At 40.5% G+C, this 144,179-nt stretch overlaps 3 protein-coding genes and 1 pseudogene across 4 annotated transcripts; 3 read left to right on the top strand and 1 right to left on the bottom strand.

The window, feature by feature from the left end:
- Positions 1-36,759: 36,759 nt before the first annotated feature.
- On the top strand, positions 36,760-100,715 carry MED14 (mediator complex subunit 14; the record flags this gene model as incomplete). The annotated part of the gene is made up of 31 exons (XM_084258356.1): positions 36,760-36,974; positions 41,273-41,299; positions 43,853-43,958; positions 49,601-49,774; positions 50,392-50,521; positions 54,915-55,043; positions 56,020-56,127; positions 56,590-56,722; positions 57,411-57,561; positions 57,915-58,026; positions 60,589-60,714; positions 62,521-62,599; positions 66,075-66,234; positions 69,800-69,994; positions 70,356-70,490; positions 73,693-73,769; positions 80,228-80,388; positions 80,482-80,628; positions 81,303-81,394; positions 82,160-82,312; positions 83,384-83,653; positions 86,527-86,667; positions 88,240-88,351; positions 90,403-90,534; positions 92,316-92,498; positions 93,438-93,673; positions 95,703-95,882; positions 95,974-96,081; positions 97,439-97,564; positions 97,945-98,137; positions 100,642-100,715. 31 exons carry the CDS (start codon positions 36,760-36,762, stop codon positions 100,713-100,715), a joined length of 4,365 nt encoding a protein of 1,454 aa, XP_084114482.1.
- Positions 51,120-52,058, top strand: LOC311186927 (retinol dehydrogenase 11-like; annotated as a pseudogene). Its single transcript has 2 exons — positions 51,120-51,128; positions 51,188-52,058. The product of its transcript is annotated as a retinol dehydrogenase 11-like (transcript).
- A 4,323-nt stretch (positions 100,716-105,038) lies between the features above and the next one.
- On the top strand, positions 105,039-120,241 carry LOC311187749 (uncharacterized protein CXorf38). Its single transcript, XM_084259071.1, has 6 exons — positions 105,039-105,266; positions 105,451-105,585; positions 110,953-111,072; positions 112,360-112,509; positions 112,913-113,092; positions 119,681-120,241. The coding sequence occupies exons 1-6, from the start codon at positions 105,051-105,053 to the stop codon at positions 119,969-119,971; spliced, it is 1,092 nt and encodes a 363-aa protein (XP_084115197.1). The 5' UTR covers positions 105,039-105,050; the 3' UTR covers positions 119,972-120,241.
- Positions 120,242-125,373: 5,132 nt separating this feature from the next.
- MPC1L (mitochondrial pyruvate carrier 1 like) lies at positions 125,374-125,856 on the bottom strand (the record flags this gene model as incomplete). The annotated part of the gene is made up of 1 exon (XM_084258902.1): positions 125,374-125,856. The coding sequence occupies one exon, from the start codon at positions 125,854-125,856 to the stop codon at positions 125,374-125,376; it is 483 nt and encodes a 160-aa protein (XP_084115028.1).
- Positions 125,857-144,179: the final 18,323 nt, after the last annotated feature.

Here is a 144,179-nt window from a genome sequence, read left to right as displayed (position 1 = left end):
AGAACCTCCATCACTGCCACTGTGACCATAGCGCTAGCGTGGCCAAAGAGAAAGGCTGTGACTTCCCAAGGTTGGATAATCCTATGCACTTTTAGTAGATGCTCTGTGGTGGGTGTTCATGTGAGATCCAGAAATCACATGCTCTGTACCCTCTTCTTCTTTTTTTTTTTTTAAGATTTATTTATTTATTTATACAAACACTGGGTACAGTCAGAAGCATGGGAGGGTGAGAGAATTCACCAGAGCCAGAGCGGGGAGCAGAGCAGGCAGACTGAAGAAATACACTGCTGAGGGGAGCAGCAGGCAGCAGGAGAGGTTGCGTGCCATGTGGGACCCTCCTCCAGTGGCCGGGGAGCAGCTGGGGATCGAACCGGTGCTGCAGAGGCTGCGGGCAGCTTCGCAACCCAGTGCTCAACCGCTGTGCCACCAGGGAGGCCCTCTGTACCCTCTTCTATAGGTTCACCCAAATGCCTCTTTCCCAGACCAGTGTGGTATCCTTAGCAACCTTTTTATAACCTGATGTTTATAATTCTTTCATTTAGTGTTTTAAGTTAGACACAACCGGTTTATTCCAGTTGGTTTAAGCAGAAGGAGACTGGATTAAGCTCAGACAGAAACAATGCCACCAGGACAACGAGCTAGTAAAAATACACAACCACCCCATGGAAAAATTCTGCCTGAAACACCACGAACACTGGAACTGTTAGCATGTGACCAAGGGGTACCTAGGGACCCCAAACTGTTAAGGGATTTGGCCATATGGATGCACAAAGGCAAAATAATTAGGCTTTTTGTGTGATTGTTAATAGAAAAGAGAGAGAGAAGAAGAAGAAAGGGTTTCAAATACCAGCAAACTCCAAAATTTACTGATCCCTATGTGGGCAATGCCCAGTCAAATAGGCTCGCCTATTTGGGGTGGCTGAGACTAGAAAGCTTGGCGCAACTCTAAGAGGTCATCTGGTGGGGCCTCCCCTGTGGCGCAGCGGTTGCGTGCTGGGTTGTGAAGCTGCCCGCGGCCTCTGTGGCGCAGGTTTGATCCCCGGCTGCTCCTCGGCCATGGGAGTAGGGTCCCACATGGCGCGCAGACCTCTCCTGCCACCCGCTGCTCCCCTCAGCAGTGTACTTCGGTCCTTCTGCTTGCTCTGCTCCCTGCTCTGGCTCTGGTGAATTCTCTCACCCTCCTGCGCTTCTGACTGTACCCAGTGCATGTATAAACAAAACAAATAAATAAATAAAACATGCCTCTATTAAAAAAAAAAAAGTTTAAGAGGTCATCTGGTGGAGAACCACAAGAAAGGATTTAATCAGGTTCCAGAGAGCTGGTACAGAAGGGGAGACTCAAATTCAAAATATATCACATGATACAACATAAGGTCAACATATCATCTGCCATTGTCTCTGCTGAGGACCAAGAGCAGCCACCACACATGTTTCTCACCCAAGTGTCTCTTCCAAGTGTTTCTACATGTCTCTTCTCCAGGTGTCTCCTTCCAGCAATACCAGGGTACAAGTTGAAGCAGAAAAGCAAGAGAGCAAGAGCACAGTTAAGAAGCCAAGCATGGCCACTTAACTGTGCCCTTAGTACCCAGTGGTCCCTGTTCAGGAAGTCAGGTTCACAGCATGCTGGGAGTTGTAGTTCCTTGTTCCTGAGATCTCATCAGCATTGAAATGGGAGTGGGAGGGGTGGGGCAGAATCCATGAAATTATCAGGGGATGGAGTCCATTCAGGATGCCATTCACTTGCTCCGTTTGCTCCTTACTGTTGATTTACTGTGAGTCAACCCACAGTAGGATCTGCCCAATGCAACACAGTCATTACTTGACAGTCCATTTAAAGAACATAATTCACTATATAAATCCACTAAAGTATTATAATTATCAATTACCCATAACAAATCTTAATACGTTCAATATGATATCCAGTTTCTTTGATATTTATTGGCATTTAATAAGCATTTAATGAATATTTGTTGAAGGACTGAATTCAGACCCTCCATGAAAAAAAAATTTTTTTCTCGAAATTTCTCCATTGAGAAACAGTGGAAGGGGGCCTCCCTGGTGGCACAAGGGGTTAAGCGGCCAGGGAGCAGCCCACATGGCGCAGCAGACCTCTCCTGCCAGGGCCCCTGCTCCCCACAGCAGTGTATTTCAGTCAGTCTGCCTGTTCTGTTCCCCACTCTGTCTCTGGTGAATCCTCTCACCCCCCACCCCCACACACACCTCTGGCCTGTACCCCAGCTCTTCTATGCATAAATAAGTCTTAAAAAAAAAAAAGAGAGAGAAATAGTGGATGGGTGACACAGTTAGGACCAATTCCTGGTAAGTTGCCTATAACTCCCCACCTTGTCTCCGGGGGAACAGCACTACTCACAGAGTAACTTTGAATTTACTCTACTTTTTACTTATAAAGAAAATTGTTCACAAATTTCAGTATTTTTGACATTGCTCCTGACTGATCTTTAATGTCTCCGGGTATAATAGAAACCTTGGTTTAGACAGAAGCTGTGAGTTCTGACCTTTAGAAATATATGTTCATGTTATAGACAATTAAGTGTCCTTCTGATTGCCTTCATTTGGATTCCCCCAAAAGTAGTCCCTGAAACAAAGATCTGGAAACAAGTATTTTACTTGTGATGTGATACCAGGAAGCACAGGGAATGAGGAAATGAGGAAAGGAGAGAAAGAAGACCATTAAAGAGATGTCAATGAGTGGGCTATCATTTTAGGCAACTGGGGCTCAATCCAGCTGAAACACCGAGCACAAGATGGCTCCTAACCACCCCATGGAGGGGCGAGGAAGCTGGACTATTTATCTACTCTCAGCCCTTACTAGTTGAAGTCCAAGAGTTGCCCTTGGGGTTGTTAATTCCCAGATATTTTCATCATGCTTCGTCATCCAGAAAGCAGAGAGGAACAAGAAGCCATCAGCGTGCAGAGGGAGTGTCTGCAGTGACCTCTGGAGTAGAAAAAGGGGGATTAAGTGGTGTAGGGTAAGGAAAAGGTATCAGGCTTTTCTGCACTCCCACCATCAGGATAGATGAGGGAACCCTGCAGTCCTGAATGCATGCCTGATGGTGGGCACCTGAAGTGGGTACACCTGGGCTGAGAGACTGGACTTTTAAGGGTGGCATCATGGTGACGCCAGCAGCAGCAGAAGCCGAGAGAGAAGCAGAGGACGCCGGAGAGCTCAGATAAAGTGAAGACTTGCTGGGGACTGGGAAGCCTGCCAGCCTCCTGCCCCCCCAGTACCCCTGCCTGCTGTGTACCTGGTAAACCCCAATAAAAGCCTGCAAAAAGCCACTGAGGACTCTGACTCCTCCTTTACCCAGTCTGCATGGGATCCTAGAAAACCTGCTCAGTGGTCCTTCCTGCCCCTACAAGTGGGGAGCCCAGATAGCATCTGTTGTAGTAGTCAAGCTAAAAAGGTTAACAGATAGGTGGTGGGAGATGGAATCTAAGATGAATGCGAAGGGAAAGTACCCCTTCTGGCCTGAGCTGTACTCTGAGACACAGTGCTTGGGATTTTCTTTCTTTTCTGGCTTCAACCCTTGTGCTAAAAGGAAACAGTTGTCAAGAGGCAAAGAGATTGAAGACTCCTGTCCTCTCAGTGATTAACTGCAACTACTCATCCAAGAAGAATCAACCATTTGAGGCAGAGGAAGGAGAGGTTAGTAGCCCAAGGCAGCTTGTACTGGGAACAAAATGTTGAAGACAAACTTCTAGAAAGGGTTTTTAACCTCATTTTGGAGATTTTGAATAAACAATGATAAACCTTGACATTGGCAACAAAATTGCCATTTGCTGGGCCTCCCGGGTGGCACAAGGGGTTAAAGATACAATCTATGAAGCTATCCGCAGCCACTGCAGCAGGAGTTTGATCCCTGGCCAGGGAGGTGACCCACATGGCGCAGCAGACCTCTTCTGACTTGCCCACAGCTCTCCTCAGCAGTGTATTTCAGTAGATCTGCCTGTTCTGCTCCCCACTCTGCCTCTGGTGAATCCTCTCAAGCCCCCACATCTCTGGCCTGTACCCCAGTTCTTGTGTGCATAAATAAATAAAAATGAGGAGAAAGGCTGTTGAGATATAAAGCCAAGAGGGCTGGGGTTTTGGCAGTTGCTGTGAGAAAACTGAGCACCATAGGAGAATGACTGTGGAATAGGAAGTGAAGGATGCCAAGGTCTGAGAAACTGCAGAGACCAGCAGGTACACACATCCCATTAGTAGATAACTTGGTTTTGTATATTTTCTCAAATGGCTAGCAAATGGTTAGGGCATACATACCTATGAAGTTGTTTGGACTCAACTACTTAACAAATGGAACTCTTAGGTATTTATTTTAACCATGAAAAAATGACTGAGATGTTAAGGGTTCTGTGAACTCTGTGAATAGAGAAAATTTGGGACATTCAGGCAGTTCTTGGCCCCCGGCTGTTATTTCTAACTTAGGCAAGAAAGTGGACAAATGGAGGTAAGAGGTCAGATGAGAGTGTGCATGGTATACAATTGCCTTTTTTCAGGAAATTTCTGGATCATCCTTTCTAGGATCCAGTGAGATGGAAGGGGTAACTGTGTGAGGTGATGGACATGTTAATTAGCTTGATTAAGGCAATTATTCACAATGTGTATGTATATCAAAACATCAGGGCCTCCCTGGAAGTGCAAGGGGTTAAGAAGCAACCTAAAAAGCTATCTGCAGCCACTGCAGCACGAGTTCGATCCCTGGCCAGGGAGATACTCACATGGCTCAGCAGAACTCTCCTGACTCGCCTGCTGCTCCCCTTAGCAGTGTATTTCAGTCACTGTGCCTGTTCTGCTCCCCACTCTGTCTCTGGTGAATCCTCTCACCCCCCCCCACATACCTCTGTCCTGTACCCCTGTTCTTCTATGCATAAATAAATCTTTTAAAAAATTTAAAAAAATCAAGTGTTACACCTTAAATATATACATTTTTATTTGTTCATTAAACTTCAGTAAAGACAGGGAAACATTTTCCTGTATAATATAAATAGAACCCCCTTTTGGAATTTTAGAAATTATTTTCTTAAAATTAAAAATCAAATTGCCTTAAAAGCATTTCTTAAATGTTCAACTGACATTTCTTTGAAAAGAGCATTATGTTAAGACTGGATCATGGTACAGCTCAACTTTATGTGGGTTATATATGCAACCATTACTTATTTTAAAATAATTTATGAGGTTCACTTCCTAGTTGTAGGGGGAGTGGTCAGTATCACATAGTTGTTAAAAGCTTATGTCACATTGATACCCTAAGAACTAGGAAATTACCTTAAAAGCCTCTGTGTCATGCCAAGATTCATTCAGATGATACATGCAAATGCTAGAAATCCAGTGATTTTCTCTAGTTAAAGCATTTGTGGTTCCTTCCTCTTTTTTCATTCATCTCCTCCCTGCCCTTCACAAGTAAATCTAAAAATAGTTGTAAGTGCAAATGAGGTTGAGAACATAGGCAGAAAAATTCACTATAAATATAAATGTGGCATTTAAAATCTATGTTAAATGATGCAAATCACATTCTAGATTATATATAGAAAATATATATACATATTCTTGTGCTGTTAACAGCATGTCCATATAGCTTTTTGGTATTCGGTGTCAGTTTTGACATTACCAAGTGTCATGCACTTAGATCATCTTATACAAATGAAAACCACTGTTGGAATTATTACCTATCTTCTAAAATTCTTAAATTTTTATATTCTTGTCTAATGCATCCTTACACAGTCCATTTGAAATGACCATTTTCAATGGTATTTCTTTTGTTTAAAATATCTGTGGATGGGGCCTCCCTGGTGGTGCAGGGGTTAAAGTCTCAGTGCTATCAAGTTATCGCCAGACACTGCAGCATGAGTTTGATCCCCAGCCAGGGAGCTGACCCACATGGTGCAGACCTCTCCTGTCTCTCCTGCTGCTCCCCTCAGCAGTGTATTTCAGTAGATCTACCTGTTTGACTCCCCACTCTGTATCTGGTGAATTCTCAAACCCCCTGCACTTCTGGCCTATACCCCAGTTCTTGTGTGCATAAATAAATAAAAATGAATCTTTAAAAAGATAAACAAATAAATAAAATGAAATAGCTGTGGATAACACCTCCATAGCACATCTAGTGCCCAGATCTTCACTTGTAGAGATTGTAACCCAATGAAAAGAACCAAGTTTCCTTGGACAAGTGGATGATTTTAGTGTGGAGTAAGGGAAGTTAGATGGGGGCTGAAACATCTTGTGCCACACAACATGGAAGTGGTCAAAAACTGATGGGAATATATAAAAAGAAAACAAGCCAGCTTGAAAGAGCTCCCACTTGATAAATATGAAACAATTTGAATATCAAAATGAATAATGACTCAAACAGATTATAACACATTGAATAAAAAAAGAATTCAAACCAATACTACTCATAAAAAAAATCAAGGGGTGGGTGAGGAGAAGGGAAAGTCATTTACAGAAAAAGGCAACTAAGAAATGTAGAATTGTTAGAATTAGAAAAACATCATTTTGCAATTACCATTGTAATTAATGATTCTGGAAAGAGTTATGAATAGATATAAAATCATTGGGTGAAAGGCTGTTAGGGAAGGATACATTCAGTCTCAAAGTACCACTCTTAGGGGGCAGACCCCTAAACTTGTACACTTTAAATGGTTTCTGCCATCTGCTGCATAAAGAAAAAGCATACCCTTATTGTATAAGACCTTCAATAGAAAAGAGCTTTAATAGAATTAGTGTGCATAGAAAAAGAAGAAAGGATAAGAGTTTCTCAACAAAACACCCAAAATTACCCATCCCCTCATGGGGATTGACAAACAGGGTTGGTTCAAAGCAGAGCCCCTGAGGCCCAAAAGTTTGCCACAAGTCTAAGGCAGCTTCTGGTGGGGACCCACAGGAAAGGATCAGAAACAACCAGACAAGTCTGGGGGGAAAAGAGCAAAATCAAAATCAAGACAAAAACCGCCATTGTCACCTCCCCACGGGTCTCTCACCCACATCTGTGTCACCCAGTCCACGACCAAAAGGCAAGCGCAGTTCCTTCACATGTCTCTCGGCTCCATGTGCCTCCTCCAGGTCTCCTTCTGGCTCCCCATCCTGCTTCCTTCCTTCCTCAGTCTCCTGTGCAGCTTCTTGTCTCCCTGCTCAGCTCCATCCTCCCTTGGGTGGGGCAGGAAACCTGGAACCTCCCCCTTTTCTGGGGACCACCCTGTTACATATGTATGGGTGAAATGTCCAGGTATCTGAAACTTACATTTAAAAATCTCTTGAATCTGCCACCAAAAAAGCATGTGTAACATGGGTATGTGAACGTGTGCACGCATTTTCACAGTAACATTTAAATAGAAAATAAATTTGGCAAAATAAATCCAGATAAAAGGTATGCAGGTGTTCATTGTACCATTTTTACAACTTTCCATGCTCAGCCAAAGATAAAATACAAGAAGCAAAGTTCTTATGGGTAAAGTTATTAGTAGAAAATCTAAATCTATGACTCTACCCTCAGGTCTACCCCTCTCTGTGAATATTCTATCCTATGTTACATATTCTTCAAAGTAGGAATCAAACACACTTCCACAATGTTAGGATCATACATTCTTGACCTTGTATCAAAAGAAAAAGATGTATAAGAAATTAAAATACTCTATAGCTTGGGCCTTCCCGGTGGCGCAGCGGTTGAGCTCTGGGTTGCGAAGCTGCCCGCAGCCTCTGCGGCGCTGGTTCGATCCCCTGCTGCTCCCCGGCCACTGGAGGAGGGTCCCACATGGCGCACAGACCTCTCCTGCCGCCCGCTGCTCCCCTCAGCAGTGTACTTCGTTCCTTCTACCTGCTCTGCTCCCCGCTCTGGCTCTGGTGAATTCTCTCACCCTCCCGTGCTTCTGACTGTACCCAGTGCATGTATAAACAAAAACAAACAAATAAACAAATAAATAAATAAAAAACATGCCTCTATAAAAAAAATAAATAAATAAAAATAAAATACTCTATAGCTTAAACTGTCTCATGTCCTCTTTCCTGCAGACATGACTCCAGGCCCTTCTTATTTCGAGGGCTGACTGAATTTTATTTTCCTTGACTGCAGATCTGTCATAGGGATAATACAATTCCCACAGGCTGGAAAGAGGTGCCAGCAATTCCAAGTATTTTGAAATGCATTTTTGAAATTCAGAAATTTTTACTTGGTTTGCAAGGTTTCCCTCCTCTAATATTTAGAGGAGGTATAAATATTTAGAGGATGGTATAAATATATGGGAGGTTATATTTCTCTTTTGCAGGCAGAGGTAGGTAATCCGGTGGTAGCCTGGCACCTTTTCTGGGCATATTTTGTATCTGACTCCTCTCTCTTCCCTCTTATTTCCCCTGTCCTAGCAGAATGGCACTGTTGATTCTTTATGGGTGTCACCAGACGTGTGTGTACTCCTCCCTCCTTCCTTTGTTCATTATTTATTCATCCATGATAATAACTTATTTATGTAGGTCACTTTATTTTAAATGATAGTTCTGCAAATATTTAAGCAGATGAGCTTTTAGACTCTAAAGGGCAAGAGAAATGAACACCAGACACAAAATGTACTACAAACAACTGAATTAGTAAAGATAAACACTGGCCTGGAATCTCTTCTTACAAGAGATTCTCTGCTCTTTCTCTGCTTTTTGATTTTAGGAATTGTTCTGATTTCCTGTTTTTGATGCCCTTAATTATTTTAGATACCCTTCTGATCGTTTTGGATTGTTTCACCTTGAAAGAGAAACAAGGTTTGTTTGCCATTTTCAAGCAAGAACAACAATGACTAGAGAACATGACTGACCAAATTGGAGAGTGGAGTCTAAAGGTTATAGATCCAGACTGAGACCCCTGATTGGTCAGTCAATTTTTACTGAACACCTACTATTTATCAGGTACTATAGAAGTTAAGAAAAAGATTGACCGAGACAAAATCCTAATTTAGTGGTCCAAAGTATTCCACATTTGGTTCACACTAATCTCATCTGAAGAAGGATACTGGGAAGAAGATGGATTTGAGTGCTTCCTTTAGGAATCATGCTCATTTACTACTAACAAACACTCATTAAAGGATGGTATAAATAAATATATGGGAGGTTATAGTTCTCTTTTGCAGGCAGAGGTAGGTAATCCAGTGGTAGCCTGACAAGTCCATAAGTCATTCAAGTTCTGGGCTTCTTCTATCTTGCTGCTTTGCTCTTATTAACATGTCATTTCCACCCTAAAGTTTGCTTTAGAGTTGCCAGATGGCTATTGCAACTCTAACCATCATGTCTGCCTTCCAGGGTGGAAAAAAGGAGAAGAGATAGAAGGACATTTTCCAGGTGAGTTAACTCCCATTAAAAGAGTTTTCCCACAATCTGTATCCACCCAAACTGCTGCTTATATTTTACTAGCCAGAACTCAGTCATTTGGCCATCCATATCTGTAAGAGAAGATCTCAAGAACACAAGTCAGAGTTCTTTGAGAACTTTTTAAAGTACCATTCCAAACACTTATAATATTGACCCATCTTTTCAATTCAGCCCTGGTACTTTTCAAGTTAACTTTGCTAGTTTCTTTTCATCACCTAATTACCTAAAATAATCATCTTTCACTTAAAACACACAGTTGTTAAAATTCTGACTAAGAAAGAGAGCTAGACCAGAGAATGCATTGAATAAAATGAGTTAATGCTAGGATAAAGGAAAGGAAATCCAGTATAAGAGGTCCTTTTTTTTTTTTTGTTTTAATCATTCAAGGTTATAAAAAGATATCTCCTCTTTATGCTTTTAGGGACACAACCTTGTGTTAGTCTAACCTTTAGTACTTACTTGAAATAATGAGCCATGCTAACAGGAATTAGAAAACCTTAAAAGCAGGGGTAAGGTAATTTTTCTGTGGCATTTTTAGGGTTCTCTATGCATATAACCATATCATCTGTGAATAGTGATAGTTTGACTTCTTCCTTCCCTATTTGGATTCCTTGTATGTCTTTCTCTTGTCTTATTGCTCTGGCTAGGACTTCCAGTATTATGTTGAAAAGCAGTGGTGAGAGTGGACATGCTTGTCTTGTTCCAGATCTTAATAGAAATGCTTTCACCATTGAGAATGATATTGACTATGGGCTTGTCATATGTGGCCTTTATGATGTTGAGGTATGTTCCTTGTATCCGGAGAATTTCAAGGGCCTTTATTATAAATGGGTGTTATACTTTATCAAAAGCTTTCTCAGCATCTATTGATATTATCATTTGGTTTTTATATTTCTTTTTGTTGACGTGTTGGATTACATTGATTGATTTTCAGATGTTGAACCATCCTTGTGTCCCTGGAATAAATCCTACTTGGTCATGGTGAATTGTCTTATGGATACATTCATTGTTGGATTCCGACAGCTAAAATTTTATTGAGGATTTTTACATCAGTGTTCATTAAAGAGATTGGCCTGTAGTTTTCTTTTTGTGTGTTGTCCTTTGGTATTAGTGTAATGTTGGCTTCATAGAACGTGTTTGGTATTATCCCTTCCTTCTCAATTTTTTGAAAGAGTTTATGAAGGATAGGCACTAATTCGTTTCTGAATGTTTGGTAGAATTCATTTGTAAATCCATCTGGTCCTGGCCTTTTGTTTTTGGGGAGGGTTTTTATTACCATTTCAATTTCACTGCTTGTAATTGGTCTGTTTAGGTGTTCTATTTCTTCTTTATCTATGCTAATCTTCTCTGTATCTTTCCAATTTTAGTATATGTGCTGCCAGAGAGAGCACTGTTATTATTTTTTTTAACACTGATGTCTTAGACACCCCACTGATTGGGTAAAAAATCTTTGCACTCCAGTCAACTGAGAAGGGACTGATCACAAAGATATACAAAGAACTCACAAGACTCAACGAAAACAAAATAAACAATGCAGTCAAGAAATGGGCAGAAGAACTTAAAAGACATTTCTCCAAAGAGGAAATGCAAATGGCCAACAGGCATATGAAAAAATGTTCAACATCCCTTATAATCAGGGAAATGCAAATCAAAACCTCACTGAGATACTACCAGTAAGAATAGCACATATCTGTTGTTCTTTTCACAGTACTTTAAAAATCTAAAAACCATTTTCAGCTTTGGGAGAAAACAGGCAACGGACTGAGTTTGACTCCTGTGTGGTTTGCTGACCCCTGTGACAAAGAGTACAAGGGAGTCAGGGGGGGAGTGTGTGATGGAATTGTTCTCTATCTTAGCTGTGGTGGTTACATGAATCTATGGATGTGTTAGGGTTCATAGAAGTGTATGCACACAAAAAAGTCAATAGTGTTGTGTGTTAATTAAGGGGGAAAAAACAGATCAGTTCATCTCTGTCATAGAGATCAAAAATTACCTTTTCCCTAAATACAGAGATCAAGAAATCTTTTAAAAGATATACTATCAATTCTATTTATAAAATTGTTGACTGTAGTAATTCCCTCAATTAAAATGGCACCCTTGTGTGGTGAATGAGATAATAAATTCCGTTGTAACTTACTAGGTTATGACCATGACAACTGTTTCTTTGAGGACAGGAAAGGCATGTGTTGATTATTCTCTGTTATAGAAAGATAAATGTATTTAGCACTCACAATAATGTCCAGTTTATTAGCTGAGCAATGAACATTTAAGCTCAAGCAGTATGTGAGTTCCAGGCTTTTAAGAGTAATTCAAGCTTCATTGTTTTCAAATAAGGTGCCCTTGTAAATTTCAGAAATTATACTTGTGTTATAGAGAATATGCCCTTTCTTATGTTTTCTAAACTAAAGAAGAGAATGTGACATTTACTTGGCTCTGGACAAGAGGGTCACTGTGCCACAGCAGCAGCACTTTTCCCCAGGCATTGGTTACTGTCAGAGAGAATACTCTGCATATTGTACTGAGAAATTGAAAGAACTGACTTCTGTGGTATAGCCAAATAAAGTTTTAATGCTTCCCTAAAAAATAGTCTTTAGGAAAATAAAAAACATGTATTTTGTAGTGATTCTTATGGTGGTGGCTGTATATACCTCAGCTTTAGGGATACTGTGAGAAATTATATGAGTGAGTGCTTTGAAAAATAGTGTAAAACTTTTGCTCTACACAGCCCTTTAAACTGTATTTATCAAACTGTATTTATCTTCCCCCTTCCCTTCTGGTAACCACTAATTGGTCTTATAGTCTAAAAGTTTATTTTTGTTTTTAGTTCATCCATTGGAATAATTTTTTTTTTTTAAGAGGCATGCTTTTTATTTATTTATTTGGTTGGTTGGTTGGTTATACATGCACTGGGTACAGTCAGAAGCACGGGAGGGTGAGAGAATTCACCAGAGCCAGAGAGGGGAGCAGAGCAGGCAGAAGGACCGAAGTACACTGCTGAGGGGAGCAGCGGGCGGCAGGAGAGGTCTGCGCGCCATGTGGGACCCTCCTCCAGTGGCCGGGGAGCAGCCGGGGACCGAACCGGCGCTGCAGTGGCTGCGGGCAGCTTCGCAACCCAGCGCTCAACCGCTGCGCCACCGGGGAGGCCCTGCAATAATATTCTTAATGGTAGGAAGTGTGTTTTGGGCATTATCTCTTTTTTTTTTCTTTTTTTTAAAGATTTATTTATTTATTTATGCATACAGGAGCCGGGGCATAGGCCAGAGATGCAGGGGTGAGAGGATCCACCAGAGACAGGGTGGGGAACAGAACAGGCAGATTGACTGAAACAGTCTGCTAAGGGGAGCAGCGGGTGAGACAGGAGAGGTCCGCTGAGTCATATGGGCTGCTCCCAGGCCAGCAGGGATCAAACCCGTGCTGCAGAGGCCGCAAACCGCTTCATAGTGTAGTGCTCAACCCCCTGTGCCACCGGGGAGGCCCTCTTATTTTTTTTTTTTTGAGTGAAATGTCATGTTATCTTGGATGGTTTCTTTCTTCCCTTTCTTTTTAGTTTACCATGGTTTATAACACTATGTAAGTTTCAGGAGTACAGCTCACACGCTGATATCCTATCTCACTTTTGCATCATCATTTAAAGAAGCTATTGTTTTTCTCATCTTGGGAGGATTCCCTCTCTTGATTCATTCTGTTCTCATGACAGCAGTCAGGGTGTCCTGTCCTCATGCTGGCTCTATGAGTTTTCAGTGAATACAACATGATGACGATAACTAACAATACTGCATTGTATGCTTGGAAATTGCTAAGAGAGTAGGTCTTAAGTGTTCTCAACTGAAGGAAAAAAATTTAACTATAAGAGGTGACCTCATCTCTTATTTCTCTTCCCTTCACTCACTGCTCCAGTCACTCTGGCCTCTTGAAATTCGTCTAATACATCAGAGAAGACCCTGTCACAATGTCCTGATAACTGCTCTTCCTTCTGCCTGGAACTGTTACTCCCCAGATACCCTCTGTGGGGTAAATGAATTAATCAGGCTTTTCATGCCTCTAGCCTCTGTGGCTGTGACCCACGGCCTTGATCATGTCAATGCAGAAGATGCCTGGCCACGGGGCACGCATAGCTGATTGTGGACACCTGGAGTATGCGTGTGCACACATGTGTAAGTGTGCACACCTGAGCCTAGAGGCAGGGATAAAAGCAATGGCAGCAGCACCAGCACCAGCAGCGGGGGCACAAGCAGTGGGACTATGAGAAGAGCTGCGGCCACAAGACCATGCTTGAGAGAGAACGCCAGAGAGAGCCCAGAGAAAGAGCTTAAAGATTCATGGGGGGTGTTGGGAGGCTTGGTTGCCTGCTTACCTCTCAGCCTCCCCCACCCAGCCCATGCCTGCCTGCTTGCATGCCAGTCTCCCTGCCTGGTGTGCCTGTGTGCCTGGTTTCCTGAGAGCATTAGAACCTGAAAAATCCACTAAGGTTTCCGGGACTCTCTTTATCTGTCTGGCTGAATGGATAGTGAACCTGCCTTGTGCATGTTGGTTGCCACTACACCCTCACTATCTTCGGATATTACTTAATCTCATTTTCTTATTCATCTTCATACCACCATCATCACCTCCCAAATATCTCCTTTCCTGGCATTACTTTTTTCTCTTTACCATTTAGTACTATTGCTGTACCTCCTTTCATTATCTCTATATCCCTAAATTCTACAATTTTATGCATCCTGTTTTATGTTTATCCCACTAGAATATAATCTTATGAAGGTATACTTTTTTTTTTAAAAAACATTTATTTATTTATTTATATAAGAACCAGGGCACAGGCAAGATTCACGGGAGGGTGAGAGGATTCACCAGAGACAGAGCGGGGAACAGAACAGGCAGACTGACAAAATACACTGCTGAGGGGAGCAGCGGGCGAGTCAGGAGAGGTCTGCTGCGCCATGTGGGACCCTCACCTGCCAGCTGGCATGGAACCCGCGCCGCAGAGGCTGGGGACAGCTTCACAGCGTGGCGCTCAATTGCCTGCGCCACCAGGGGAGGCCCAAAGGTATACATTTTTATCTGTTTTATTTTCTAATCTCAGTGTTTAGAGCCATCCCTGTTACATGGTACTTAATAAATATTTTCAAATGAATCATGTTGCCCTCTCTAACCGTGTTTCAACTATTGGTTGAATATTATGCTGGTAACTGGACAAGCATCTTCTACAAACTATTTCTTCTACTTCCTTCAATCACAACATTTTGACTATAGCAATAGGAATAACTATAAGAGATAATATCGTGTGTCAGGTCCCCAGTCAATGTATATGTGGGCTCCTCCTTCAGGTTGCAGATATTAAACATTCTGGGTTTTGTTTGTTTTGTACTTAGGTATGTATGCTTCTTCCTTCTCTCAGCAGTTATGAGCACTTCCTTGTGTCATTCATTTTCTGACCACCCCCTGACCACCCCCTGACCACCTCCTGACCACCCCCCCCCCAAATTTAGGAGACTGGTTGATATCCAGGAAAATCTTTAATCTTTTACCTTAATCTCTTTCATTGTTATCTCAATTTTTAAAAGAATTAAGTGAAATAAATCAAATATTTCTTAGATACAGATACAGATATTATTATTATTAGATATACAAGGGTTTTTTGTTGTTGTTGTTTTTTAGATATACAGTTTTATTCATCAAGCTCTGCTTACTATAAATCTCTCTCAGCTGACAATACATACAAATTGCATTGGTAAGATGAAGGACACAGGGAAGGTTTCTGGAACTAGCACCTGTGTTCCTCAAATATTAAAATTGTTTGATGGTATTTAATGAGGCCCTTGATCATTAATTGTAAGTTGGGTTTTAAAATTATTTGGACATCATTACTCTGCAACATAGTTTTAATTTTCCTGACTAAAATATTTAGCTAGTCTTCCCTCAATTTAAAAGCATAATCAGTTATTATAGCATTTATTTAGAATATACTAGGTAGTCAGAAAAATATTTGAAACTAGATTGACTTTAAAATTAAGGTTTGCTTTTAAATCTATGTACATTAAAAACATTTTGTAAGTATTTGTGTTTTCCTCTATGGCTCTGGAATTAGATGTAATGACTAGGGAAGTATATACTCTGCTTTTCTTATGGATATATTATATTCATGACTAATGCTTTTTGTTAATCTTTACTTTTTTTTTTTTTAATAGAGGCATGCTTTATTTATTTTGTTTTGCTGGTTTTGTTTTTGTTTGTTTTGTTTATACATGCACTGGGTACAGTCAGAAGCACGGGAGGGTGAGAGAATTCACCAGAGCCAGAGAGGGGAGCAGAGCAGGCAGAAGGACCGAAGTACACTGCTGAGGGGAGCAGCGGGCGGCAGGAGAGGTCTGCGCGCCATGTGGGACCCTCCTCCAGTGGCCGGGGAGCAGCCGGGGACCGAACCGGCGCTGCAGTGGCTGCGGGCAGCTTCGCAACCCAGCGCTCAACTGCTGCGCCACCGGGGAGGCCCCTAATCTTTACTTTTTTGATTCTTTCTCATTTTTAGAACATTACTCTCAGCTAATGAAGTGTTACTCCAAGTTATACTTCCATACTTGGGCATTGTTAAATTACTAAGAGTATTAGGGATTTTTTAACATTTAAAATGCATGATTTAAACATTTGGGGAAATTTAAGACAAAAGTATAAAGTTATTTGTGGAAAAGTTTTAAATGTTACAAGATGGCTGAAATGAAATTCTTGGGATAAGAATAGTGTGTGTGGAGGAGGGTTTGAAATATCCAAAAGATCAACGTTTTACTTTTTAAAAATGGAAATTCCCTGTTTTAGTAACTAGAGTTCTAATGACATAGTATGCCAGATTTTAAAATATTTATTTTAAAAATTGACTCTACATACTTATAAATTAACTTATGGTGCAATCAAAGGCACAGTTACTTGGTTTAAAAGTGTCTACCTAGAGCCTCTAGATTACTTTTACTGGTTTCAGATTTGTTGTACTTTAACTTTATTGTATAATCACTTGTACTTAGGTCATGAGTGTTTACCTATTTTACTTGTCTACTGATGGCAGTTGGGAGCAAATTCCAAGGTCTCCCTCCTTGAACAGAGAATATACTGTAAGAACAGGTCACATGTATTCCACCATGATAAAAACCTCAAACACCTTTATTTAAAGGAGTCGATTACATGCTTTGGTATTGCAATACCAAAGCATTAATACTTTTCAACTCACTAATTGCTTTCTTCACCACTCATAACTACCTGTGTATAGTGGAACTCCAGTTTCCCTAATGTAACTTAGTTTTCATTAGATTTTTTAAAAAGAAATTAGCAGTTGAAATAGTAAAGAGTGCCTCCCCGGTGGCGCAGCGGTTGAGCGCTGGGTTGCGAAGCTGCCCGCAGCCTCTGCAGCGCCGGTTTGATCCCCGGCTGCTCCCCAGCCACCGGAGGAGGGTCCCACATGGCTCACAGACCTCTCCTGCTGCCCGCTGCTCCCCTCAGCAGTGTACTTTGGTCCTTCTGCCTGCTCTGCTCCCCGCTCTGGCTCTGGTGAATTCTCTCACTCTCCCGCGCTTCTGACTGTACCCAGTGCTTATATAAATAAAATAAATAAATCTTTAAAAAAAAATCTAACCAATCATTTAAAAAAAAAGAAATAGTAAAGATAAGAGTTTCACTTTTATTGTTGTTTACACCTGATCCACTCTCAATTATTTCTATCACCCGGTGCATAAAAGATTGGTCCAAAAAAGGGATTATTGTACACACACACACACACACACACACCTGTCACAGTTCTGCTCCCAGGAGTTGACATACTTCACTTTTGCTCTTTGGTTTCCATTTTCATGTTCAAGTTACTCAGCTGCTAGCTTTCCTTTTAAGGAGTAGTTACTTGTACAAACAACAACTGATGATAAATTATCTCCTCTGAAAACCAGAATATGAGCAAGTGGGACAAGCTAATGATAGCTATTATTCTATGGTGGAAGGAAGCAACAAGGGCCTCTCACTAATCTGACAACAACAAAATGACCAACAAGTGCTCACTTAAAGTTCCTACAGCTAACAAGAGGACAGGAGCTAAAACTGTAAAGGGCTTAACAGTCTAATGGCAAGTACAATGGGTCCGCAGTAAGGGCTAAGAGAGCCAACGCAATCTGAATAAAACATACGAACTCTTAGAACTAACCAGTAAAAGCATCCTTTGAGGATAAAGACACATTTGGAGGCAAGCTGCTGATAATAGAGACAAAGGAAATAACAGGTCCAGAAAATGTAGGGGAGGGGAACAGAAGCCAGAGATCTCAGAAATTAAGCCACGAAAATTTTGGACACCTCACAAAAACAAGAGAGAGCTCTAACCAAAAATTTGCAAAGATCATATCTCCCTTCTAAAATTCAGGAAAATTAATATCACCTGAAAATGAACAATGTAATAAAATAAAGAACAGAAACCATCTGATGATCTTGATACAGAAAGAAGCATTTGACATAATACAAATGATCAACAAACTTAAAGACATGTACAAAAAACTTGCCATTACCATCATACTCAATAAGAAAAGACTAGCTTTTCTGACCTCTCACCATTAGGATTGCCCTGCCTGATGGGGCACCTGCAGTTGTTACATTGTTGTAAGTTATGTTGTTTATTTCTGTATGCCATGGGGGCAGTATTGAGATATAAGCCAAGAGAAGCAGAGGCAGGAGACAGAAGCAGAAGAGGCAGGAGAGAGAGGAGGGGAGGAAGAAGCCCAGAGTGAAGACTTGCTGGGGCCTTGGAGGTCTATGAGTCTCCTGGCCCCTCGGCACCCCTGCCTGCCGTGTACCTGTTTGCCACACTACATCTAAAAGCTCAATAAAAGCCTGAGAAAGCCACTGAGGGCTCCAGGACTCTCCTTTACCTGGTGGGGTCTGCTCAGATCGTGGGAAACCTGCTCTGTGTTCAACTTGTCATTACAATTGGCATAAGTCAGCAGGATAATTCGAACTAGATGGGTATGGAGCCCTCCGAAGGCCTCAAAGGGCTTGAGGAGCAGACCGTGTTTGCCTGTGACAACACTGGACGTGCCATGGCAGCACAGGAGGTGACCAGAGTCTAGGATCTGCGGGAAGAGGTAAAGACGCTGCAGGAGCACAGGAGGTGGACAAGGTCTGGGGGCTGCGGGCTGAGGGAGGAGATGGCACGCGAGGACCAGCCCACGACCCCTGAGGCAGCAGAATCAAGGAAGAAAGGACCTCGATTCTGAGCTCGCCATTGCTGATGCAGGGAAAAAAGCCGATGGATGGACTTGGTCTGCCAATCCCGCCAGAATGTGGAGGAACTTTCGCAGGGTAATGTTGTTTTGGGGACCCTGGGGGAGGATGGTATTGTTGGTACACCCCAGGAGATGGGAATCTGGAGGTTGGCCAGTGGGCCTCAGTCTTTAAAAGCAGCCTGTGTACTGCCCAGCAATCCTAGCGCCACAGCCCAGAGAGGCAATGGCCAGAGTAGAGGAAGGGCAGGCAAGAATAAGAGCCCAAGATTGGCTGAGGGAGGAAGCCCTGATCAAGTTCTTTGTAGCCAGGCAGAGGAAAAGCCAACTTAGAAAGGCAAAAGCTGGTGCTGAGATTGGGAAGCCCTGAGTGGCTGTTAAGCAGCCTAAGTATGCTAAAAAAGGCCAGTGAGTCTTTTAAAATCACCTGTGGGTGATGCCCTCCTCACTGTTGAGTGAGGGTGAGGATCTAAGGAGCCCGTCTTTGGGGGACGGGTGGTTCGTGGTGGAACCCACAGCTGAAGAGGGGACCTAAGAGAGGCCGCATGTGGAGCTTGTATCCATGGATCCCCGACCCATGTGCTTGTGCAATGGGTTGGCCTGAGTGCAGAGGTCTGCGTGTTGCATTGGTGGTTATGGAAGCTGAATGTTGGAGTGACCAGACAGAAACCCTGAGGATTGGGCGATTACCCCCAAAGAGTAGAGAATCGCCAATCCAAGAGTGAATGCTTCCTGGGGGTGGATGCGGTGTGACTTGTGGCCAAGACCACAGCCAGAGAAGGCAAGGAAGCCTGGCAAGGAAGCTCCTGGCTTGTGAGGGCAGATGCCTGAGTTGTTCCCCTCCCTCACATGGGCAGTAGGTTGGGTCCTAGAAGTGGTGGACCATTTGCTGGTGTTATTAATTGTCCTTTGCCACTAGGTTGGTGCCCTTCCTGGACTTATTTGTGCTCTGTTGTATTGTTTCATTATTTAGTTGTATTTTCTTTTGTGGGCCATGGCTGCAGTGTTTATGCTTGTTAAGGGAAAACTGTATAACATATATAGACTGTATAGCAGAAAACCCTGAGGGGGTGGATTGTAGGGTAAATGGTTTTCAGGCTTTTCTGCCCTCCCACCATTAGGATTGCCATGCCTGATGGGGGACCTGCAGATGTTACATTGTTGTAAGTTATGTTGTTTACTTGTGTGGGCCATGGGGGCAGTATTGAAATTCTCACTCCTGCACAGAGAAGCAGAGACAGGAGAGAGAGAAGGGAAAAGAGAAACCCACAGTGAAGACTTCTGGGGGCTTGGAGGCCTACTGGCCTCCTACCCTTCCCCCCCCATACCTATTTGTCAAAATACATGCAAAAGCTCAATAAAAGCCTGAGAAAGCCACCAGGGGCTCCAGGACTCTGCTTTATCCGTCTGCTTGAATCATAGAAAACCTGCCCTGGGCCCTTCTTCCCACTACATAAGGCAAAAAAAAAAAAAGAATCTATATTATAAAGGAAGAAGTAAAATTGCCTTTATTTGCAGATAACATGATCCTATATGTAGAAAATCCTAAGGAATCACACACACACACTTGCTAGACTAAATGAGTTAAGCAAAATTGCAGGGTACAAAATCAGTATACAAGTATCAATTTTATTACTATTTACAAGCAATGAACAATCCAAAAATGAAATTAAGAAAGTTCCATCCATAATATTAAAAATAAAAATACTTATAATAAACTTAACAACGTAAATATAAGACATGCACTGAAAATTTTAAAACATGGATGAAAGAAGTTAAAGATCTCAATAAATGGTGTGATAGCTCATGTTCATTGATTGGAAGACTCAGCATTATTAATGTGGAAATTCTCCCCAAATTGATCTATATAGATTGACACAACCCCTTTTAAAATTCCAACAGATTTTTTTTTTTTTGCAGAAAAAAAAATTGTCTCCCAGCTGCTAGTGGGGAGACAATTTGCCATGATATTTCACAGTTCTGCAGTTTAACCAGGTCTTCTGAACAATGAATGTCTTTGAACACTTGGTTTTTAACAACGGTACAAATGCAATTCAATGAAGGAAGGACAGATTTTTCAACAAGTTTTCTGCTGCAACAATCATACCTCCAAGGGGGGTGGAGGGAAGTTAGCGTTGGCCTAACCATATCATGCACAAAAAATAATTAAAAAACCTAAAGCTGGGCCTCCCCTGGTGGTGCAGCGGTTGAGTGCTGGGCTGTGAAGCTGCCCACAGCCTCTGCAACGCTGGTTCGATCCCCGGCTGCCGGTGAGGGTCTCACATGGTACGCAGACCTCTCCTGCCGAGCCCGCTGCTCCCCTCAGCAGTGTATTTCATCGGTCTGCCTGCTCTGTTCCCCGCTCTGGCTCTGGTGAATTCTCTTGCCCTCTGGCGCTTCTGACTGTACCCAGTGCTTACATAAATAAATAAATAAATCTTTAAAAAACAATTAAAAAATAAATGAAAAACCTAAAGCGAATTCAAAATGGATCCTGGATTTAAGTGCAAAACTATGGATTTTTAGAAGAAAATAAAGGAGAACATCTTCTGTACCTAGGACTAGGTGAACAATTCTTAGAAATGATACTAAAAGCATGACCCATAAAAGAAAAAAATCAATAAATTGAACTTCATCAGAATTAAAAAATTATGTGCTATGAAATTCTCTATTAAGAGAATGAAAAGATAAGCTATAGTGTGGTTGACATTATTTGCAAAACATATATACAGCAAAAGCTTTCTTTGTAAAATGTGTAAAGAACTTTCAAAACTTAACAGAAAGAAATCCAATTATAAAATGGGCAGAAGACATGAACAGATATTTTACCAAGGAAGAAAAATTGATGGCAAATAAATACATGAAAAGATACTCAACATCATTAATCACTAAGGGAATGGAAATTTAAACCACTATAAGCTATCAGTACAAACTTATTAAAACAGCTAAAATAAACTGTAATGTTGATATTAAATGCTGGCGAGAATGCAGGGAAATTGGATCTCTCATAAATTGGCAGTAGGAATGTAAACTGGTACAACAAGTTTGGAAAGTAGGTCAGCAGTGTTTCCCTGCACTGCCATTGCAATTTACCATACACTCATTGGCTTACAGTTTGAAGGCTAACCACGACCAAATCAAGGTGTCGGCAGAGTCATGCTGTCTCTGAAGATTCTAGAGAAGAATGCTTCCTTGAATCTTCCTATTGTATGGAGGCTTCCCCAGCAATTCTAGATGTTCCTTGGCTGATAGCTACTATCACTCCAATCTCTACCTCCATCAGCACATGGGCCTATTTCCCACTATAGGCCTTTCTTCCCCCTCCTTTCCTTTATTCATTAAATCCAGTCATTGGATTTAGGGCTCACCCTAATCCAGTATGACCTCATCTTAACTTGACTACATCCTAATGCATGAACCTTAAAATACTCAACCTCCAATTTCCCTTTCCAATTTACATATCATTGCCAATATTTAATTCAACATTATTTTAATAAACCCAAATTAATCATTATTGTCATCTTTGTGGTTTTAAAAATAGCATAGGCTGGGCCTCCCTGGTGGCCTAAGGGTCAAGTCTCAGTGCTATCACTTCAGCAGACCTCTCCTGTCTCAACCACTGCTCCCCTCAGCAGTATATTTCCCCTGCCTGTTCTGCTCCCCATTCTGTCTCTGGTGAATCCTCTCACACACACACCCTGCACCTCTGGCCTACACCCATGTACTTCTATGCGGAAAAAAAAAAAAAAGTTGGGCCTCCCCGGTGGCGCAGCAGTTGAGCGCTGGGCTGCGAAGCTGCCTGCAGCCTCTGCAGCGCCGGTTCGATCCCCGTCCACCAGCGAGGGTCCCACATGGCACGCAGACCTCTCCTGCCGTGCCCACTGCTCCCCTCAGCAGTGTACTTCGGTCCTTCTGCCTGTTCTGCTCCCTGCTCTGGCTCTGGTGGATTCTTTCACCCTCCTGCGCTTCTGACTGTACCCAGTGCTCGTATAAATAAATAAATCTTTAAAAAAAAAAAAAAAAGTTGATGCCTGTTTAGATTTATCTGTATATTCAGCAATTTCTTTCTCACACATTTACCAATTTATCTGCGTTCCAGCCCTTACTAGATCACACACTGTCCTTAAGGATTTAAAATATTTCAAGTGAATCCCTTACAGGTTCTTAGGTGACAGTCTGTGAGTGATAAGCTCCTTCAGTCTTTGTCTGAAAATGTTTTTATTTTGCCCTTCTTTGAATATAAAATGTAGTCACATGGCGTGGCGGCTATGAAAATATGCCACTCAAAGCTCTTGCTACAGGGAGCGTAATGACAGATGGCTTCAGCTGCTGCTCTCCGAATCCACCACCTCGTTAGCATGGAGGCCACACAGGGCCACATTTCACACAGACTGCTCTCAGTCAATGACTAAGCAAGGCAAGGATACTAAGGCAGACCCATTCCTTCATAACGTGACTCCTCAAACATCAACTTTGGCCCGAGGATTCATCAGTCTGGTCGAATCTTTCTTAGTATTGCACTATAATCTTACAATGCATCATACACCCCTCCTTTGGCGAGTATCAGATCTGCATTGTGATTGGAAGACTCCTCCCACTTCCTGGGGCTCCCTCCCCTTCAACACGCACAGGCATTCCCCCAGACTCTTGTATAGCCTGTATCTTTTGGCCTCAGCTTCTCAGAAAACCTACACTAGCATAAATGGTTTCTAAATTAAAACAACATAAAAAATATATTGTAAGGAACGTATCAGCCCGACTGTTGCCCACACCTACCATTTTATCCTAACCACATTCACACAGATGTACATTTTACCCATTTTTTTATGTCTCCTTCGAGTTTTTATGAAAATATTATAAAATATGAATACAATCTTATTTTCCTTTCTTACAAAAAAGGTAGCGTACTATGAGCACTTACACATTTTATTTACCAAGTCTCTTAAAATTCCTTCAGTATTTTCGATCTTTCTGTCACTGTGTGCTACAGCATTCTGGGACATTTCCTTAAATCTATTCCACAGTTCAATTTTTTTGTGTGTGTCTAGTTTCCATTTAACTTATCCATTAAAATTACTTTTCAGTGCCTGCCTTTTTTTTTTTTCAGTGCCTGCTTATCCCCACCCCCCAATCTATCTGTTCTTTTTTCATAGTGTCTTGTTCTTTTCTTAGCATTTTAATTCTCCTAAAATACACTGAGGAGGGACACTAATCCTTTCTGCTATTATGTCTGCTTATTTCTGCTTGTTTGGTTTGTTTCCTTGTGAGGTTTTATAGTTTTTATTGTAAGTTCAACAGTGGTGGAGTGCCTAACTTTCTATGTGTACCCAATGCTGTATGCATTTACTTTGCCGGGTATATCAATTAGAGTCCAGTCAGGAGACAGAAATCACCCCAGTTATTTGAACTTAATTAACACAAAAAATATTAATTAATGAAAGGTGATTACTGAAAGGATAACAGAGAATGCTAAAGAACACAGAAATAGCACTGCAAGGAGAAGCTACTACAACTTGAGAGGATGCAAGGAAGGAAAAAACTTGAAAGGACACTGTCTTTTCTCCTATCCCCAGCTGAAATGCAACCTTGTCAGAGAGTGGCTTGCAGCCCAGTGGATGGTGAAAAGTCCTCTGATGTACAACAGCTCAGAGCTGGTCCACAACTGGCAGGCCAAGGCTGGTGAACAGAGAGCTGCTCAGCAGGATGATGGTGACCAGTGGCTAGTGAGCTAGGGCTGGTGAGCAGAAGGTTGCCTGTTTGGATGTGTGTGCCACTAGGTCTCTTGTACACTACTAGCAAGGATGCCGCCTGCTGGGATCTTGGTGAAAACTGCTAAATGGTGAACACCACTCTATTCACAGCATATCTCTGGCAGAGGCACCACAGACTCAGGAAAAGAAAACCCCAGACCAGAAAGAGAATATCCTTTCTCTACCATACTCTGTACTGTTCCTCTAGCACCCTCACCTGACAAAGCCTAACACTACAGTATCTGGCAAGTAAGAAATGTTTACGAAGTCTATTATCACAAAGCAGGCCAAAGAAGGGTGGATTTAGAACTGAGAGACAATAAACTACTAATTTGCACACATTGGGTTCGTGAGGAGGTATCTCTGGACAAAGGTCAATTTTTTATATTGATCTTCTACCTTGAGATTACACTGGGTTCACATGTGGGTAGTATAAACTTGCACATCAAACCAGAAAGAGGCACATCCCAGAGATTTGATTTTTCAGGGAGATTCTCTCTCCTCAAAGCTTCCATGCAGCATTGCCTGATTATGAAGGAAATCCTGTAACAGGGTGGTCCCCAGGAAAGGGGGAGGTTCCCTGCCCCACCCAAGGGAGGGTGGAGCTGAGCAGGAAGAGGAGAAGCTGAAGAGGAGACTGAGGAAGGAAGGAAGCAGGATGGAGAGCCAGGAGGAGACCTGGAGGAGGCACATGGAATGGAGAGACATGTGAAGAAACTGTGCTTGCCTTTTGGTCGTGGACTGGGTGACACAGATGTGGGTGAGACCCGTGGGGAGGTGACCATGGCAGCTTTTATCTTGATGTTGATTTTGCTCTTTCCCTTCCGGGCCTTTCCTGGGGACCACCCTGTTACAATCCTACTCCTATTAAACAGGAGCACAGGTAATTACACAGCTATAACAATGTCCATGCAAAAATACTTACATGATTTACTACTGAGAGAGTTACATTACAGATTAATTCAGACAACTGAAACCTATCTAGGACCTGTCATTGCTGACAATGCCAAATTTATTACACAGAAAAAAATATCCATAGAATAACAGAGTGTCTCAAGGAAATATAAGCACAAAACCATGGAAGAAAGTTATAGACTCCCCTAATGGGAGAAACAACATAGAAAACTGAAAACTTTAAAATTAAAAGTATAATACCTGTAGAAGAAAGTGTGAGGCAAAAAAATATAACCAGAGCCTTTAGAAGTAAAATATATACTATTTAAATTTTAAAAATCCTCAAATGGGCTAAAAAGGATAGCAGACATACCTAGGAATGACATAAAAAATATTTACAGACTAGTATGGCAGAGGTATCAAACAAGCAGAATATACACTTAACCACTAAGACTCATAACAGTTTGTCTTAACAGTGTATATTGGTTTCATCTCAGCCTTAAACACTGATGACTGAGAATTCTGAACCAGATTTTTCTAGAATACAGCACAAAGGGACAATGAAAAGTGTAAGATGCATCACAAGATAAGGAAGAGAAATCCAAAAGTTTAAATATCAACGTGCAATGATACTTCATGGATAAAACAGAGATAAAACAGGAGGTAAGGAATAAAGAAATAATAAATGAAATATTATCAAAACTCATGAAAGATACCAAGTATGAGATGATTTTTTACAGAATTCTTCACCTAGATACATTATGTTAAAAATTCAGATCTTATAATTTAAAGATAATCCAAAAAGCACACAGAGGAGAAATAACCAGTCTTTATATTGTTTATCTACAAAGAAATGAGAATAAAATTTGCAGCAATGGGCATATGAGAAGATATCTTGAAAGTTCCAAAGAAAATTATTTTGATGCTAGACTTTTATACCTAGTCTCACTAGCATTCAACCTTGAGGGGAACATGAAAACATTTTTGTTTAGCACCTCTGAAATGTTTTCCCCAGGCCCTGACAACCGCAAAATTTCTCAGTGCCTAAATATGTAAACTATTTTTCAAAGAATTATTTGAAGATATATCCTGGCAAAACAAAAATGAGTCAATGAAAAAAACCCCGAAATATTACTACAAACTGCAAAACAAAAACAAAAAACAGTTCAACTCAATTTCCAGGTGAGGGGAATAAGTCTCAATAAGTGAGGGGCACATGTAGAAGAGAAACTGAATGCATTTTATCGGGGTAGGGTGTGGTGTTAGAGAAAAATATATATTAATGCTCCGTTCTTACGAAAAATAATGTAACAGGAACATCTACATGAAACAAACAGAATTACTCAGTAAATTATTTGTAGCACTACATTTATATTATGGCCAATTAGGTAGGTCCACCTAAAAATGGTCCCTCTATTACGATTATTAACCTTAATTTGAAAAAGGACTATTGGAAAAAGAAATAATAGCCAACATTTATTGAGCAATGAATTTGTGCTAACCATCTTTTTAAGCACTTTGTATGTGTCATTTTATTTAGATCTATTGAAACAAGTCTAAAAGTCAGGAAAAGGGTTCTTATCCCTATTTTATTGGTGAGAAAACTGTAGTTTACAGTAGGTACGTAACCTGCTCAAATAAGTCAGGATTTGAACCCAGACTGATTTATGATCTCTTTCTTATGTATGATTTTGCTGTTATATTGACAAAGCCTTCAACTTTATTCACTAATAAATTTGTGAGTGCATCTTAATTCCAAGGCAATGGAATGATAATCTTTTCTGACCCTATTTTTTTTTTAAAGATTTATTTATTTATACAAGAACCGGAGTACAGGCCAGATGTGCGGGATGGTGAGAGGATTCACCAGAGACAGAGCGGGGAGCAGAACAGGCAGACTGACGAAATACACTGCTGAGGGGAGCAGAGGGCAGCAGGAGAGGTCTGCACGCCATATGTGACCCTCGACAGTGGCTGGGGATCAACCCGGCGCTGCGGGCAGCTTCGCAGCCCAGTCTCAACAGATGGGCCACCAGGCGAGGCCCCGTTAGTTATATTTAAAGAGCAGGTTTATTAGGGAAAGGGACAGAAGAATAAAGGAAACTTACATAGACACCAGCAGGCAGGAAGAGCTGCCTGGAAAGGAACAGGTTTGCTGAGAGAGGCCTGCGTGGTTGCAGGTGGGTGGCCTTGAGGAGAGCTGCCTCCCCTGAGGGAGGTCAGTGAGGAGAAGTCCCAGCTTGGTACAGGTCACGCGCAGGCAGGAGGCTGCTGCCCTGCAGAGGGATGAGTTGGTGAAAAGAAGCACCTGCATAGTCACAGGTGAGCAGAAAGACTGCTGCCCCTTTGTGGGGGCAGCATTAGGTTTTATCGTCTTCTTTTGGTAGGAAGGGGCTCATCTTTGTGGGTGGATGGTTTGTGCTCTGACACTCCCTACAGCAATCTTGATAGTTTCTGGGTATTGCGCCTCCTAATCTGGGCATTGATGCCTAAGGGTCTTGGTTTCCATAACTGGGTTAATGGCTTATGCTAATCCCCTCTACCCCTACCTCCTTGTGTGAGTTCTTGACCTTGACCTTGTATCTCCTTTTCTCCATCAGTACTACATTAAAAAAACTATTTAAAAAAAAAAAGCTTGAACAGTGAGTGTCTTCAATTTGTATTTTGGTAAAGTAAATGAAATAAGATTATGAACTCTCAACAGTCATTTTTGATTCTCTCCTTAATTTTGATACTCTCCGTCCTGCTGAATAGAACTAAATAACATAGAAGTTACACCTATCTCATGTATTGGTAGGCTAGTTCAATTTCTGTGGTCATCTGTTTTTGCCTTCACTTGGTCTCCATCCTAGAGGCTACAAAATGTCAGGTTTCCCTCAAGGCCAGCAGTGGCTTTGCTTCATACTTCTTGACTGATGAACTACAAGCAGAAATCTGTCAGAGGGCTTCTGGGAGAGGTTTGCTTTATAATGAGGTCAACTGAAAATAATAACTGCTGTGATAAGAAACGGTGATTAAGGAGCTTTCTTTATCTTCAGAATCAAAGATAAGGGCTAGTCTGGGAAAACAGTGCTAGGGAGAGAGTTCTGGTTATCTGTGCCCACTCTGAGGTAGATTAAAGATTGTATACTTGTGAAAGGTGGGCTTAGTAGAAAAAAATAACATTAATGTAACAGCATTTGCCTGTTTCAGAAGCAGGCATCTAGAAATTAACACCTATGTGTGTGAAGGGGAATATATTGTTTATATTTGGGGGATGTTATCTCTGTGATCAGACATAATCCATGTGTGAGAAGTGCCAGAACTAGGTGATAAAATCTTTATCTTAGCATGTCTCTTGGTGGACATATGGATCTGTTCAAAATATTCCATTGTTATTTCTTCCCATGATAGCAGCATGGGGGCTTGGAATAATGGTGGGTACAACTACAGGGCAACTTCACAGCTGACATTTCTTGCTTTGTTTTATGGCTGATTTAAAGCTCCTGCAGGCTCTCTCTCTGCCCATTGGCTGCTGATTTTCTTCCACAATGAAAAGGAGAAATATTCTGGGACCATTTTTTTTTCTCTACTTAATTCTATGTCTAGAGGTGCAGCAACCATCTTTTGCCTATGAAGTTAGAGAGCAGAGACTCCTGATATAATTAAGACACTGAACCAATTCCCCAGCAGTCACAAATCTCCAGAGACCTTATTATGTGAGGAGAAATTAACTCCTGTCCATTGTTAGTCACATTGTCTATTCCTGCAGCCAAAATCATTTCTACAAATACAATGAAAGTTTCCAGCTTCGAAAATTAAAAAAATAACTTTTTACTGAGGTGGAGTATCATTTATTCTATTTTTCTCAAGTCAGTGCTCAGAGTCCTAATGATTTTGAAACCTAATCCAGTATTTGGCTGAGGTCAATCTAGAACTGGGAAAATCGTTAAATGGGCTGTGACACCCCAAAATACCAGAGACAGATGGGCTTAGTGTTCAGTGCCACTACCCATCAATACAGTTTTCCACATGGTGTCTTAATCTATTTATTATTTATCTTATCTGGAAGTGTTCTATTGTCAAAGAGAAAAGGCTCTGACATTAAATAATAGCCTACAATATCAGAGTAATTGAATGCAACATCCATATAGAGGAAATAACTGACTAGTGTGGAAATTCAGCATGACAGAACTATTACTTTGCTGCCACATATTAAGCAATATAATTTCACTTTTCTGCAGTGAAATAAATTGCTATACAATGATTCCATAGGATGTGTTTAACTCAACATCAAATTTCAAGGTACAGATTCATCCATTTGTATTTCATATTTTGATGACTGTCAAAAACTAATAGTTTGGATTCAACAAAGTCTAGGTTGTAACACAACAAATACATTCCTGGATGTTTGTGTTGGCAAAAAGATAAAACTGAAAAATTAAGAAAACATATATAATGAAATTACGGAAGGACTGAAGAAGACCTCATCATATTTGGTGATCTTATTTTGTATCCTTAGTTTAATGAATGAATACATTGTTATTCTTCTACCCCTCTCTCAATAATACCTAATACAACAATCTTCTGGTAACATTCAGAGGAAATAATTTTGGCTTCCTTCATAAATACAAAATAAAAACCAAGCTTATAATTTGCTTTTCCTTGAGAAGCATTGTTTTCTCTCTAAACTTGTTTTTAGCTTAGAATTGGGAGTTTCCTTCCCTTTTGATGTGTTCTATTTTGTCAAAAATCTCTAGAAGTAATGGGCTAAATTTTTTTAAGGTTAAAATTAATCTTCCCACTAGTTTATGAGATACAGTCCACAAAGTGTTTCAAGCATTTTTGCATGGCCTTGCTAAGTATGCCATGCCAAGGCCCAACCATCCCCTGCTATTGAGTAGATTCTATCACATATACGATTAAGTAGTTCAGGAGACCAGAACTTGACTATGATGTGACTGCTCCCGTGGAAAGTGGGACTGGTTTGTTTGATGCTCGCCACAAAACATGGCGAGGTCTTCGTTCTGGGTTCCTTAGCTATGGCACAATCCACTAGGTATGTAGCTGATCCCACTGATTCAATGAGATTTGATATTTGTACTGTTTTCTATGCTATAATAAACTTTTATTCTGATTTACTGAGAGTCCCATTGTCTACTTTTTTGGCGTGTGCGGAAGTAGCTTTACTCTGTGTTAGCCCAATCAGGGGGCAAACCTGTTGTAGTGAACAAAATCAGGTTCACTGACCCACTGCAATGAGGGAGGTCACACCAAAGGAACCATAGGGCATTTTACCAGATAAAGGGAAAGAGGAATTTAAGCAGAATTTTAATAAAGCAGTGTTTTGGTGGGCTCCAAGCAAGGCTGTGTATAAAGAGCTCAACATTAGCTCTAACTTGCAATGTAATCCTCTTCTTCTTCTTATTTTTTTGAGAACAGAAAAGGCAGATTTATTGAAATACCCTGCAAGGGAGTAGGGAGCAAGGAGGGGGATGTCATATTCTGAGAAATTTCTTGTTAACTGTGAATTTGACTATATCTGCATATTAGTCAAGCATAATGAATGGCTGGGCAGATTTCTACGTTCTCACTCTAAGTTAAATTTTACTTTCTCAGTTCCTTCTCGTGTCCATTGGACTTTGTTTTGTGAAACCCAGTTCTGCATCACTAAGTTCTATTCATTGGAAACCTGTTTGCTTGGATTGGCCTGTCCTTCATGTTTATTTCTTTGTAAAATGAACTATTTAGTCAATTACTGAGTATTAGCATTTAAGACCGTGAAGATCACACATCTGAACACTGTAACACAGAAAAATACTAAAAAGGCTTTATAATCAGATTTGAAGTATACTTGAAGGTGGAGATGTCCAGATTAAACTAGAACAACAGTCTCATCCCCAATGTGAAGAGTCCACCAAACCAGATATGGAGGTATTAGCTAAATTCTCTAATTTTTAAAAGAAATTTCTTTGTCACTTATAAAGTCACTAGACATTGAGTCTAATGACCTAGGAAATCAAGTGGTTTATCACAAGCAATCAAAGGAAGTGTATCAAGAAGTCGTTATCCAGTTAGACAAAACTTGTTTAATTTACCAGTCTCTTCACCTGGCCCTTCCACCATAATAACTTTGGGAAACAAAAGTGTTTTCACTATTTTTTTGAGTAACTTATATGGAGACTACTGAAACAAACCTATTTCCATTATCCCTCCTTTTTGTAAGTTAAAGGAACTAATCTTTGTGGGGCCACCTCAGGAAATCTAAAGATAGTTTAGGCATAAAAGATATCTTAACATGTTTATTATTTCACATTTAAGGTCTAATAAGAAAAACAAAATTAGGAACTATAAGGAGACAAACAACATTAATATGTCATAATTTTTAAGCCCAAGAGAGTTATATTTAAAAATCAGAGTAACAGTTAACAGTGATTTTTAGGACCATAACTTCAAAAATAAGAAAAAAATTAAATATTGTGGGGCCTCCCTGGTGGTGCAAGGGATTAAGTCTCAGCACAGTGAAGCTATGGGCAGCCACAAATTCAATCCCCAGCCAGAGAGCTAACCCACATGGCACAGTAGACCTCCCCGCAGCAGTGTATTTCAGTAGATCTGCCTGTTCTGCTCCCCATTCTGTTTCTGGTGAATCCTCTCACTTCCCCCACCCCCCAAACCTCAGGCCTACACTCCAGCTCTTGTATGCATAAATAAATAAAATCTTTTAAAAAAAAGAAAAAAAAATTAACCTTTGAAAGCTGACTATAGAACTGAGGATGGGGGAGGGGCAAAAAATTGGGGAGGGAGTGCAATGGACTATGGTGGTGGACTGCAGGTGTTTTGGTGGTGGGTACACTCTGGTAATAACTCCTGAAGTGGGGTGGGGGATTCCTTCTATTTCCAAAATACAACAACAATATAAACCAACATTACCTCAATTAAAAAAAATAAAGTTTTGTTGAAAATATTCAAGAATTTGCTAGATGTAGAGTACAAAGAATATTCTTGATCTTGACAAAATATATCCTGTCATTTTTAAATGTGTCATAACAGAAGCCTCTGTTATCTAGGCAATTAGCTGGTTGTTTTACAAAAAGAAAACCCAAATCTAATTTTACTCTTTTGTATATCACCATGTAATAATTTGCAGCATGGAACGTATATGCCATCAAAATAAAGCCGTCACCTTAGTTTTTTGACCATTTATAGACCTTTTAAAATTTAATCTTAACATACTTTCACATCAGAGTAAAATTCATAAAAGATAAAATTAACTACTTTAACGGGTACAATTCAGTAATATTTAGTACAGTCACAATGTTGTGCAACCGTCACCCCAATCTAGTTCAAAACATTTTCATAATCCCACAAGGAAACCCTGTGCATATTAACTGGTCACTCCCCATTTTTCCTTCCCCCAGGCCCTGGCAACTTCAAGTCTACTTTTTGTCTGGATAGATTTACCAGTTTGGGCATTTCATATAAATGGAATCATACAATATGTGACCTTTTGTGTCTGATTTTTAACTTAGCATGTTTTGAGGTTCATCCAGTTTGTGACATGTATCAATGTTTCACTCCTTTTTTTTTGGCCAAATAATATTCTGTTATATAAATATACATTATTTTCTATTCATCAATTGATAGGTATTTGGCTTGTTTCCATCTTTCAGCTACTGGGAATAGTGCTATTATGAATATTTTGTACACTTATTTGTATATCTGTTTTCAATTCTTTTGAATATATACATAGGAGTAGGATTGTTGGGTCATACAATAATTTTGTTTAACTTTTGAAGACCACCAGCTGTTTTCCAGAGTTGCACTATTTTACATTCCCATGGTGATGTACAAGGACACCAACCTCTCCACGTCCTCATCAGCACTTCTTTTCTGGTGCGTTTATTTTATACCAACCATTCATTTCTTTCTTAGCTTTTTTTTTTCTTTCAAAGATTGATTTATTTATTTATGCAAGCACTGGGTACAGTCAGAAGCGTGGGAGGGTGAGAGGATTCACCAGAGAGAGAGGGGGGAACAGAACAGGCAGACTGACGAAATACACTGCTGAGGGGAGCAGCAGGCACGGCAGGAGAGGGCTGTTGCGCCATCTGGGACCCTCACTGGCAGCCGGGGATTGAACCAATGCTGCAGAGTCTGCGGGCAGCTTTGCAGCCCAGCGCTCAACCGCTGTACCACCAGGAGAGGCCCTTTCTTAGCTTTTTCTAAGCCATCTTTATTTATTTATTTTGAATGAGGTACTATTGTTTTACATCCTTGTTTATATTTTGACAGAATAGGATTTCTCTCTGGGATGGTCATCGTAGCTCTACCCTACCAAACTACCCCTAGTCCTCCACCATAGTCTGTTGTGCTCCCTTCCCCCCTCTGAATGCCTCAGATCTATGATAGAGATTTCAAGGGTTGTATTTAAAGTTTGTCTTTGACCTTTGTTTAGTTTCTCCATATTCTGTATAAGTGCAGTCACTGCTTTTGTTCTCCATTTTGGAGGAATTGATTGCATCTCTTATAAAAGGAAAAATTATTTTAAACTCCATTGCCATCCTTCAGTGTCTGAGGAGCAGCTGTATGTTTCAAACTGAAACCATATGCATTTTTCCATCAAAGGGGCTTAAAAGGAAATGTTCTTTTTTCCCCCCTTATTTTGCAATCAATTTTTTACTTTTATTAAAATCAGATTGACTTCATAAAAGATTTAAAGCTTTTATCAATTTAAGAGCTGTGGAAATATGTTGCTAGTTCTGAAACTCTCTGAAGTATGATAGAATTGGGTGATTAATAAAGGAACAATGGAAAAATGTGAATGAAATAATACTGTACATATACCATAGTGTCAAACACTCACAGTATTGTAGGCTTTAAAATTATAAATTAAACTATTTCCAAAAATGGCTTTAATGTGAGTCATTCCTTTAGTAACTCAGCCAAACATGCTAAGGTCTTCTCTCCTTCCCCACTCATTTCTTCTATTAGCTAGCTGTTCCCATACTTGCCTAGTGACCATACCATCTGGAGCCGGTGGGTTATCACCTCAATCAGGAGCTGTCATTTATATTCCCTATCTTCAACAATTCAAGCAAAACAAGTCTCATGGTACAATTTCTATATTTTCACCTTTTTCTTTTAAAGATTATTTATTTATGCATACAAGATCAGGGGTGTAGGCTGGAGGTTGGGTGGGGTGAGAGGATTCATCAGTGACAGAGTGGGGAGCAGAACAGGCAGATCGACTGAAGTACACTCCTGAGGGGAGCAGTGGACCAGAGAGGAGAGGTCTGCTGTGCCATGTAGGTGAGCTCCCTGGTGGGGGATTTAACTTATGCCACAGTGGCTGGTGATAACTTCATAGCTCTGAGACTTTAACCCCTGCATCATCAGGGAGGTCCTCACCTTTTTCTTTACACTATCCTTTTTAATAACCAGTAACTTTTAGTTTTTATTTTTTTTAATTTTTATTTTTTACCTTTTGGTTTTTAAAGATACCTATTCAAAATGACACAAATTTCAGGAAACTTTAATAGGATTATATAGGTAAAAATTTTTCCTAAACAGCCTCCTCGCACCTATTAATTTTTTCCTTGTATTTGCAAGTTTACTACCAAATAGAATGAATACCGAAAAGCAATAATATATAACTCTGCTTAACATAAGCAGTAAGACAAGTTAAAATCCTATCAGCATGACGTAGAATCAGAATCTGAGAGCTAGGGAAGACTTTTTAACGACCATCATGTACAACCACTCACTCATCTTTTTTGTATGTCACCACCAGGGCTTTTAAAATGAAGTCAATATTGTTTTCAAAACGGGGGCGGGGGTGGGAGGGAAACAAAACAAAGTCGACTGCAAAAAAACTTATTTTTTAAATTAAAAAAATATAAAAATTTTGCTCCCGGAGGGATTGCATAGTGATGCCTGCCCTCCAGCAACTGCACTGGTAGGGGATATATGTGTGCATGTTCTTTGGGACCAGAAATACGGCGCAAGTGATTACATCCCTAAGATTACATCCTGAGAAAACAGGCGAATGCCCTTCAAAAATGACTAAGAATTACACAAGCGGAAAAGAATGAGAGCATTTTCACCTTAGGGAACAGCAAGGGCATCTCTTACATCTAAGTGTTACAGATAGCAATCTGCAAAAAAAAAAATGTTTGAAAAGGGTCACAGCAATCGACACTTTAAACAGTGATTTGTAGCTTAGATGCACATTAGAATCAGGCAGTAAGCTAAAAAAAAAAAAAAAAAAAAATCCTGACGCCCAGATCGTACATCAGACCAAATTAAAGAGGAATTTATGGGAGTGGCATTAAGTGTTCATGGAGTTAAGTATTTTTTTAAAGCCCCACCCCACTCCCCGTGATTGCAACGTGCATCCGAGTTTGAGAACCGCGGTTTTAAAGAGCAGGAAGGAAACCATTATACGTGGATTTTGAAGGGGGAAAGTGGCGGCAGGGCACGGGAGCGGAACTGATAGCCTTTAGAGGGCAGGGCCACTCCTTCAATGGCAGAGACAAGAACCCAGTGGGAGCCAACGGTAACGAATGTAATGGCTGTTTCTGTGGTGGGACTGCTGGAATTTGCTCGGCATAATGTGCTCAGCACATACCCATCTCTACTAAATTGAAATTATTGTGCCAGCGGCCCTGCTCCTACCCACAACCGCATTTTCTCCCATCTTTTCCCACAGTTAAAAAAAAAAAAAAACCAAAACCAATGACGGAGACGTTTTCTGTCCCACGAAAGGCGCATGGGCAGACAGTAGGAGGCGCCAAGAGCTGAGAAGTCACAAACGCGCAGTCGCTACAATTTGTTCGCGATTTCAGAACCGCCGACTCGCGAACATCTGGGGGGGAGTCTCCCCAGCCGCACTCGCGCCCCACTGGGGAGCGCACACAGCTATCTCCGGGCAAACTTGAGATTTTACAACCCCGGAGGGCCGCGAGGGTAGGGGCTGGGCGAGCACGGACGCTCGCGGTGACGCCGCCGGCCCCGCCCTCACACCGACTTCCGGCGGCGCGCGGCCCCAGCTTCCGCTGCTTCCTCCCGCGCGCCGCCCCGCCCCACTCCCACGCGCCCCCAAGCGCCCCGGCGCGGGACAGCCCAGAGAAAAGGCACAGGTTGCTCTAGGAAGTCCCCCCTGCAGGTTCCCCTTCCGTTCTCCTAAACGACTTCCGCTTTGGGCCGTCAATATGGACGCTGCGGCTACTCGCCGGAGCGGCTTCTGATCGCTTGCAAAGGCCCACCTTCTCTGCGGCGGCCGCCCGCTTCCCCGCCCTCCCTGCACCTCCCCGCCCCCTGCTCCTGTCCCTGGGGCCGGCGGGCTCGGCGCTCCATGGGGGCGGGCCTCCGCGGCCGGCGCACAGCTTCCTGTTCAGAGACGGCCCAGCGGTAGGCGGCGGCAGCAGCAGCGGCGACTCTGCCCGCGCCGGCTTAGGCGCGGTGACCGAGCGCCCAGGAAGCTCACGGGCCGCATCTTGTGCCGCTGCGCCAAGCCCAGCCCTGCGCCGCCATGGCCCCAGTGCAGCTGGAGAACCACCAGCTGGTCCCGCCCGGAGGCGGTGGCGGGGGCAGCGGCGGCCCCGCGTCAGCCCCGGCGCCTCCACCCCCAGGAGCGGCTGTGGCGGCGGCCGCGGCGGCTGCAGCGAGTCCTGGCTACCGGCTGAGCACCCTCATCGAATTTCTGCTGCACCGGGCCTACTCGGAGCTCATGGTGTTGACGGACCTGTAAGTGCCGCGAAACCCTTGCCAGCTCCCAACACCGCCCCCCCCTTCCCGCCCAACCGGCTGAGAGGTTTGCACCTCCTCTCCCCAGGAGGCTGCTGTTTTCTCCTCTCCGCTGGGCTGCCTAGTCTAGAATTTTGAACTCATGAGGTTTAGCGGGGGTGGCGGAGCATTGCATTTGGGGGTCTATCTGGAGATGAAGCGACCGAGACTTGTTAATTATGCATGTTCTTAGACTTTCACTGGAAATCCCATCCTTGGGATTTTTGTGCTCGAGTTGCCAACAGAACCCTATTGATTTCTTGGCCAGAATCTTTTTAGCTCAAAGCCTTGATTTTATTTAAAAATACATAATATTCGAACTTAAAAAAAATCCCCAACACAGGAAATCTGTTTTATAGCCCTTTGACAGTACATTTTACGTGTAGGTTGTAGTTGCTCTAAGTTAGAACTCAGGAGAAGTGTTGTGTGTATCAAATAATCCAAAATTTTGTATTCCAAGTTTTTTTGTTTCCTGGAATGGGTGAGAGTGAAGTCTTCACGCAGGTAGTGTAAATTAGATTTTATTTTTTTGTTTTTTGGTAACTGGCCTGCTGTTACTGTTTCTGGGAGTATGAAGAGTTTATAAATCACCAAGTTACCCATAAAATGTCTTGGGACATGATTAGAGTGTTAATCCCTTCAGAATAGGATCTGAATACACTAATGATTTTCAGTGTGTGAAAAAAAGTAACTGTAAGATTTGGGGGTATCTATACTTTAATGACTTACATTTTTAGGTCTGGGTTCAGAAAAAGAGTTTTTGATCTAGATTAATTTTTATCTTTTACCTATTGCTTAGACTCCAGACCCGTGTTTTCTATTGAAATACACTAGTATGTTGATGCTAAGCTGTAAAGTGGCACAGTAATTTGTTGCTAGACATTCTTAAGATATTTGTTTGCAGATGACTAAACAACTAAGATAGATTCCACTCATTTTCACCCTGTTTTAGTGTTCAGTGCTTTATTTAATGGGACAGAAAGAAACCTCACCTTGTTTTATGAGAAACTTAAATAGCTGCCTGATTAGGCATTATTGTGGTGATACACTTGCCTGCACCTTTATTGTTGGATTTCATAAAAAGCCACGGGTATCCATGCGAAAGTATATGCATGTGAAGGTAACCTGTCCTATGTGTAGCTATGGAAAAAGTTGAAACTGTTGCTATTGGTTATTGTGTAGTTGGTATAATTTGGTTTTCCATGGGGGTTTGGTAGCAATTCTTTGACTTATTTTGTGTTCTAATATTTTTGGATTTAGTTATAAAGATAGTAATAAAAATGTTTTATTGCTGTAGAATGTGAGTCTATAGTCTAGTCTCACACCCTTTATATGATGATGATTCCTACACTTGTATCTCCAGTACAGACCTCTCCGCTGAACTCCAAATTCTATATCCAGATACCTAGATGCCTACATGTTAACACCTCTTGGGTCCTTCAGTGTATCAAGTCCAGAGCCAAACTCCTGATTTCGCTTGCTCCGCCCAAACCTTTCCCCTCTCTCTCCCCTCTCTCGCTAAATAATGTCTCCGTTCTTCCTGTGTTGCTTAGGTTCCTCTTCCAATCCCCTACCCAGAACATCAACAAGTCTTGTCACTTCTGACTTTAGAATCTGCCTGCTTTTCAACATTTCTATCAAGTGTTTATCCTTCACCCATGTTAACTGCAGTAGTCTGCTAACTATATTCTGCTGCTTCTCTTGCTCCTCTGTAGTTTTTCCTCCATAGTCAGGGCGATCCTTTTAAAACTTCTCTGATTATAATCTTCAAGTGGTTCCCCATCTCACAATAAAAAGTTTTTATTGTCACCTATATGTAGGGTGACCATAAAATCTATGATCCAAATCAGGACACTTCTGAGCGTGAAAGATGGTGCTGTTAATAAAGTCAGCAGCAGGCAAAAACCAGGACCATCTTCTAAAACCAGGACTTGTGGTCCGTCACCTTACCTTTAAGACCCTGCATGAGTGGTGCCTTCTCTCCTTTACCTCTCTGACTTCATTTCCTAATAACTCTCCTCTTTATTTTGTTTCAGCCACACTATGATTCTTGATTTTCTTGATATTGACAGGCACCTTCCCACCTTAAAGCCTTTGCTCTTCTCCCCAGAAATCTCTGTGGTCTGCTTTCTCTTCTCCTTTAGGTCTTTGTTCAGATATAGTTTATCAGAAAGACTTTCTCTGACCACCTGTAAAAAGTACTCTGCCCCTTGACTTTATCCTTCTTATCCACCGCTTTGTTTTTCTTTAAAGCACTTATCACCACCAGATAGGATTAGTTTATTGTCTCTCTTCCTTGCCACAGGAAGCTCCCTAAGGACAGGGATTTTGATTTGTTTGCCACTTTCCCCAGAGCCTAAAACAATGCCTCACACATTGTCAGGGCTTAACTAAATATTTGTTGATGTAACTCATGTATGAACGAATTTTTTGAAGTGTTGCTCTTGAACCACAGGTGTACAGAAATCTTTTCTCTTTGTGGCAACCAAACTTAGTCTATGAGCTTACCTTGGAAGTTGCTAAATCTTGTATTTTTCCTTGTTTCAGGTGGAAACTGTCAGTATTAGTGTATTAATGTAAAACCAGTATTCTAGGTGCACTTTTCAAGAATCTTAGAATTTATATTCTGTATTAACATTTTAGGGACTTAGGTTCTACTTTAAAAAAAAAAAACCACAACTTTCAATTAAAATCAGAAAATGCCAGAATATCAGTCATGTAAACTTTTCTAATAGCACTTTGGTGTAAATAGATTTCTGTGATTTTCTTCCAAATATTTGCAATTTAGGGCTTTTACCCCAAATGGGAAAGGGATGCAGGGAAGAAAACCCATCCTTTTTCCCCCAAAATGACACCATCTCTGACAGGAGAATGATCCTTTCAGAGTCTTTTTTTTTTTTTTTTTAAGATTTATTTATTTATTTATACAAGCATTGGGTACAGTCAGAAGTGAGGGAGGGTGAGAGAATTCACCACAGCAGGGAACAGAGCAGGCAGACTGATGAAATATACTGCTGAGGAGAGCAGCGGGCGGCAGGAGAGGTCTGTGCGCCATTTGAGACCCTCGCTGGTGGCTGGGGATCAAACCGGCGCTGCAGAGGCTGTGGGCAGCTTTGCAGCCCAGTGCTCAACTGCTGCGCCACCAGGGGAGGCCCTCCTTTTAGGGTCTTTAGGAGAGGTGGGAAAAGCTGGGACAATGATTTCCTGTTCTTTCCACTCCTAAAGGCTCTGCTCTTAGGTTTTTCTCTTATATACAAGCACCCATGATTCTCATTCTCATTCCCTCCCTTGAGAACAGGAATTGTGGCTTCCCCAGGAGCATTCTGAAGAGCTTTTTGCCTGTACTTGCCAGTAGTTGCTTTTATTTGCAGTTTTATAAGAAGGCCTTAGCATCTGCTTCATCCTCTGAACTGCTGGTCTTTCCAGCCCCTACCTAGTTTTCTTGATCACTTGGATCATAACTTTAGCTTCCATCCCACTGTCCGCCCTAAGAATTGTAGATAACTACAAGTCAGGGTTCATTTTAATAGTTTTCCTGCCTTATAGCTTGAATTTCTGGAGGTAGTTTTAGTTTTTCTGTGCCTAAGTTTGTGGGTGGGAAAAGGGTATCTAAGTGGCATGGTGTGTGTTCTTCAAGAACTGATTAGATGTGGGGAGACTTTAGAATTCAGATCATTAAAATCTTGGACCATGGGATAGAGATTTATAGAATGTGGCAACTCAGGAGGCACATCAGAACCTTTCTAAGCCTTAGCAGATGCGAGAATGTTAGATGATATAATTTATCAGGGAAAATGGTGGCATTGGTTTTGACTGGCTCCACTATTGGAGAATTGGAATAAAAAAATCAAAACATGTAGGGGTTATTGCATGGAAGCGAGGTCCCAGGCTACAGGGGGAGGCTGGCAACTAAATAGTACTCTGCATCTTTGACCATTTTCATCTTAAGAGAATATTTTCTCTGATACTATATGATATAGTGTGCTAATATAATGGGCTTTTTAAATGTTTGAGGTTCATGCAATATGTTTTGAAGCATTTTTAATGGAGAAAATGTTCCTTCCTTGTTTTTTCCCCTTATAGCCATGCTGGCAACTCATAAAAATGAAAAAGAATAGGTAGTCAACATACGTCTATAGTGGGTATTTATCCAGTTTTTCTGAAATACTAAAGTATTTAATATAGTTAAAATGAAAGACCGTTATCAAATTTGAGGACAGTATGCATATATTTAGTTAATTTCTTTTTTTTCTTCTTAGGCTGCCAAGGAAATCTGATGTGGAAAGGTGAGTATGAAAAGCCTTAAATCTCTGTGTGTGTGTGTGTGTGTGTGTGTGTGTGTGTAAGAGAGAGAGAGAGAGAGAGAGAGAGAGAGAGAGAGAGAAAATGAGAGTGCATGTGGGGTTATGAGGTGAAAGGGCTGTGGATTAGAACCTTAAGCCCAGAGAGCCTAAGCTGATTTTTTTTTAACACCATGTGTTTGGGAAGTTCTGGGAAATGTGATTTCCTCACCCTTGACAATATTTGGTGTGAGATAAGCTTTGGACCTTCTGTTCTACAAACCTTTATCAAGTCACTGGCCAGGTTAAGTCCTTGAGGGGGATAGGAAGATGTAGAAGATAAAGCTCTTAATGAAAGAAACAAAGCAGCAAACTGACTTTCTAAAGTTGACTGCTAATTTGCCATGTGCTATAATGGTATTATTGAATATCTTTAGAGAGTTGACATCTGCCTACTGCTACTGCTGTTTTATAGTTGAGAGAATTTTGATTCAGTTGGAGTTTGGGGCATAAACTAAAGAAAAAAGATAAATGAAGACTTAAAAAAAACATGTGATGGGGATTTAAATTGTGACTGCAGTATAGACTCCTTGACTATATCTTTGGCACTACTAATGTTCCTTGTTTTTGTTTGTTTAAATACCAGACCACTAGGAAGGATATTAGCTTTTTACTAATGACTATACTCCACCCCCATCATCCTCACCCCAACTGATCTTTCTGATAGAAGTAGACATCAATTGAAAAGGTGGAGGCGGAAGAGACAATTGGAGCGTACCTGTGTTGTGGATTGGCTGGTCAGTTTTAAAGGAAGGAAGGACTTTAAAGCCAGAATTTGTTCTGTCCTCTCTGGGATCAAAAGGCAAACTAAATTAGGCCTTGGGAAACCAACACAAGCTATCAATCACTTGAGAAAGTGTGGTGTGAAAAAAAAAAAACATGTTACAGCTGTATGAAAAGGGAAGACTACTTTCTAGTAGAGGAGCTTATTTGGGAAACCTCTGGAGAGGAGCAGAGACCTTGCATCTTTTGTGAGCCTGGGCAGTATTGACGCTTCTAGCACTGAGGCCCCTGCTAGATCTTAACGTACAGTTAGCATTTCTGCTGTGTCCTAGCCTTCTTTTTTTTTTTTTTTTTTAAAAAAAGGTTTATTTATTTATGCATACAAGAGCTGGAGTATAGGCCAAAGGTGTGTATGGGGGGGGTGAGAGGATTCACCAGAGACAGTGGGGAACAGAACAGGCAGACTGACTAAAATACTCTGCTGAGGGGAGCAGCGGGCAAGTCAGGAGAGGTCTGCTCACCATCTGTGTTGCTCCCTGGCCGGCCCGGGATCGAACTTGTGCTGCAATGGCTGCAGATTGCTTCATAGGTTGTGTCTTTAACCCTTGCGCCGCCAGGGAGGCCCTGTCCTAATCTTCTTGTCTGTGATGCTCTACTTGTTTTATCTATTAAGATCCCCTGCAGACACGCGAAGAGTCGGAATTGTATATGTGTCCTAGATTCTTTTTACTTCCAATACTCATATTGCTGGCTGATCTTTATGGAAGCCTTTTAGGTTGTTTGTGGACTGTGTATGTGCTCTCTGTGGAGCTAGACTCTGTAATCTTCAGTCAGTGTTATCTTTCAGCAAAACCTTTTTATTTAGTGCATTTCACCTTGGTGTTGATGTGGGTTAGATATAGAGATATGGGTTGCTTCTGTAGGATTTTGAGCAGCTGTACTAAGATTTAAAGGTCATCATCTGCTTGGAGGTTGGGTGTCCTGCTGGGTCCTGTCATCAGTCCCTGACTATTGAAAATTTCTTTCAATTTCTTAGGGTAGACCATAAAAGGTACAATTGTCAGCTTTGTTGTAGCTGACATGTAGTTGACAGGTCTGGCTATCATACTGATTGACAACTAAGGCTTTATGAGAAGGTGGTAAAAATACTGATGACTGTTTGGAGAAAAAGCATTTAATGGCTATAGCATAAAAATAGATGTGGGTAGATCTTCCAGATTTTATTTTTAGTACTCAACTTGCTTTCTTTAACTTTGCTTGGAAGTTTAATATCTAAGTTTGTCATTGAAATTACTTTGGTTAAGAATTGTATAGTTGCATTTTTTGATTATTCAGTTTTTAAAATCCCACTTTTGCAAGAAGGGAAAGCGACCCTTTTGTAGAATACAGTTTCAACCTTTGGTTAAGATTTATTTCAATTCTTGAACCTAAAAGGTTTCTAATGCATAACTCCTAATTTGGTCCCTTCTGTGACTCCTCTCTCTATCTGTCATATATCCTTGAGTTTAGTAAATGACTTATATTACAATATAAAATTTTAAAAATGTGATTCAATGCTAAAACATTCTATTGTATTTATTACTTTGAAGTAAAAATAAAGCACATGCAGGTGGCATACAAATGTGACAATAATCAAATTTAGATAAATATTTTAGGTGGTTCATTTTGTTGTAATGGTTGTAAACAAAGATTGATTTACATTTTAGCTTAGATAAAATGAATTTTGACATATTCTGTTAAGCATGTTGGTTCATTAAGAATTATTTCTATTTCCAGGAAAATAGAAATAGTGCAATTTGCTAGCCGGACACGCCAACTCTTTGTTCGATTATTAGCTCTAGTAAAATGGGCTAATAATGCTGGCAAAGTGGAAAAATGTGCGGTGAGTTAAAGTTTTATTTTCTCTAAAATAACTTTTAGGAATGTTAACTTGTAGTGACGTTGTTTCTAATTTTTGCTGTAACTTATATCTGCTGGTTTGTTTTGAGAGGTATGACTTATGTATGTAATCATATTTCTGTATGGTAATGTATCTATCTGTAGAATCTTAGTATTTGTTTATGGATACCTAATCAGAAATACGAGCAGGAGCTATCTGAAGACCTCATTAATTATGCTAGAAGGCTTTATTTTTTTAAATTATTTTTTAAAAGATTTATTTATTTATGCACACAGGAACTGGGGTACAGGCCAGAGGTGTGGGGGGGGGGTGAGAGGATTCACCAGAGACAGAGTGGGAAACAGAACAGGCAGGTTGATTGAAATACACTAATGAGGGGAGCAGTGGGCTAGCCAGGAGAGGTCTGCTGCGCCATGTGGTCTGCTCCCTGGCCGCCGGGGATCGAATTCATGCTGCAGTGGCTGTGGATAGCCTCATAGGTTGTGTCTTAGCCCCTTGTGCCACCAGGGAGGCCCTAGAAAGCTCTAAATATGAGACTTGAACCAAAGGGGAAGGATGGTTAACTTGCAGAATACGCCTTTGCATTTTCCCTATTGATTCTTGACAACCCTGTGAGAATGAGATTTTAGTATTTTCGTCCTATTTTATAAATGAGGAAATGATAAGCTTCCTCAAACTTAAATGGCTTCTTCAAGGTCACAAAGCTGATGATAGCATTTTCTGTTCATTTGTTTACTCATCTCATTCTCCAAACCTTTATTGAGCGTAGGGTATAGGTGGATGAAGACTTGAAACAGGCATACTTGATGCCCTCAAGAAGCTCAGCTTTTTTTGATTGTTGAATCACTCTTTTAAATTCAAAGGAGTAAAATGTAGTGAAATGTACTACAGATGCTAAAGTCTGTCACAAAAAAAGTTTTAAACTCTGTTAAAGAAGTGTTAAGAAGGAAAAACATCAGTAGGGAATTTTTGTGTTAGCTTACTGAGCTTATAACATGGGGGGGGGGGGATGATGTGTTAACAAATGAGACATAATTACTCATTCTTATTTTACTTTAGTCCCTTTCAGTGAGGAGAATGGAGTTCTTTTTTTTTTTTTTAGATTTATTTATTTATTTATACAAGCACTAGGTACAGTCAGAAGTGCGGGAGGGTGAGAGAATTCACCAGAGCCAGAGCAGGGAATAGAACAGGCAGACTGACGAAATACACTGCTGAGGGGAGCAGCAGGCGCAGCAGGAGAGGTCTGCGTGCCATGTGGAACCCTTGCCGGTGGCCGGGGATCGAACCTGCGCTGCAAAGGTTGTGGGCAGCTTCACAGCCCAGCGCTCAACCACTGTGCTACCAGGGGAGAGGCCCTGGAGTTCATTTTTGAATGGGTAGAGTAATTGTCATGAAATGAATAAAGTCCTAAAATAATGAGAATATTTACCCTCTTTATTGAGGTCAGCTCTTCAAGCCCAGTTTTACAAGGTCAAGTAACTTTTTAGTCACTGTCAATTACATTTGGAAAGTAGGGGAAAAGTGAATAGATTCTCTAAGTAAGCTTCACATTGGTACTTAAATTCTATTTTTAAAATTCAATTATGTAATGATATTTTAAAGTTTTATCAGTTTTTATAGATTAAAGTAGAAAAATAGCTTTGTATTGCTTAAATTATATTCAGGTTACTTTAAAATTCTTTCAAGTTTATCAGACTTCCTGTTTAAAATTGGCAACTACCCTGTGTAGAAGTACCATAATAAATTTATTTTTTAGCAACCTGAAAAGCTAAGTTGAAAATAATTTTTATAGCAATTTTATATTTGCAAATCTATTGGGGTTTCCCCTTTTTCAGAATTCCATTTCAGAAAGGAACCTGCGGCACAGTCGTGTTTCTGAGCACGATTTCCTGATTGATACCGCATTTCAGTTTTAGCCCACTACATTTACTATCCTCAGTTTCACTAGATTCCCTTATTGTTAGACATAAAGTTGTTTCACATAAAGTTATGTGAAAGTTGCTAAAGTGAAAGGAGAAAAGAGGTTATAAAAAAGTTGAGGATTTTAAATTCTAGAATATAATTAGTTTAATAAAACCTGATTTTTTCACTGAAGTTAATGCTCAATTGCAGCTCTGCCACCTAAGCCAATGATAAGACTGAAGGAATTCTCTAAGACTAAGTATGGCCACCTATCTTTTATCTCTAAGAGTAAGTTTTGATATCCCCCTCCTATATAACGTTGATTAGAGGTTTATTTAGGGAGAGAATTATTTTGTGCCATGTATTAAGTTTTTCTTAGGGAGGAAATGTCCTTTGTTGATGTGATTGGGAAATTAAAGTTTGTAAGCAGAAGACCTTTTGTACAGGCTTTTTTGTACAAGCATTAATAAGCAGGCTTTTTCCAAGCTTATCAGAAAGTTTATAATTCCCTTCATTGTTTTGGGCATCAAATCTAATGAATTTATTTTAGTTAAAATGAAGATGCATGATATAGTATTTCCGAAAAATCTAAGTTTTCTTTTCAATAATTTGGGATAGTATTTTCTTAAAGATACTTAAAATTCCAGTGAGAAGTTAGGTAATACTGAATTATATCAAAACCAAGTGTTCAATTTTTTAAATCTGGTGTTAAATTCCTAGTTATGCCATGGGTATTTAAATTACCCATTTGATACTAGTGGATATGCCATGGGTATTTAAATAATTTGATGCTTCTGGATTGTGCTTCAATAACATAATATCATCTAAAATCCAAACTCTTGGTTTTGATACTGAGCCATATTATATTCTTCTTTCATTAATTTGTAGTATAGCATTCTTCTATTAGTTTTCTGATCTAGCTGTTCAAATGAGTCACATTATGAACAAAGTCTCATATTGGACTTACATAAGGTCTGAGCATTTTTGTTTTGTTAATGTAGTTACAAATGTGTTCATATAAGGGATAAAGTTTAGCTAGAAAACTAGAGGGTTATTCATATTATGACATTTTTGTTGTCAAATGATTATTTAACTAGGGTTGTTAGAGTTCTTAATAGATAATGATCTTTAGCTATGCCAGACATATGTGTATAGTTGAGTGTATAAATGCATATAGAACTCTGACTAATGAAAAAAGAGTCTAGATAATGTTCTATCTAAGAAAAAGATCAAATCTCATTTCCTAGAGCTTTTTTCAAAACAGCATTATTGAGATACAATTTGCATACCATTTAAAGTATACAGTTCAGTGGTTTTTTAGTTTTTTCATATATATATATGCAACCATTACCACTGCCAGTTTCCTAACATTCTCATCACCTCAAAAAGAAAACCTGTACCCTTAGGTGTCACCCCCCAAAAGCCCCCTATTCCCTGCTCTAAGCAGCCACTACTCTCTGTCTCTATAGATTTGCCTATTCTAAACATTTCATATAAATGGAATCATAACATGGTCTTTTGTGACTGGCTTTTTCCACTTAGCATATTGTTTTTGAGGTCCCTACATGTAGTAACACTTCATTCCTTTTTATAGGTAAATTGTACAGATATGTTTAGTTTGTCCATTGTCAGTTCATAGACACTTAAGCTGTTTCTAGTTTGGGGTTATTATGAATAATGTTGCTATAAATGTTTTTGAATAAGTTTCTGTGTGGACATGTTTTCATTCTTGGGTATATTCCTAGGAGTAGAATGACTGGAGATCTATGTTTAATCATTTAAGAAGCTGTCAGATTTTTCCAGAGTCGCTGCACCATTTTACATTCCTATAACAACATGTGAGGGTTCCAATTTCTCAACATCTATGTGGACGTTTTTCTGGCATTTTGGCTCAAGCCCTCCTATTAAGTGTGAAGTGGTAGCTCATTGTGATTTTGATTTGCATTTTCCTCATCACTAATGATGTTGAACATTTTTTCATGTACTCCTGGCCATTCCTTAGAGAAGTGTCTGTTCTGTGCTCAGTTAAAATTTAAATATTATCAATATTAACCATATTGTCACCTAGTATGTGAGTACTTAAACAAATATCATGATCATTAGGAACCTAAATGGATTCACTAATAAGTTTCTGAAAACTAAAGTTTTATCTTTAGTAATTAGATTTCTAAGTCAAAGGAATATAGCTGAAACTAGCGTATGTTGAGTTGAGCAGGGTCGTTTAGAGAGAGTTTCATTAGTTACCTGTGTTTTAAGGTGAAGTGATATAGACTGGATAAACTGTAGCACCCCACCTGGGATGGTTCATGTCTTCCTGGGGAGGTCTTGGTATTGTATGGTCTGATAAGCATTTTTATAGCATCCTGCGTGAAGGAAAACTTGAAATGACCTAAATCTGAGTAAAAACCAGTTCAAAAGGTAAGAAAAGCAGGATTCAAAATGTTTTAATATCTTAAAATCAGATTACTTGCTTGATAGAGATTCACATATAAAAGATAAAGGCTTTTATTTGATTCCAAGCTAGCTGTGTGTTAGCAGTGTCGTGGCTGCTAATAAGATGTTAGTGTTGGTTGCATTGAAAAAAAGAAATTCATTTTACTAGTCATAGAAGGTAGTACTTTGGGCTATGCTGGTCTGACTAAAATTAAAAGAAGCATTTCTTATTTCAGCTTCTCTTAATTATTAACTCTCTTACTTTGTACAAGTGTCTTAACCTAAGCCTCAATTTCCTTATCTCTAAGGTGATAGTAATTATTTGGTTTTGTCTATTTCTTACCATTGTAAAATATCAGATAGTAAAGTGAGTGTGCAAATGCTCAGAAATTGTAGGACATTGTGCGTGATGTGGTATTCTGGATACCATGTTTCAAGTTAGTCACTGATAATCTGGAGCATTTCCAGGCTGTGGAACAAAGCTGGTGAGTCTGGAATTTGGAGATGTAAAGACTAATTGGGTGTTTAGTTTGAAGATCGGGCAGGCGTCCTCTGAAGGACGTGAGAGATTATAAGTATTGTTTCAGAATAAAACTAGAGATAAAAGTTCCAAGGAAGTATTTTCAGCTTTGTGATGAACTCTACTAGTTCAGGCACCCTGATAAAATACATTGATTCTGAGAACAAAATCTGTGTAAGGCATGAAGTTGACCTAGATCTCATAATTGGCAAGGTTTGCTGAATGTTCTAGGCATTGTTCTAAAGGTGTTATACTCATATTCCCTCAATGCTCAGGATAAACTTAAGAAGTTGGAAGTCATTATCTCCACCTTATAGTTGAAAAAACCAAGGCACAGAAGAGTTAAGTAACTTGCCCAAGGGTATAGAGCTAGTAAGTTGCAGAGTTTAAATTGAGACCCAGGCATTCTGGGTCCAGGAGTCCATACTTTGACTTACTTTATTACTAGCCAACTCTAGAAATATATAAGGGTAAGAGGCATTTTATTCTATTTATTTTTCCTATCTTCTGATATTATGTGTATATAATGTTACAATTAGAGAAAGAGATTAGAAAACATTTTACTTAAAGTGATAGAAAATTGTTTTAAATATCAAATACAGATGTGTTAAATATTCAAGTTGGAAAGTTTTTGAAGAAATGTTTTGAAAAGTAGAAAATGCGTATCAGTTCCCTTCAGAGTTTACTTTGGAATGAACAAATGATATTTGAAGTGAAAAATGGCTTATTTTCAAGGAAGCTTAATAAATTACCCTTTGTTTTAAAGATGATATCAAGCTTTTTAGATCAGCAAGCCATCCTCTTTGTGGACACTGCTGATCGCCTGGCGTCATTAGCTAGAGATGCCCTGGTCCATGCACGCCTGCCTAGTTTTGCCATCCCATATGCCATTGATGTACTGACTACTGGGTCTTACCCACGGCTGCCCACCTGCATTAGGGTAAGTGCATTCACCACCACCGCCTCCCTTATAAGTCAAGTGAAAAGCTTTGACATTGGATTTTGCTGTGCTATTAAGAAGCCCAGCAAAAAACTGTTCTGTATTTTTAAACCAAATATTTCATGTAGTTCACTTTTTTCTCTAGAACTAAAACTGAATTTTTGAAATAAATTCAGGCCAGAATGTTACGAGTAGTTATGAAATGGATGAATCTTTGTGTGTGTGTGTGATGAACAGATGTACAAATATAACTTACATCTATTTCATGTGAAAAGAATACATGCTGGTTGGTTATTGGAAGTTTTTTAATTGTTGTGATTGGTTACTGCATTTGGTGCTATTCAATTTATACTTTTAAGAAGTGGTGAAAGTCATCTAGTGACATTCAGTTGGTTTCATAAAATTGAGCATGAAGGAGATTGTGTTGCATTACTGTCTTAGGTAACTGGTAGAATCACTGGCACTAAAATACAAGATAGTAAGGGTCACAGATGTAGACTTTTAAAATGAGTGTTGAGATTCTCTTGGGTAAATTAAGAAATACCATGTTAAGGCAGGCACAGGTAAAAATTATGTCTCTTTGTACATTTGAAGAAATCACTTAAATTTTGTTGTAGGATAAAATTATTCCTCCAGATCCAATTACCAAAATTGAGAAACAAGCCACACTTCACCAACTGAACCAGATTCTTAGACATCGGCTTGTAACTACAGATCTTCCGCCTCAGTTAGCCAATCTTACAGTTGGTATGTACCTGATATTTATTTTTCTTAAGGATTGACTTGTTAGAATGTTTTTTTTTTTTAATTTTCAAAAATTAAAAAAAAGATTTATTTATGCATATAAGAACTGGGGTACAGGCAGAGGTGCGGGGGTGGTGGTGAGAGGTTTCACCAGAGACAGAGTGGTGAACAGAACAGGCAGAGTCACTGAAACACACTGCTGAGGGGAGCAGCGGGCGAGACAGGAGAGGTCTGCTGTGCCGTGTGGGTTTCTCCCTGGCCGGCCGGGGATCGAACTGGTGCTGCAGAGGCTGCAGATATCTTCATAGTGCTGTGCTTAACCCCTTGTGCCACCAGGGAGGCCTAGAATGTTTTTTAAATAGCTTTTGGGGTTTTAGTCAAAGACATACTGTATGAAGTTTTGACCTACAATTTTGGTAGTATTCAAATCTGTAACTTTTCTGCCATGTAATTTCTCGTTTAGTAGCTGGTATTTGAAGTTGGGGGAGTGGGTTAGATCGCTGGGGGCTGGAGGAGATTTTGAGGTCCCAGAATTGAGCCTCAAGAAATTATTGTTGCTTTTCCCTGTGTTCCCGCATTGCTGCAACTGCCGCCCAGCAAGATGATTAGGGTCTTGTTCCTGCTCCTTCTCCTCCCCTTTCTCTTGCACATTGCTGCACCCCAAATCAGGAAAATGCTATCGGGGGGGAGGTGTACATCCAACTTCCTGGGGTGGTAGCTGTAATCACTGGAGCCAACACAGGCATTGGGGAGGAGATAACCAAAGAGCTGGCTCGCAGAGGAGCCCGTGTGTACTTAGATTGCCAGGTTGTGCAACAGGGGGAATGGGTAGCCAGAGATCCAGGTTATGATAGGGAACCAACAAGTGTTGGAGTGGAAACTGGACTTGACTGATAGTAAATTTGTTTGATCCTTTGCTCAAGGGTTCTTAGCAGAGGAAAAATATCTCTACATTTTGATCAACCATGCAGGCGTGATGATATGTCCCTGTTCCAAGATAGCAGACAGCTTTGAAATGCACACAGAAGTCAACCACTTGGGTCACTTCCTCCTGATCCATCTGTTGCTAGAGAAACTGAAGGAGTCGGTCCCATCAAGGATAGTGAATCTGTCTTCCTTAGCACATCGCTTGGGGAGGATCTCTTTCATAACCTGCAGGGCGAGAAGTTCTACAATGGATGCCTGGCCTACTGTCATAGCAAGTTGGTCAGCATTCTCTTCACCCAGGAACTGGCTCGAAGGCTAAAAGGCTCTGGTGTCATGATGTAGTTTGTGCATCCTGGCACAGTCAACACTGAATCGATTCAGCACTCATCTTTCATAAGATTGATGTGGCGGCTTTTCTCCTTCCTCAAGACCCCTCAGCAAGGATCCCAAACTACCCTTTACTGTGCCTTAATGGAAGGTCTGGCGAGTCTAATTAGGAATTATTTCAGTGACTGCCATGTGGCATGGGTCTCTGCCCAGGCTCAAAATGAGATGATAGCAAGGAATCTGAGACATCAGCTGTGACCTGCTGCTGGGCATCCCTATGCATTGAGAGGTGATGGTAGTTGGCCTCAAGAAAAGCTTGCAGCAGACTACTCTTTGCCAAAGTTTTTCTCCTTCAGGGTGGCTAAAACCTTGAATAGAAGGAGAGTAGACCTTCCATCCTTGCCTCCTTGGTGTCTGACAAAAGCCCGGTATACTGTCAGATTCATTTAAACACCTTGCATTTATCCAAACTTACTTTGCTCCTCTAACTGCCAGTTATTAGAGCTACCCAAACAAGACCCTCATATAACCTGCAAGTTCCTATTTTTGTTTTGGAACCTACTACCTAGAAGAATCCAAGCTAAGGCAGGGTTGATTTATGGCAATTTGGACTAGTTTCTACCTTCTTTATTCACAATGTGGTTCTTCCCAACCAACTTGCCTTCACTTCAGGAGGGCCACACTGCAGCCTCAGGTGAACTCCAGTAGTCACAGTAGGCTTGATTTCAGAGCATGGCTTATTCCTCATGTCTTAAAGCCATAATCTGAATTCTTTCAGGCAACTCTTAACTGAATCTGGGTTATTATATAGCTTTATTACAGGCTAAAGACTCATGTCTAGACCATGGAAACACTTCCTTTTCTAAGAAGTTTGGGATAAAGGAGAAATAAAATCTAGTTTAAATTGCCATTTCCCTGTTTCTGAGACCAGCAAGGTGATAGTGAAAGGAGCAATTCGAGAAGATAGGCACCTGACTTCAGTTACTGACTCGGACCCACAGAAGCTCCTATTTGTGCCTTAGTTTCTCATAGAAAACCAGAATATGGGAGATGTTACTGTGTATTTATGACCTTGTGTATTTATGCAATTGGGAGTATTTTCACAAAAGTCAAAACAGTCATAAAGAAACTATTTTAAGCAGATAAATGATCAGAGATGGAGGAAACTAGTGTCCTCCAGTCTTTGAGGCAAGTGGTTAGAGCTGCACAGGAAAGCAGACTCTACATATGTTAATAACCACAGAGCAGGATCTCTATGATCCGAACAGACGGGTAATGGAGAGTCCTGGAGCCCTCAGTGGCTCTTTCAGGCTTTATTGAGCTTTTTACACCATTTGTAGAGCGGCACCCAGGTACATGGCAGGCAGGGGAGCTGGGGGCCAGGAGGCTGGCAGACCTCCCAGTCCCCGGCCAGTCTTCACTCTTCCTGGGCTCTCTGCTGTTCTCTCTTGGGCTCTTATCTGCTGCTGCTTCTGCTGCCATTGCTGTTTCTTCTACTGTGCTCTCATTCTGCTGCTCTACTGGCGTCCCCCTGACGCCACCCTTGTAAGCCCAGTCTCTCAGCCCAGGTGTACCACCTCTGTATGCCCACACCCTACTCCAGGTGTCCGCCATCAGGCACACATGTAGGACCGTAGGGGTCTATCATTAATACTAATGGCAGGAGGGCAGAAAATCCTGATAATTTTCATTTACCCTATACCACCCATCAAGGAACACATTGGTAGCAGTGAAGAAGTCCAAAAATGAAAGGAATCCTGGGAGATAATGCATGCAATGAAGGGACTAGTTAAGGATTTAAAAAAAAGAAATAGATCCAGATATAGAAGAAATGAGAATGAACACCTGAGTTAACAAGACTGATACGAATAGGTAAGCTATGGAAACAACCCAAATGCCCAAAAATAGATGACTGGATCAAGAAGATGCGGTACATATACACGATGGAATATTACTCAGCAATCAAAAAAGATAAACTCATGCAATTTGCAGCAACATGGATGGAGCTGGAAGGGATCATGCTCAATGATATAAGCCAGAAAGAAAAAGAAAAATACTGGATGACCTCACTCATAGCAGGAATTTAGAAAACCTTAATAAGGGACCAGGAAAAAGACTAATTATAATAAAATAAAAATCACAATCAACAAGCAACTATAAACCAGAGACACACTACAGGGCGGGGAGGAGAGTAGGATCAAAACAAGGGGGGTGGGAATTGTATGGGGAGTATAACCAAGATGAAAATGCATACATTGTAAAAATGATGTAAAAAATAGTTTAAAAAAATCATAATGAACATGGCTTTTTACACAATATTCATATTTGCTGTAGGTTTCATCTATGAACAACAGTAAAGACTATAATATAGGAAACAATTAAAAAACATAACTGGAAAGTAATACAGTAAAATCACTAAATTTCTTTAAAAAAAAAAAACAAGAATGATAAGGCACTAATCTAAACAAACACCCATCATCCAATGTGGCAGGGTAGGGTAGAGGGCTGGGGGATGGGGAATCCAAGACAAATGAATAACCCCAATTCTTTATTCCCAAAAATGTATTCCAAGGACTAACATTAGTAATTACAGTTAATTTAATAATCTTTCAAGGTATTTCCTTACATAAGAAGATTAAAATGTCTATTTGCTAAAAGTCTACAATTGGAGAACTGTTATCAAAAGCAATGCTGTCAAAAGAAGTGTAAGAAATTGATAGTTCTCCCTCCACTTGTTTGGAGTGTGTTATTCTAATTAGTTTGGTATTCTTGCATATTATATGTTCACTTTGGTGGGGCAAAAGAGTTATGGGATCATAGTCTTCTTGTGTATGTATAACCTTTCATTGAATTTGTTTTGACCATTAAACTTTATATTCGAATGTGTCGTTTTTTTAGGGAAAAGTGAAAAACCTTTGATAATGATGTAGTAAAATAATATTTTACTTAATGTATATTGAACTGTCAATGAAAAAAAATCGTTTGTTCATCTTAGAAGAGTTGCCTTTGGTTTCTTGATGATCTGGAATCTATTTAAATTCAGTCTATTTAAATTATAAGTAAGACTGAATGTTCAAGGTTAGCAGGAAGCTGATTATTTTCTAGCAAAGTAGACTACTACTGCTTACTCTTCTTCTAAAAGCAAATGGCCGAGTGAAGTTTAGAGTTGAAGGAGAATTTGAAGCCACCTTGACCGTGATGGGAGATGACCCTGATGTTCCATGGCGTCTTCTCAAGCTAGAAATTCTCGTTGAGGATAAGGAAACAGGAGGTAAAGTGTAAATACTTATTTAAATTATAAGCACATTTGTTCTTTGGTATCCACCAGGGATTGGCTCCAGGACTCCACAGATACCAAAATTCACAGATGTTCAAGTTCTTATAAAAAAAAATGGCACACACCTTCCTATATACTTTAAACCAGCTCTAGATTGTTTATAATAATACAATATAAATGCTGTATAAGTAGTTGTTACACTGTATTGTTTAGGGAATATTGACAAGAAAAAATAGTGCATGTTCAGTATAGATGGACCTGTGTTGTGCCTAACTACATAGCATTTATTTTCTGTCCATGCTTGGATAAATCTGTACATGCAGAACCCATGGTTATGGAGGGTAGAGGGTATTGATAAATGTTTATTATTTTTTTTTTTATAACTTTTTTTTTTTTTTAGAGGCATGTTTATTTATTTATTTATTATATTTGTTTGTTTGTTTTGTTTATACATGCACTGGGTACAGTCAGAAGCGCGGGAGGGTGAGAGAATTCACCAGAGCCAGAGTGGGGAGCAGAGCAGGCAGAAGGACTGAAGTACACTGCTGAGGGGAGCAGCGGGTGGCAGGAGAGGTCTGCGCACCATGTGGGATCCTCCTCCGGTGGCCGGGGAGCAGCAGGGGATCGAACCGGCGCCGCAGAGGCCGCGGGCAGCTTCGCAACCCAGCGCTCAACCGCTGCGCCACCGGGGAGGCCCAATGTTTATTATTTTTATATGATTGAAACATTCTTGCAGAATAATACATGTGTTTAACACTGTCCTATAATTTGAAGCAAAGTTTATGATAGTCATCATGACCTATTGAACATACAGGGATGTGGTATTTCTGTGTTCTGTAGTTTCCCGTAGATAATTTCAGGTCTTTTTTTTTTTTTTTAATTCAGTATTAGTACAGTCTTCTTAGTTGGTACTGTGATATGATTGGTACACCTTACTGATTAACCACTTTATTTTCTCTTCCCAAATAAGATGGGCGAGCCTTGGTTCATAGTATGCAAATCAACTTTATCCATCAGCTGGTACAGTCTAGGCTTTTTGCTGATGAGAAACCTCTTCAGGACATGTACAACTGCCTACGTATCCTTTTGAAATTTGAGACATGTATTTGTAAGGAGTTTGTGTTTCTGTCTATCACGTTTTCTATTTGCCAAAACTAGCATTCTAAACTCTTCCCCTCCTCCCTTTTTAATAAAAATAGGACTAGAGAACTGATCAATGTGAAGAACAGTGATACACGTATAATACACCAAGTCTTTTGATTTTTGCTGTTGACTTTGCAGGTAAAAACAGAAAGTTCTAAGTTAGTTATAGCACTATTTATTCTCTAAACTGATAAATGAAGAGGCAACCTGGTTCTCATCATTTATGTTGGTTCAAAATTAAATATAAAAGCTTTTTCTCACACATACTATAATACTTTCTAGGAAATAGAATCCAGCAATTTCCTTCATTGCTAGCTTTTTGGGAATAAAGCTTTTGTTAAAATGAAGTTTGCTTTTCCTTCATTGACTGTTAGATTTGCTTAACGTTATCCATCAGATTCTTTCTGCTTATCACTTCAGTTAGAAGTGCTACATTCCCAAGCTCTGATGTTAATCCGAGAGCGGTGGGGAGACCTTGTGCAGGTGGAAAGGTATCATACTGGAAAGTGCCTTTCCCTCTCAGTTTGGAAGTAAGTAAAGTTGATTTTGGTGGGTTAATGCTATGACTGTAAATGTTTTGTTTCTGTTTTTTCCCTCATACATTTGATTTTCTCTCAGTAGCTGTGCACCTCTAACCATACAAGGTTCTATATTATCATAAACCACATAGGGCTTCCATAATCAACACCTTTCTTAATATGTGGCTTGTTTATTTGTACTACAACTTAGTATTCTTAAAAAGTTAGATTACTCTGGGCTTATACCAGATTGCTAAAAGAACAATTATTAGACTGCTGGATAGCATTTTTAAAAATGTGCTTGCTTATCACAGTTTTTTATTCTGAATTGCACCTTTTAAAAACTTTTTTGGGGAAGGTTTTAGGGATAATAATTATCAAGCTCTCATTGATTACCATTTTCTGTAAAGGAATTTGAGGTATGAATAGATGCTACTTAGAAGGCAGGTTGTTTTGTTTGGAGATTCTGTGTGTGTGTACATGTGTTGTATTTTTAAATTATGTCTGTTTCAGAATATAGTAAATAAAATGTTGGATTACAGAATAGTTATCTTCTCAGTATTAATTTTTTCCCTTCACAAACAGTAAGGGTCTACCATGATCAGGCCCTAGCCAAGATACAGAGTAGATTATCCATATTTTATTCCAAAATCAGTCGGTTGTGTGAAAAAAAATTCTTAATACTTCTCTTTTTCTTTAGTCAGCAAGTTCTTGGGAGAAAAACAGGAACGGCATCTGTTCACAAAGTTACAATTAAAATTGATGAGAATGATGTCTCCAAGCCTTTACAGATTTTCCATGATCCTCCTTTGCCAGCTTCTGATTCCAAATTAGTAGAAAGAGCCATGAAGGTACAAGATATCTATATATTTTAATATTGGTTTGATTAATGTTTTGCCTCTATATTTTTTAGCATCTATTATGTATACTTTTTAAGATGTTCTTTCACATTTTGTAATTTAGATCAAATAACCTTTTTTATTTTTTTTAAACTGACATGTGATCACTATAACTGACACATTTAAAATCTTGATCTATACTCACCAAAGGGTATATGCTACAATACCATATAAGCTCATTTTTAAAAATGTTACATTTGCTTCCTTTTACTGGTCAGTGTGTTTTTTAAAGGAAATATGTACTCTTAGGCTTATAAATAAAAATGTTTAAATTTCACATTATTACCCTGTTCTTATTCATGCAGATTGATCACTTATCAATAGAAAAACTCCTGATTGACAGTGTGCATGCGAGGGCTAATCAGAAGCTCCAGGAACTGAAGGCCATTCTTAGAGGCTTCAATGCCAATGAAAACTGTAGGTTCCTTTACGTTTCTTTTACTTCAAATTGGTATCCACTTTTATGACTCTTTTTTGCTAACACACTGATTTTGTTGTGGAGACTGGGCATTTATTTCTGCATTTTAACTTGTGCTCAACCACGTTTGTCCTAATTTTCCTCTTATTCTTACTTAGTAGCTAGGCCTTATTTTTTTAAATGTATGTATACTTACCCTCCTTGAAATTTTTTCCTATTGAAATGAAAGCTATTTTAACATCTTAGTATATATCTTTTTAAATTTTTTTTCTCCCAAGGATGATGAAGCAGCTTTGCAAATAATTATGATGTATTTATAAAATACGCCTCTTTGAGTGAAGCAGAGTTTCTTTTTTAAAAAAATGTTTTGAATTATTAACATTAATAGGATTTAAACTAAAAACTAGATAAACATTATGAAAAATCTTCTAAATTTAATTAGCAAATAAGTATATTCAGAGCTTTTGGGGACACTCAGTCATTTAGAAAATAAGTGCTTTCATTCTAAGAATATATTTTCACAATATCACAGTGAGTATATTATCCCTAGCCCAGTTGTTCTTGGCTGCAATTACCTTGTACCCACAGTGAATAGTCTTTAATTTAGTGAGATGACATAGGTGAAGTACATTAGAAACTCAGGTTCATCACAAATCCCACTCAAATACATTATACAAAGCAGTTCCTTAGGAAAAGATTAAAACACTTAGACAAAGTATCTAAAAATGCTGGCAAGAGAAAAAAAAGAAAAATAAACTTGCATTTAGAATATAATATTCTTTCAAGGAAAGTGAAAGGCTAGAGATGTAAAAGAGGGTCTATGGCAACCCCAAAACTAGAGCAACTTAATTTAACAACAATGCAAGTGTTGGCTTAAAAAAAGCAATAAAGGGTATGCCAGAAATCTGGTGAATGTTATAGTTAAATATATATTGTGGGAGGGGTGGATATGTCCACTAGCCCTATCAGAGTTTAAGATAAGATTCATTGGGTCTTAATAATTCCATATGATGCAATGGAAGTCTATCAGCCTTCACCACTTCCCTTTAAAATCCTTCAGAGATGCTAAATTGTTTCAGATGAGCGTTATGCTGGACCTGCTTATTAGACATTTGTTGCAAATACATACTAGATTTTTCTGGAAACAATTTATTTTCACCTGATTAATATGTTTCCTGCTGTGTTTTTGTTTTTATTCAGTTGTTTAATAACATATAAATAGTACTAGTGGTAGCCTCACTTACTTCATTTATTGTAAATTTATTTTTTTTTAAATGATTTATTTATTTATGCATACAAGAGCTGGGGCACAGGCCAGAGATGCGGGGGTGGGGGTGTGTGGTGAGAGGATTCACCAGAGACAGAGTGGGGAACAGAACAGGCAGACTGACTGAAATACACTGCTGAGGTGAGCAGCAGGGGAGACAGGAGAGGTCTGCTTTGCCATGTGGGTTTCTCTCTGGCCAGCTGGGGTCAAACTTGTGCTGCAGAGGCTGCGGATTGTTTCACAGTGCAGTGCTTAACCTTTGCGCCACCAGGGAGGCCCAGTTATTGCAAATTTATAAGAGATTTTGCTTTTTTTCATTGATTCACAAAAGAGCACAGATAATGTACATTTTTGAGCACTTTTTAAAAGCACATTTTTAATAGCAAAGATAGGAAGATGTTATTTCCTTGTTTAACAAAAGTAGCACAGAGAAAGCACACCTGGTGAAAGGCTAGGTCTACTTTACCACTTTCTGTCCTGCCTGCCTTCTTCACTGTAGCTTTAGAGGCACCTGTGAACTAGAAAAATGTATTCCTTTTACAGTTTGTCAATCTTTACTGGCACATGTGTGCATTCAGTGCTTTTGCTCCTTTACTGGATATCTATGCCTATTTGTGGGATTAAGGGAGAAGTTCATTGGGCCTGGTGGATGTACTATGAAACTCTAGAACAAGTATATTGGCAGCTTTGAGTATTTGTGTTTAACAGCTGCCTGTGTTCTTATTTATTTCATCTTTAACTTGAAAATGAGATACACAAATGACTTGAAAACATGTTTTCCTATGTAACCAATAATAGTTTCATAGTTTGTGTTTTATAATCACCTGGGCCCTCATTGAAGAAAACCACTTTATTGAGAGACTTTAAAAATATTTAGGTCATAGAAGAAATTCATTCCATTTGCTAACTAATTTTTCCCAGTATAGTAAAAAGGAAATCATTTACAATTAATCTATTACTAATTATGAGTGAAAGTCAAAAATTCATCTAACTTGATGAGGTTATATTTTTTACTGAAAGTATCTTAACCTTTTTAAAGGAATCTTGGAGGTTTTTTTCCCATTATTTGAGACAGGTATGTTTGTTTCAGAGTCAGCCTGAAGATTTACATTCTTCCTTTTCAGCAACAAATTGACATAATAATGCTATTCTCATTTTCCGCAATGAAGTTTTTCCTCTAACATTCAGGATAATTCTGTAGTTGGTTTATTTCTATTCACTGAGGAAATAATGGGGGGGAGGTGAGAGGGAGTATTAAGATGGAAATAATAATTTTTAATTCTTAATTGTCCAGCTTCTATAGAGACTGCACTTCCTGCTCTTATTGTTCCCATCTTGGAGCCCTGTGGTAATTCGGAGTGTCTACACATTTTTGTAGATTTGCATTCTGGAATGTTCCAATTGATGCTTTATGGACTTGGTAAGTTGCTAAATCATTGTGCAACCCAGTTACTAATTGAGAGGAAAGATATTTTTAAGAGAGGCAAAATAAAAATTTTCTGCCATTAGGTATGGGAGGGTTGGTGTAAGTAATGTAGAAAGTAGGTGTGGAAGTAGTAATTTTGCCTGATGTCTATTTTGCCTATTTTAACTCTACTTTGGATTTTCCTGTTAAGTTAAACTTCCCAATGTGAAATGCATTCATGTTATTTTTCTCATGTTAAAAGTAATAATGTTGATGACTTATGTTTTTTAGATTGACTATTTTACCACTGCTAGCTGGGTAACATGGAAAGGACTACAAGGGATTCTAATGCCATTCATGGCTGAAGAACATATTTATGACAGTATATATATCTAAGATAACTTGAGATATAGTATTCTGGAGGAAAGGATGTTTTTCTGTTTTAAATATAGTAAAATTAAAATTTGATTTCTAACATGGTCTGTTAATTAAGTTGGTGTCCTGAAATGAAATACTAGGAGTTAGTGTTTTGTATTACTAATAGAACTGTGTTCTTGATTATATTAGTACTTGACTATATTAGTACATATGCTACTTGAAATTAATATTAAGCAGGATAGATTGATTTTAAAAAAGATTTTCTGATTGTATGACTTAAAAGGGTAAATTTTTCTGTGAGCTGCTCAAAATACTGCCCTCATTACTTCGAGTAACATCACATTTATGATGTCTAAATGATGTTATACATTTTTAAAGTATCTTTTAACTGTGGTTACAAACTAACAGGCAGTGTTCTTCAAAACTTTTAAAACTGTTCTTGATGATCAACACAGTACGTGCTGATGTTAAAAACCTAAATATGTGTAAAAGTGAAAGAAGCTACCCTTTGGCAATCATTGTGAATTTAGGGGATGTATGTTTGTCTTAGTCTGCTCGGGCTACCATAACATAGAACTACAATCTGGGTGGCTTAAACAACAGAAATTTATTTTCTCATAGTTCTGGAGACTGGAAGTCTGATATCAGATTACCATGATCAAGTTATGGTCAAGAGGACTCTTCTAACTTTCGATGGCGGCCTTTTCACTGTTCCCTCATATGGCAGGAAGAGAGAAAGAAAGCTCTAGCACCTCTGCCTATAAGGGGAGTAATCCCATCATGAAGGACACTAGTATCATTTAAACCTAATTGTTTACCAAAGTCCCTACCTCTAACTACCATCACATTAGGTGTTAGAGCTTCAACATAAAATTTGGAGAGATACAATCCAGCTCCTAGCAATATGCCCTTCTAATTTATTATATACTTTTTTTCTTTAGTTGAAATTAATTTAGATCTTGCTTTTTGCTCAGTGTTCTATTAGCATTTTCTAGTCATTAAAAATTCGAAGTGACAGCAAGTCAATCTTCAGCGAACAATTCTTGGCTTACGCCAGAGACCATTTGTGTTTAATAAACATTTTTATTTGTACAGCTTTTATAATTCTTAAGGTTTAAGTCTAGTCATACTATGAGTTTTAAATACACATAGTTAAAAATATTAACTAGATTGAGTTTTAGGAATTAAATAGGTAAAGAATTAATGTATTTGTAATTTGTTCTTCCTGCTAGTATATGTTTGCTATTAATTTTCTTAATCTTATTTCTCCCTAAATGTTAATGAGGGAAAACAAATTCAGTTAATACCTAATGGTATGTTTAGTTTTGCTCTGATTCAAAAATAGTACTTTTTGTCTAAAATGATAATTTTCATTTATGTCTTGTGCTACCTAGATAAAAAATTTTGTGCCTTGTGTAAGCTATTAATAAACTTATTCTATAGATCAGACGACACTAGATGACATGGAGAAATCTGTGAATGATGATATGAAACGGATCATTCCTTGGATTCAGCAACTTAAGTAAGCTTATTTATTTAGGTCAAGACTAAAAGTGGAAACTTATTTTAACAAGATATATTTTCTTCACCATTGCTCTTGATCAGTCACTGTCCTTAATGTTTATGACATGAAACTTGAGCACCTTGTGGTACCAAGAAAATGTAAATTTTCTCATAATAGATCCAAGATGGTAGTACTTTGTATCAAATTCCCCTAGAGAACAAATACAGAATCACTTAATTTTCATCCTGTGCTACATTTTCTCCTATACAAGCACTCAACAAAGCACATATACAATGAATTGTGTTCTATCTAGTATTCTTTCCAGTAGTCTTGTTCTTATCCGGGATAATCTTCATGCTATGACTCTACCAGCTGACACTTCCAGAATAGTCATTTCTATCCTCTGATACTGTCATTCAACTTGTCTTAAAGTCCTTTAAATGCTTCATACTGCTAAACTAAATAAAATGGAAATGGAGGTAGTAATTTTATAAGGTTTCATTACCACCCTGGTACACAAAGGTATCACTTATGGCAACTTTAACAAAGTGTTCTTTAAAATTAATACAAAAGAATTTAAGAAATAAAAACAAATTTTAGAGGTCAAAACTGATAAATGGGAGGTTGCAGCCTAGAAAATCAAAATGAGTGAACAATTGAATGAGTGATTGAACCAACGAATGGTTGCTCACTTAGTGTGATCTTCTAGCCCACCTAGTCTTGCCAGTTTTGGATTTGTAAGTATTTGAAGACTTAATGTAATCAAGTATTTTTTTCATTGAAAGGAATGATTTTTAATGCCAGCAGTATATAACATATGAACAGCTGTTAACATTTAAATGAAAAATGATAGAGGCATATTGTGCACACAGACCTCTCGGCAGCAGGCTTCTAGACTGCGGGCTTCATGCAGACCGAGGGCATGCCCACCCTTTCTTCTCCCATCAGCATGTGACCTGGGCTGTGCTTACAAAAACACTGCAAGAACAGTCGCCTGTCTAGCCCCATTGTAGGGGAAAAGGCATACTGCCAGGCATATTATATGCATAGATTTCTTGGCAAGTGGCTTCTAGAACTTGGGCTTCTGAGACACTGAGGGCACACCCATCTTTTCCTCCTCCAGAGCATCTGGACCTGTGTTCAGAGTGTGTAGTCAGAAACTACAGGTAACCACCAGGGAACAGAGCCTGTAAAAAAAAAAAAAGGGTTGCTGGTGGCCAGGGTAGGGAGGCAGACATGGTACCCACTTCACCCTTCAAGTGTGCTGTCTTGGGCTTTGCTTGAAGCTATCAATTTGCTAATGTTGGAGAGTACAGGGCTTCAGGGGAGAAGATCTAATACAGCAAAATGAGCCGACAAAAAAAAACAACCCAAAATACACAGCAATATGAAGCCTCAAGGAAATATGTTACCACAAGGAGAGAACAAGTCTCCTGATCCAGCCACAAAGATATGGAAAATCTTCTCTTCCTATCAGAGTTAAAAATTGCCATGGTAAAGAAGTTCAAAAGAACAGTAGAAAATGCAGCAAATACAGGGGGGAAATGAATGACTTGAGAAATAAAATTAATGAACAAAAATTAGAAATTGAAAATTTAAACAAGAAAATAAAAGATCCAGGGCCTCCTCAGTGGCGCAAGGGGGTTAAGTCTCAGCACTCTGAAGCTGTCCGCAGCTACAGCAGCACGAGTTTGATCCTAGGCCAGGGAGCTACCCACATGGTGCAACAGACCTCTCCTGTCTCACCCGCTGCTCCCCTCAGCAGTGTACTTCAGTCAGTCTGCATTTTCTGTTCCCCACTGTCTCTGGTGAGTCCTCTCACCCCCCATACCTCTGGCCTGTATGCCAGCTCTTGTATGCATAAATAAAAATCTTATTTAAAAAAGCTGCAGGATGCAAAGGGATCAATAGAGGAGATAAATTCTGCAGAAAGCTCTAGAAGCAAACTAGATCAAATGGAGTACTGATTAGTAACTTGGAAGATCATAATACACAAAGGGCACGGATGAAGAAAGAATAAGAGGGGGAAAAATGTGAAGTCATATTTTTATTAGAGTGAACAGATGTAAAATTACATCTCAGTAAATATAATCAAAACAAACATAAGAAAAAAGAAAATTCATGATCTAGATACCTTTTTCATTGAAAGTGTGCTTATTGACCATGTAGAAAATAACTCTTATGCTCAAATTTTCCCCCATAAAGTCAAAATGAAATTAAAAAACCAAGACTAAAATAGTAATCTATATGCACTTTGAAATGAATGTCTTTAATGTCAGTAGAATTTTTAATGTGATAAATGATCTTGTTTCTTGCTTGTAACATCTAGGTTGGATTAATGATGTTAATTCCAGGAGATAATATAGAACTTTACTGTTTCTGTGTTTTTCTTTTAATGACACGTAAAGATACTAGCCTCACAATGGTATGTTAATGGGTTTAGAAGGTGGTATTTGAAAGCAATTTTACAGCAAGTTCAGAATATTCATTTTTAACTTTTCCAAAATGAAGCAAATAATGGTCTGTTTTCAAATTTTGCTTTGATTCTTTCATTAATAACCAGTTCTAGCAATTGATCCTGTGAATATGCAGTTAAATTTGTTTTTCAGTGAAAAAAAAAGGTCTTTAGATTTTATACATTTTTGGGTTATAGTTGACAAACTACATTTAACATGTCATGTTACTGCACATAATTAGTAGTTTCTACCACATGCAGCTCATATAAATGCAAACAGCACCTGAATTTGTCTTTACTCTGTTCAGTAAGGCAGAGCCTGCTGATCATGAACTTGGATGTTATGGTACTGTTATGTTTAGTCAAATCTTCCTAAGTTCATATTCTCATTTTCTGTAGTTATCTCATGGCAGAAAGTTTGTGAACCAGTCATTTTATTCCTTTTTCACGTATTATATGGTATCCTAGCTTGAAGGATAAATAATTGAAAGGAAATGCGAGAAGTACTATAGTAAATGCATCCAAGTGTGTAGCTTAACTGAAAGAAGTGGAAGAGAGTATTTTAACGCTTATTGGCACCTGCTAAGTACATGTATGACATTTTATAAAAATTGGGTCTGTATTATCTCCAGAGATAGCAGGAAAATGAAGTACTTTTCCACTTAATTTTGTTTTATAAACAGTTCAGGCATTTTATAAATGATGTTGAGATTAGTTTGTGCCATCTTGTAAACCTTAGGAAATCCGTCATCCCCTCTAATAAACTGGAAACTGTCTGATCCATAAATACTAGTTAATTCTGCCATAGAAATAGTCAAAATCGTTCACATTGTAGTTTAAACTCCTTAGATCATTTAGAAGTAAAAGTACAACACAGAACTGGAGAAATGATTGGTCATGATGGTTACATGTCCTTTTTGTTCATTTAAATTTCAAATTAATTGACTTTTTAGTAATCTTCAGTAATCTGTAAACCAATAGCACACAATCCAAAAAGTCTTAAGATTTTATAATGTACGTTATCTCTTTTAAATAAAGGTTTTGGCTTGGACAACAGCGTTGTAAACAGTCTATTAAACATCTCCCTACAATAAGCACTGAAACACTGCAGCTGTCCAATTACTCAACCCATCCTATTGGAAACCTTTCGAAGAATAAACTGTTCATTAAGCTTACCCGTCTTCCACAATACTACATTGTAAGTATGTGAAGGGGTGATTTGGGTGATTGAGCTCAGTAATTCTATTAATATCTTAAGTGATTTATTTAATTTAATTTGCAAGTATATTGCATTAGATATTTGACTTTTGTATAGTCATTCTCAACCCCGGAGATAGGGATGGCAGAGAGAAGAAAGTGACGTTTCTAAGAAATATAATGAGCAGGCAGAGTTGGGGAATTCTGCTTGGAAGGAGTTACCTCCTCTTACAAGAAGAAAAAAATTGAGAGCAACTACTATGAAGGTTTTGGTGTCTGATAAACCTGTTTGATTCTAATTAAACATTAACTTGCATAATGCAACCTTTTAAATATGGGCTGGCTGAAATAGCTTTGTTTTTCACCCTTAATTGGTTGAAGACGTACATAGCTATTGATTGCACGTACCTTTCAGTGAACAGTAAAATTTCTTACTCCCTTTTCACTCTTTTTATGTGTTTTCCCATTAATTTTTTTGAGGTCTTTGAATTGGTTAAAATTTGCAAGAATTTGAAATATGAACTCATCCTTAATATTATTCCTTGCCTGTAGAAGTTTGTTTATACACCAAATAGATACTTTTTGCCAAGAATTTTAAGTATTTAAAAATTTAATTCAGGGGCCTCCCCGGTGGCGCAGCGGTTGGGTGCTGGGTTGCGAAGCTGCCCACAGCCTCTGCAATGCCGGTTCGATCCCCGGCTGCTCCCCGGCCACCGGGAGGAGAGTCCCACATGGCGTGCAGACCTCTCCTGCCGCCCGCTGCTCCCCTCAGCAGTGTACTTCAGTCTGCCTGCTCTGTTCCCCGCTCTGGCTCTGGTGAATTCTCTCACCCTCCCGTGCTTCTGACTGTACCCAGTGCTTGTATAAACAAATAAAAATAAATCTTAAAAAAAAAATTTAATTCAGGATTGTTAGTTGAAGGTAGTACAAGTGAATTTTTCTAAGCTTTGTGGCAATACTTTTAAAAGATAATTATCTTTAAAAGGTACTCTGTTTAGCCTGCCTTAAGTTAGAGTTAACCATGTAGACTAATATGTTTGAAATTGATGTGAATATCACTCTTTTTTCTGAATTTCAAAATACCAGCTGAGAACTAGATCTGGCACTTAGACAAGGATTATTGTTTTAGTTCTCACAGAACTGCCTGGCCTACATGCGAAATGTTATGCAGATTGTATGAATAATGAAATCCATAAGCACACAATGGTCTCAGCTATACACAAAATAAATTGTCTATGATTTAGTATTTTCTGACCTTTTTTAGTATCCAAAACAGGCTTTGGTTTCAATGACTAGTGATTTATTATAAAACAATAATTTGTTTCATATCGTATAGGCCAAAGCTGAATGTACATTACTTTTTCCTCCATATTTCTCACTTGGGAGTATTGTGTTCATTGATGAGGAAGGAACTACCACCATGGGCTCTGAGACCATTGGAAAGGCTTGCTGCGATTGATCTCCCTTTAAATGTCTGTCATTTTATTTTGTCATATTAAGATTAAATTTATACAATAAAAAATGAGACCTTGAATTGAATTTTGATAGATGCTTACAGTTTGTAATCTGCATCTCAGTCAAGACAGAACAGGTCTATTACCCCTCAGAATTCCCTCATGCTGCCCTGTATAGTCAAACCCTCCCTCTACATGCAGCTAGTGACCTGACATTTTCTGTCTCTAGTTTTGCCTTTCCAGTGCAGTTTCTTTCGAGCAGTATGATACCTTTGACATTCACCCATGTTGTGTGTATAATAGTTCATTCCTTCTATTGCTGAGGAATATTCCATGGAATGGATGTAACATGGTTTGTTTAGTCACCTATTAAAGGACCTCTGGGTGGTTTCCAGTTTGGGGGCAATGGCAAATAAAGCTGCAATGAGCTTTTGCATATAGGTTATTTGGTAAATTTAACTTTAATTTCTTTTGGATAAATAAGAGTAGGGTTGCTGGGTCATATGTTAAATGTATGTTTAACTTTCTAAGAAAGTGTTTTCCAAAGTGGCTGAGCCATTTTGCATTCCTGCTAGCAATAAATGTTATAATTGTTCTGCATTCTTCCTAGCATTTGGTACTGTAATTTCTTTTTTTTTAATTTTAGCCATTCTGATAGATGTGTAGTGGTATCTTGTTATAGCCCTAATTTATGCTGCTCCAGTGGCTGATAATGTTAAGTATCTCTTCCTGTGCTTATTTGTCATCTATGTGTCTTGCTTGGTGAAATGTCCGTTTTACTTTTAAATCTTCCAATTCCTCAGGTTCATCAGTGTGATGCCTAGATGTTGACCAAACAATTTCATGAAGAGAATTTGGGAAGGAGTAGGGTGACAGGGAGAAGAGAGCCAGGAATAGAGATAGGAAAGTGGGGTATTGGTCAAGAGCCTTGTCTAAAATCATTTATTTTTCCCACTAAACTATTTAGGGAGCTTTTCTTAATTATTAGGTAGACCTTGAAGCTAGTAAGCTGGTATGGTGGTAAGAGCAAGGTCTCTGGAGTTAAACTTCTACGATCAGAGCCTGATTCCATCGCTTCTTAGTTTGGTCACCTTGGGCAAGTAACCAAACTTTTTTTTTTCTTCAGTTTTCTCATCAGAAAATGGAGACACTAATCTCTACTTGACAGTTATTGAGAGGATTAATGTGTTAACATGTGTGGAATACTTAAGACAGTGCACGGCACATAGTAAGCTCTCTGTCAGTGTTAATTATTGCTGATGTTGTTACCCTTATCCTCACAGTAACCATATGTTTTAGTTGAAAAACCAGGGCTTATTTTTATATGCTTTCAAATTTGAGTAAGAGTTGTCACTTGATCTGCCATAAATAGTGACATTTAAAAAAAAATCTAATTTCTATATATTATTCATTTTTTTTCCAGTTTTACTGAGAAATAATTGGTGTATGTCACTGTACAGGTGTAAAACATAGAGCATGATGGTTTCATTTACATATATTGTGAAATATTTACCACAATAGATTCAGCTAAAATCCATCTTCTTATACAGCTATCATAAGAAAAGAAAGGAAAAAAATTTTCTCCTGATGAGAACCTTTGGTTTAGTCTGTTTGACAGCTCTCCTATGTACCATATAACAATGTCAGCTATAGGAATTGTGTCACTCAGCACAGCCCAAGTACTTGGTTATCTTGTAGTTGGAAGTTTGTACATCTTGCCCTCTCAGGAATTTTTAATGGTTAAGGAAAAAAGCAGGGCAATTTAAAATAGACATTCTAGAAAATCTAGCAGACCTACTAGATTTAAGCATAAAGGTTTTTCAGCTTATAAGCTAATGTATGAATATCAAGAACACCTGATGGTGATAGTCTGAATGTTCCATTTGCTATAGTTTATGGTTACTTTTAATTTTATTGTTATTCTTTAGTATGATATATTTTTTAGAAAACAAATTATGTATTTACTGGGTATGGCTTTTTTGGACACCATGATTGATTTGTCCTTCATTTAAAGGACATCTGATTAGTTTTATAATTCTGAGCCCTACTTGATAGGAGGAGGAAAGTATCCAACACTTAATATTTCTCATTTTTAATTTGCCTCTTTTTTAGGTTGTGGAAATGTTGGAGGTTCCCAATAAACCCACACAGCTGTCATACAAGTACTACTTCCTGTCTGTGAGTGCTACAGACCGTGAAGACAGCCCTGTGGTGGCACTCCAGCTGCAGCAGTTCAAGGAAAATATCCAGGACTTGGTTTTTCGTACAAAAACTGGGAAACAGCCCAGAACCGGTACCAAGCGCAAGGTATGCTCACATATGGAAATGAGCACAGAACATAGGTATATTAACTTTATTGTATTCTTTAACCATTTTTAACATGAAAACTAATTAGATACTGTTTCAAAAGACTGGGTTGGCTATAAGGTTTAATTAACAGTTAATCAACCTTTTCTTGAAAATGCTTCACTTTTAATTATACACCATTTTCCACAGAAGACTCTTAAATACACTGTTTGCTAGTGAATTTCTGGTGTTTAGTCAGTATTTGCTCAATAAATATTTAAATGACTTTTGGTTAACCCTGAGTTTTGTTTTAATGATTTAACTGCCTTTATTAATTCCATCATCTGTGTTTTTTTGGCCCACTGTGTTCTTTAAATTCTAGTTGTCCGATGATCCATGTCCGGTAGAATCCAAGAAAACCAAACGATCAGGAGAAACGTGTGCCTTCAATAAAGTTTTAGCTCACTTTGTCGCTATGTGTGATACAAATATGCCATTTGTAGGACTTCGGTTAGAGGTAATTTGGGGGAACAATTCTGGGTACTCTAAATGAAAAAAAATGATACTTTAAATGCCTTGCTAAAGCTACATGAATTCCAGAGAACCAGAATGGTTTTGATCTTGTTCATTTGAGGAGGGTGGGGTTGAAACCATAGCTTGTCATGGTATATATGTAAAACGTGACAAGTTATTTCTCCTCTCTGATTCCAAATTGTAAGTTTTCTTTTCTTTATGGAAATGAAAAATAAGTTCCTCCCAGTTGATGTCTTACTTGTATACCTCTTAATTAGGAACATTATTTGACTCTTAAAAATGGTTAGTTGATATAGGGGTAGCTTACTTTTGAGTTGGTGAATCCATTCATATTACTTACACAGTAATAAAATTGGACTCAGGCCAGAGAAACAGACCAGAAGGAATATTAAACCTAAATTTTTACTTTTGTTGCATGGATATATGCAATTAGTGTCTTTTAAGAATACACAGCTGGGCCTCCCTAGTGGCGCAGCGGTTGAGCGCTGGGTTGCGAAGCTGCCCGCAGCCTCTGCGGCGCCGGTTTGATCCCCGGCTGCTCCCCGGCCACTGGAGGAGGGTGCCGCATGGCGCGCAGACCTCTCCTGCCGCCTGCTGCTCCCCTCAGCAGTGTACTTCGGTCCTTCTGCCTGCTCTGCTCCCCATTCTGGCTCTGGTGAATTCTCTCGCCCTCCCGCGCTTCTGACTGTACCCTAGTGCTTATATAAATAAATAAATAAATAAATCTTAAAAAAAAAAAAAAAAGAATACACAGCTGTGATATCCAGCACAATCCACAGATATGAAAGTACAGGGAGGTAACAGAACCTGTAATTTTATATTTTCAAAAAGGACTTTGGCTAAGACTTTGGGTCTGCCCTTCCCAGACCCAAAGAGCAGGGCTGCAGGCTGTTTTAAATCCTTTTGGGAACAAGGTGGGTTTAAATAGTCATCGAAGACCCGGGAATATCTCCTGAAGGCATTTCTTTATTATATAAGGTGACTTTCTGGCATACTTAAATCCTTACAGTTCCACTGATAGGATCTCAGGTACTATCCTTGCATTCATCTTTTTTTTTTTTTTTAAAGATTTATTTTATGCATACAAGAACTGGGGTACAGGCTGGAGGTGGGGGTAAGAGGATTCACCAGAGACAGAATGGGAGCAGAACAGGCAGAACTACTGAAAAACACTGCTGAGGGGAGCAGCAGGCGCGACAGGAGAGGTCTGCTGTACCATGTGGGTAGCTCCCTGGCCGGGGATGGAACTCATGCTGCAGTGGCTGCAGATAGCTTCATAGTGATGCGTCTTAACCCCTTGCACCACCAGGGAGGCCCTGCATTTATCTTTCTTACTGTAAATTATATTATTTTTATTGAGGTAACATTGGTTTATGACACTGTGTATTATTTAGAAAAATAGGTGTACACCTCTTCAAAGGTATTTTACCACATCATAAGCACCTATGATCTCCACCATAGCCCATTGGGCCCCCTCCTACTTTTGCTTCCCACCGCTCACACTCCCCCTCTGATTGCCTCAATTCTTTTATCAGAAATCTAGGGTTTATTTTGGTTTAACGTTCTCTTTTCCTTTCATTTCTTTACATTCCATACATGCGCAAAATCCTCTCATATTTGTTTCTGGCTTGAGTTGGCATAATCCCTTCTAGTCCATCAAGGTGATTACAGATGGCAAGATTTCATCTTTTTTTTTAATATCTGAGTGGTATTCCATGTGTAAATATACCACAACTATATCCACTTATCTGTCATTGGGCACTTATGTTGTTTCTGTACCTTGGCTATTGTGTATAGTGCTGCAGTGACCATAGATGTGCCAGTATCCTTTCAGATAGTGTTTTTGCAGTCTTTGGATAAATTCCAAGGAATGGAATTGCTGGATCATATGTTAAATATATTTTTAAGATTTTGAGGAACCTCCATATTGTTTTCCATAGGGCCTGAACCAGTCTGCATTCCCACCAGCAGTATATGAGGCTTCCTTTTTTTTTACACTCTCACCATCACTTGTTGTTTCTGTTTTTTTTTTTTTTTTTTTAAATATGGGCCATTTCTCATGGGTTTGAGATGGTACGTCACTGTGGTTTTGATTTGCTTTTCCCTGATAATTAATGAACATTTTTTCACATCCCTGTTGGCCATTTGTATGCCGCCTTTGTGGAAGTTTCTGTTTAGCTTTTCTACCCATTTTTGATTGGATTTTTTTGTTGTTGTTGAGTTGTATGAGTTCTTTGTTGATTTTTGGGTATTAGTCCCTTGTCAGATGTATGATGTGCAAATATTTTCTCCCACTCGATAGGGTGTCTTTGGCTTTAATGATAGTTTCTTTGTGCAAAAGCCTTTTAGTTTGATTTGTTTATTTTTACTCATTTCCTGTGCCATTGTAGTTGAATCCCCAAAGACATTACTGAAGCCTGTATCAGGGGGTGTTTTGCCTGTTTTTTTCATATTTTATGGTTTCAGGTCATGTTCAAATCTTTAATCCATTTTGAGCTAATTTTTGTGTACGATGTGAGAGAGCCGTCTAGTTTGATTCTTTTGCACCTGCATTCATCTTTTTTTTTTCCAAAGATTTATTTGTATTTATGCTTGCAAGAACTGCGGTGTAGGCCAGAGGTGTGGGGGGTGAGAGGACTCACCAGAGACAGAGTGGGAAGCCAAACAGGTGAATCTATTGAAATACACTGCTGAGGGGAGCAGCGGATGAGACAGGAGAGATCTGCTGCACCATGTGGGTCAGCTCCCTGGCTGGGGATCGAACTTGTGCTGCAGTGGCTGCCGAAAGCTTCATAGTGCTGAGACTTAACCCCTTGTGCCACCAGGGAGGCCCGCGTTCATCTTTTTAACTACTTTCTGAATCCTTCAATTGGGAAAGATACCTCATTGACTAAGTACATAAATTGGAAATCCTTTCTTCTTGGGTTTCACAAAGAAAATTGTCATCTATGAATGTTTTGTTTTTTGGGTTTTTTTAGCTAGAAGCTGTGTGTCAATCTTTAAGTTTCACTGAACATTTTCCCAGGAAATCAGATGATGGGGGACAATGCTTATGCCCAATATGTTGTCACTTTGAGACAGAATGGCCCTAGAACAGATTCCAGGAGAATAGAGACAGTAGTACTTAGACAAGATAGTTTCTTTGAGAAATTGGTGATCTGATATAATTGCTTTTTTCTTTCCAGTTGTCTAATCTGGAGATTCCACATCAAGGAGTGCAAATGGAAGGTGATGGCTTCAGCCACGCAATTCGCTTACTGAAGTAAGTCCCTATGGTGTGTCTTACTTGATGCTATGCATTGTAACCATACTACCAGAGCTGTCCCTCCCCTTCCCTGAGATAGCATAACTGTCTAGGGAAGGATTGTCTTTCATCTGCCAAGTAGGAATCCAGCATCACTTGGTATTTTAGGATGTCTTTCCTCTATTTCTTTTGTTCATTCAGCAAATGTTTACTGGGTACAACTGTGTTTCAGGCTTGAATTCTAATAGGGCCTTTCAGGATGCTGTGAGTTAACACAGCAGGGGTATATGGGCTAGTTCAGAAGCCAGGAAAGGTTATCCTTGAGAAAGTACAAATTGTACTTGGACTGAAAGTGAGAATTAGCCAGAGGAAAGGGGGAGCTAGGGTAGCGGGTAGCACTAACTGGAAGGGATAACTACTAATGCGAAGCCTTGGAAACAAGAGAACTTGGCATCCTTGGAACAGAAGGAAGTTGAGCATGGCAGGAGTAGGGAGAGATGAAATTGGAGAGATGAATAGGAATGTATCAGATCCTATAGACCTTTGTGAGTGTCCTTAAGGAATTTAGACTTTGTCCTAATGGCAATAAAAAGCCATCAGATGATAAAAAGTAGGAGCTGACATTATTTGGTAGGGGTTTTTGAAAGATCACCCTGGTGACAATATGGAGAATTGTATGAGAACATGACTAAAGTATCAAAACCAGTTGCTGAAATGGTTGACAGCACAGTTCTAGGTAGCATGGACTAGGGAGGGTTCTGCAAGGATTTATGGGAAGAAATATTTAAGGGTTGGTGATTAGACTAATGTTAGTTGTGAGAAAGAGGAGAAGGTGGCAAAAAACTTTTAGTTTTATCCAATTCCCCTGTCTGAAAAGACATATATGGTAGCTCTGCTATTTGATCCAGTGAGACTTTAATTTTTGTTACTTGGGCATCAGTTTCTTTGCGTGGAAGATGAGAAGGGCTAGCAAATAGCATGCATTCCATCTGTATGACAGTGCTCACTTCAGAGAGGCTTGAACTAGGATAGCTTCCAGTCCTGGCTATCTTTTTTTTTTTTTAAGATTTTTTTTTTTTATTTATTTATACAAGCACTGGGTACAGTCAGAAGCACGGGAGGGTGAGAGGATTCACCAGAGCCAGAGCGGGGAGCAGAGCAGGCAGACTGAAGAAACACACTACTGAGGGGAGCAGTGGGCGGCAGGAGAGGTCTGCAAGCCATGTGGGATCCTCCTCCGGTGGCCGGGGAGCAGCTGGGGATCGAACCGGTGCTGCAGAGGCTGCGGGCAGCTTCGCAACCCAGCGCTCAACCGCTGTGCCACCCGGGAGGCCCCCAGTCCTGGCTATCTTAACACCATCTCTACAAAAAGCTTTCAAGAAAGGGAGTACTGGGGGCCTCCCCTGGTGGCACAGCGGTTGAGCGCTGGGCTGTGAGGCTGCCCGCAGCCTCTGCAGCGCCAGTTTGTTCCCCAGCCGCTGGCAAGGGTACCACCAAAAAAAAAGGAAAGGGAGTGCTGGTCTCATAATAGAAATCAGTAGGAAAATGTAATACTTTTAATTGACTTTGGCTTTGAATTACCTCTGCCTAAAAAATGTAAGGAATTTTTTGTCTTCACTCTTTGTAGCAACTGCAGTTAAGTGGATGATGTTAACATTTGGTTTCTCTTAGTTACATTTTTCATGTTTAGCAAGAGTTTTATTTATTTACTTTTTAAATAAAATTTATTTATTTATACAAGAACCAGGGTACAGGCCAGATGTATGGGAGGGTGAGAGGATTAACCACAGACAGAGCAGGGAACAGAACAGGCAGACTGACGAAATACACTGCTGAGGGGAGCAGCAGGCGAGACAGGAGAGGTCTGCTGCGCCATGTGGGTTTCACCCTGGCTGGCCAGGATCGAACCTGCGCTGCAGAAGCTGTGGACAGCTTCACAGTGCAGCGCTCAACTGCCTGTGCCACCAGGGAGGCCCTTAGCAACCAGATGTGCGGGAGGGTGAGAGGATTCACCAGAGACAGAGCGGGGAACAGAACAGGCGGACAGACCAAAGACACTGCTGAGGAGAGCATCAGGCGAGGCAGGAGAGGTTTGCCGCGCCATGTGGGTTTCTCCCTGGTGGGCCAGGAATCAAACCGGCGCTACAGAGACTGCAGGCAGCTTTGCAGCCCAGCGCGCAACCGCTGCGCCACCAGGGAGGCCCTTTTTTCAGCATTTTTATGAAATAAATTTCAGTCCTATTTTTTCTGGAACTTGAGAACTCATAATATTGCCACCTAGAGAGGATGTACTTCTTATTTTTTAGCTTGATTTTACAATAATTTTAAAAGTGTTTATTGTAACCCACTATAATAAATTGCTTCCTTTTTTAAAACTTAAAAAGAGAGTATATAGAAATGGCTAAAGCTGTGTCTGGTACATGCCATCCATTATAGTGGGGGGGGGTGACTATCGAAGTGAAGGAGGAAAAAGTAAACAACGAATGCCTAGCTGTGATTTTATTAAATTAAAATCCTGGGCCTTCCCTGGTGGCGCAGCCGTTGAGCGCAGGGCTGCGAAGCTGCCCCCAGCCTCTGCAGCATCAGTTTGATCCCCGGCCACTGGCGAGGGTCCCACATAGCGCGCAGACCTTTCCTGCCGCCCGCTTCTCCCCTCAGCAGTGTATTTCGTCAGTCTGCCTGTTCTGCTCCCCGCTGTGGCTCTGGTGAATTCTCTCACCCTCCCTCGCTTCTGACTATACCCAGTGCTTGTATAAATAAATAAATCTTTGAAAAAAAAATTAAAATCCTGCACAGAACTAATTAGTACGTAATAGATCTAATGCATTTCATCTTCAGGAAATACTCTTTTAAGTTTTTAATCCTGGATAAATTAGTACTAAATAGGAGTATGAGTTGATACTTCAAAGCTCTAAAATTGAGCATATTTTTCTCCCCTTTGCTGAAAATATGTTCCGTTCTTGTTCAGCTTATTTCTTTGAAAATCTGTTGAACAGGCCTTCAGGTACCTGATGTACCTGAAAGTACTTAGATTGCTGTGGTTCCTGGACCTCTTGCCTTGTGCACATTCAGAAGAACCTTCATCCTACACGCAGTTGATATATGTCTCAAGAGCAGCATGCTGTGCTGCTTAGTTTTGAGTTCTTTACCAAACTCCCCACTTTCTGAACTAACATTAAAGAAAGGGGCAGTGGTGCTGGTCCTCTCCCTACACCCACAAGGTTTATTCCATCTTGTCCGTTGTGGCTCCTGTCACTTACGCAAATAGCATGTTAGATATAGCTCTTTTCTGCAAGTTGTGACTCAGCTTACATTCAGTTATGTGTCTAAATCCTTATGTGTATCCATGGCAGCAACCTTCATAAAACCCTCTTCACTTTCCTTGTAGGCACAACTGTGCTCCTTTTACTAGCACTTTTCAGTGATCTTGCTTCTTTTGTACCACAGGGACATAGTGCAGTCACTGATATTTGTAAAACCCCTCACAATGAAACTGACACACAGCACATGACAGCCAAAACGGAACAGTGCTGACACACATCTACCCTAACAGACTAAAGCGTAGTTCCTAAATTGGTTCAATATTCAGAATTATAGGAGAAAAATCAGCCAGGTATAGCTGTGTAGATGGGAAAACTTCCTTGAAATGGTAGTTTTCAGAGAAGGTTAATCCATTGTTCAGGAAATGTCTAAGTTAATTTTTGGTGAATAGAACAGTATTTTGAGTTCATAACAATCTTGTCAGATTTCCTTTCAGGAAACCAGTTTTTCCCCTTTCCCATAATCATGTGGGGGAGGATGAAGGTTATAATTGTAGTTCATTCTTTCTGTTACATTGATAGCCATAAAAGCTAGAAAATATTTTACAGGTTCTTTGAAGTAGAGCCAATTGTATCTGTATCACAGATTAAGAAGGTGAGGTAGAGTGTATTTTCAGGATTGTGATGTCCCTGAGAGCATAAATTGAAAGGAGTCTTAACCTTAATTCATACTTCAAAACATTTTGGCTTCTGTGTGTTCATTTTCTATCCAGATGGATTACATGAAGCACACATTTTATGTGAAAGGAAGATAATGTTAATGAATTTATATTTTCAAAATCAAGATTTAGAAATTGATTAGAATTGGCTGCCTTATAATTCCTATAGGTTACATTTATGTTTTGAGGGGTAAAAGCAGAGCTACTCAGTATACCTGTGACATTGAAAAGCATATATGCAGTGTATGCAATGTCTACAATAACTACCCCAAATAACATTGGGCAAAGTCTTTCTGGTGGTGATAAAAAATAAATAGTATGAAAGATTAATTTTTGAAAAATCTAACCTGTACATTTAAGAGGCACTCTGGTGAAATTTTTCATTAATTGAGATGATTTCAGTATTACATTAATTCTTTTATGCAACCTATATAGCTTTATTCCCCTCTACAATTTTATTTTTTACCATCTGCAGTCTCTATCGCTTTTGCTCACTTAAGTTGTTTATTCTAGGTCAGTGGTTCTCAACTCCAGGGCATTTTTGCCCTCCAGGGGATAGTTAGCATGTTTGAAGATATTTTTGGTTATTATTAACTAAGAAGAAGGAATAGGAGGTGCTACTGTCATCTGATAGGTAGAGACCAGAGGTGCACAGGCCAACCCCCACAACAAATAATTATCCAGCCCAAACTATCAATATTGCCAAGAGTGAGAATTCCTGTTCTAGGTGTTATATTCTGAATAGGAATAATGAAACAAAAGTCGGTATTTCCAATTATATTTGTTGGTTTTTGTTTTAGATATTAATAATTATACCAAGTCTGAGAATTAACTTACCTTCTCTGAATTGATAATGTGTGATTAAATGATATATCATCTCATTATTTCATCTGTTGCTGAACCAATTCATTAACAGCTAAAATATATCACCTCTTAATGTTTTATGACAAATAATATAGTCCATACAGCTGCAAGAAGAAAATGGATAGGTAGGTATTTTAAAAAGTTATACATTCCTCTGAGGCACATGATAGATAAAAATAATAGTGTGAATGTTAATTGAGTTCCTACCCATGAAGTTCCGTTGTAATGAGTATTCTACAGAAGAGGAGGGAAAGGGGGGTAATGAACCAGAATCTTGTCATGGCACTCAGTGTACAAGACTTGGATTTATTGCAGGTGGCAACTAATAAATGTTTATGAATAAATACCTGCTATATGAATAAATACCTGCACTTTATATGTGTTTTGTCATATTTTAAAATGAATAACCTTTAAGGTAATTATTTATTTCCATTTTATAGTTGGGAAACTGAAATTCATAGGGGTTCAATGTAACTGAGTCACAATTAGAATGCAGTTTCCTGTGAGGGTGTGGAGAAAAAGGAACCCTCTTTACACTGCTGGTGGCAATGTGAACTGATCTGGCCACTATGGAAAGCTGTGTGGATATTTCTCAAAACACTAAAAATGTATCTACCATATGGCCCAGAGATTCAACTGCTAGGAATCTACCCAACAAACACAGAAAACACTAATTCAAAAGGAAACCTGCACTCCTATATTTATTGCAGCACTATTTACAATAGCCAAGATATGGAAACAACCCAAATGCCCCCAAACAAACAAATAGATCAAAAAGTTGTGATATTAAAAAAAAAGTTGTATATATACACAATAAAATATTACTCAGTGATCAAAAATGATAAACTCATGCCATTCGTAGCAACATGGATGGAGAAAGGGATCATGTTAAGCGAAATAAGTCTGATGAAAAAAGATAAATACTGGATGGTTTCACTTATATGTGGAATATAGAGAAACTGAAAAAGATCAAGAAAAAAGACAAAACTTGCAAGCTCACCATAGATCTGATGCATATAGCAAGAGACAAGGAGGGAAAGGGTCAAAATGAGGGAGGGAAGAGCACAAGAGACTATGGTGAGGTTCATGGGTACTGTCGTGGTGGGAGAACTACGGGGACTACACCTGAGGGGAAACCAATTACTGTACAAAAATGAACAACAATATAAGAAAACAAATAAATGAATTTAAGAAAAAGAAAAATAGGGTGCACTTTCCTGATTCCAGAACGCTTCTTCTTTCCATGGTATTATCTTGCCTTCAAGGACTAGTTTTAGAAGTAGTTTGTTACACTTAGCTTTTCCTTGAGAGTGTTCTAGGTAGACTTGTAGAAAACCAGTATCCTTGATTTTTCATTCTGAAGAATTGTAGTCTTTTCTAATACACAGATTAAGGATGAAGGCAAACATCAATTTGTTAAAGTAAGAGTCCCAATCCATGTTGATATGAACAGAAATGGAGTAATTGTTGTTAATTGCTATGTATTGCTATGAATTGTTTTATCTCTTTGCAGAAGTTGCCTAGTAGAGTTTGAACTGAAGCTCTAATGTGTACCTTGCCTGTCGTTGTGTATATTGTGCTTTTGTCTTTCTGTAATGTGAAGTACATTTTATGTGCTATCTTTCATCTCCAGAATTCCTCCCTGTAAGGGTGTAAATGAGGAAACCCAAAAAGCTCTGGACCGTTCTCTTCTCGATTGCACTTTTCGATTACAAGGTAGAAATAACCGCACATGGGTGGCAGAGTTAGTGTTTGCAAATTGTCCACTTAATGGCACTTCTACCAGGGAGCAAGGTGAGATGACTCACACACTTTGCCTTCGTTTGTTTCTGGATTATTTTGTTTTTGGTATTGATTACTATTAATCTTCTCTTTTAATCCTGTTAGGACCATCCCGGCATGTTTATCTGACATATGAAAACCTGTTATCTGAACCAGTTGGTGGTCGAAAAGTGGTTGAAATGTTCCTTAATGACTGGAATAGCATTGCACGATTATATGAGTGTGTTTTAGAATTTGCACGGTCTCTACCAGGTATATTTGATGATTTTTCTTGTGAAGCAAAAAACACCCCACCCTTTTCTTTTAACTGAAGGAGTAAAACATGCATATTATTAAAACAAAAAAAAAAAACAAACCTCAAAAGTGTAATAAAAAGCTAGTTTCCCTTTTATCTCAGACTTCAGTTTCCTTCCCCCAGAAACAACCATAGTTAAGTTTCTTATGGATCCAGGAATTTTTGCACACAGATAAACCATACTGTAGTAATAGTATTTATTGACAGTTTACCATGTGCTGTAAAGTATAATAGTTGCTTCTGTTAACTCATTTAATCCTCACAGTCACCCTATGAGGTAGGTATTTTATTAGTCCTCATTTTACAAATAAACAAGTCACAGAAATGGAGAAACTTGCTGAAGTTCACATATCTAGTAAATGCCAGAGCTGGAATTGGAACCCCCATTCTGCTTCAGTATATCTCCACCCCTGCCCTGGCTCCCTTTTGTAGAAATGGAACTGGAAGCCTGCTATCCATTTATGCTATTATTGCTTTCTTGTTTTTGCTTTTGCTTCCTTTCTTTTAATTATGTATTTAGAGGCCTTTCTATCTAGGCATATAATATTACCCATATGCTCTCTTTTTCAAATATATATTTCTTAATTTTGCATGTATGATCTTTATCTCCTTTTGTTTCCTTTCTATGTAGACATACCTGCTCATTTAAATATTTTCTCAGAAGTTCGTGTTTATAATTACCGAAAACTTATCTTGTGTTATGGAACCACCAAGGGAAGCTCAGTAAGTCTATGAATTAATTAAAACTGAAGTTCTTCTCATAAACCTTTTAAAAATCAAGAACTTAAAAATTATGAAAACTGCCATGAAATAATTGAGGGCTCAGTTAAAAATTAGGGAAAAAATGGTAAATTTTAATAACTTTCTTGATATAGTATACTAAAATGCTTAACTCTGTAATTAAAAACACAGATTATGCCCTCTTTGAATAGGGTACATAATCTTAAAGATTTTTAGACAACATAATGTACTTTTGGTGTCTATATTTTTTCCTTCATTGATTTCAAATCTTAGCAACATGGTTACTATAATAAGGATTAAGTGTGAATGGTTTTTGAACAGTATGGTATGTCTATGCTTTTGGTCACAGGATTATTAACATCATTAACTGAAGGCATCTGTGTTGGGGTTGGTTTGCTTTCCCTTTATGATGTGCTCAGAGAGGTGACTAATTCAGTTCAAGAGAAAAATGAAAAATAAAAAAATACTAATGATACTTTTCAAATAAAATTTAATCAAAATTTTTCCTTCAGCATGTTCTCTTTCTGTTTCATTCAGAAGTGGGCCATGTAACAAATGCACACATGCTCAGTGAATGTTACTGTTTCATAGTAACAGTGTATGTATCTGGAGTTGTAGAGTCCTGTCTGAAGAGATACTTTTTAAAAAGACCTCATTTAGATCTTTGGCATTTTGCCTTACCGTTGAAACATTTTTCATTCTAGTCCTCTCTCCCTATTTCTGAGAAATGTCATTTATTTGATTTAGATTAGTATCCAGTGGAATTCCATACATCAGAAATTTCACATTTCTTTGGGAACTGTTGGCCCAAACTCAGGTTGCAGTAACTGTCACAATACCATTCTCCATCAGCTTCAAGAAATGTTCAACAAAACACCAAATGTGGTTCAATTATTACAGGTAATTTTATGTTCTGTTTAAAAATAAGACTCAGTGTTAGTGTCTCATGTAAAACTCCTCAAAAAATCATGTGGATTTAGCTTTACTGACAAGAGTGGCTACCTTTATCTTTTATATCTTGCCCTCTTTTTGTAAGAAGTTTTCTTTGACTCAAAATGGTCTATATATTCTCTTTTTTTAATGGATCTTTGAAGATTTATTTATGCATACAAGAACTGAGGTATAGGTCAGAAGTGCAGGGGGTGAGAGGATTCACCAGAGACAGGGTAGGGAGCAAAACAGGTGGATCTACGGAAATACACTGCTGAGGGGAGCAGTGGGCGAGACAGGAAAGATCTGCTGTGCCATGTGGGTCAGCTCCCTGGCCCGGGATTGAACTCATGTTGTAGTGGCTGGTGATAGTTTCATAGCACTGTGTCTTTATTATTTTTTTGAAGATTTATTTATTTATGTATAAGAACTGGGGTACAGGCCAGAGGTGGTGGGGGTGGTTAGAGGATTCATCAGAGTCAGGAGAGGTCTGCTGCACCATGCGGATAGCTCCCTGGCCGGGAATCAAACTGGTGCTGCAGTGGCTACGGATAGCTTCATAGGCCACGGCTTAACCCCTGCGCCACCAGGGAGGCCCTCTGTATATTTTCTCTCTCTTTTTCTTAAAAAAAGATTTATTTATTTATGCATATAAGAGCTGGGGTACAGGCCAGAGATGTGGGGTGGGGGGTGAGAGGATTCACCAGGGACAGAGTGGGGAACAGAACAGGAAGATTGACTGAAGTACACTGCTGAGGGGGAGCAGCAGGCGAGGCAAGAGAGGTCTGCTGTGCCATGTGGGTTGCTCCCTATCTGGCCAGGGATCAAACCTCTGCTACAGAGGTTGCAGATTGCTTCATAATGTGGTGCTTAACCCCTTGTGCCACCAGGGAGGCCAGTCCGTATATTCTCTTAAAGAGAAAGTTTTGTGAAATGTCCCAGAAGGATATTGTCTCATTTGAGACAGTTGTACATCGAAAATTCTGAGGTTTTAGCATTTGTACACAAACTGGTTGTCTCACTGTTACTTGTTCCTTACAGGTACTGTTTGATACTCAGGCTCCGTTAAATGCCATCAACAAACTCCCCACTGTGCCGATGTTGGGCTTGACCCAGAGAACCAACACTGCCTACCAGTGCTTCTCCATTCTGCCACAGTCATCCACCCACATCAGGCTGGCCTTCAGGAACATGTATTGCATTGATATATACTGTCGGAGTCGAGGTGTTGTGGCAATACGGGATGGTGCCTATAGTCTTTTTGATAATAGCAAGTTAGTAGAAGGTTTTTATCCTGCACCAGGACTAAAGGTAACAGACTTTAATGTTATAGCATGAATAAATATAAATATGATCTCTGAAACAATTTCTTTGACAGGAATAATGGGGGAAAGTAACCAATTCCTATTTAAATTTAATAAGTAGTCTTCTATATGCATCATTTCTCTCACTTCATTTTGAAGGAACTAGAAGTTATGATAGAGTACTATGTCTGCATATAAGATGATAAAATATACGTTATTTCCTTACCCCTTGATAAGGAAGGTGGAAGATACTGAAGAGAGTCATATTTGTTATTTGGAACTTTTAAGAGACTTTAAAAAGGCTTTCTCATTGGTTTTTGAGAAAGTTTGATCAACAGTTCAACTATGATGCTTTCTTGAAATGGGCCTCAAGCCCTGGATATTCTGATAGAGCTCAATTGTATGCGCTTACAACTTAGAGTCAAATAGTTCTTAATGGCCTGTTTTGAAAATTAGTCCCCTGCAACTCACGCTTGCCATTTTCCTGCTCTGTTTTACACTCTGACATTGCAAATTCTCTTGGTGTTACACCCTTGTCTCCAAATAGCATATTTACATCACTACTAAATTCTTTCTTATATGCCTCTTCCCTCTCTCAGACTGCTCCCAGTACACAATTTCTTCTTTCCTCCTATCCCTGCAATATCGTTAGATAGCGATTTTGATTTAAAATCTTCAGTCTCACATTATTGTGAATTATGTAAACACTTTACCAAACTTGCTGTGATTACTTCCCTTTCTTTTTTTTTTTTTTTTTTTAAGATTTATTTATTCATTTGTACAAGCACTGGGTATAGTCAGAAGCGCGGGAGGGTGAGAGAATTCACCAGAGCCAGAGCGGGGAACAGAATAGGCAGACTGACAAAATACACTGCTGAGAAGAGCTGCGGGCATGGCAGGAGAGGTCTATAGTGCCATGTGGGACCCTTGCTGGCGGCCGGGGATCGAACCGGCGCTGCAGAGGCTGCAGGCATCTTCGCAGCCCAGCGCTCAACCACTGCGCCACCAGGGGAGGCCCTACTTTGCTTTCTTAACACATTTTATTTTCCTGGAAATCATTACTTGACTCATTTTTTTGGTCACCTTTCCTTTCTCTGTGTTTATCATTATCATTAATTTAGGGTAAAGTCTCTCCCATACCTGCAGCTCTCTCCTCAGTATATTCACATAGCAGATACCTTACTGGTTTCATTTTGAAGAAATCTTTTCCACAGTCCTCTGGAATGGTAGTTTTCCAGACCTTTTGCACAGTTTGACTTAGGTACCTGCAGGAAGATGATGAAGCGGGGAGAGTCCTTAACTTCTCTCATGTTACACACCCTGTGGCTTGTCTTTTTCTCTGTTTACTCCATTGTTTAGAGCAACAAACAAACATCTTCAGTTTACTGTCATGTAACTGAGGGTGGCTAGGTACAGAATGCTAGGGTTGTGATTGTTTTCTCCAAGAAATTTTGAAAGAATTGTTCCATTGTCTTCTAGCTTCCATTGTGACTGCTGAGACATTTGATCCTGTTCCAGTTGTTGAACCTATGAAATTGAGAGCTCTTTCAGTCTAGGACATACATCCTTCTGCTCTGGGGAATTTCCTTGCACTCTTTTTGGTTCGTCTCTTGTTTCTTCTGCTAGCTCTTTCTGGTACTCCTATTATTCTGATGTTGGGCAGGCATCCTGGAGTTAGCCTCTGATTTTCTTATCTTTGTTTCTTATGTCTGTTTTGCCTTCCTTTAAGAAATTTCTAAGAATACTTTTTGGTTTCTAAATGTTCATTTTATGATATCCTGCTCTATATGGTTACATTATCTTCTATTACCTCTTTTATTCCTATATAGTCTCCATTTCATGCACCCTGCTTTTTGTTTCCTTTTGATCTTCATATTAGACTCTTTCTTCAAATACTGATTCTTACTTGCTGTTCTTATTTAAAAGTGAGACTTGTTGACTCTGTCTTCATTGCAGGATAATCTGCTTGGGCCTTTTCTTTGGGTAGCTCCTAGTGTCAATACTTTAGATCTAATTTTGTTGGGTTGGTGTGACTACCAAGAGAAGCATATCAAGGTGTCCTGCATAGATGGTGCTTTGGTAAATAAATAAGAGACGGGAACTAGCATCCTCAACATTCAATATGTAAACTTTACCCTCCATTTTTAATATGGTACCTCTTCTCTTAATTGATCTTAGCATGTCCTCAAAGTCTAAGATCCTTCACCAGTATAGTAGAAATCAATCTAACCCAATGAGAATGATTAAAGGACCTGGGAAGACTTAAGTGTCTCCTTTTTTTTTTTTAAGATTTATTTATTTATGCATTTGAGAGCTGGGGTAAAGGCCAGGGTGCGGGGGGTGAGAGGATTCACCAGAGACAGAGTGGGGAACAGAACAGTCAAACTGACTCAAATACACTACTGAGGGGAGCAGTGGGTGAGACAGGACAGGTCTGCTGTGCCATGTGGGTAGCTCTGTGGCCGGCTGTGATCAAACTCATGCTGCAGGGGCTGCAGATAGCTTCACAGTGCTGTGCTTAACTCCTTGTACCACCAGGGAGGCCCTTAAAGAGACTTTTACCCTGTCTTGTTTTTAGAGGTGCCAGGATGTACTTTTTTCTTCAGATTTTGCTAGCACAATACTTCTCAGTTGATTGGATGTTTTATCTTAGCTTTTTTTTTTTTGGTGGTTAACTGCTTTCCTTAATTTCCCCTCTTCTCTCAAAATTATCTTTTTCAGGTTGTGCTAATAATAAAAGCCATTTGTCAAACACATTTCAGACATGACATGTTTTTATTTTCTGTTAAAGTATTCTAAAGTGATTAAAAATATCTTTAGTAAGATGTTTTTACTAAAGTTAGGTAAAATAATCTAAATTGTACCTGTTTATATCCATAGACATTCCTGAATATGTTTGTTGACAGCAATCAGGATGCTCGAAGAAGGTCTGTGAATGAGGATGATAATCCCCCTTCTCCCATAGGAGGAGATATGATGGATTCTTTAATCTCACAGATCCAGCCACCACCCCAGCAACAGGTGATGTTTAACTGAAATTCCCAGTGGTATCACGTATGTGTAACTTAACCGGTTCAATAGGTAACTGGGCTTCTTTGTTGGAAGGTGAGGCAGTGCTTGGTCAGACCAAGGTGCTCAGGAAATCTATATGAAATAACAGTGACAGAGGGAAGTGAATAATATCAGAAATAGCACTGTCCATGTCAGAAATAGCATAAACATCACACTCATGCACTTAAAATCATGTCATTTGATCAACCATGTGATCACTAAAGAAGATATCCAAATGATCAGTAAGCACAGAAAAGATGCTCGACATTATTTGGCATCCCAGAAACACAAACTAAAACCACAGTGAGTTGGTCCTCCATACCCACAAAAATGGCTTTAAGGAAAAAATTGATAATCCTTGTCAACATTTGGTATTAGGAGCAACTCTCATTTACTGCTGGGGTACAGGTATCTTGCAGTGGTGTTTATCCATGTTCCAGAGTGCTAAAGCTGAGCATTATGCATACCCAGGATTCAACAGTTTTATTCTTAGGCATATATGCAACAGAAATGCATCACAAACAGAAGAATGTTCATAACAACATTCTTTATCCATAATAATGATATAACATCCAAAAATTTGTAAACACCCAAATATTCAACAACAGTAGAATGAGTGAATAAATTAGGGTATAGTCATACATTGAGATACTTTACAGAAATGAATAAAGAAATGACTGTTACATGGAACATGATAAATTTCACTGACATGCTGTTCAGCAAAAGAAGCCAGACACTGTTGAATACATTCAGTATTCATAGACATTCAAAAAAATGGGCAGAACTAACCTTGAATGATAGAAGTCAGAATAGTGCTTACCTTTGGGGAGGCAACAAAAAATAGACTTGGGAGGTGTATGAGGGAGGCCTCTGTAATGTCTTCAGTATCTTGATTTTTGTGGCAGTTACATTTGCAAAAATTCGTAAAGACTCTACATTTAAGATTTGTATACTTTATTCTGTGTGATTTGTACCTCAATTAAAAGAATAGACAAGGAAGGATTATATCGTCTTAGGTTTTTCATTACTGGATATGAGGGTAGGTAAAGATGAGAGGAGGTCATATTGAACTATCATTTTATTGACTCAAACTCAGCGAGATATAAGGTGCATTTTTTTTAATGTACTGCTAAGAAAGTAAAAATCACTTCTAATTAAAAATGATATGACATGACTTGAAAGACACCTGATTTCAGAGATGTTAGAATACGGGGAGAAATTTCTTCAAATCAGTGAAATAGTAGCTAAGTGATAGAGATAAATCAGTGATAATGGTAGATAAAATGAACAAAAAACATCTGTAGGGATATAAGTGATGGTATTGTAAGGTCAGGAATGAGTATGTTGCTATTTAAAACATTTTAAAAGAGCTTTTAAAAACTTGTGGTATTGATGTGTATTTTGCGCATTTTCATATCTCATATTTCTTATTTGGTAACCAATGAAGTATGTAAATGTTAGCATTAGCTATTTACTGGGAAAACCACACACTCATCCTGTACGTATGGATGGCCATTTAAACAAAATTTAATTTCTTCTCAGCCATTTCCAAAGCAGCCCGGATCATCAGGCGCTTATCCTCTTACTTCGCCCCCTACATCTTATCACAGTACAGTTAACCAGTCTCCTTCTATGATGCATACACCCTCTCCAGGTAAGATATTACTTGTTCTCTTGTCTTGTTCAACTTTCAAATTCAAAACACACACACACATACACACACACACAGAGATATATCTGACAGAAATATCTGCCTTTGACTAGATATTTGCCATTCATTCATTATGGCATGACTGTGAATCTGTATTGATGGTTCAAGAGCACCTTTGAAAGGTTTGAATTAAGCAGAAGTACCATCACACTCAGCAGAAATGCCAATGACAACCTGATCTATGTCAGAGGTCAACAAACTAAGGCCTGTGAGCCAGGTCCTGCCCACCACCTGATTTTGTAAATAAGTTTGCTTGAAACACAAGCATACCTATTTATGTAGTATATCTAGTAGTATATACTAGCAGGTAAGTATATAGTGCTCACTGCGTGCCAAGCCCTATTCTAAGCACTTTACCCATTTAACCTCCCTAGCAAACCCATAGCATCGGTCCTATCATTATCCCCATTTTATAGAGAAAGAAATTAAATCTCTTGTCCAGGTCATATAACTAAATATGTAAATGTAACACTTAAGGGTAAATAAAGTTGATGAACATATTTATTGAGTGTAAGGCACTATATTAGGTAATAGAACATAAAAGATAGAAATTCTCTTACATAGTGGTAGAGCATTTGAAACCTGCTGATAGTGAAAATAGTTATGGTAATGTAGGAAGTATTTTAATGTTGCATTTATTCATAGTTTTGGTACCCATGGTTTCCTCTTTCTTAATCCTAAAATAAAAACTAGCCCTGTGGCTAAATGCCTTCTTTAAGCTTGTATCTCCCAGTTTTCTAGATCTCCCCTATAGGACTTGCCCCTGAACTTGAATCCAGTATTTTCCGGCTGTCTTTTCAGCATTTCCATGTCTAATCAACATCTGAAACTCAGCATGGCCAAAACTAAACTCCTGACCACTGCCCCTCCCTGTCCTCTGAAACCTCAACTCTGTGCTGCTCCTCCCACAGATGCCCCATCTGAGTAAATAGCAGCCCCTTCCTTCATGCTACTTGGGCCAAAGTTGTTAAGAGTCATGTTGAACTCCTCTCTCTCTCCCACCCATATTCATTTAGTTACCAAAGACTGACAGCTTTCTTCAGAATTTATCCAGAATCTAACCACTGTTCTCCATCACTAACTATCTCTCATCTGAATTATTGCAGTTGTCTCTAACCAGTATCCTGCCCCTGCCCCCTGCCCTTGTCCTGTCCTTGTCCCCTGCCTATAGTCACACAGCAGCTAGAGTGTTCCTTCTAGAACAGAAGTTCATGACCCCTGCTACCAACTGCAATGGCCTCCCATCTTATTGAAGGCAAACACTAAGTTGTTAGAGCGATCTGTAAGTCCCATGGCTTCTGGGACCACCCCCCAATCTCTGAACTCATCTCCTCCTACTCCCCCCCCTCATGCTGTCCTAGCCACAATGGCCTCCCCCTGTTATTTATAACTGCTGCCACCTTTGAGGCCTTTGCATTAGCTTTTCTGTTTGCCTGGAATATCTTATCCCATAGATATCCATAGGCTTTAACCTTTACTTTCTTCATGTCAGCCTACCTGTCCCCTTCTTAGAGAGGTCTTCTCTGGTTGATTTTATATAAATAACTGCACCCACCTCTACCACTACATGATATTTGACCATTACCTGCCCTGTCTTTCCCCATAGCACTGATACATGTCTTTCTCACCCTACTAGAATATAAGCTCCATGAGGGCAGGAATTTTTGTCTCTTTGTTGATTGCTACATCCCCAGTACCTAGAACAGTGCTTGGCATGAAGTTGACATTTATGCCTACTTGTTGAATGAATGAATAAAGGGTACACTGGATGTTAATAAAGAAAAAAAAAACTCAGTCAATATAAGAGCTAGAAATTGGGCCCCATGGAATTGATTTCTCCTTTATAATAATGAAAGCCTTCCAGTCTTCCTTTGTGCTATTTATGGGAACTTTACTGACTTGTTCCTTTAGTCTGTAGAGTCTTAACTTAGAGTTCTTAGGCAGGACATAATATGTGTCCTGCAAGATCATCTGTAATTATTTTCCTTTATTAGGAAATCTGCATGCTGCCAACTCCCCCAGTGGGGCTTTGAGAGCCCCATCACCAGCGTCATTTGTTCCAACTCCTCCCCCATCCTCACATGGAATCTCAATAGGACCAGGGGCCAGTTTTGCTAGTCCTCATGGTGAGTCCATACATGGCATTTGTGATAGCAATAAGAGTTTGACATGAAAGTAACTTTTAAAAATATTTTCCTATGGCAAAAGAAAATAGTTCTTCCTAACCCCACCACGCAGAAATCTACCAATTAGCCTGCTTTGGGTTTTGGGCTTTCCCTTCCTCACTTCTCCTCACCCTCCCTTGCTCTTCCTGTCACCCCCTGCTTGCCTACCTGCTAGTATCCCTATTGTTCTTGCTTGTTCTTTGCTTGTCTGCTTGCCTCCCAACTCAAACTCCCTCTCCATCCCCCCCAAATAGGGACCCTATTGAATGTGTTGTTTGACCATTGAATTTTTTAACCTTTTAACTCAAAAGTTCTATTTTGAATTGGTTCAAATAGATAATGAATAGCAGAGGTTGCTAGTGAAATGTTTCCTTTCTATCCCACCTACCACCTAGTTCTCCATAGAGGCAGTCATAGTGCTGTCTCATGTTTTCTTCCAGAAACGTTTCACGCATCCACAGGCACATACATGTGAATTGTTTTACACACATGGCAGCATACCGTAATGGTGTTGAGTGCCTAACTTTTTTTCACTCAGTGTATCATAAATACCATGCCAAATCAGAACATAAAGAGCTTCTTCAGTTTTTAGAGCTGTGTAGCATCTGTGATTTTACTTTTTACTATTAGCATTTACAGAAACATTTCTGTCAATAAAAACTACGTTTTCATATTATGACCTTGTCTGGGCATACCATCATTTAACTGCTCCCCTATTATGCATTTAAATGTTTCCATTTTTTTCACAATTAAACCTGTCATCTTTGCTCACATCCGTGATTATTTCCTTAGGTAAGTTCCTAGAAGTGGAATTGCTGTCTCAAAGGGTTTGAGAAATGCTAAAGCTTTCGAAACATTGCAAATTGCTCACCTGAAAGGCTGTACCAATTTCTTCTAGCATCATACAAGAATGTCTGTTTTCCTGCATCATTGTCAACGTGGGGTATTATGATTTGGAAAAATCTTGGTCATTTTGATAGGTGAAAAATGGTATCTTACGGTTTAATGTACATGTCTTTTATTAGTGAAGTTGAACCTTTTTTTAAAAATGTTCATTGGTCTTTAGTGTTTATTAGTTTATGTTTTTATAGTTATTAGTTTATATTCTTTGCCTGTGATCTTGTGTATTTTCTTAGCAATTTGTAAGACTTCTAAATAAGGACCATTTACTCTCTGACATAGGGTGGAAGTATTTTATTAGATTGTCATTTGGTTGCAAAGGTATAAATAATATGTTGAAAATATTTGCAGAATGAAATTCAAATATCAAATTGTTCAGGAAGTTGCTGCTGTGAAAACTTGATTCTTGGTTCATTTCCTAATCAGTTTGTCCTTCACTAAATAGGTTGGAAAATTTCCCTCTCCTCAGCCTTCTCTTAGTAAATACAAACATAATTTGTTAGGGTTAGTTTAAAAGTAGATTTCTGCCCCTGCAGGAGCTTTGAGAATTTTTTTCTTCATATTTTCAAACATACAGTAGGTTTGTTACATATCACACATGTTGGAGTTTGCATGAAGGTAAATTTCATCTTTTCTTAATTTTTATTTTCTTAATGCTTGTTTAAAAAGTATATAAGCTATGCAAAATATAAATTTGTGTATGCCACATTAAGATGCACCACGCTTCAGTGAACTATCTATTGAATGAAGCAAAATTATCACCATTGAAGGATCTGAATGCTGTCGAATATTTTTGTTATTAAAATACAGGTTTTGAAAATCATTTGTTGACTTATTTATAGGAACTCTGGACCCTAGTTCTCCATACACTATGGTGTCGCCAAGTGGACGAGTAGGGAACTGGCCAGGATCTCCTCAAGTGTCCGGCCCCTCACCAGCAACACGCATGCCTGGAATGTCACCAGCCAATCCATCACTACATTCTCCGGTTCCTGATGCTTCTCATTCCCCTAGAGCTGGAACTAGTGAGTGTCAGCAACATTTTTATGTTCACTTTTAGTATAACCAGTGGATGACCTATTTAACTCCATCCTCACATTTGAAAGTCATGACCTACTTGTCGAATGGGGAGATTTAATTACTCAAACTTCTATCCACTTAATAAATAGGCCAACAATAGGTAATTTACAAAGTGAGGCAAAAATGTAGGAATGTCTTTGAGTTAAGTCCTAATACCTCTGTTATGACTAACTTAGCTGTAATACTAGAACTTAGCTGCAATACTAGAACTCTAAAGAGACCTAAAATTAATTGACAAGATTATGCAAATTAATATAGAAGAGAAGAATTGTACAAACATGTCTGCTTTTGCTGTGTGGCTTTCAGTGACTTAAAGTAATAATCATATATTAGCTCACCATTCTTCCAGTTGGCAATTTGGGCTGAGCCAGTTGTGTAATTCTTTTAGGCTTTGCTGGGCACTCTCATGCTTCTATAGTCAGTTCCTTTGTTGATTGGGGCCTGGCTGGTCTATGATGGCCCCAGCTGTCATAGTACACTCTCTGCTCCATGTATTCTCATACTTGATCATGGGCTTTGTTCACCTGAAGTTGGACAAGGTTCTAAGACAGTGAGTGAAAGCCTAGGCTTGCAACCGGCACTGTGTCACTTCCACCACATTCTGTAAGCCACGACAAGTGGTAAGGCCAGCCTAGATTCCAGGTAGAAAAATAGACCACTTCGAAGGAGTTACTGCAAAGGCAGATTGCAAAGGATCTGGCTGCAGGGAAGAGAATAACTATAGCCATTTTTGCTACCACAAAGCTAATAGATAATTGCTACACCACAGGAGTAACTGAAACAGTACAGATTGCTTTAGAATATCAAATACTTGAAATTAAAGCAACATAGGGAACAGTGAGTGTGTATTTATAAATGAAATGACATGTTTTCCTTCCAAAAAGGTTCCCAAATGATGCCAACAAACATGCCTCCGCCTCGTAAACTACCTCAGCGCCCCTGGGCGGCCTCCATACCCACCATCCTCACTCACAGTGCCTTGAACATTTTACTGCTGCCCTCTCCAACGCCAGGCCTCGTGCCTGGCCTCGCAGGTAGCTACCTTTGTTCTCCACTTGAGAGATTCCTTGGATCAGTCATCATGAGGCGACACCTTCAAAGAATTATTCAACAAGAAACGGTATATATACCTATTGAATTCATAAGTAGAGATTGTCAAGGGTGGTGTTAAGTTTCCCCATAGAATAGGATCTGAACAAAAGTGCCATTGCCTCACCTCCTGTAACCAACTTGTTAAAATTGTGTTTGGTGCCCTGCCCTAGTATTAAAAATAGAGCCCACTCTTTTCTTTTCCATCCTTACATTAATATATTCCTACATATTTTAGTTTGCTGTGTTGTGGCTACTATGAACCTGAAAATGGGTCCCCACAGTATAGGACAAGTGCACCCAGGATGATAACAGCATATGAGTAACTATTTGCCCTCTAGAATGCACTTGTAGCAGACTTGACTTTGAATCTGAGTCTCCACTGAAATAAAATTATGATCATAAGCTTGAAAGCTGCTTTTTAAATATATAAACAAGTGAATTGGTTTAAAACCTTCATAGGAAAAAAGAAGAACCTATCTTGTGGTGATACTCTTAGGAAATAGTGCAGAGTTGAGAGTACCAGTTCTGGTCTCAAGTTGCCCGAGTTTGTAGTCAGGCCATGCCACCTGCTAATATGAGCTTGGGCAAATTCCTTCACCTTCGTGATGATAGGAAATAGTCATATCTACCTAACTCATAGCAGTTGTGGCAATTTGAGATATTTCATAAAAAGCCCTTATCTTAGCATATCTGGCTATTCAACACATATTGGTTATTTGTAATTGTTATTATTGATATATGTTTGTGTTCATGAGGTAGTCAGAGTGGTGAATGTTTAAAATATTCACTCCACATACAGCAGCAAGCTTCTTTGCAAAGTTTATATTCATATTTGAAAAAAATAAATTTAACATAAATTGACTAAATTAGTATTTAAAATGGTAATCATCAAACCTGTGATCTAGCCTCACCTCTACCACTTACATACCATGTAAGCTTTCAGCTGTTTGAACCTCCTTATGCTCATCTACCTAATCAACATGTTAGGCTAGAATCCAGTCAACTGTGGGTCAGAGCAGCCCAGTCCTACCTACCACTTGTTTTTGTAAAAAAAGAAAAACACCTTAAAAAACCTTTCACTGGAACACAGCCACACCTATTCATTTACATATTGTCTGCGGCTGCTTTCAGCTACAGTGCTGTCATAGAGTGGTTGTGATAGAGAGGATATACCTCATAGAGCCTGAAATAATTATTCTCTAACCCTTTACAAAACAAGTTTGCTTATCACTGGGCACCAATCACAATAAGGCACCAATCACAATTTAACATTTTATAATTGTCCTCTTCTTTTTTTCTAATGTGCCAGTTTTAAAAAAAATCTCATTGTGGAAAACTTTAAGCATATATAAAAGTAGAGAAAATAGTATAACAAACTCTATATTCTTGTAACTCATCTTCAACAATGAACTCATGAAATACTGTTTCATCTATAGTTCTTACCCCTACATTGTTTGACAGCAAATCCCAGGCTTTTCCTCCATAAATACAGTTTCTTTTCTATCACGTACCTAGTTGGTATCCACATTTCCCAAGTTGTCCCAGTTTTTATGCTCTGAATCAGAAACCAAATAAATTTTTATTTTTTTAATCCCTTTCAAGATATAGGTTCCCCATCCATTTCTTCTTACATGGTTTATTTGTCAAAGAAACAAAGTTGTTTGCCTTATAGAGAACCTCTCAGTCTAGTTGCATCTCATGGGAACAATTAACCTACTCTTTGACCCCCACAATTATGTAATATTGATTAGTCTTATGGATCTGACTACTGAGTTCAGGATCAAGTTTGTTGTTTTGCAAGACTACCATAGGTGATGTTAGGTTCTTCTACTCAGAGACACATAATATTTGATTGCCTTTCTTTCCCATGTTGTTAGCAGTTATTGGTGTTCAGTGCCTAGATACCTTTCAATACTAGATACCAAACAATACCTTTGTTTTGGAACAGTTATCAACTTAGTTGTTTTCCTTTGAAACAATTCTCTAGGTAATGTTTTCATTTTCTCTGTCTTAGATGTTGTCTCATGTTGGTTTGATGCATCCTTCTTGTCTTGCAGCTACAATTGATAAATTCCAATGAACCCGGAGTGATCATGTTTAAGACTGATGCGCTGAAATGCAGAGTAGCCCTTAGTCCCAAAACCAACCAAACACTTCAGCTAAAAGTGACACCTGAAAATGCAGGACAGTGGAAACCTGATGAACTTCAAGTTTTAGAGAAATTCTTTGAAACAAGAGTATGTATTCATTAATACATAATTTTAATATAATCAATGAAACAGAAGAGCCATGGTAGAGAAGACTAACTTGATTTATTTATTCCTGTAGGTTGCAGGACCGCCATTTAAAGCCAATACTTTAATAGCCTTCACCAAGTTGTTAGGAGCTCCTACACACATCCTCAGGGACTGTGTGCATATTATGAAGCTAGAGCTGGTAAGTTACAGAGAAACGTACTTTTATAGCAAGGTCTGTTTGAGGAGATTGGAGTTAATGGAGCACTGTTTGTTGGTTTTCATCCATTCATGTGTCTCTATTTTTTTCTTAATTTTAATTTAAATTTTATTTGTCTTTGTAGAAGAAACACAGTCCTCTTGTATCTTTGAATTTATACCGAGATGATACAGAGGGAAAATTCCCATCCATCCCTAAGTCATCTGGTCCCTCTCCCCAAAGGCAGCCGGAATTGCCACTGGCTTGCCTATTATAAAAGCATAACGTATAATATACTTTTCCTACTCCCAGGTAATGAAATAATTTTCCCGTAGTTTCTTCCAATGCTGTTGAGGATTCATTTTTTAATTATTTGAATTGTTGATCCCTTTTAAATATATTGGTGTCAAATGGGAAGTATGGATTCAACTTTTTCACATGTTCCCACTTGCCCTAGTAACCATTTATGAAAAATCTGCCATCTCTGGAAGATTTTCACTCTTCTTTCCTATGAAAGCATACAATTACATACATGGAATCCAGGTTGCAGTTGAGTGTATTTTTCCAGTCTTACAATAGTTCTTTCACTTTAATATTTCTGGTATTATTTGGGGTAATTCCAAATGCCTCCTTTTTCCGTTGGTGTCTTACTAATATTGGAATAACAATATTCCTTTGCTAATAGTCTCAACATTTGACTTCTGCTCTGATGATCTATAGGAAACATTGTTTTTGTCAAAAAGAAATCCACTTGCGTTTTTAAAGGAGTAAATACGTAGCTAAAAAAGCATCAGTGGATGTAACTTATTAACACAGTTTAACTAGTTTGTTTTAGAGGAGGACTTGGAAATGGGACTGGGAGGCCTAGATTGGCACCACTTAAGAAAGCCCCTAAATTTCAGGTGTTGGTCCTTGTTTGGAGGGAGAGCGAGTATGACCATGCTCTAAGACATTTGTCTGGCGATACAAAGATGGACTGACAAGAGAGGCAGCTACTATAAGGGACCATTAGGGGGCCACAGACAAGTAATAAAGCCCTGAGTTTGGTGACATCAGTGAAAAGAGAGGAAGGAAAAGGAATAGATGTCAGAGACACTGAGGAGGCCTTGGGAATTAAAGAGGGAGGGGAGGAAGAGGAGCATGTTAAACCTAGAGTGGATTTTTCAGTTGGTAACTTCTTGCATATACATCCTTCAGAAAAGTATAGGTCACCAACTTTGTTCTGTTGCTAATGAGTATAAAATAAAATTCTGTCTAACCTTTCAGATTGGTATACTAGAATATAAACATTCATATGAGTTTATCATGATTTTTTTTCCCCAAAAAAGTTTATCATGATTTTTTTTTCCCCCCAAAATAGTTCCCTGACCAGGCAACACAGCTTAAATGGAATGTTCAGTTCTGCTTAACGATCCCTCCCAGCGCACCTCCAATTGCACCTCCTGGGACGCCTGCTGTGGTGCTGAAATCCAAAATGCTATTTTTTGTAAGTACCACCCCAACGTGTGTGTGTGCAGAACTTCTGAGGAAAAAGACATGTGAGGCTAATAGAGCAACTTTTGGATAACTGCCGAAGTTACCTGTTGCTGCCAAATATAAGCCCACATTCTTAAATTGCCAATTTAGACTTCATGTAATTCTGGTTCCTTTAGGAATAACAGAAATTTATTCAGCTACTTAGTTGTGTGACCATTGCATCTTAATCACAATGTTCAGTTGTTAATTTGTCACTTTTCTTGTCATATTTAATTTTCTTTTGCTTGATGTATCTTATTCTGACAGTAGAGTAAATGATGGTACCTTTGATCAATTTAGACAAATGTTTTATTTTCTTACTATGTGTTTATTCTCTTTGTGTGTTTACAGCTTCAACTAACTCAGAAAACGTCAGTCCCTCCCCAAGAACCTGTTAGTATTATAGTTCCCATCATTTATGACATGGCTTCAGGCACAACCCAGCAGGCAGACATTCCCAGACAGCAGAACTCTTCTGTTGCTGCTCCCATGATGGTCAGCAACATTCTGAAGAGATTTGCAGAGATGAACCCACCACGACAAGGTACATGACCAGTAGATGGTATTTTCTTGCATATATGTTGTAAAAGTTCTTATGTGAGAGATTGTTCCTCTCCCCTCTCCCCTCCTGACCCACCATACCCGCCAATCCTAGTAATAGAGCTCTGGTTGGCCATGGCCCTCAATGTCTGCCTGTCGCTTTCTTCCTTTCTCATACTGGTTCTTCATTTTTGTCCATGTCTCTGCTACCTGGATTTTAATTTTGTTAGTGATTTACTGTTGAGACTGACCCAGTTGCTAATGCCAGAAGCTTGTATTTATAGTACACATTGCCACAAAGCCCTAGGTTAGGATGATAGAATTTTCCATGGCTGTGAATTCTTGCCCTACCATTGATACCTGCCACTCTGTATATCACCAAGTGGAAATGCATGTTGGTTTCTTATATTTCATGGTTCAATCATGAATAGAAAAATATCATTCAAAGTTCTGTATCTTCTAAATGTTTTGTGAAGAATAAAAGCTGATACAAATGGCATCACTGCTTTTTGGGCTTCTTATGTAAGTGTCAGGCGGGTGCAAGTGAACCTTTTCGCCAAGTGCACAATGAAGCTCTCAACCTGAACATTTTCAAGGAAACCAGACTGTTTCTGGCAGATAAACAAGGCCCCTTCAATAGAGTAGTAGCCTTCATTTACACATAACTCCTGGCAGTGCTAAATTTTTGGTTACAAAACATTAAGCTCGACAAGGGGAACTTTTCTTCCATTTTGCTTATTTCTAATATTAAGGATATTAAATAAAATTTTGCTTATTTCTAATATTAGGGAAGTCCTCTACCTTTCTATTTAATACAGCATAACAGATAACAATTATGTTTTTAAATGAGGGAAAGTTGTTCTCTGAAACAATTTTAGATAACACCATGTCAGCATTTTACTGGAAACAGGAATCATGGGAGAAGTTCTGTTTTTAGCTATTGTTTCCCCATATTGTATGCACAGGCAAGTTCTCAAGTGTAGTTTATAAGGAATGCACTGGGCAGTAGAGAAGGGTGTGCTGCTTTTGTTGTAATAATTCTTCCACTTCTTACGATTTTCTGCTTTCATCCTTTGACTTATCTCTTCTTTCAGCGACAAATAGGTCCTAAAGATTCAAAGTTTAAAGCTATCAGAATTTTCAAAATTGTGGTCTAGTAGAACTCTGATAATAAGCACCATTCCTTCACAAGCAGATGACCACCATTATCGTGTCTTGTGGGAATTTAAAATTAAAAGGAAAGAATGTTTTGATCCTGTTGGGATCAAGCAAGTTTTTCTGCCTACCAATAACGAAAATGTGTTTAAAAAAAAAAAAAAAAGACTACAACTTATTTAAGAAATTGTTGGGATATTTTAAAAGTGTTTTTATTTCTACATCAGACTGGTTAAACCTTTGGATTTCATTTTCTTTCTGTACTTGAATTTTACAGCAGTTGGAGATAAAGTCACAGTAACGTGTACAGGGTCAGTGTACATCCTGCCCTTTACTGGAAGGTCCTTATTCAGTTGAGATCTTCACTCTCACTCCCAGCCAATGTAGTTTTAGATCATGCTGTAGGGAAGGAATCTAGCTTTTAATAATATTTACCACTGTTTGGGGGGGTTATTATATTGAAATATATTTACAAGAAGGAAGAGGCAGGGTATTTGGTTTCTTTGAGCACATCCAGAGGATGACTCATTAGCCTGTTCCCCTCTCCCCAAACAAACCTTGTTTTTGGATTGTTGTGCTTCAGTCTCCCTCCTTTCCTCCCGAACCCATCACTCCCCCTCCCTCCTCCCCCCAGGGAAGTGCTTTTAACAAAAATCACTTTATTTTTGTATTAATTTTAATGTTGAACTCCAGAAGTTGACTATTTCCTTGAAATTTGGGAGAAAACCTCAGTAGATGATATAGTACTGTGCTGTCCAATATAACGCTTATTAGCCACATGTGATTATATAAATCTAATAAGGTAATTAAAATTTAGAAATCAGTTCCTTAGTCACATGAGCTACATAACAAGTGTACCGCTTAGCTACAGTGCACATATAGACTATCTCTCATCACAGAAAGTTCTATTGGACAGTGTTGTCATAGACCTTTTAATCTGACCCTTTAATGCAATTTGAGGACACCATTGATGTTACATATAAATTAGATCTTTTTATTAGATTCAAAATGCATAAAACAGCTATCAGTAGCCTTGAAGCCCAACTTCAAAGCTTATCCAGTGCTCCAGTGTTTCTGTAGAGAAACTCCAGGCATATCTTCTTAAATTCAAACCTAACCGGGACTTGCTCAAAATTTCCTCATGAGGAAAAAACAAAACCCAAACCAAATGTTATCTTAATACTTAAAACTAAAGCTTCATCCCCTATAACCTGTACATTTAAAATTTAGTCATTTATTTTGATCTTTAAAGTTCTTGCTAGTTTTAGATTTAATTACCCCTACCCCCACCGGTGTGTTAACATCATCTTTCCTGTATTGCGAATGGCTAATGACCATTTTTCTCTGTTGCAGGTGAATGCACAATATTTGCAGCTGTTCGTGATTTAATGGCTAATCTTACACTGCCCCCTGGTGGGCGTCCATAGACACTATTGTTTTTAAACCAGGAAGGCTGACAAATGAGACAAAACAACAAAAAAAAACAAAACAAAACAAAACTGAATTCAGCCTTCAGTTTAAAAAAGAAAAAAAGGACTTTTTTGACTTTAAGAGCTAAATATTCTAAACTGGCAAAATTTTTCAGGGTGCACTTCTTTCATCAAAAAGACCATCAATCTTTTGTATAGTGAACTTGTATAGTGTGTTTAAATGGGACACCTTTCAATCTAGGTAATACATCAGTGTCCGCTTGCCAGTAATAGATTTAATATTCTGTTTTATACTATAAAGTTATGGAAATGCCAAACTTGTTTATTTAATTGTTTTCTTATGTTTTTGGGTGTAATAGTCCTTTTTTGGTTTTTGTTTTGTTTTTTAAGGCAGGTCTGTCATTTTTGAATACTGTAAAACTGTGATAAACTTTATATTGAAGCTGTATTTTAATATGATCGCTTTGAAACCTTACATGAAAATGTTTTGGGAGTTGTTATAAACACATCCCAAAGAAGCAATATTTAATAAAACTAGGTTAAAAGCAAACAAACAAACAGTGACACTCACTTGTGTGTATATCAGCTTTATAGACTTCTCAGGGCCTCCCTTCATCTTTAATCTGGTGGGGCCAGTAATTAATTTCTAATGATACGTGTCTGAAATTTGACCAGAACGTCTACTTTTTTATTTCAAGCTTAATTCATTTTCTTCAAACATTCCTAACTTGACTGGTGATTAACATCTAGCACCTTGGTTGTCTTTCAGTATAGGATTTGAGTAAAATAAAAGAATCCAGTCTTTGAGAAGAAACAGTAAACTAGCTCATGGATCAAGGATCCCAGATACTGCAGTCATTCTCATCTGTTGAGGATGTGGGAACTTTTTGTTAGGCAAATTTAGTTTAAGTATACTTATACATACAGCATTAATTAGGAAACTAAAACTTGAATACATTCTACCCTTGCGTGAAATTTCTGTGATGTTTCTTTATCTTGTTTAACTTTCCTCCCTTACTTTCCCCACCAAAATTGGGATTGTTTTAAGCAATCCCAGTTTAATTCATTGTCAACAAAATGATGAAATATTTTGCTTGGAAGAAGTTTGGTGCAGTCCCTCACTTTGAAGAATCCAAGATCCAGGGTCTGCCCAGGATCAAGTGGAATCTCTGATACTGACACATTGCAGCAGGGTTTCTTTTTGGAGCATTCATTTGTGTCTCTCCTAGTCAGTCAGGGACTTTTTTTAAGCTTCAAAGACTATGAAGGCCTTCTGATGACTTGATTATTTGGGAAAGTTTTTTAAATGCTAATACCATGCTGAATATCTGGTCACAGTAATACAGGTTCTCCATTAAATTTTAGATGCTTTGTCTAATTCCATTTTGAGGTGATTTGAGCTTCTATAACTATCAACTGCCAAATTCTAGTTTCAAGCATCTAGCTGCCGCTGTATCATCTGTTCTCTACTTTGCTTGATTCTCTGTATCTTTCTGGTCAGAGTTGAGGCCTTCTTTGCCCTTCTGTGTCTTATTTCTGCCTTCATCTCCTGCTTCTCGCCCAACTCTGCCACCATTCAGGAGCAGGTAGCTAAACTTTTATCGTTTCCTTAACTTACCTTTTGTCCGTTTCAGTTCTCCTTCCAGTGGTAATCACATCAGTTTGGCAATCTAAGATGTCTTGTTCAAGGGCCAGCCCTTTTCTATTTGAAACTGAATCCTTTCTTTCATGTAGAAATCTACATGTCTATACAAGAAATGTATTTTTTATCTGTAGGATAATGTCTCAAATTTATTGATAGAAATAACTTTCCAGCATTTTCCCTTTTAAGTGTGGTTTTGAAATGTCAGTTGCCTTTTTAAACATGATGCATTCAGTGAGCAATTTTTCCCCCTAATTATGACTTGTCTCTGAATGCATTGTACAAATCAAAAATAATGTAGGATTCAATACACAGGATTTGCTTTTGATGCTCATTAAGAGTAAACCCGTGATTTTGAATTTTGATATCATGCTTGGTACTTGGAATTGGTATATACTTTATTAAAGCTTGAAAAAACTAGTATTTGAATCCTAGGTTTCATCACAAACCATGTCTTTTGCCTCTTTTGTTAACCTTTAATTACCCAGGTTCAATCAAAGGGACTGGATGCCCATAGTGATTTTTCCTAATAGGTGGTTTGGGTCTTAACTTTAAGGTGTTTTCAATGTGATTTTAGTAATTTAAGTGATAAATAAAATTTATACAAGTTTCAGAGAACTACCAACTCTCTAGTTAATTTTCATGAAGATGCTTTAGATTTTTTGTAGTCTAGCTTAGTATTAGTTTATTTTTTTTTGTTTTTTTTAAAGATTTATTTTTATTTATTTATTTTATACAAGCACTGGGTACAGTCAGAAGTGTGGGAAGGTGAGAGAATTCACCAGAGCCAGAGCGGGGAGCAGAGCAGGCAGAAGGACCCAAGTACACTGCTGAGGGGAGCAGCGGGCGGCAGGAGAGGTCTGCGCTCCATGTGGGACCCTCCTCCAGTGGCCGGGAGCAGCCGGGGATTGAACCAGCGCTGCAGAGGCTGCGGGCAGCTTCGCAACCCAGCACTCAACCGCTGCGCCACCAGGGAGGCCCTAGCTTAGTATTAGTTTAATATTGAAAGAAGAATTGGTCCTGATATGCCACCTTTTTTTCCATTTGCTGAAATGCTGTTTTAGAATATATAGAAGTACTTTAGAAAATTAGGAAGAAGCAAAAACTTCAACAGACCATGTCAAGCTTAATAACAGAGGCTGAACCTTACATACGAAAAATAACTGAGTGAACTCAGTGCAAGCCTGAACTAAAATATACATGACAGTGAATTTTAATACCACTAAAAACTTTGGCATTTATCACGGTAACCTGTTCAGCCATAGGATACTAATGAATGGACAATGGTTAATTTAATAAAGAACCATAATTTTGTTACTTTAAATTCAGATCCCATTTCAACATAAAATGTATTCATTTCTTTCATAATATTCCCCCCAAGTAATACCTGTTACATTTTACTCTAATATTTATCATCATCTAAGTCTTCCTGATATAAAAAATCAATGTACAGAAATTTTAAAGAGAACTTTCAAGAGACTTAAGGGACAGTAAGGGGAAAAATGGATAGCTCATTTGTTTTGAGGAATTTTCATTTTCATTTGGTTTGATGGGAATGGATTAAGGGAATGATAGGAAATTTACTTAGCACAAATTTAGTATTGAAGTTACTAAGAGAAAGCAGAGGCCGGCCAACAATGTACTGCCCAACTCCTGGAGACCATGATCTACTCACAACTTTCTGTAAATTGCCTCTGCTTCCAAATAGCCAGTGGTTTGGTACAATACCTTGCCCACGGATATGACAGGTTGATGAAAGGCACATTTAGGTCAATATAAAATAATAGCTAATACTTTCTGAGAACTTACACTGCCAGGCACTGTTTTAAGTATTTCAGTGTGTATTTAATACAACAACCCAGTAGGTAAGTGTTAATATCCTTTTACAGATGGGTAAACTAAGGCCCAGAGAAATTAAGTAAATAAATTGTCGACACCAAATAAAGACTGCTTAAGATGAAACAAAGAAGGGGTCATTTCAGATTAGAAAGAGTGCTTCTAAGCTTATGCCACTTTTCTGCTTCATGTTTAGTTTGCCCTCGTTATCACATGACCAAGACTACTAAGTAATATAAGCTAGATATTTCAGGATCAGAAAGAAGCCGTTTTCTGGCTTAGTGCTGGCTGTTTTTCAGCTTTGTGTCACCTTGGCACACAGTAGGTGCATCATAGATTCGCAGTACAGGCACTCATGGGTCACATTTCACAAATAACCTAATTTGCTACAGCCAATCTGTGGACTTAGGAACCAGTTAAGTAAGTTTCTAGAACTGTGTAAGGCAAGGAGCATAAGTAATTCAAGAAGTGTGCACTAGCACTTTCTTCATCTCTACAATAACGTGAGCCAAACCAGCACGGACGTGCAGTGGGAGTCCAGTCGGGGACTGGAGGGTGGGGGTGGGACTCAGTTTAAGGGAACAGAGAAGAGTGAGGTTTCAGGTAGCGGCTTTCTGGAGTGACCAAAGTTCTTACGCGTCGACTGTCACGTAAGACGGGAGGGGCCGACGTGCCCCGGAAGTCAGAAGGCCTCGCCCTGGGAACCAGGGACCGCGCGGAGCTCTCTGCTGCCCACGCCCCGCGCGTTGGGGGCGGTCTCTGGGCGGGGCGCGCTGACGGCGGCGACGCTGGGAACTCTCAGGCTTCCGCGCCTGCGCGCTGCCGTCCGCCCCGCCCCGCGGCCCGAGCGCGAAATGGTGCTGTCTGAGCTGGCAGCGCGCCTCAACTGCGCTGAGTACAAGAACTGGGTGAAGGCGGGCCACTGCCTGCTGCTGCTGCGCGGCTGCCTGCAGGGCTTCGTCGGCCGCGAGGTCCTCGCCTTCCACCGGGGCCTTCTCGCCGCTGTCCCGGGCCTCGGCCCCCGTGCCGCCTGCAGCAGCCTCTCGCGGTGCAGCCCGCGCGCCCGCCAGGTGAGCACCTGGGCGGGCGCATTGACCACCGCCCTCCACCCCATACCCACCCCGGTCCTCATCTCCCGGCTCAGTGTCCCGTGTCCTCCCCTGAACGGGGCCGATCGCATGCCCAGGGCTCCGCTGTCCGGACTGTCCGCCCCTCCCTTCCGCCCCGGCACCTTCTCACCGCCGCCCCCTGTAGTTTCAGCCTCAGTGTCAGGTGTGTTCAGAGTGGAAACGGGAGATTTTGAAACATCACACCAACAGAAATGGAGATGTCCACTGGGGAAACTGCCGGCCAGGCCGCTGGCCCGTGGACGCCTGGGAGGTGGCCAAGGTAAGCACCTGTGGACGGGAGGGTAGGACGACCCCAGCAGGTAGAGGCGATCTTGAGCTTCGGCCTATGTGGAAGCCCAGGCCTCATAAACAGGGCTCTAGGGTCTGGGAGGTTGAGGGCTGTGATATTGGAACCCACCCAGCTTAATGAAATAGGGGCTTTTTTCCTGCTTGTTTATCTCCTGAAGGCATTTGAGTTTGCTCCTGCTTGCAAAGATTTCAACTGGAGATGCTGGGGCAAGATTTACAGCGAGCATCACAGTCACAGGCACAACGGGAGAAACATGGAATGATTTTGTTTTGTGTCCAATGAATTTTTATTGAACTAGTATTGACTTACAGAATTAGGTTTCAGGTGTGCAGCATTACACTTTGAGATCTGTACACTCTACTCTACATCATGATCAGCACCCAAATTCCACTTTCTATGGATCACCAGCAGCTTGACCCCCTTTACCCTTTTCACCCCCCCAGGTAAGGTATTCTTGAGGGTAGACTCCTTAGGTAGTTTATTATGGCTGTAGAGTGCCAGGAGGATGGCGAGGTAATCCAAGGGAAGTTAGAGCAAGATAGAAAGGACCTCAAGAAATCCAGCTAAATAATAATATGTTGGGGAGATATTGATGGAGTAGGTAGCCACATGGGAAACTGTTAGACTGTTTTCAAAACTTGGCAATGTAACTTACATGGTGGGCAGATTGGGTTTTTTTTTTTTTTTTTTCACTTTGATTTTTGCCAGAAGCCCTCAGGGGGTGGAGAGGGGCAGTCAGAGTGGCCTCCTGGTACAAATACTGTTTGGAGTCAGTCTACATACTAGTTAGTAGCAGGCACAGTACTTGGGAAGCAGGGGACAGAGTCCTAGCTCAGCTGCTGTGTTATGAAATTGGACCAGCCTCTGTTCCCTAACCTCAGCAACGAGGAAGTTGGTATCTTTCATGCCCCCCAGACTTTTGGCTGTAATGGACCAGTAAACCCACCACACCACACCCTCTTCCCCATTTTTACTTTTGCTGTCACGATAGAATTGCCAGTTTCTGCTTTCACCTAAAAGAGAAAGAAACTTAAACTCTCCCCTTTACTGTGGCTGCCCCTCCCTTGTGGTCTGTCACCACTTTTCATAACCTCAGAAGCCTCTTGGAGCCCATGTCGCCTATTTATGCTACTTTTCATTGCTGGCACTTGCAGGCCTTCTGTTCCCTTGTTTTTACTCTCTCTAACACCATCTTCCTTTTTTCCTCTGTTCTTTGAACTTGCCTGGCCCCACCCCAGCCCCAACAACACTATCATCTCCTTCTGCTCAGGGGAAGAATCTTCTAAGGGAGCTAACTGGTTTCACTTTCAATTCTTGACTGGGAGCCCCAGCAGTCTGGCCTTGTCTCCGTGGGCGCCTGCTCCTGTTGCTGCCTTTCCCTACCAAGTTCCTACTTCCATTTCTCTGCCTCATTTCCAGCTGCTAACTCTGTTCATGTCTCCTGGAGTTGATGGATACACCCCCGCACCTCCCATACATGCTTTCTCCTCTTTTTACCACACTTACCAACCTACCTCCATGTGCATCATTGTCTTCTTTCTGCTGCAAAGAAGGAAAAGCACATCTCTTCTTCATACCCTACCCCTCCACTTACATGTTCGACCTTATCCCTTCCCACCTACCCAAAGACTTTGAGTCTTCAATTGGCCACTCTGCTTCCCTCTAGCTTATTCCCATCACCATACAAATAGCTTGAATATGGCCTTGGTTTAATTTTTTTTCTAAGAAACAAAAAATTTAACAGTAACTATTTGAAAAAATAGTTCTATAGAATGAAAATATACATCCACAAAAAACTGTGCAAGAATGAATGCAGCAGCACTACTCATGATAACTGGAAGTTGGAAATCAGAAATGTCCATCAGCTGGTGAATGGATGAACAAAACATAGTCTATCCAGCAATGGAATATTATTCAGCCGTGAGAAGGAGTGCAGTTCCCATACATGCTACAACACTGAATGAACCCTGAAAACATGCTAAGTGAAAGAAGCCAGTAATAGGACTCCATTTATATGACATGTCCAGAATAGGCAAATCAATGGAGACAGAAAGTAGATTAGTGGTTGCCTAGGCCTTTGCTTGCCAATGCCTAGAGACCTTCTTTTTGGGGTGAAGACGATAATAAGTCAACTGTGGTGACAGATATACAACTCTGAATATACAAAAAAATCACTGAACTGTACACCTAATTTGTTATTAAGGTATAATTGACAGAACAGTATTTTAGTTTCATATGTACAGCATCATAATTTAATATTTATTTTGTGAAATGACCACTACAGTAAATCTGGTTAATACCTGTCATCATACATAATTAACAAAACTTTTCCTTGTGATGAGAACTTAAGATCTACTCTCTTAGCAACTATCAAATATACAACACGGTATTATTAACTTTAGTCACCATGCTGATATCCTTATATGACATGTGAATTATATCTCAATAAAGCTTTCTAAACATTTGAACAACTACTTGGACAGTAAAATTAAAAAAAAAAAAAAACCTTCCTTGACCTGCACCTTTCAGTTATCTCTCCATTTCTCTGTCTCCCATGAGCCTACCCAGTAACACTTCTCACAGAGGTTTTATGCCTATTCTCTTTTTCTCACCTCCCACGGACTCTTCGCCCCACTCCACCCTGACCTCTGCCCCTGCCACTCCACTGCCTCTTGTCAGGGGCGCGTGTGACCTTCAGTCCTCTTTTGCTCGCTTTTCTCACCTCTCTGACATCCAGTGCTGCTGACACTCTTTTTTTTTATTTTTAAGATTTATTTTTATTTATTTATACAAGCACTGGGTACAGTCAGAAGCGCTGGAGGGTGAGAGAATTCACCAGAGCCAGAGCAGGGAGCAGAGCAGGCAGAAGGACCGAAGCACACTGCTGAGGGGAGCAGCGGGCGTCAGGAGAGGTCTGCGCGCCCTGTGGGACCCTCCTCCAGTGGCCGGGGAGCAGCCGGGGATCGAACTGGCGCTGCAGAGCCTGCGGGCAGCTTCGCAACCCAGCGCTCAACCGCTGCGCCACCGGGGAGGCCCATGACACTCTTCTTGATGCTCTGTGGCACCATTCTCTCCTGGGTCTCCTACTTTCCCAGCCCCTCCTCCTCAGCCTCCTCCTAAGTGGAGAGTCTTTGGCCTTCCTCAGGCCTCTTCTGTCCGGACCTCTCTTTTCCCCTAGTAATATTGCCTTGGTCTGTGGAGGTCAATATTAAATGCTGCCTTTACGCCTGCCCTCTTTTGAGTTCCCCATGCCTGGCCCATATCCAGCTGCTGGCTTGACCCCTCTTCTGCCTTACCCCCCGTGCATGTTGCGTTGACTTCTCAAGACAGACTCTTCATATCTGCTTCTCACACCTATGTCTGTGGCACCACCAGCTACCTACAGTCATTCTTGTTGCTCTCTTCCTCCCCTCTTCATTTGTACCTGCAAGATATTTTTGGAATGTATGTTCTCTGCATCTCGAGCCACAGCTCTTGCTCTCTCCTGCCTGGCCTCCTCCTGGCCACCTCTGCGGCCCTGCTCACCTCTCCTCGGTTTCCCACGCAGCAGGAAGTGTGGTCTTCAAGTGGGAATTGCATCGCTGTCTTCCCTTGCCTAAAACTCATGGATGGCTTCCTGATGTCCTCAGAACAAACTCCAAACTCCTTTCCACGGCCACTGAGCCCAGCATGATCTGGCCTCTGTTTATTCTCCAACCTCATTTTCTGCTACTCAATGAAGAAACAGTCGAGGGTAGTGAGAGGCAATCATGCGGGACACGTGGTATGCCAGACAGTTTTGCAAGGCTGCTGTCAGTGGCAAAAAGGCAGCAGAGCTTCCCTGTCGGCTTCTGGTTCTGAAAGAAGGCAATGATTACTAGAATAAAACTTTAACGTGGAAGAGGCAGGTTTATGTTGGTGAGAAAATTCCAGACAGGACATGCCTTAATACTGGAAAAGAAAAATTATGCCTGACTTTGAGGTGGCTGAGACCCTCTGGATTTTCCTCTCAGCAACAGCTAAAGTAAGCAATTTATTTTCTTCTATTTCATTGCATTAGTTTGCCTATGCTACATCAGTTAACTTCTTTGTTAGTGTGTGTAGCATCCATAATAGACTTATTTCAGAGCATGGGCATGTCAATGGCTGTTAAGAGAGAAAAAGACAGTGGCGGTACTGGCTACTGTATCTTTTGATAGGGCCATTCTATGCACACAAAGTCCTTCTTAATTATAGGAGACTCGGGTGTGTGATTCCACTCTGTAAAGAACATTACCCCAACTCTCCTTGGGGCATGTGGAAACTTACCACAAGCCCTTTCAGGAATACTGTTCCAAGCAGCACTGTGTGTGGGGGGGGGTTTGTAGTTGCTTACTGAAATGTGTTTGTTTTCAAGGGAACAAGCTTCTTTATTTAAAGTAAATATTCATATGTCATCTTTTCTATTCCCTTGGCAGCAATGTACTCTTAAGCTTCCTAACTTAGGAAAGTTGTTGCATGCAGATGTAAATTTGGAAATATTTCAGAAAATAGGCCCAAACCTTGCCCTAACACCATTTTGGGGGCCCTTGCCATAAAATCCTATAAAACGCAAGATCAGGCTAAAACAGGCCCTTCTGGTGTATATCTAGTATCTTAAGCCCTAGTCCTCCATTTGTTACTCTTCTGTCAGGCCTACTCATATTGCAAATCAAATAATAGTTGCAAGTTGCAAACTTTTGTGGCTTGTTTATTAGTATGTGTAAACCATCATGCAAATGCTTTACCTGCATTAACTCATTTAATTCTCAACAACCTTTAAGGTAGATGAGGACAGTTATCCTCAGCTTACTGATGAGGCATGTGAGGATAAGTTACTTGCCTAAGGGCACACAGTTGGCAAGTGGCAGAACCGGGATTTGAACCCAGTTCTGTTATACTCCAAAGCCCAGACTGTTTAACTTTATACTATTATACTGAGCTTTCCCAAGTCATTTGTAATGTCCACTTTAGAGTAACTAGTAGTTTTAAATCTTCTTTAACAACTCAGCCACTGAAATTTCAGTAAGGAAAAGAAAAAAGGAGCTTTCCATCCATGTTTCCTGCTTATGTGCCATTCAGAGAGCACAAAACCAGTTATGTTCAGCACGCACGTGTTTCTGGTAGCAGAGGGACAGGTAGTTACAGCCTTTCATTACTGCCCTTGGCTGAGGCTTAGCTGACAACCTGTTTTCCTGGCTTGTGATCTGGACTCGTGAAACTCTACTCACTTGAAATCTCAGTAAGCATTTCAGCCTTCATCTGGGAAATGGGCAGTAACAAATTGCCCTGCGAGTCTCGAAGGAGATTCAGGTGCCCCACATGCCTCCCCTTCTCCAGGCCTTCATGCCCCGAGGACAGGCGGACAAAGCAGGACCCGAGGAGTGTGATGCAGTTGCTCTTTTAAGTCTCATCAACTCCTGTGATCACTTCAAGATTGACCGGAAGAAAGTCACAGAGGTAAGAGCTGTCACATTTGAAGCCATACCACAAGAGTTGGGAGGGTACTATGAAGACCAGTCAAGAAATACACCCTGTGATGCTAAAGCAGCCTTGCAGATGTAGCCCACTATCTCTCCCTAAAAGAGTAATGTGCAAAGAAAGACTGTCCTTGAAAGTTGGCATCACTAAGCAGGCTCGTGAGGCTCATTTCACATGCCCCTTTGTGATGTCCAAGAGCCTCCATGTGAATGCGGTCAGCAGACTGACCCTTCAATTTTCTCTAATCGAAGTTTCTCAACAACAGTGCTAATGTGCTGTTGGCTGCTTAATAGATGAACCTCATATTTCTCCTCCCTGTTCTGCTATAAACAGAAGCAAAGCGATTTTCCATATATACATTAAAAAAAAAACAGCAGAAAAAAATGTAGAGAAAGCCATCACTCTGTTCTTTGTATACCAGCATTGAATCTTGCCCTTCTGTTAATAAATCTCATTGGCTAAGCAGTTGAAGACCAAATTACTAGAACAGAAGAAAACATAAACACTAATGGATAAACAATGTCAAATTTCCTGTAGGAGATTTAGACTTGCTCTGTTTCACCAGAGTACAGCTCTGGCACATTTATTAAAGGGTCACTGAAAAGAATATATAGCATTTCTGGATAATTTATAATATGTAGAGGAAAATGCATGTATATTTTGCTAGCATGCCTGCAGCAGAAACTGAGACTTCTTTGTGACATCAGCAGACAACTCAGCACAAAGTTAACCCCTGTGATATCTTTTGTGTATGTGAAGTACACATTAATATATGATCCCACAGCGCCCTCTGTCTGAAAATGTGGGGAAAAACTTGATTTTTTTTCTATAATGGTTTTTGCATCAGAAAACTTCCTTGGCCTAGCTTCCTGAAACTGCAACACTATTTAAAGGGTTTTTTGCATTGCCTGCTTCAGCCTTTGGGTCTATCCAGAGCCAGTGGCCAATACTCTTGCTCTTTGGCAGGTGGTTTTAAGGGACTTGGGGGAGGGGGTGGAGAGGCGGTAAGAGATACCCAGCCAGTCACAAGATCTCAAGGGTGAACAATAATTGTAGGCTTGTTTGTATTTCTTATCCCAGTTAATTTATTTTCAAGTGACAAGGGTTGAATATCTCCTGAAGCCTTGATGCCACCTACAGGCCACACTTCTGGATTTTGTAATTAGTAAAGCCTTTCTGTAATTTTTCTTTGGCATTACAAAATCTATTTACCCCATTGTTTGATTCTGAAGGCTTTCATTTTGGTTTTTTTTTGTCTTTCTGTAGGTGATTAAGTGTCGTAATGAAATCATGCACTCTTCAGATATGAAAGTATCTTCTACCTGGCTTCAAGATTTTCAGGTGAAGATCCAGAATTTTCTGAATGAATTCAAGAATATCCCAGAGATTGTGGCAGTATACTCCAGAGTAGAAGAGGTAAAAACCATACATAATAGTTCTGGCATCAGGAACTAAGGGGACCAACTCTCCTGCCTGCCTGTGACTATGCAGGTGCCTCTCTTTTTCTTTCTCCTTTTCCCAATAAGCCTGTCCTTTTTTTAAAATGTTTTTTTAAAAAAAGACTAAGGGGATAAAACAACCATAACTACCCATTTAGAATTTGAGGTTTATAAGATGTAAACAAAATTTTAGAATGTAAGCGGAGGAAAAAGGTTGATAGGAAATATGGAATTGTGCTGGTCTGAGGAGCTTTTCTGTGGTCAGAATATGCTATTAAAATAGAGGCAGCTAATGATGTTTGGTTATGCGTTCTTTGAATAATCCAATGGCATATCTTTTTCATTCAATCAGCTCTTATATCTGTTCCGTCATCCAACAGCTGTTGACATCTGACTGGGCTGTCCACGTCCCTGAGGAAGATCAGCTAGATGGATATGAATGTGATACAGGAGTTTACCTGAGTGAAAGCCAAGTAAATGAAATAGAAATGGAATTACTAAAGGAAAAACTTCAAGAGATCTATCTTCAAGCAAAAGAGCAAGAGGTGTTTCCTGAAGAGGTAAAAACAGAAGTACTGCATCCTCTGTGGCAGAAAACAAAACAGGAGAGAGGAAGAGTAGCTCATTTTAACATTTTCCAATGATGGTTCTGATTTATAAATCCAACAATTTCCAGAAATGAATATTCTTTTCGCAGAGGTTACTATTACCCTTAAAGAAATATTTTCACTTAATCAGCAAACATCTGCATGCCTACTTTGCGCCATAAACTGGAACCCCATGGTAAGGGCCACCACAGAGTCCTGCACCAGAAGCTCTGGGGATTCCCTGCATGTCCAGGGCAGGTTGCAGAAAAGACTGTGCCGGAAGTTGCTATTTTTCTGGGACTAACAGAATGAAGTAAGAGTTTGAGAAGTTGGCAAGAGGAAAAGGGTGTTCTTGAGAAGGAATAGCACTTGGACAGACAGGAAAGAATAGTAGGCTTGGGCAGTGACAAGGTGAGCATTGGGTGGGAGGGAGGTCAAGGAGATGAAGCCATATTTTGAAAGGTTTTCTGTGCTGCACCAAGGGATTTGGACTTTATTTCCAAAGAGCAGTAGGGAGCCAAAGGATGTTTTTAAGCAAGAAAGAGTGATATGATCAGATGGAACTTTTATAAAGTTTACTCTTAGTTGAACATTGGACACTAGCTAGGAGACTCTTAGAGTTGTGTGAAGTTGAAAGGAACTAGAGGTGTGAAGAAGGATTCTGGGGGCATTACTTGGGTAAAACTGATGGTTAAATTACTTGAAGCATGGCATAAGGCTAGTAGGAGGGGAGTTAAAGGACAGCAAGGTTTCTAGCTTAGGAGACTTTAGACTAATGTGCTCAAGTTCTAATAAGGGAGTAGAGGAGAAAGGTACCTAACAGTAGTACAATTGTATTCTAATAAGGTTCTGGAATATTCCAGCATTTGCTGGATTAGAATTCGACATAAACAGGAGATCTTGGAATTGCTTTATTTCTTCATTTCACCTTACTCAAAAAGAAAGTAGCTTTACTGGTTACCTCATTGAAAACAGAGAGAATATATATTCCTTTCATTAAGCCATGCTCCTTACTGGTCTTTGTGCCTTTATTAACTGTTATCACTTTGACTCAGATTCTGTATTCAGCTTAGTGAGCTCTTTTGATACAGGGACTGGGTACCAGTGGTTTGGGGTATGCCGGCCCTGGCACACCATAGATATTTAAAATTGCTGAGTAAGAAGGTTAAATATTCTATTTTCTAAAGACATGTGTTTTATCTTGCTTTATTTTAAAATGCCATTAGAACCAGCCCTGGCTTTCTTCCTACTGCTTCTTTTAGAAGCAGAGTAGATAAGAGAAGTCACAGGGGATCAGGCTCACTGCCCCTGAGTCTTCAGTAGTTCTCTCTTCTCTCTTGGGGGAGTTGTAGTTCTTTTTCTGTTTGTGTAACAGAGCACAAAACACATCAGTAGAAATACACTTAAGCCAGGGAACTACGTAAGCCATGAGCTGGAAGGTAACCTGTCCTTTGTCCCCCACTTTACATGCAAAGCAGTGACCCCAAGGAGCAGGCACTGACAGGTGCAAGGCCCCACAGCTGGGGGTAAAGGCTGACCCAGAGGTCTCCCCGCTTCTGGTCCTGTGCCTTTCCACAGCCCATGCTGCAGATCCTGTATCACTGAGGAGCTTGGAGCTATAAATTTCCATCCCTCATTATCTCTGTTTTACAGGGAAGAAATTGGGGTTAATTGGCTTATTCTCTGGGTCCCAAAATCTCAAGATAAAGTTATAAATGCTCACTTTTCATGCTTTCTGTTTAGTAGACCATGGCATTTCTCTTGATATTTCAATTGATGAAAATGGGAGTTGGGGCTGATTGGCGTGTTATCTCTAAGAAGCTGAAGGTTGGCTTTCCATGATGTGTGGAACTTGACCTCTTTTGAAAATTCAGCACCATGTGTGGTTATCCGTGTTCTTTAGAGTTAGTCTCCAGAATCAGAGGCTAAACCAAATTTTAGTGAATGGAAAATGCCTTCAGTTTTAAGACACACCATTAAATCAGTTACTTCTAAGAAAAAAAAAAAAAAAGCTGCCATCTTAACCATAAGACACTATCAGTGGTAAGATACATTCTCATTTAAGATGTTAAAATAAGAACAAATATATATCTAGGAATCAGGAAATACCATGATTATAGCACAACCACAGGGACATTTTTTGTGAATGTTTAACAAGCCCTGTTTCTGGTGTTCATTAAAATAGTAGGGGTAGTGTTGAGAAAAAATGATTAATGGTGGTAATTTAGTGTGATGGTTCCCGCAAATGGATTGCCCAGCTTGAGAGTGCCAAGGAGCACATGTGTAGCAGGAGCTTAACATCGCTCTTCTTTTCTGTTTGTTTGACAAGGCTTAGTGATATATAACATTAGAGAGAGAGGCTTTCATTAAAATACCCTGTGCACATAACTGTGATCGTAAAATGCTCTCTACTGCAGAGCCAAATGGGAGTGGCAGTTATTCAGACCCTTAGCACATGTGTGTAGTGTGTCTGCCAGGGGCCCATCTGCTGCAGAACTCAGCTGCCACCCAAGAGTCCTTCACATGGGTGCTGGACCTCAGTCCTCTATTAGGGTCTCGGGGTTGAAAGTGAACTGAAGGACATTGAGCACAGCAATTAGCAGAAATACATGTAAAGTACATGCATGTTCTTTAAAATCATTACAGGTTTCTTAAACCAAGGTGAGGGAACCACCTTCACGGAGATCCATGGGGAAGCTCCGGAGAAGGGGTAGTGACAGAACATACTCGAGGCAGCCAGGGAAAGAATTGAAAATGACACTTTGTTATATTCCAGAAACATTCACTGAGAGTGAGCAGCTATTCCGTGCCAGGCACAGTTCCAGAAGTTTGGTATGTGTCAGTGAACAGAACAAAGATCCCTGCAGGGGAGACAGACAGCAAACAGCTAACATAATAAGTAAATGATGGGGCACATCAGAAGGAGATGTAGTGTTGAGCAGAGTATGGGGATCAGCAGGGCAGAGTATTGGTGGCAGTAATGTGGCTTAGTTGGCAGGTGGCTCAGCATTCTTAAAGGAGGTGGGGGTTAGCTGTGTGCACTGTATGGAACAAGAACATTCAGAGAGGAATCGGCAAGCTGAGCAGTGCGCCTGGAGTGGGGTGGGCATGAAAACTGGGTGAGCGTAGCGAAGGCGGAGAACGCAGGTCCTGTTGGGCTTCATGTCCTCGGGATGGCAGCCATGGGACAGAAGCAGGAAGAGCTGTTCGGAGGCTGCTGCAGTTACCAGGTAAGAGAGAGGATGGTTCAGACCAGGATGGGAATGTAGAGGTGGTGGAAACGCAAGCAGATGTCACATGCGGTAGAAAGAGGTGTCAAGGGCAAGTGCAGAAGTTTTGGCTTGTGCGACTGGGTGAATGGAGGTGTAGGCATTTCGGCCTAGAATATGCCAGGCACACAGTAGAATAACTGGGTCCAGTCTCGCTGGACACTTGTTAAATGTAGGAAAGGGGGAGTGTCCCAGAATGTTCCAGGCATTAATGTACCAGAAATGAGTGGGTACTTCTAATCCCACAAGACCGCATGTGGAAGCAAGGTCCGAAAGGTCAAGTGTCTTCCAGAGTCACGTAGCCAGTGAAGTGACAAAGCTGAACTTCAAACTCTGAGCATGACTACATTCCATAATTGCTCTAGTATTTTCAATTTTTCCATCTCTATTTCCTCTTCCCTCTTTATAGAAACGTCCACAAGTCCTTTCTGTTCTTAATAAGTTTTTTCAAAACCTCACTTTTACTTCCTCCCCTCACCCCCAACCAAACTAAAATAATCACCCCTCTTAAGCACATTTCAAGAGCAAGAGGGCCAGGAGGTGATAGCACAAAGGGTCACAGCTCCCAAGTCATCAAATGAGGTCTCCAGACAGGGGGAGGGAGGACCCCTCTCCATTTTGGATTGCATGTGGGTCCACAGTCCCAACCAGTGTGATCACAGGCATCTGATGGGGGCCATGAGAAGGGCCCTGAGGTGCTCCCAGTGTGGCACTCACAGTGACTGACATATGCTGGGATTTCACACTTTGGGGCTTCCAGGTTTGTTACGTAAAGCCCAGGTATCGGGAGCTCTAGGCTTGTTTCCAGCCATGTGATAAATTGCTCCACCTGAAGGGCACATCCCCATCTATTTAATTCCCCTGCGTGAAGCCCTCTGGCCATCTTCAGCTCCTCCCTAGCCACACTTGCTCCCTGTTCATCCTGGTCACGAGCACTGACCACTTTTCCCCTCCCTTCCACCCCTGGCAGCTGTGCTTCAGCGTCTGGCTGTCTCATTTGCTTCTATCACAGTAACCTGAGTGCCTGCTACGATTACAGCCTATACCTGCACATCAGAGTCAGTGATGTGCCCTCTCTAGTTTGAGAACCACCACTCTGCTAGGGGGAAGGTACTCCACCACTTTCCTTCATTAACTTAGATCATCTTGACTTAGCTTGGAGTTGAGGCCCCTCACCCAAAGCTATGAGTAACATTCATCCTTGTAATAAACAGAGATGGGTGAGGGTTTTCTGGGATAAGCCTGAATGAAAAGATTTCCATGGTACTATCTGAGATTTCTTGTATTAATTTAAACATCAGGAAATACATTAATGGTGGGAGTTTAAGTTGGTTAACCTCTAAATGGCAGTTTTGACAAAATATATTAATTAAGACTATATTCTACTTTTTTTTTTTTTTTTAATATAGAGGCATGTTTTTATTTATTTATTTATTTGTTTGTTTTTGTTTATACATGCACTGGGTACAGTCAGAAGCGTGGGAGGGTGAGAGAATTCACCAGAGCCAGAGCGGGGAGCAGAGCAGGCAGAAGGACCGAAGTACACTGCTGAGGGGAGCAGCGGGCGGCAGGAGAGGTCTGCGCGCCATGTGGGACCCTCCTCCAGTGGCCGGGGAGCAGCCGGGGATCGAACCGGCGCCGCAGAGGCCGCGGGCAGCTTCGCAACCCAGCGCTCAACCGCTGCGCCACTGGGGAGGCCCTATATTCTACTTTTTTTAAAAAAAAAGATTTATTTATTTATGTATACAAGAGCTGGGGTACAGAACAGAGGTGTGGGCAGTGAGAGACAGAGACAGAGTGGGTAACAGAACAGGCGGATTGGCAAAGTATGCTGCTGAGGGGAGCAGTGGGCGAATCAGGAGAGGTCTGCTGTGCCATGTGGGTAGCTCCCTGGCCGGGGATTGAACTTGTGCTGCAGAAGCTCTGGACAGCTTCCTAGACTGCGTTTTAACCCCTAGCGCCACCAGGGAGGCCCAAGACTATATTCTACTTTTAAAAGACTCTGCATATAGCCTTGTCACTTAGGCAAGATGACACATGTACCAGATCAGTTACAGCAGCATTACTTGTCTTTTCAGAGGTTTGAAATAGTATGTTAAAATATGAAACATCCACAATGAAATGTTATTTAACCATTAATAAAATAATCTACATAATCACTCTTTCTGATCTGATGTCGAAAAGGCCTGCTGAAGAACAGTGTCTAGTGCTGCCACTTGTTTTTAAAAAGTGTTTATGTGTCATCAGACCTCAGTAAAGCTAGAGTTTTTTAAATGAAATGTATACATGTAAATGTACAGGATATCTCTGAAGGAAACACAAGAAACTTCATTGTGGTCACCTCTTAGGATAGGATCTATGACTGGGGATAGGAAGAGGGCTGACTTTTTACCTTGTACCCTTGTGTTCATTTTTAATTTTATGCCTAGACATTTATTACTGTTACATAGCTATATGCACATGCATATGTGTATATGGGTATGTAGACATGTGTATATGGGTATATATGTGTGTACATATATATATATATATTTATTTATTTATTTTAATAGAGGCATGTTTTATTTATTTATTTATTTGTTTGTTCATTTGTTTTGTTTATACATGCACTGGGTACAGTCAGAAGCGCGGGAGGGTGAGAGAATTCACCAGAGCCAGAGCAGGGAGCAGAGCAGGCAGAAGGACCGAAGTACACTGCTGAGGGGAGCAGCGGGCGGCAGGAGAGGTCTGCGCGCCATGTGGGACCCTCCTCTGGTGGCCGGGGAGCAACCGGGAATCGAACTGGCGCTGCAGAGGCTGCGGGCAGTTTTGCAACCCAGCGCTCAACCGCTGCGCCACCGGGGAGGCCCATATATATATTTAATAGTTGTAGATGGCACAGAATTCAAAATGAAAATCTTTTCATTCGGGCTACTTTTATATATACATATATAGCTATGTGTATGTTTAATAGTAATAAATGTGTGGGTATAAAATTCAAAGTGAAAGGGATTTATTTTACTTTTTCATATAGATAGGATTGTTTATGTGCTTCTGAGTACACGTGTGTATGTCTGCATGTACCTATATATGCGTATATAGATAGAGACAGAAAAATATAGCCCTTAAGTACAAATGCAGGACGTTTTAAAGCAAAAAAAATTGGGGGAAACAAGCAAACACCGCCCTTGTGTGGCCCCATGCCAGCTATTGGTGGACATGTTAGACGGAGCCTGTCTGGAGCTATTTCATCTGAGTTATGAGTCTCCTGTAAATCCACCTACGCTGAACATGGTATGGGTCCCTCTTACAGATCTTAAGGCAACTGGAAGTGGTGAAAGAATTTCTGAGAAACAACGAGGATCTCAGAAATAATCTTACAGAAGAGATCCAGAAGCTCGACAGCCTCCACATACCGCATCACCAGCTGGATTCTGAAGAGCCCAGAGAACAGACACCTGACGCCGAGGCCTGTGGTGAGTGCAGGCGGATCACGTTAAAGCAGGGACAGAACAGTCTTGTGTCTTTGATGTCTGTTCTCTCACAGAAGGCCGTAATGGTTCCCGGCGTAGTCATCTGGTGTCCCTATACCCTTGTTATTTGAAAAAAAGGACACTCTGCTTTGTGCTCTGACTGCTGACAGCAGTTAGTAATTCAGCATAACTCTCTCAGCTTGCTTTAGTCAAATAAACCTGAAGTCATTGGTCTAAGTGGAGCAATGTTATATCACAATTAAAAAAAAAAAAATTCAGCCCTAAAACGGTTCCAGTGATACCTGGCTCTTGGCTGTAGCAGTAACTATCCTAAAAAAAACACATTAAAATAAATGTTTTCAGTGTTTTACTTTTTTTCTTCAGATAAATTAAGTATTTGCTTTTATTTTAGGTTGCCCTCTGACAAAAATCAAACGTGTCATGTGAAGGTCGGCGTGGCTTCTGTCTCAGTCACCAATTTCTGTGCTAAAGGAAAAACTCGCAAGAGTGTTTCACCTAAAGAAAAAGGAATTTTTAATGCCTTTTCCTCCACTTCCCTTTGTTTCTCTGGGAGCATTTTTTAAAATATTCACAAGCTTGATGTTGTGTGTTCTCCACTGACCAAAAAACGTTACCTACTCTTGTACCAAAACTTGCTATCAGGTTGTTGGGTTGGGGAGGGTTGTTTTTTGTTTTTTTCAGATTCTCTTCTGGCCCTAAACTCTACCTGCTTAACACAGTAAAGGCTGTGTCCAGCCTGTCTGAAGGGTCACGCGGAGTTCTCTGTCCACTGGCAAACAAGAGCCCCACGCCTGCTTCCTGAAAGTCATTCACGAGGGGAGGCTGGGATGTAAATTTTGGGATACAAAGCCTTCCTTTTTGGAGGAAGGCCCAAAAAAGGGCCGTTTTTAGTCATTTCCAATTAGTGCAAAACTGTTACTACCCATTTTTGGAAGCCTGCAGCAAACTTCCTGCATTTATACTTAAGGAGATGGGACCAGACAGGTCAGTGGGGGCTGGAGAACACAGTGGCTTGACTGACCAAAGCGGGGAGGGCCCAGGCCGCCATCACAGCCAGGGCTGTCAGGAAGCTCTGCAGTTGCTGGCTTGTGTGGCACACTCAGGAACAGTGAGCTCCCGCAGCATTCAGCTCGCTGTTCAGTTACTCGCCGGTACAGAGTACAGGGCCTGGCCCTGCTGTGCTCCTGAGTATTTGTTGACTAAAGGGTCAACTGATAGCTTAGGCTGATCCATAGAGATAAATGCTAGTTACACCGATAGTAACTAAACCTGGCCTTTCGTTCTGAGATTGAAGAATGAAATTTTTATCCTGGGTGTAATCTGTGCGGAATGGGGGGAGCTTGGGGGATATTTGCATTTACTATCATTTTATAAAATCTAAATGAGTGCAAATGTGCCTACATTTTCCTGCTTTTATCTTTCCCTTATCGTGTGGTCTTTATTCTACCCTTTCTCCCTTCACAGAATTCCTTGAGAAGACTTCAGTAGTAAAGAACTTTCATTCTTACAGCTGCCTCCCCACCCCAACTAAGAAACTTAAACTTTCCAGGGTTCCAGATATAAGATACAAAACTTGGGATCAAATTAAATCTTGATTCACTAACCAATTTAAGACCTGATTTCTTCCTTTAGGAAGTTTGGACTATGAACACTTTCATTTTATAGCTCTTGTATTTAGTTAGCTTTCCCTTATCCATCCCACAACCGTTTATCAACTGTTAGCCGTGTGCCAGGCACCGAAGTATGTGCAACATGAGAATCTGTGAAGGTGTGAATGGTGATGCTAAGAGCTGTCATCTTACTAGAGTTATTTAGTGTGTGTTCTGATAAAGACACTGTTTAGAGGGCCTCCCCGGTGGCGCAGCGGTTGAGCGCTGGGTTGCGCAGCTGCCCGCAGCCTCTGCAGCGCCGGTTCGATCCCTGTACTTCGTCGGTCAGCCTGTTCTGTTCTCCGCTCTGTCTCTGGTGAACCCTCTCACTCTCCCGCGCTTCTGACTATACCCAGTGCTTGTATAAATAAATAAATAAATCTTAAAAAAAAAAAAAGACACTGTTTAGAAAATATACTTGGCGACACTTGTTACATTAAACTTGAAACAGAGAAAGAAAGATCTCCACGTAGGGGGCTTGAGCGCAAATGCAGCATGTACAGGGGCAGGCCCCATGGGCCTCTCTTTTACACAGTGGGCGCAAGGTGTGCACAAAGGGCGTTCGCAGCAGCGTTGTCTGTCGGCCATCAAGAGAGGACTGCTTAAATGAAGCACAGCACATCCATGCAGCTATTAAAAAGAAAGGTGATGTGGCAGCTATGGAGAGAACGATAAATTGAAGAGCAAATTGGTTTAAAGTGCCTAGCATGCTGAGAGAGTTTTTGCACTTTCAAATAACAGGGGTCTGGACAGTTTTGTGTTATTCCAGACTGTGTTACCTCTGTGAAGGGAACTGGGGCTGATGGGGAAGGGTTTAGAAGAAATTGCTCTCATCTATTTTATATTCGCCCATATGAAACCACAGACTTGCACTTGTGTATCTTGAAATTTTTTAATTAAAATTTTTAATTTCAAAAAACCGTGAACAATATAAATTAAAACTGCAAGACTTAATGGATCGTGTTTCCTGGGGTATGTTGTGGCCTTCATTTTTGTGGAGGTCACTGCCACCTCCAGGGGTACTGGTGAGGCAGTGTCAGAAGAAGCCCGGACTCCTGTCAGGACAGGCCTTTACTTCATCTCAGAGGCTTGTTTTCATCCTGCAATATTATTTGCTCTTGGCCTCTCCCTGCGACACAATATGTGTTCATAGTTTTGAAAGAAATAGAACTTTTTTAGCATTATAGTGGCAAAGATAGGGCAGTTCTCTGGATTTTAGCTTGTGTTTTGCCAGGGAGCTTAGAGGACTTAAGGGGGTGAGGGTAACCTTACTTATTAAACTTATATAAAACACGAATTCTGAGAAATAAAAGTATGTGCGTCACCGAAACAGTAGTTCAGCCAATTCCGAATATTATTGGTGTCATAAAAAATAGTGGCAGAGATCTGTATATACTTTAAATTGCCAAAGCCAGAAATCATTACAAAATGATTACCCCAATGATTTGAAAGTTTCATTTTTATTAAAGTATTAATCACTTAAATGGCTTTAAACATTAACGTCCTAGACAACAATGGGTCAGATCTTTTAATCGGGTGGGCATACTGTGAATTAGATTCTGGAACATTGCCTCAGAGTGGGAGTGTTGCAATCTTTTCGGTATTTTCTCTAATCATTTTACCCTCTAAATTATAAATGTAGAATAATAGAAAATTATCAGCAGAGATTACCTCCATTTTCCTTACAAGGTTAATTAAGAACCTCCCTGCTCTGGAATTTCTTGAACAGTGACCTCTTATTGATATATAATACTCAAAGTACAAAATACATTTTGTAAGACAAATCTAAAATATTCATTCGTACTCTGCAATAGTAAAGGGGGAAAATCTCCTTTACTGTTTCAATAAAAATTTTGATTCATTTTAGAGCTTTAAGAACTGCTTTTTATTTCTGCATTATGGTCCGAATGATACTGGGAGCCACTACTATCTTTCAGAGACTTCTCAAACCCACGCTCTATGCATGTTAGTGATGACCACAAAACTAAACTGGGCATTTTGTGGCTTGTCTTTGGGAAGGTAGGCGGCGACCTTTCCAGCTTTATTACTTTCTAGTGGGTTTCAGAAAGGCATGAGAATTTTAATGTCAGAAGCATGTGTGGTAGCCAGCCTCCAAGACGACCCTCAACACCCCTGCCTTGTGGTAGTGCCACCCTTCAGTTGTCCTCTCACCGTGTACCCGCGTTGGTCCCTGTGGCCCGTGGAACACAGCTGGAGTGATGGTATGCCACGCCTCAGATGAAGCTATAAAAGTGTATGGCTTCCATCCCGGGCTTTCTCTCTCAGAACACCTGCTCTGGTGGTGAGCCGCCCCATGGTGGGCTCTAGTAAACAAGTGTGAGCTATTTGGAAATGGGCCCCTTATCCACGGAAGCTGAGAGACTCTGGGCTAGAAGAACCCAGCTGTGCCACTCCCTATTTCCTGGCCCTCAGAAACTGTGGTATCACAAAGACTTCCTTAAGCTGTAAGGTTTGGGGGTGATTTGGCACACAGCAATAGACAACTCGTACATTCTGTTTTCCAGAGCGCTTTTCACTCCTTTGTGCCCTGTGTGAAAGACAGAAAATACCTACAAAGAGGACGTCTGTGTCCGTGTCACAGAAGATAAAGGGGAGCTTCAGGAATTCCACCACTGTTGGGCCTCCTTTACACAGGCCTTGGGTCTTCAGAACCGTTCATGTTTCCATTTCTTTGCATTTGAAATATGTAACAAAAGCAGGGTTTAAGTACTCTTAAACTTATTCTTTTGCTCCCCCCCACCCCAGGCCTCTCTGGAACTTCCCGCATCTTCCAGTGGTGGGGGGAGACTTGGGATCAAATCCTAGACAGCAGCCACTACTAGAGACAGTGGCCTTGCCAGCTTACCCCTTTTCCCGGCTCTCACACCCCTGGTTTGAGTCTGTAGGGCCCATAGGGTTCCTGGGGGGGGGGTACTCTGGATTAATACTGTTGACCATTCACCCTCACCCCACCCCCCACTCTAGCTAGTGTTCAATACAGGTTGCTAGGCGAACCAGTTTTACAAGCCGCCATTTCACCCATTTGAAAGCATGAAGTAAAGAGGAAAGGATTATGATTTTGTACGTTTTATTTTGTTTACCTAGAATCCAGGGTTGATAGCAACTGTGCTCGGAATTGTTTGTGAATGGTCCTATAACGGCGCTTGGTCACCTAGAGATTCTAGCTTCTCTTAATAAGTAGCCCTCAAAAGTCTAAACTGGATTTCACTAAATTCATTTAAGCCTGCTGTGAATCCAGCACATCCCTCAGTAGAAACAGCCCCTGGACTTCTTTGGATGTGAAGGGATGTGTGGCTATGCCAAGTTTTAAAGGTCACCTCTGCCACTAAGCACCCTTATTTGGCCTGAACACCCAAAACAAGTAACAAAATCAGGTACCTAAGATAACTTTACAAAAAGCCGGGAGTCTGTCTTATTCAAACAGACTTCCTCCCCTATATAAACCGCCCCCCAAGTTGGAGGTCCCTTTGTTATAGGACAGGGAGAGGGGCTGCTTCCTTCCTTAGTCTCTTCTGCAGCTTCTTCTCTCCCTGCTCAGCTCCACCCTCCCTTGGGTGGGGCAGGGAACCTCCCCCTTTCCTGGGGACCACCCTGTTACACCTTGAAGAGGAAGGCCCATGTATCTTCACCTTCTACAACTATTTTATTTCCGGTCGCAACACAGACAACGCTGTACAGCTTCAGTTCTATGCTATTGTCTATTTTTTATTAATCAAACTGCAAGGTTAGGTCAGAGTCGCACTGTTTGTGTCAAAACCAAGATTTTCACTGGTCTTTTCCGAAGTAAGAATTAATAGTTTGTGCCTGCAAGTTGCAAGGCCTCGCTCGGGCGCTCTCTGCCACTAACAGGCAGCCCCGGGGTCGCACTCGTCGTTGACACAGGCGTCCTCCTCCCCGCTGGGGGCGCCCCCGAAGGTGCTGCAAGGGGCGCAGGGGTCGTCGCAGGGGCCGCCGAGGGGGGCGTTTTTGGGGGCGCCGGCGATGGTGGCCGCGGCGGCGGCACCCCCTCCGTAGTGGTAGACGAGGTAGCGGCCGGCCTGCACGCTCTGCGCCATCACGTTGGTGCAGTGGCACGCCAGCAGGAGCAGGTTTCGAGGCTGGACGCGGTAGGCGAAGCGCATGAAGGCCATGGAGTAGAAGATGAGCGCTGTGGTCATGCGGCCGCTGATGAACTCCGGCGACGCCTTCATGTCCTTAAAGGCGGCCAGAGGGAGGCCCCAGTTGGCCACAGGCCCCCAGAAGTGTGTGCTGGTCAGGTAGTCCCGGAACTCCTTGGTCTTCACGTAGTCAGTCACCCTCCGCAGCAGCCCCGCCAGCCCCGCCATGGTCGCCGCGCTGCGGGAGCACCAACGGAGACCAGCCGGCCCACAATGACGTGGGGGAGTTCTGAGCCCACCATTGTCAAGGGCGTGGCGGCGGCGCAGCGTGTGCGACCTTCCGGTCTGGGGGCGGGGCCTCCTGCGGGGGCGGGGCCTCCTGCCTGAGCTGCCCCAACCCCCATCCCCACCTTCAAGTTCAGAGTCCCTTGTGCCACCCGGGAAGCGAGGGATCTGGGCGCTGCTTCCCCTCACCCTCGTACAGGGTATCTTTGCTTCTGTTATCCAATTTGTGAACAGTGTTGACTAGAGGCCAAGACAAAATTCTTCAACCAGATACAGAATTTTAGTCCTTACACATTTTGCCTCTAGACATTTTATTTATTTTATTTTTAAAGATTTATTTATTTATTTATATAAGCACTGGGTACAGTCAGAAGCACGGGAGGGTGAGAGAATTCACCAGAGCCAGAGCGGGGAACAGAGCAGGCAGACTGACAAAACACACTGCTGAGGGGAGCAGCGGGCGGCAGGAGAGGTCTGAGCACTATGTGGGACCCTCGCTGGTGGCCGGGGATTGAACCGGCGCTGCAGAGGCTGAGGCAGTTTCACAGCCCAGCGCTCAACCGCTGCGCCACCAGGGGAGGCCCTGTAGACATTTTAGCATCTGTCTCTTAATATTCTCTTGCTTAACCCAAACAATAATCCACTCAGATACTTAACATTTAGTGCAGTACCACTATGCAATATATACTGTGTGTCTAAGTGTATAGCTTTATGGCTTGTTTGCTTTCTTTCTGGTTGGAGGGGGAGGTCTAAGATCCAATCAAGGTTCACATTTAGCTATCATCTGTCTTAAATTAATTTTTTTTTAATCTAGAAGACTTTTCAGCTTTTTTTTTGGGAGGGGGGGTCTGTCATGACATGGACATTTTTAAAAAGTACAGTCAACGGTTCTTGAGCCGTGTCCTTAATTTAAGGTATTTCTATTTTCTCACAACTAGATCTAGGCTAAGCATTCTTTTTTTAGGTTAAACATTTCTTTGGCCCTATTGCTGGACAGGTGATGTGTCCATAGTGCTTCACAATGAGAGTACTTGATGTCACTCTGTTCCATCACTGGTGGTGGAAAGTTGAATCAGTGGGTTACAAAGTTGTCTGCAGATTTCTCCACCATTAAGGTAACTTTCCCCCTTGGTAATCAACAAATAATCCAAGGGAAGCCTCTATGAGAGTGTAGGGATATTCTTTTCCCCAACCTTAATTTTTTTAAGAACTTTTTTTTATTATTATTGTACTATTTTTATTCAGAGACAGTGGTTTTACCACACTGTATATGATTTGAGGTATAGCTTCTTGCCTCTTCTCATAAGCAAAGCACCAATTATCCTCCATCATAGTCCATGAGGACCCCTCCTTAGGTGTGCTCCCCTCCCCCTCTGGTAGCCTCAGTTTCTAGGGTTTATTTTAGTTTAGCCCAACGGTAAATTTGGTGAGATTTCTAGGGTGTTTTTTTGGTTTAGCCCAACAGTAAATTCTTTTTCTTTATTGAGGTGACATTGGCTACAACGTGGTACATAAGTTAGGGGGATAGGTTCACACCTCCTCAGATGCATGTGACCACTCCACACCACCAACAGCAAATTCTTCATGAAAAAGCATGATTATTTTCCCAGTGTTTTCTACTTTTTCCAATAAAAGTAATAATTGTTGAAAATTAATTAAACATGGGGGCCTCCCTGGTGGCGCAAAGGATTAAGTGTCAGCACTATGAAGCTATCTGCAGCCACTGCAGCATGAGTTCGATCCCCTGCGAGGGAGCTACCCACATGGCATGGCAGACCTCTCCTGTCTCACATGCTGCTCCCCTCAGCAGTGCATTTCAGTCAATCTGCCTGTTCTGTTCCCCACTCTGTCTCTGGTGTATCCTCTCGTCCTCCACAACTATGGCCAGTACCCAGTTCTTGTATGTATAAATAAATCTTAAAAAAATAAATAAATAAAAACGTATAGTATAGCTGTTGCTTAAAAGGAAAGCCCCATGATTTTTGGATAACCCATTTTAAAATGATGGGCTTCCAAACCCAAATGACAGTTATACAAGTGTAAATCAATTCATTGTATGTCTGAATTGATAAATCAGCAAGCATAAATTGAGGAATGATATTTTAGGACCTACACTGCCAGATGCTCCAGTGTCCTAAAAGAAATGTATGTTCCCAATCCTTATCCACAAGCAGCTCTTGATACTTGTAGATGATGATCTACATGCAAATTGTTACTTCCTTTCAATTACTGATTGCTGCATAACAAACCACCCCAAAACTGAGTGGCTTAGAAAACAGAAATCCTGAATTTTACTCACAAATTTGGAATTTAGGCTGGACTTGATGGGGACAGCTCATTTGCTCCATGCGTGACCAGCTGAGGCAGTTCAGTTGGGGTTGGAGGATCTTTCAAAATGACTCACTAACATGGCAGGCAAGCCGATACTGGTTGTTGGCTTGGGAACTCAGTTGGGATTATTGGCCTGGAAGTCTCAGTTCCTCTCTGCATTGGCCTCTTCCAGCTGCTTCTCTCCCACATAGCTCCAAGAACAGGCGTGACAAGAGAATCAAGCAGAAGCTATGTGGTCGGTAGAATTATAAAATGGCCCCCAAAGGTATACCCTTGTATAATCTCCCCTTGAGTGTGGGTGGAAGCTATGAATATGATTAGATGACTTGATTTGATGACAAAGGGATTCTGCAGATATGATTAAGGCCCCAAGTAAGTTGACTTTAAGATTCTCCCCAGTGGACCTGACCCAATCACATCAGCCTTTTAAATCTGGGTCTAGAGGTCAGAAACAGAGGAAGTCTGAGATGTGAAGCGGGGGAGGGATTTGACATGAGGGGGATTCTTTGTGGCTGGCTTTGAGGGAGGAAATGCCCACATGGCAAGGAATTCAAACGGCCTCGAGGAGCCTGGTGAAGCCCCAGCCGACACCCAGCCCGGAGACTCAGACCTCAGTCCTACTGCAGTACAGAATGGAATTCTGCCAACTGCATGAAGGAGCCTGGAAGTAGATTTACACCTAAACTCTCTGAGAAGCAGTCCGTCCAGCACCTGCATTTCATCCTGCGAGACCTTGAGAATCTGGTCATGCTGTGCCCAGAATTCTGACCTACAGACTGTGAACTAAGAAATGGGTATTTTAAGTGACTGAGTTTGAGTTGTGGCAACAATGGGAAACTAATATAATCTAGATTGGAATTTATGATTATCCTCTAAAAGTCCCATAATTGCATTTTCTCCAGGCACAAGCCCGCCCAAATTCAGTGATGTGGGGGGAGGGGGCGGGGAATTGGGAGGTTGGAGGGACATTGACCCTCCTCTCAAAGGCAGGAGTGTCAGAACATGTGGGATGGGAAATATTGTTGTGGCCACGTTTGGAAAGTAGTGTCTACTCTTACTTAAAGTCACAGCTCACCATGTAACCTACCTTGAAATCACATAATATAGAACACTGGACTTGAAAGGATCTCCAGATTATCTATAAAACAGGGTTGACAGTGGTACCTACCTCACAGCAGGTATTGTGAGGTTTCAATGTGTTAACCCATGTTCAATGCTTAGCATAGGGTCTGGTATATAAATGCTTCGGTGAATTTTAGCTATTAATATTATCATTGTCATCATCCAATACAACCCCCCTTGTTTTACATACTTATAAGACCTGAAGCTTTAAGAGGCCTTGTCATTGGCCGTGATGGCACATGAATTCATGGTAGACCAGGATTAAAGTTTCTCATTTCTCACATTCGTCCTCTGCACAAGTCAAAATCTGATGTGTTTCTGTCTTTCAACTATGCTGTAAGTTCCCTAAGGCCAGAGAAAGTATCAAATGAAATATTCCTTCTTCCCAAGCCTTTCTAATGTATTGACTGGATGTGGGCCAACTTGAACAAGCCAAGGCCTGCCCATTCAGAGGGACATTTTCCAGCTAGGAGAATGGAGGTACAATTGTAAGTGACTTTTTCCTGGTAGACTCTGACTGGTGCTGGGCTAAACATAGCCTTCTGTATAAGGATCTTTCCAGGTGGATGTTTTGGTTTGTTATAGTTGCAAGGAATGGCTCAAGTGCATCTCTTTCTTTTAATTGTTCTTTTGAACTTTTTATTTTGAAACAATCTCAAACTCATAGAGAGTTAAAATAGTTTAAGACGAGAACAACAAAGCAAGAAGACTCAAAAGAAAGCCCATATAGTCTTCATCCAGATTTACTAGCCATGAACACTTGGCCTATTCATTATTTCCTCTGCCTCCAGAGTATTTTCCTCAGTACTTCAGCTTTCCTCAGCTGCCACTGAGGTGCTTCATCCTTCAGGTCCTTCCAAGGTCGCTTTGGGGTGAGGCCCTCACTTCATCCAGCCACCAGCACGGAGTCCGCCAGGCAGCTCCAGCACCTTGACTTCTCTCTTCAACACCATGACCTCTGTCTCGGAGCTCGCCTGCATCTACTCCATCCTTATCTTGCAGGACAGTGAGGTGACAGTCACGGAGGATAAGATCAATGCCCTCCTTAAAGCAGCTGGTGTAGATGTTGAGCCTCTCTGGCCTGCCTTGTTTGCAAAGGCCCTGGCCAACATCAACATCAAGAGTCTCATCTCTAACGTAGGTGTGAGCAGACCTGCCCCCCGCAGCAGGAAGTCCCGCTCCCTCCCCCGTGACTACTCCAGGTGCAAAGTGGAGGGAAAGAAAAGAATCTGAAGTGTCTGTTGATGACATGGGCATGGGGTTTTTTGATTAAACTCTCTTTTGTAACATGTTCAATAAAAAGCTTAACTCAAAAAGAAAAAGAACTTCAGAGTCGACGTCCTAAGCCAGTGACAGCCTTGGGCTTCCCTCTGCATTGCCACAATATACCCACGGAAAGCAAGCCATTTAGCACCGCTATACACTGTCATCTGCGATCCTTATTTAGATGGCGCCGACTGTCCCCAGAGAGTCCTGTATTGCAATTTTGCTTATCTATTGCAGGATCCAGACCACGATGGCGCATTGCATTTCGGTGTGATGTCTCTTTAAATCTCCTTTAATTTATAATAGTTCCTCCCCCTTTCTTTGGCATTTATGACCCTGACATTCTGGAGGAGTACAGGCCAGCTCTTCCATGGACTGTCCTTCAGTTTGGCTCCATTTGGTGTTTCTTTATGAAACATTTTTAGCAGGTACCCCAGGAAAGTGATATTCTATCCCCAGGGCATTTATGAGGAGTCTCATGATGTCTGCGTGTCTGGTTATTACGACTAAGGTAGTGTTTGCCAGGTTTCTCCACTGGAAAATCAGTATTTTTCCCTTTGTAATTTGTGGGGCCATACTTTGAGACTGTGTATATCTATCTCCTTGTCATAAAACACTTAACCTACTAGTTTTAGCATCCGTTGCTGAGTCTTGCCTGAATCAAGTATTACTGTGATGACACCATTTTATTTTTTAAATGATTTCCTGTCTTGTGGTTTCCAACAAAAGTCAGAAATGTATTTCATTAACCTTGCCCTGGAATGCTGAGAAACATTTATAAAACATAGGGCTGTTCCTGAATTATGGCTGTGAAAACTGAACATTTAGGATTGGGTATTTCATGAAATTTTTTTTTGCCACTTCCTATGGTAATTTCCTTGGAATATTTGCTCTTACATTCTACCAAAGGGAATAAATAGCATAGTGCCTCGAGAGAAGATGGATGAATAAAACAATAGGCGAATATATTGGCTCTGCTATTTTTAGTTATTGCTGAAAGTAATTTTAGAGCCATCTGTGGCCCTGATTCTAATCTTTTGCCTTCTTACACTTTTTTTTCCTCTCTCACGTGAACACAATGGCTGAAGCCTGGGTGGTTATCAAACATCTTCCAGTAGCTTCCAGAACGTTAGTTAATAATCCTGCTCAGTTTCTCTAGCAATAAAATGCCCCTTCTGTGGTAGTCTGGTCAGGCTGCCTTAGTGCAATCAAGTGGCAGGAGGCAATTGTTGGGTTCAGTCTCCACGAACCACGGCTTCCTCCCAGGCTTTCACTTAGTCTCTGCCTTATTCGAGTGTCCCCAAATGCCGATCTGTGGAAGGACAAGCAGGAGGCTGCCAAGCCTTCCTCCACACTCTCCTGTAGGGCCTCATCGGGAAGGTCCTGTTATAGGAAACAGGCTGGTGTCTATTCTTCACACTTATTCTTTGCACCAGAAATAAAAAAACGACTTTTTACCTTTTAGTGAGAGGGTCATTCAATATTTTTTTTTAACTTTTTGTTTAAAGATTTTTATTTATTTATTTGTTTGTTTGTTTGTTTATTTATTTATTTATACAAACACTGGGTAGAGTCAGAAGCGCGGGAGGGTGAGAGAATTCACCAGAGCCAGAGCGGGGAGCAGAGCAGGCAGAAGGACAGAAGAACACTGCTGAGGGGAGCAGAGGGCGGCAGGAGAGTTCTGCGCACCATGCGGGACCCTCCTCTGGTGGCCGGGGAGCAGCCGGGGATTGAACCGGCGCTGCAGAGGCTGCAGGCAGCTTCGCAACCCAAAGCTCAACCGCTGCGCCACCGGGGAGGCCCTCATTCAATATTTTGAATCTTAGAAAACTTTTATACAGCTTATATAGGCATAGACATTTGGCTTTTTAAAACTTTGTTTTGAAAACAGTTCACATTTATAAAAAAAAAGGTTTTATAACAATACAGGGAACTCAGATGCACCCTTTACTCAGATTCACCAAGTGTCAAGGTTCTCACAGAGACGCAGAGACAATGGGAGAAGGGATTTATTAGAAGGAATAGGATAGGGTATGACAGAGCTGGGAGAAAAGGAGCTGAGGAAAAATGGGGTCTGAAAGGAGAAGCTGGAGGATTCCAAGTCACCAATCTGCCAATGTGAGGAGTCAGGCCCATTCAGCCTCCAGGGCAGGGCCTGGGGCGCTAGGGTGGCTGGTGGAGAGGTCTGGTGGGGGACCTTGGCCTCCCAGATGCCACCGCCAAGTATTCTGGCAATGGGTTTCGGGAGCGGGTGCTGTTGTTCAATAAGACCAGTACTCAGGAAGAGCTGGCCATGGAATGGAGAGAACATTCTGGAACCTGCTGACACCTGCATTTGTGTTTCATTGCAGTTAATCCTGAAGGCCTTCTGAGAGTCGTGTTTTACTTCCATATGCTACATTTTTACAAAGATCTCTGAGCAACTGTTACCTGGAACCATACAGGGAAGGGGATTCTGGGAAATGTGGTTCCAGCTCAACCAGGCTGTCAGTACAAACTACTGCAACCAATTTTAAATGTTGCCATATTTGCTTTATCATTCTCCTTATAGATAAGAATGTGTATGTATATGTGTCTGTGGTATAGAAAATATTTAGATATACATATATACCTATATCCAAACACACATTACTTTTGTTTTTTGGAATCATTTAAGATTAGGTTGTAGACACAATTCTGCTTTACTTCTTAATACTTCAGTGTGTATTTCCTAAGAACAAAGCTATTCTCTGCTGTAATCACAATAGAGTTGTCACTGATGTGACATTGTATACAACACTCTACGTAATTATAATCATATTTCAATTGTGTCCACTGTCCCATTAATGTCCTATTTTATAGCAGCTTTTCTTTTTCAGAACAGATCCAAGCCAGTACCACGCAGGGCATTTAGTTGTCTGCTGTAATCTGGAACAATTCCTCAGCCTGTCTTTGTTTTTGAGAACACTGACATTTTTGAAGCGCACAGGCCAGGTTTTTGATAGAATACTCCCCAATTGGTTATAATTTCTCAGGCAAAATATCATCACAGTGTCCTTCTAGAGGCACGCTTGTCTGCCCCTTGGGGGGGGGACTGTCCATTTTGATTCCCGAGTCTAGGCATTCTTGTTTCTCTACTGAGTAGTTGCAACTGTACAGCTTCTGTGATTTATTCCATCCTCCCCCACACCTTAGAAGTAACTAGCTTTACTGTGTTCTGGTTCATTCTTTTTGTGTTTTGTTTTGCAAAAATAAGGAATTTTGGGCCTCCCTGGTGGCGCAAGGGGTTAAGACACAACCTATGAAGACATCCACAGCCTCTGTAGCAGTAGTTCGATCCCCGGCCAGGGAGCAACCCACCTAGTGCAGCAGACCTCTCCTGTCTCGCCCGCTGCTCCCCTGTGCAGTGTATTTCAGTCAGTCTGCCTGTTCTGTTCCCCACTCTGTCTCTGGTAGATCCTCCCACCCCCCCCCCACGCCTCTGGCCTATACCCCAGTTCTTGTATGCATAAATAAATCTTTAAAAAAATAAGGAATTTCATGCATATTTAGTTACTTCCCCTTCCTTACACAAAAGGAAACATACATTGTTCTTATTCACTTTACCATATATTCTGAAAACAACCCCGTATCGCCTCGTAGATATTTTCCACATTCTTTTTCACAGTTACATAGTACCCGGGTGTGTGGACATATCACAGATTAGTTAGCCAATATCCTTTATTTGGACACTTATGTAGTGTGTGACTTGGGGTGTGCAAGTGTGCTGAATTTCCTTGTGTATGTATTTTCTTGTTATTACAGGTATATTTGAAGAAGTAAGATTCTAGAAATGGTATTGCTAGGGGAAAGGATAAATATCAATTTAGCTTTGCTAGATGGACAAATTAGCCTTTCACTTAACATTCTCACAAACAAGATACAAGAGTGTCTGTCACCCCATAGCCTTGTCAGCAGACTATGTTGTTAAATTTTAGAATGTCTGTTGATCTGATAGATGAGACATGGTAGCTCATTGTCCTTTTTTTAAAAAAAAGATTTATTTTACTTATGCATCCAAGAACTGGGGCATAGGCCAGAGGTGTGTGGGGATGGTGAGAGGATTCACCAGAGACAGAGTGGGGAACAGAACAGGCAGATTGACTGAAGTACACTGCTGAGGGGAGCAGCAGGCGAGACAGGAGAGGTCTGCTGCGCTATGTGTGTATCTCCATGACTGGGGATCGAACTCATACTCCAGTGGCTGCCAATAGCTTCAAAGTGCTGAGACTTAACCCCTTGCACCACCAGGGAGGCCTTGTCCTTTTTTATTTATAACAGTTGTATCAAGGTATAATTCACACACCATTCAACTTACCCATTTAAAGGATGTAATTCAATGGTCATTGGCATATTAACAGAGCTGAGCAACCATTACTACAATCAATTGTAGAACATTTTCAGCACCCTAAAAAGAAACCCTGTACCCTAGTAGACCCTCCTCACTCTCCAGTCCCAGAAGTCCCTGGCAACCTCTAAAGTACTTTCTGTCACTAAGCAGTTGCCTCCTCTGGACATTCCATATGAACAGAGTCAGACAACAAGACACTGTGCTTGCTTCTCTCACTAGCATTGTGTTTTCCAGGCCCACCCACGGTGATGCAGTAGTACTTCATTTCTGTTTTGTCCCAGTGAGGCAGTTTAAGAATCCCAGGATTTTTCCCTCCTGTGTGTTTTTGTCTTGGTGCCAGCTGAGGTTGCCAGTACAATGAAACCAAACTGACAGGATGAAGCAGATTATTTTGCCACTTTTCTATATCTTTGAGTTGTGCATCAAATCTGGGGCTGATCAGTCCACACTTGTTCAACCTGCCTGTGAGGTTCACAATTTTCCCAGCTCTGTGATCATCAATGATTTCAAATTTGCCAATATAACCATGCTTCATCATCACAGTTAGAAACCGGGGGCCTCCCTGGTGGCCTAGGGGTTAAGTCTTAGATTTATCATTGCTATGGCCTGAGTTCAATCCCAGCGAGGGAGTTACCCACATGGCACAGCAGACCTCTCCTACTCTTGCCCGCTGCTCCCCTCAGCAGTGTATTTCAGTAGATCCTCCTGTTCTGCTTCCCACTCTGTCTCTGATGAATCCTCTCACACACACAGCCCCCACCCCTACACCAGCTGTGGCTTACACACTAGTTCTTCTGTGCAAAAACAAAAAAAAAAAAAACACAACAAAAAAAAACTGGACAACAACGTTGAGGCATGACCTGAGAAGAACTTAGCATTTGCCTCCCTTTTTGGCGTTGGTGGTGGTCTTGAGAGCATAAACCAGGGGACTGCTTGTGCGCCACTATGGCGTCTGGAAAGATGGCAGAAAGAGCACGTGAGGGGGCAAGTGCAAGGAGTTAAGGGCTATAGTACTTCATTCCTTGGGCCAGATGTGCTGGAGGGTGAGAGGATTCACCAGAGAGAGTGGGAAACAGAACAGGCAGACTGACTGAAGACACTGCTGAGGGGAGCAGCAGGCAAAGCAGGAGAGGTCTGCCACGGCATGTGGGTAGCTCCCTGGCTGGCCGGGAATCGAACCCGCGCTGCAGAGGCTGCGGACAGCTTCACAGCACTGTGCTCAACCCGCTGCACCACCGGGGAGGCCCCAGTACTTCATTCCTCTTTATAGCAGAATAATACGCTACTATGTGGATAGACCACATTTTGTTTATCCATTCATCAGTTCAATGGACATTTGAGTTGTCTCCACTTTGAGCTATTGTACATATGCTGCTACAAACATTTGTGTACAAGTTTTTGTGTGGATGTGTTTTCATCTCTCTTAGGTAGATACTTGGGTGTGCAACTGCTGGGTCATACACTGTTTAATTTTTTTGAAAAACTGTCAGACTGTCTTCCAAAATGGCTGTATCACTTCATGTTCCCACCAGCAATGTGTGGAGGTTCCATATTCTCTCTCCATCTTCACTAAGATCTGTTATCTTTTTAAATTGTCATCATCCTAATTGGTGTTCTCAGTATAGTCTTTTTTTTGAAGATTTTATTTATTTATACAAGAACTGGGGTATAGGTCAGAGGCGCGGGAGGGAGAGAGAATTCATCAGAGCCAGAGCAGGGAGCCGAACAGGCAGACAGACCGAAGACACTCCTGAGGAGAGCAGCAGGTGAGGCAGGAGAAGTCTGCTGTGCCTTGTGGGTCTCTCCCTGGCTGGCTAGGAATCGAACCCGCGCTGCAGAGACTGCGGACAGCTTCACAGCGCGGCGCTCAACCCACTGCACTAACGGGGAGGCCCCCTCAGTATAGTCTTTTTTTTTTTTTAAAGATTGATTTATTTATGCATACAAGAGCTGGGGCACAGGCCAGAGATGCAGGGGGTGAGAGTATCCACCAGAGACAGAGTGGGGAACAGAACAGGCGGATGGACCGAAATACACTGCTGAGGGGAGCAGCCAGAGAGTCAGGAGAGGCTGCCTCGCCATGTGGGTTGCTCCCTGGACGGCCGGGAATCGAACTCATGCTGTAGAGGCTGCGAACTGCTTCATAGTGTGATGCTTAACCCCTTGTGCCACCAGGGAGGCCCCCCCCTCAGTATAGTCTTAATGTGCACTCTTATTATGAGTGAATTTGAAGATCTTATGTTTAGGGGACATTTTAATACCGTCTTAGGCTAATTGTCTATTCATATCTTTGGCTCATTTTTAAATAGGAATTTTGTACTTTTTCTCTTCAAATTTTGAAAGCTCCTTATATAGTAGAGCTATTAGTACTTTATCTGTGGTGTATGTTACAATTTTTTTAATCCTAGTTTGTCATTTGTCTCTTGAGTTTTTAATGGTGTCTCTAGCAGAATCACTCATATTAGCCCCAAATTGTGAATGGATAGACAAAAATGTGGTATATCCGTATGAGGAAGACTATTCAACAGTAACAAAGAACTATTGATACATGCCATGGAAGAATGACTCTCAAAAAATATTACACCCAGTGAAAGCAGTCAGATATAAGGAACCAAATACCTTATAATGTCATTTTTGTAAAATGTCCGCAAAAAGCAAATCGATAGACAGAAAGATTAGCGGATTCCTGGGATGGGGGAGGGAGGATAGTTTTAACAGTAAATGTTCTAAACAAATGGTGATGTTGCACAACTTGATAACTTTAATAAAAACATTGATTTGTGCACTTCAAACAGGTTTGTTATATGACATCTAAAATATACTTCAATAAAATAACAAATTTAAAATGTTTAGTCAGGTTTATCAATATTTTATTTTATTGTATATGGATTCTGAGTCATTAGAAAGGCTGTATGGGCCTCCCTGGTGGTGCAAGGGGTTAAGTCTCAGCACTATCAAGCTATCGCCAGCCACTGCAGCATGAGTTTGGTCCCCGGCCAGGGAGGTGACCCATATGGCTCAGCAGACCTCTCCTGTCTCGCCCACTGCACCCCTCAGCAGTATATTTCAGTGGATCCGCCTGTTCTGCTCCCCACTCTGTCTCTGGTGAATTCTCTCACCCCCCACACCTCTGGCCTACACCCAAGTTCTTGTATGCATGCATGAATAAATAAAAATAAATCTTTTTTTTTTTTTAATTACATGCTAATGTATTTGTGGGGTTTTCTGTTTTTTGGGTTTTTTTTTTAAGATTGATTGATTGATTGATTGATTGATTGATTGATTTCTACAAGCACTGGGTACAGTCAGAAGCATGGGAGGGTGAGAGAATTCGCCAGAGCGGGGAGCAGAGCAGGCAGAAGGACCGAAGTACACTGCTGAGGGGAGCAGTGGGCGGCAGGAGAGGTCTGGGCGCCATGTGGGACCCTCCTCCGGTGGCCGGGGAGCAGTCGGGGATCGAACCGGTGCTGCAGAGGATGCGGGCAGCTTCGCAACCCAGCGCTCAACCGCTGCGCCACCAGGGAGGCCCTAAAAATAAATCTTTTAAAAAATAAAATAATTCACCCTGTTTTCTTCAAGTACTTGTATGGATTTTTCCTTGTTTAAATTTAAATCTCAAATTCATTTGGAGTTTGTTCTTTTGTATGCCAGAAGAAATGGATCTAGTTTTGTCTCTACCTAAATGAGTATCCTGTTGCCCAACATCATTGATTAATTAGTCCAGCTTTGCTCAGTGGCTTGAGAAGCCACCTTTACTATACACTAAATTTCCATGTGTACCTCAGCCTATTTTCAGAGTTTCTATTCTATTTCATTGGTTTGTCTAGTAATGCACCTGTGTCATATATTTTTTTTAAAGATATATTTATTTTATACAAGAACTGGGGTACAGGTCAGAGGCACGGGAGGGTGAGAGAATTCACCAGAACCAGAGCAGGGAGCATAAGAGGCAAGCTGAGCAAAGACACTGCTGAGGGGAGCAGCGGGCGAGGCAGGAGAGGTCTGCCGTGCCATGTGGGATTCTCCTTGGCCAGTGGGGAATCAAACCCGCGCTGCAGAGGCTGCGGACAGCTTCGCATCCCGGTGCTCAACTGCTGCGCCACTATCATATTTTTTTTTAAGTTTTATTTTTATTTATTTGTGCATGTAAGAACTGGGGTGTAGGCCAGAGGTGTGGAGAGGTGAGAGGATTCACCAGAGACAGGGTGGGGAGCAGAACAGGCAGATCTACTGAAATACACTGCTGAGAGGAGCACTGGGTGAGACAGGAGAGGTCTGCTGAGCCATGTGGGTCACCTCCCTGGCCGGGGACGAAACTTGTGCTGCAGTGGCTGGCGATAGCTTGATAGTGCTGAGACTTAACCCCTTGCACCACTAGGGAGGCCAAGTATCATTTTTTTTTCATTTATTTTTATATTTCCCATACAATTGCACCCACCTGATTTTTTTATTATTATAAATTTTATTTTTATATTCCCCATACAATTACAACCCCCTTATTTTGACCCCTAGCCCTCCCCTCCCTGCCCCCCATCCCCCATAGAGTGTCTCTGGTTCATAGTTGTTTGTTGATTTTGATTTTTACCTTCTTATAGTTATTCTTTTTCCTGGTCCCTTATTTAAGTTTTCTAGATTCCTGCTATGAGTGAGACCATCCGGTATTTTTCTTTTTCTTTCTGGCTTATTTCGCTGAGCATGATCCCTTCCAGCGCCATCCATGTTGCTGCAAATTGCATGTGTTTATCTTTTTTGAATGCTGAGTAATATTCCATGGTATATATGTACCACATCTTCTTGATCCAGTCATCTATTTTTGGGCATTTGGGTTGTTTCCAAAGCTTAGCTATTGTAAACAGTGCTGCTATAAACATAGGGGTGCAGGTGCTCTTTGGAATTGATGTTTCTGTGTCCTTTGGGTAAATACCTAGGAGTGGAATTGCTGGATCATATGGAAGCTCTATGTTTAGTAGGTCTAGAAATCTTCACACAGCTCTCCATAGTGGTTGGACCAGTTTGCACTCCCACCAACAGTGCAGGAGAGTTCCTTTTTCTCCACAACCTCGCCAACATTTGCAATCCCCTGATTTTGACCCCAATCCCTCCTTTCCCCCCGCCAAAGTGTGTCTCTGGTTCATAGTTGTTTGTTGATTTTGATTTTTTTCTTTCTTATAGTCCAAGTGTCATATTATTTGATTCATAGAAGCCTTATGTTTTTCATATCTGGTAGGGCTAATCCACCCCTATAACTTTTCCTTCTCAGTATTTTCTTAGTTTTCCACATGTAAGCCTGGGTATCAATGTGCCTAGCTCCATATAAACATTTTCAGTGGGCTCACACTAAATGTTCATTAATTTAGGAAGAACCATCATTGTTATGATGTTGTGGGTTGAATGATGTCTGCCAGACAGATATGTTGAAGTCCTACTCCCTGGCTAGGATGGTACCATAGAATGTGACCTTACTTGGAAACGGGTCCAGGTGTAATTAGCTAAGATGAGGTCATACTGGTGGCGCAGTGGTTGAGCACTGGGCTGCGAGGCTGCCAGCAGCCTCTGCAGCGCCGGTTCATTCCCCCGCCGCCGGCAAGGGTCCCACAAAAGAAAGGAATTTTTAAAAAAGATTTATTTATTCATTTATACAAGCACTGGGTACAGTCAGAAGCGCGGGAGGGTGAGAGAATTCACCAGAGCCAGAGCAGGGAGCAGAACAGGCAGACTGACGAAGTACACTGCTGAGGGGAGCAGCGGGCGCCTCAGGAGAGGTCTGCGAGCCATGTGGGACACTCGCCGGGGGGCCGGGGATGGAACTGGCGCTGCAGAGGCTGCGGGCAGCTTTGCAGGAATTCTACCTCAAGACTATCATAAAAATATTGCCTGAGTTCCAGCCTGCCCGCCTGCTTCCACAATCACATGAATCAATTCCTTAAAATAAATGTGTATGTATACATATGTATATATATATATAGTCATACATTTTCTGGAGCACGCTGATATACATGTTTTCCTATTCAAAAAGATGTCTTTTCATTTGTCAAGTCTATTTTTGTGTCCTTTCAGAGTGCTTCAAAACAGAAGTTTGTATTCTCTAGACATGATTCATAAAGGGCAGCCAGGGTAGATATAAAAGTCTTGGCTTGTATTTCCTTTCCTTGGGTTTCTTGAAAATGCTGCTCCACTCTTACAACACTTTTTGTGTTCTCTTGAGAAGTTTGTCAGGCAAATTTTCTTATTCATATCAGTAATTTGACCTTTTTCTTGAAAGCACTGAACATCTTTTGTCTTTAAAGTCTAAAATTTTAAGAATCTCACAGTTGATTCAGGTCAATTTCCCCAAGTATATGTGAGTCCTTTCACTATGTAGAACTGGTTTTTTTTTTTTTTTTCTTTTCTTATTTCTGGTAAGTTTTCTTGGGTTAGAGTTTCAAAAATTCAGTTCTCATCCATTATTTTTCTCCAGGGATTCAAAACATATATATGTTATTGTTTTCTGGCATATTCCATTTCAATCATTTTTTTTTTCCTGACCGCCCCCCCCCCTTTTACTTCTTTCTTCACTTTTCATTTTCTTGGGGCTTTCCCAAGCTTTATCCAATATCCTTTATTAGATTTTTTTTCTTTAAGATTTACTTATTTATGCATACAAGAACTGGAGTACAGGCCAGAGGTGAGGGGGTGAGAGGATCCACCAGAGACAGAGCGGGGAATAGAACAGGCAGATTGACTGAAATACACTGCTGAGGGGCGCAGTGGGCAAGTCAGGAGAGTTCTGCTGTGCCATGTGGGTAGCTCCCTGCCCGGGGATTGAACTCGTGCTGCAGTGGCTGTGGACAGTTTCACAGGCTGCGTCTTAACCCCTGCGCCACCAGGGAGGTCCATAGATTTTCATTTGAATGTATTCTTCTTAAGTATCTTATAATTTCTTTGGTTCTGAGATGCTTATCTTTGACTTCAATTTCTTTACTGAGTTCAGTTCTCTTGCACTCCTTTTTTTTTTAAAAAGATTTATGTATGCATACAAGAACTGGGGTACAGGCCAGAGGTGTGGGGGTGGTGAGAGGACCCACCAGAGACAGAGTGGGGAACAGAACAGGCAGACTGACTGAAATACACTGCTGAGGGGAGCAGCAGGCGAGTCAGGAGAGGTCTGCTGCGCCATGTGGGTAGCTCCCTGTCAGGGGATCAAACTCATGCTGCAGTGGCTACAGATAGCTTCATAGGTTGCGTCTTAACCCTTTGCACCACCAGGGAGGCCCCTCTCTTGCATTTCTACCTGGTTTTAGTTCATTTCCATTCTTAGCTTTTACATATCTGATTCTAGGATTTTTTAATTGTTTGGATTTTTGTACTAGAGTCATCTGCTTCATGATTGGCTTTTATGGGGAGAATTTTCATTAGCTATTTTTTTCCTTTTTTCTTCTTAGTTTTACATTGAGTTAAATATTTGTTTTCTATGTGCAGGTATTTTGTAGAGATTTCTAGTTCAAAGCACCTTTTTCCTCTCAAAGAGCAAACAGGGTTGTTGCAACGCAAGGTGGGAGTGGGATGAACAAGCTGGGCTGCACTGGGGTAGAGCTTCTGTGCTGTGGTAAAAGACCAGTTTTAATTTTCATTTCAAATTCATGGTGGACTAGTATTTTTGCAAAATACAATGAAAATGAATTACTGTTTTTTAAATGATGAAAAATACAAGCCCAATTGTTTTATATTTAACAGCTAAAATGCATTTTAACTAATATAATCAGAAACATTAAAAATGTATTCACTGAAAGATATAGGCAGAGATAATGACCATTATACCCATAGCTTTATTGTCCCACAATTCTAACAAAAAACAATTCCCCTACATTGAATGTCTATATACACACTTTGAACAAAAGCCACCTATATTTAATGTTTTAAATTTGCCAAAAAGCTTGGTTGCTTGTTAACTTATTTAATTGAGGTTGGATTGTTGACAATTCTACCTGTAAGGGATAATAACTATGTTTTGTCTTAACATAAAACTAGTCTCACAGAGCTATGTTGACAAGACTAATTTTAAACTAATTTGGCAAGATCAGGATATTTATTTTTAATTTTCATTAAAAAAAAAGGGATTTATTCCCAAAATGTCTTAATAATCTTCCTCCAGTCCCAGCAATTTATGAGATAAAAGTGAGAACTAAATATAAATTCTGGATTATATAAACTTTTGGGTAACTGGCAAACAAACCTTAAATATCTCCCATTATGACAGTTTGGCTGTGCATGACCAGGACGCAGCTTGTCCTATGCGTGACTGACGCACCATGCAAGCTTGACAACACCCAAGCCGATCTGTCCCTTGTTCAGCGAGATGAGTCTATCGATCATGTATTTGGATGTCATGTAATATCAAAATTGCTATAAAAGCTTCTCAGCACTGATCTCAATTTTTGTACTTCTCACATCACAGACTGATAACAGCCCTCAGGCTGGCACAAGTCTGAGGGCCACTTTGCAGAGTATGTGATCCACCAGCAAGTTATTGGAAGATGCCTCGATCTTCAGGAATAGCTGAAGTTAAGGGAACACTGAAACAGGCCAAAAAAACCAAAAAAACAAAAACAACAAAATAAAAACATGAAAACTAACCACGATCTTATCTTTTGAAGTGATTAGACTGCCCGAATACCTTCCGCATTTTGTCCCGTCTGTGCATATGCCAATACCATTTTTTCCTTCCGCCCTTCCCCCTCCCCGCCTTTATTTCTCCTCAATCACACAAAGTTATGTTGATTGTTAACTTGAATAGTTCTTAAGTATGAGGTGTGCTACAAAGTAAACAAGTGTCCCTCAAATGGTGACTTATCAAAGGACACAGGAACCAACTAATAAAGGGGCCCCCAATAGCCTTATCTGGGACCACTGAGCAACACAATACATGACAGGAGGGGGTTATAACAGAGACTAAAACAAGTGTCCATGAGTTCATGCTGATATAAGTAACGGAAAAAATAAACTAATGGGGAAGACAAAGCTTTTTACAGAATTCAAAATTAACATATAAGGAATGATGAAAATAGTGTATCAATTAACAAACTACACAGCAATAATTATTTCAGGCAAGAATCACCAATGGATGCTAAAATGGATGTGTGAAAGGATGAAAAATGGGATATAGTCTTAAAGTGTCTAATTACAGGAGAAAAATTAGTAA

The sequence above is a fragment of the Talpa europaea genome (assembly GCF_964194135.1).
Source record: "Talpa europaea genome assembly, chromosome: X".
Classification (NCBI taxonomy): domain Eukaryota; kingdom Metazoa; phylum Chordata; class Mammalia; order Eulipotyphla; family Talpidae; genus Talpa; species Talpa europaea.
Note: the sequence above shows the minus strand (reverse complement) of the source record. Positions and strands in the feature narration are given on the sequence as shown.

Bases quoted from the DNA above. Each gene is read 5' to 3' on its own strand.
- LOC311187749 (XM_084259071.1), top strand. From the start codon at position 105,051: ATGGTGCTGTCTGAGCTGGCAGCGCGCCTCAACTGCGCTGAGTACAAG. The intron at 105,267-105,450 runs GTGAGCACCTGG...CGCCCCCTGTAG, and splicing joins GCAGCCCGCGCGCCCGCCAG to TTTCAGCCTCAGTGTCAGGT. The intron at 105,586-110,952 runs GTAAGCACCTGT...CCCCTTCTCCAG, and splicing joins ACGCCTGGGAGGTGGCCAAG to GCCTTCATGCCCCGAGGACA.